Genomic DNA, 144,179 nt, shown 5'->3' on the forward strand with positions numbered 1-144,179 from the left:
GGACAGGACAAACCCACTGGGGATAAGGAAACCAAGCAAATGTCTAAAATCAGTTGTAATTCCAAATTCCTGGAAAGTGCATAAGATTTGTAAACAATTCCTAAATTCCTAAAGGCGAACAGTTAAAATGTTTCCATCTGAAGGAAAACAAAGGGAGGTATACTGTAATCACATACATCTGCTGCAGTCAATACCAAGATAAAACAAACTTATTTAATAAAGTATAACTAAATACACCCCCCCTCCAAAACAAAAATGCAGAGAAACAAACTGTACGGGTCACTACAAAGGACACTTGCGTGAATGGAGTAGTTGTCCCGCCTTAAACAATGACAGCACGCATGGAAAGCGAACGTCTGTGGAATGTTAGACGCGTTCCAGAGCCTGTGCGGTGGGAACATCAACTGGACGTTCCAGTGTCGGCGTGCGGGTTTGTTACTCTATTACAGCACGCTGGTAACACAGTGTGGAGGACTGTGTGGGACGTTTGCAGTTTTATGTGCACAGAACGCCCGCCCCCTCCCCTCCTCCTCCATGTAACCTGATCTACAGCAGCGGCGAGAATGTGGGAATTCCTCCGTGCTGCCCGACAAAGGGGACAATACGCATCACCGGGCGCGCTCTTCTGCGCAGAGCTGCGGATCCCAGCGATCCCATTGGCGGAGCCGCACAGAACTGCGGACATCTGTGCAAGGCGGACGCGACCACCATTTCTATCGGCGCTAGAGCTGCGCACGTCCCGCACGACGGTACACGTTCTAGTTCGCGTAGCCCCGGGGCAGGTATAACTGCGAAAATACAGTCACCCCCGGCACCACGTCGGGGTGGGGGGGCATGTGTAAAAGCAACATTTTAGTAAATGGTTCAACGACACGGAAACACGTACGATTTTAAAAACAACAAAGGAGCTGTAAACGTCCTACGAATAAATTACACTCCAGCTTGTTGGGGGGGGGGGGGGCTACACACATGCATTACTGTAGTTTTATTACACGCCACTACAAGATGCAAACCGTTTCTCTTTGTTAAAAAGTGAAGTGCAACTTCGCCATGCTCCGCTATGGACACTTGTTTGTGTGCACTAAATCAAGCAGAGCCGTTTCTGGCAAATGACCGAAGAACAGCGCTGTCTTTGTTACAAGTTAGAAAAGCGAACAAGGAAACTTGTGCGGTTTTCTGTAACCAGCTGTCAAAAAAAAAAAAAAAAGTGTGTTGGCCTGTAGCACTGATTCATAAACTCCCCGAACAACTTGACACTGCAACAATCACTATATATATAATACGGCATGATCCAGTTATACGCTGGTTTTATAGTGGTCTGTGTGTTCGGCGTAACTGTGTAAATTCGGGATTTGTAAAGTTTACATGCGTAATGCAACGCACGCACAAACGAAACATGCATTTTTTTATTTTATTTTTTACAAGTAGGAGTAAACTACGCTTTTATTCTGGGACCACAGCACGCAAAAGCACTGCGAAAAGTTTGCAAGACAATCCTGGAGCCATTTCCACTCCATCTTTTGTCGGGGGGTCGAGGGGGTGGAATTTTACGAGTTTCTTTTCTCCCCCGTCTCCACCGCGGGGTGTCCGGTTCAATGTTCTGGCGCTGAGGCGGTGCAGTCCGGTACACCGCCAACACGCACATGCAACCACAAATCAGTTCCCCGTCTTATTATATTTCTCCCCTCGACGCAGAAACACCGATTCCCAAAATGCGTTCAAAGTACAAAGAAGCCCCTGAAACACACGCCCTCCCGACACAGCCTGTTCTCCGACACTCCGCCAGATGGACACCATGCCTGCCTCCCGGGATAACTGTCCCTCCAAATTCAAACAAACACACGCCGCATCTACTCGCCACAAAACGCCGCATTCCTTGTACAAACAACACGCACATACGGGCTGTTGTTTTGGGGGAGGGGGGGGGGGTTTCCCACCGCCACGCTGAGCATGCACGCCAACAAATACATGTTCAAAAGCAGGCCTGTATTCCACCTACCTCTCTTGAAAGCTTTCATTCTTTGTGATGGTTGGGGGTTCGTTGGCGTGCAGGCAGCGCTCTTTGAAGTTCCGTGCAAAATGCGTGCCCCTCCGCAGCCCCACGCACGGGAGTTTCCAGCACCCGGAGCGCTGGCGTCGCACAGCCGCCGCAAATGCTCTCGCCGTCCCCGCAGCTCCGACCCTGCCGCCCGCTCCGTGTCGTTTTTACGGCGCACTCGGGGCTTTCTCGAGCATTTTCCGCCTGATCGCCTGTGTCAGTCGTCCTGTCGCTTTATCCCGTCTACCTGCGAGCCGCGGCGGCAAGTCCCTCCTCGCCTTGCCAATCTGACAGCCGAAACTGGGAAAGTCCCTCCCCCCGAGGCCGTCGCAGCCAATCGGCGCTCGCACACGCCGGAGCCCTTGCGAGGTGTCACGGAGTGAGTGACAGGCGCAGTAGCACCTCATTCCGAAGTAAAGAAGGCCTGAGTCGCCCATAGATGGGTTGCTGTCTCCTTTACCTGGAGATCAAGTCAGAGCAACAAGAGGTGCTTTAGCAAACTGCATTTGAAACATATATATCTCCCCAGTGTTGCCCTTCTGTTTCGGTTTCAGTAGCTCGTTGTTCTTGGGAAACACGTTGTAAGGACAGGCAGCCCGGGTTTCCCCTGCAGGGTATTCCTTCCACCCCCACCCCCGTCACATATAATCTTGTAACTTTGTTTCCGACATGTGCTGTCACCTACCTTGCTGGTTGCTGCGAAACACCGGAGCCAATACAGAATCGTAGAGGATTTTATATTAACTGTATATTCTGCCTATGCACTTCTGTACAGTTTGAACCTGTAATTGTATTATGTTTGATTTGTAATTTTGAACTGTATTGTTGCACTTTTGTATTGCTCTGGGATCCTGTAAGTCACCCTGGATAAGGACGTCTGTCAATACATAATAATTATAATGTGTGTGGCAAAACAAAATGTCAAGAACAGAGGCAGGAATATTTTAGTATGAGCTGGACTGAATGATACTGCAGACCTAATCTGATTACTACTGATGGGGATAAGATATAAAGAGATTTACACTGTTGCAGTGGTGTAAACCCATGGCATGCCGACATATTCACACCTAGAGACAGGCTTACCCTCCATTGCTTTCAAATGCAAAGTACTTCCCTTGCATGAATGAATACTCTTCACCACCCCCCCACCTCACAGTTCAAGCTGGGGAAGAGCGTTAGCCGACCATCAACACATTTCAATTTTTTTTTTTTTTTACTCCTGCCATTATCAAGCCACATTGTGTGGTTCATGCTTGAAAACAAACAAAAATGTTTTTAAAAACAGAAAACCATGAAGTCTCTATGCAAAAGCATTAATGGCTGAGTAACGTTCTGACATCAGTCTCTCTCAGTGTAGGAAATGTGGCACGAGAGTGAAGCTTTAGCAGACGGACTGCAGCGATTTATGTCAGTGCCAAAGATAGGCCTTCAGGTAACCAATCAAAGTTTAACCTTAAACATGACAGAGGGGGTTCTCATTAAAATACAGTACACATGTTTACCAAGACCACTTACCTTTCTTCAAATTTCTACCTGGGGGGAGGAACACCACCCTACTGACATAATTACAATCACATCAATAACTGCAATCCGCACTTACAGTTCTGTACCATTTAAATTCTGGTTAATCTCTTCAAATTAGCCTGCAGCCTCAATCATACCTCAGTGTGTGGTAAAATCATTCTGATAAGTAAGCCATTCAAACCGTGCAGTCATCTTCTGTCAGCTCTTTGGGGAACACGTGTTGGTGGGTCTGACATACTGTACACAAATAAAGACAGTGGAGTTATTTATTTCTCAAAGTTTATTTGATTGGACTTGTTTACATTTGTCATTGTTAAGAATTCGTCTCCATAGCTGTATAAATAACATCTGGACAGACACCTACACTTTTGAAGCTGTAAGTCAGGAAGCACAGGGATTCACAGACTGTGCTTCCAATACAAATACCTGAATTCCCCTCCCCCCTGCTCCCCCATCCCCCCATACACACACCAGCACTTCAATAAAACAAGTGTGAGCTTCACTCTTGGGCTGGAAATACTGCCCAACCAAGTACAATACAGACGGGCCTTTCCAAATACCAGTATCAACAGTCAAATCGTAGCATGTGTTGACCAAAAATACTTAATCTGCATTGTTTTGTAATGTCATATTTGATGCATGTGTTGCATGTTTTTTTCCATGTCTACTGATCTTATTTCATAGTGAAAAGGTGATAATTCTGTTTTCAAGGATCTGTTTAGTATGCACAGGTAGTCTGAAGTCTTGGGGCCTTTTTCAGAAATATGTAGCTCACTATGTGCACTTCAGAACGCTAGGTTGCAGGCCTTTCTTGTAAATGTAGTGTAATTCCTCTTATTTTCCACCCAAACTGAAACTAAAGGACTGGTGAACCTATGCTGTATTTGTAATGGATGCACAGAGAATATTCTGTGCATCCACAAACATATAGCATTCAAACATAGGAAAACCTTGGATGCAAAATCACACCAAACAGGGACTACGGGTTCATTACTTTTCTCTGGGTTGTTTACAAGACAGAAATGAAAACAGAATTTGAACAGCAATCAATCCCTCTCCAACAACCCTCAATGCTCTATAAGAAACAAATCCTCGTTTTTGTCCATGTGATCAAGGCTACACTAAATTCCTTCCTCCCTGGCTGCCCTCCAGAAAGAGGCTATAGGAGTCAGGCTCAAAGAGAGGCCTTCCCCAAAACTGCCATTCCTCTGGCTTCCTGAGGTTAAGACAGCTGTGTAGAAATAAAGGAAGTGATTATGCACACAGCACTGAAGAATCCAACATGGCGTTAGAGGGAAAAGGAGAAGTGGGCCCCTGTTTCATGAATAGGATGACAATGCAATAAGGTATAGGAACATGCAGAGTGCTGCCGAAAATATCTGTAGTGGCTGATTAATTCGTAAGGAATTTGCCACAAGGGAATAAATGCACAGCACTCAGAAATCATCCATAAACATGAGATAAGACACTGTCAGGACAAGTCCCACTTTCCAAATTCCTACCGTTACATGTAAGAGAGCATTGCAGATTTATTCACAGGACATATATAATACATTTGATTATTATATTTAAAAATGAACAAAAACAAACTTGAGTCCATTTTTATTTCGTGTTAATTGAATTGGTTTACTTAAATGCAAATATTCTGTAGTGGTTTTGCTTTAAAACTTCCTGGTTTTCCACTATCCAAACAAATGTTATTTTACATTATAATTCTATAAGTCATTACATTAAAATATATAGATATTTAACTTTCTTTTATTTTAATGATTAAAATTAATAAAAAAAAAAAAAAACACGATGACAGTGGATTGTCCAGTTTTTAAAGCAGTGCCCTGGTCAGAGTTGTAAAGCTAGCTGTCACTTTTCCTTTGCACTTAATAAACAGCTGATCCTTGAGGTTTCTCTGATTTACCGTCTTAACACTGGCAGCTCTGAGAGCATCTGGCAAATATACAGAGAGGCCTGCTTTGTCAATGTAGTCAACAGTGACGTCTGACACAAAAACCTCACCCTCTCCATGTGGCCTTTAATGAACCGCCGCCTACTAAATACATGGCTTGGTAGTCTAATTTAGGATTTTCAAAGTATGCATGTTGATTTCTTCAAATATGAGTGGATTCCTTTAACATTGCCTTTAAACACCCTGCTTTAAACGGTAAAAGCCTTTCATTTCTTAGAATTTGCTTAAAGCTGTGAAGTTCAGCGAAGGCACAGTATTCTCCTTTACCCCCATTATATGAATACCCCCTGTCCTGGGTGGAACGACTGCAGATACAGCAAAAGGGTGGTTTCACACTAGACCTAGGGGAGCTTTAAGCAACGGTGCTTGATTTGTGTGATCAAGCCTGTATTGTTATGTGAAACAGCACTCTGAGTGAGGTGGGTGGGGGTGCAACAAAAATCTAGCCAGGGATTGTCCTCTGAATGGTGTGGTTTTAGGATCGGCTGTAAAGACCCTCAGCGTTGTCTTCACAGAAGGAGAGTGATAGGTTGCCTAGTGCCTTTCACTTTCAAAGAATGGCATCGAATCCTACTTCACTATTGCAGTGGAAAACACTGACATTCTCAGAGTTTTATTTCCATAGATAACAGCAAAAATGAAATTGATAGAATTTTAACTTCAGAAAGGGATTATGATCTTTATATAGAGTAGCCTTCACACTTTCCAGATTTGCAGATTTATGATTATAATCATTGTTATTATAAACATATCTGGACCCTCATGCCAAACATCTATAACCCCCCAAAAAAACAAAGCCTCTTTCAATAGATTACCTGCAATGAGTACACAACACAGTCTGCTTTGAAACTACAGGAGCATTTCCAATGAGGATTACTGGCTAAAATACATGTCTAATCAAGTCATCCATGCCCAAAGCAAAGCTGGATTTGTTTAAAGCAGTGTTGACTGGGGGGCAATTTATCGTCTGCTGTCCTCAAACAACCCAGAGAGAAATGCAGCAAATTTGGACAGTGACGTCTCGGCAGAACAGCATGCTGCTTTGCAGAACGAGGGGACGATTTAGTGGCCGAGACGCGACAGCCTGAGGATACAGTGTAGGAAACACCATGCTTGAAATTAAAAGCCAAATGTGATGTTCTTCAGCATGCATTAAGGGTCCCTAGACAGTTTGCTTTATTTTCCAGACAATCAAGGAAATGCAGTGTAGAACAGGACGGTTTGGATAGCAGTGAGGGACACATGGACATACAATTAAACACCACTGTCCCTGCACAGCTTCCAGAAAACAAGCAGGGAGGAAGCAAGTGATCCTCTAGTTCAGTGGTTCTCAGTTCTTGTCCTGGTCCTACCCTGCTGGTTTGTGTTCCAACTGAGCTCTCAATAGAAGTAATGTGATTACATTTGAATATTTAAATTGTGCAACTGATAAAAAGGTGGTTCCTTAATAAGATGATAATCTCCTTATACAATTTTATACTTAACTTAAAAACCCCACTGTTAAAAATGATTAAAAGGCTCTGATTTAGGAAATGATTAGTTCAATTAAGGGTTCCTCAGGACCAGGACTGAGAACCACTGCTTTAGCTTAACCCTGATCCTCTTGCCCCATGCCTTTTAAAATGCACATAAGTATGTTTTCTTCATAAGTGGTGGATAGCTTATTTAGTGCCTCCTCTTTAACACCATATCATTATTGAAGTAGGATCTGTTCTCATCATAGAAAGTGAGAGAGAAGCTGGCTGACTGGTTAAAGAAAATGCCTGGCTGCCCAGAGGTTCCAGATGTTGCCACTGACTCTGAACAGATAGCTTAGCCTTCTTGGACTCTGTCCTCAGCCCTACTGATGCATCATTCAGTTCCTAGTCTCTTTGTTGCTTGTTGAAATATGTAATTATTATTATTATTATTATTATTATAAATGTTTTTGATTCACCTTCCTCCTGGTTGGGGGAGTTCGATAGCAGAAACATTTGGAACTGCCGTATTTCTGAGACCTTTAAGATTTAGACTGGTCTCAATTGTGACACTGATCAATCAGAGAAAATAAATCAGAGAAATACACAGGAGGTGTGTAGAGATCACATATAATAAAATACAAGTCAAGAGAGAGTGCTAGGGAAGTGCTTTATGTAAAACAGTATTTCCCAAACAGGGTACTGTGGGACATTGCTGTACCCACAGAATTTGTAAAAAGTCACAAATGAAAAAAAATAACTAAAATAAAATAAATAACTGATACCTAAGTTAAGTAAGCATTTCTTATTGTATTACATCAATAAGTTACCTACCTGCCTTAAACACTGAAATCTTCACTTTCTACAGGGATACAAAATAACTGACCTAATATTTTTCTTAAACATACAAATCTTCACTTCATACAGACATGACAATTAGCTTAATACCTCAATGACATTTAGAAACCTTATGCTGCACGGTGATACTGCACTGGTGCAGAAAGAGACACTTTTCACTATAGCTCATTGTTTTACATCAGTAATACAATAGGTTACAGTAATGCCCCATTAAAGGCCAAACAAAAGCATGAAACCTATCCACCCGATTCAATTAAGTCAGTAGAAAAGCAACCCTAAGTTTAAGAAAGCCCCAAGTTTACCGAGCACTCTAACCCTAATTTGATCACTTAATTACATTTTATGTGCAAAATGGTGCTACATTGTTAAAACTATTTGCTCCCTAAACAACCTGAAATGTACATTTGTTCTCTAAACAACCTTAAATGTAATCAGTAGACCATTTCTACTTTCCAGTTTAGCTTTGTAAAATGTTAAGATTTAGGATTTTCCATTAAACATCCAAATCTTCAGTTAATGCATATATGAAAGTTAAACAGACCTTATTTAAAACACCTAAATTATATTCAGAAACTTTGTGAACCGTCACTGTGTATTGCAGTGTTGAAAGTGTAGACCATTGTATTACATCAGCTGGTTATCTGCTCCTAATTTAAACATACCCTTGTCAAACAATCACATTTCGGATGTGCCACAAGAAAAATTGTATTACGTAAATCATTCCTACCAGAAATGCACAACTCTGTACACCAGTAGAAGCTGATTTTTCAAATAATGAGTGAGAACCACAAAATTAAATGTTTAGTTGATGTGATGTGAAAAGTTTGGAAAACACTGACATAGAGGCTGCATTTGCCACACCAAAAAACATATTACCATTATATATTTATTATTATTGATGAAATAATACAATGGTAAAATTGTACCTTACTGAAACCTCTGTGATATTAAAACAGAATATCAGATGGATTTTAATTATAGGCTGCAATGTTCAGCTACACAGAATGATAAACCACAAGGCAAGGAAGTGTCAGCATAGTAAGCAGGTCTAGTTGAGACAAGCCTGCCAGGGACACATCGTTTTAAAGTGTTTGTATATTAATACTCGGCAGGTAGGTAGATATTGTGAAGCCCAAATATGCACAAATAGATGCATCTGTATTTAAATACTGTCCAAAGTGCTGGGTGGTGTCATCCTCTACACAACCCCCCACCCACCCACCCCCTTAAAAACCATTCCTCAACCCTCAAGACAGACACAGTAAGAAAAAGAAAGAAGAAAAAGTCTTTAGAATCCACATGCTTCACTGGACTGGGCTACAACAGCCAAATGATGTCTATTTTTTGTTTAGCTACATCTGCATTAGCTACATTAGCACCCCACTAAGGAGGGCTAACGAGGCACCCACACCCCAAGGTCTGACGAGTCATCGCCACCCAACGGCTGTTGATGGTCCAACCCCCCACTCCTGAGGGCCGGCGAGAGGCCCCCACCAGAGGGAAGACCACAGCCAGCAGCAGCGACTAAGAACTATCTGATCTGCTTGCTGCTGTAACAACTATACTGCCTGGAGGGGAGGCAACCACTAGACCATTAGGACCCTCAGATTTATTTTCTCCTATATGCCATTCATAGGAGTTTTTTGTTTTTCTTTCCTCCGTGTCAAATGGTTTATTTATTTAAATTTTAATTTACATTAAAAGTTTAAGTGATCTAAAATAATGGTCTATATTTATTTTTCATTTATTCTATTATTTATGTATTTTATTTTGCTGTATGTTTGTTGTATGTTTACCAGTCTGTAAAGCGCTCTGTGGCTACCCTGCGAAGGGTGCTATACAAATAAAAATTGATTGATTGAGCTGAAAACATCTGCTCACCTATTTTTTTTATTTATTTTTTTGGAGATTTTTTTTTATACCAAAAGAAACTGACATACACAGTCTAACTAGGATAGCATTAGAGATATTGAATAAACCTTAAGTCAGTAAAATATGTGCTTGTCTTGTAAAATAATGATTAATAATAGCTTTTTTGTTTTGTTTTGTTTTTTGCCATTTATCTCTTTTGCATTAAGAGTGTCAGTTTACTCACTGCGCATCATTGGTCAAACCCCCCCCAAACAAACACAAAACATAAAACCCAGCAGAGAGAAGGAGAGTGGAGGAAAAGAGGGAGCGAGAGGGGAGAGGCAGGCAGGGGGCTGCCCCAGTGGTGAGCACAAGAAGAAATCCAGTAGTACATTGGGGGAACGATGAAGCAGGGCATTCTGAGAATCGTGGTCTAGCCAGTGCCTGGTGATCAAGCATTCGAGATTCCAGGAAACCTCCCCGATCGGTCTTCTCCCAGCTAGCCCCCCCGACACGTCTCTTGACTTTCTCTGGCTATCCAGGCTTGCCAAAGTCTTTCCCAGCAGTGGCAGCCCATTCCCAACTTCAAACTCTCCCGTCATAAATAAAAAAGAAAAGAAAATAAAGCTGTTGAAAACCAGAAAGGAAGCCGGTTCCTTATACGTTTCCACTGCTGTCTTCTTAGAGCCCAAGAAGAAGAAAAGCCATTGTATGCGCTTGTGTGTTACTCCTCGATCTTAAGATGTTAACATCAGCTATAGCCCTTGATTACTCATAAAGACCAACGTTTGCTGTAGGTCCCAGGAGTGGCGATAAGAGCGAGAGTCTAACCTTGTCGGGTAGAGTGTTGTTTTTAGTTTGTTTTTTTGCATCTGCAGTCTTGTGAAATAGGACAGCTAGGAATCTGCCACGTGTTGATTGAGAACCAGGGGCCAGCCTGGAAAAAGCGTGCAGGTGGAGTCCAAAGCCTGTGAAGGAGACTGAGTCAGTGGTGCTGAATGACGTTCCCCGTTCCCTTTGGGAAAACCCAAAGAAATATGATGCAAGAAAGCAGTCTCCTGGTTCAGGGCCCCAAGAGCCACAGTCTTGCACGGCGTATATGTAGATGTATACAATTGACAGGTAAAAACATGGAAAACATGTTAATGTGCTCCAATCAAGCAAATGATCGCCCTGTTGAGTCATTCAGACTTCTGCTAGTACACAAATTACAAGACACCATGGCTCTCTAGGACCAGGACTGCAGCCGCCTGCTCTGCTCTGCTCAGTTGGCAAAGTCTCCAGCAGTGATGGCCGGCCTGCTCCTGTAAAGCCACGGTCCTGGAAGCTTCGTATGTGCCTTTGTAACACCCTCCCTCTGAAGTAAATAATTGATACAATTAAGTAACTACAAGCTTAGGTAAATGACAAAGCAGAAGACCCTGCAGCTCCCAAGGCCCGGAGTTGGCAAATGTTTCTGCCGTAGAGATTTGGAATTAGGCAACTCGGGGTTCGATTTCTTTTCAACCCTGTTCTCGGTTCACCCTGCCTAGTCCACTGTGGTGTGCCCTTTGACTTTGGTGTGGTGTTCCTCAACTGACCACAAGACTTTGCCAACATCCTCTGATGCGTACCCTAGTGAAACGAAACAGGATACAGTAGAAAGCATAATAGGGGAGGGTTGAGCACAGGGGCCTTAATACTGAGCTGATTTACCCCACTGAATAAATACTGCTTTAATTATATTACAACAAAGTGCACTGAAGAGTAAATTTTCTTAAAGGATTTCCTACTTGTACTAATAAAAACATCATAAGATAAATCAAATCCTAAACCCCCGCCTCCCTCTCTCTTCAGTGTCGTATTTTACCCTTAAGTCCTGATAATGGAAGTCATTATAATGACATATTGCTTTATTCATGTTTAAGAAAGAAGCTTTCTTATAATGTGCAAGATCAGTTTTTCCCCCAAAAAAGAACCACTGCTATGCATGTATTCTCCCACATATAGAGAATAAATAAACATACAAAAAGTGTCATAAAAACAAACAAGGACAAACTTCTCTTTTGCAAAAATGGAATGCTTGGAATTCGTTAGCAGTGAACGCAATTGACGTACACTGGCAGCAAACACACAGCAATCTTAAAAATGGAGTGAAAATGTCTAATTCGATAAAACTGCTGAGCTAAGATCCTATTATCATGCCATTACTTGGATTTAAAATCACACTGGTCTAATTTAAGGAATACACTTTATGCTGTCACACTCTTCATTCTCAGAATATAATCAGCATTTTTTCTGTGTCACATTAACAGCCTTTGAATGACATCTACAACAAACGAGAAGATATACAGTATATAAAATTGGAGGATAAGAATGTATAATGACAGAAAGGGTATGCAAACTGAAACATTTCGCAAAAGGGGGAAATCAAGAAGCTTCAGGAGGGAACTGTTCCACTATGAATTTGGTCCTTCTATTTTTTCTGCAATCCGTCATTTTTAAATATATAGTCAATGTTATCCTGAGCACAGAGATGTCAGCTAATAAATTGGCCTAACAAAACTTATTAACCTCTATCATTTTTATTCCAGGGTTCAACTAATAAATGGCCTCCCAGCTGCCTATATTGTCCTGTATTTCACCGATTAGGTTATTATTATTATTATTATTATTTAATTAAATCATTAAACTTTTAATCTTAAACCTTAGAAGATCAGAAATGTTTGGATTCACAAACAGTATTTGAAAATATGACCATTGGCATTAACACTTCACTTTTCAAATGTACAGTGAGGTTATAAATGTGACCCACAAAACAAACAAAACAAGTATTTGAGAAAACAGTCTGACATGACTTCAAACAGGATATGAACAAATTATAAGAAAAGCAGCAGACGGGCCTGGTCAGTAACAGTGAGAAATAAGTGGAGAAACTTGTATACTGAAACTACTCAACACCGAAACAGCAACCTGCTCTCTCCTGAGTGGGCTGGGGGCAGAACAGGGCCAAGTTTAATTGTTAAAGGACTGTCAACTAAAAAAAAAAAAGTATTCTCTCATCTTGACAACTTTTCGATAAGATTGTGCCGCTTCATTACCAGCATGTTGTGTCCTATAGGACTGAGAGGAAAGGAAAACCATAATGGATGTGCAGATAAGCAAGTGGAAGTTAGGATTTATGGTACCTGCCAATTTGGAGCGAAGGCCAACTTGCCACTTGTTTTGGGCTACATTTGGTCTAGACCTCTGGTGGTTATGATAAATAGGAGAGAGCAGGCAGGAGCTGGTGTCAGTGTGTGACATTTACAGCCTTTGAACAGGAAAGAAAAGGCAAAGGGGCTGTGTTTTCAGACAGCAGGATGCAAACACTCTGAGAAGCACATTCAAGACTACAGGCTGAGGGCGGAAGAGGGGGAAGGGTGAAAGGCAGAGGTGGGTTTAATGGAACTATCCCTGGGTTTTAGACCTTGCAATTCAAGGCAATGCGAGTTTGGTCAGTCCAATGCTCTGGACCCAGGCTGATGAGTCCCGGGTGGCGATTGTGGTGCTGCTAAATAAGTCCTCCCAACTACCGTATAAGCAGGTCTCTATCAAACTTGTCCAGGGGACCTACAGGGCCTTCTGTTTTCATTCCAACCAACGCCTCTTTCATTGACACAATTATCGGCTGCATCGGCCACTGCTTAGAGATTCCAGCAAACCCCAAGGAATGGGCCACTTTAACACCAAACAAGAAACCAGGCTAAACTGAAGCCCTGTGGTTATACGGATACCTTCCTCATGTCAGTGTCCACCAGAGCAGAGGAAGCCGGGAAAGCCACAGCCCTGATTTTGCTGCTCCTTAAGCTTTCAGGCCAACACCAGGAGACCAGCTTGCAAAGTCCACCCTGCTCCTCCTCAGTGTCCAGGGGAAACGCCCCCACATCTCATTTGGTTTCACAGAACTTGGCAAGAGCCTGGCTTCAGCGACTCCTTTCCCCTTTTCATTCCCATTCGCAGGCAGGCCGGCCGGCCAAATGAAAAGCGATTGTTCCAATGCATCTTTTCTTAGCAGGAGCACAAAAATAAATAAATAAAACAGAAAAATGTATAATAAGTTTTGTCCTCAGAACAAACTGAGTGGGATCTTAAAGCTGTACATATCATTGTAAAGGCAGATTGTGCACCGCGATCTGGACTGAAAAAGCGGCAATAACAGACGTGCACCACCACTGGGCAGATGCACCATATGTAAGACTGAAATTGGTTTGCTTTAGAACTGCATTTCATGCAATTGTATAACATGTCCTGAGGTTTCATACCCGCTGCAATGTGTGGTTTCCTCTTGTGGGCAGCGTGTGAAAGACATCAAGTGGAGTTTAGACTGAGCCTTTGTACCAACCACATTAAAACCGGGACTTTTTATTCCCTCACAACCTCGTAATTACCACCCAGCAGAACCCCCACCTTTGTGGACCTACACATTACAGAAGGTCAAAATCAAGTGGCATTTATTGCACCTCCCACAAACTCAAGACAAATGTTTGCATAGCTTGTGTAGAACTGTGCACGTCTACAAATCTGGCTTTTTAAAACCGCATCTATGTTTTGTTTTAAGTGGGTTTTTTTTGTGGTATGTTTTTTATTTTTTTTAGCACCTTCATTGAGATTTCAAATGAACCCAAAATGGGTTTTGTAATTACGCACCTCTCTCGCTGTTCAGCCTTCCCTGGAAAACTTTTTGTCCAATATAAAAACAGCAGTAGTAGTTGGTCTGATAACAAAATCAGATTGGTGACTAGATACCATTATGTGTCCAATACAGTGTATATTATTTCACAGTATCTGGTTGGAACAAAGGCAGCACCATCTAATACAGATTATTGCGCCAGATTGATTTCTATATTCCAGCTGGGGATCAAAACTTGATGTATGTCACTTGGAGATGGCGCTGAGGAAACTGGCCCAGAGAACACAAAACCTTCAGGTGCAATGGTAGCTTGGCTGTAATTTAGATGGAGGCGAATGCATTTGCACCAAGACAGCTTCACTTTCAATGCAATGCGAGCCTTTAAGAGCATTAACAATTTCATAAACTGCATTCGATGTCCCGATGCAGCTGAGGTAGTAACATTCTGAGCCTGTAAACTAATAGGAAGCTTCCCCCCCATCCTCGTTCAGACTAATGTCACATAGATACCAGGAGGGTCAGGGATAATAAAAACAAGAAACTAGAGATGTGTCATTTGAAAGCTAAGTTGTAAATATATAAATCAATCAATGAGAAGGGTCTTTTTTTTTATTTCTCCCATTTTTTCTATAATTATTCTTCATTTTCAGGCGTAAATCACTCTTGGATTAGTTTTCTACTTCATAGCGATTGAGAATCAATATAAACCATGTCGAATGCTTCACTGAAACCATGCTCTTGAGATGCAGAACAGCCCAAAATAATTAAATTTCTAAAAATTATAATACCAGACAAAATGTTCTCACCAGACCATTCCCCCCCAAGCCTATAACTTGGTCCCCAGCTGGCTGCTTATAAACTACTTGCAAATTATTTCATTGTGCCAGTCAAGATAGCAGGTAACTGGATTAAGAGGAATTAGGCCGACTCCTCAGGATGCCACAACACTATTGTATTGCAACTCATTCATGTTTCCCCTTCAAAAGAAAGAGCAATTCCAGACGCAAGATAGCGAAGCACAATTGCCTTCTGCAGAATTTGTATTTTTTTCCGACAACTTTCTGTACTTCAGAAGCAGGGTTTGTCATGCAACACTTGAGACCATAAATGAAAAGCATCACAAAACAAAAACACATTCTTTTAAATATTCATTGTAGTTATAAAAAAAAAAAAAAAAAATGACAACGATGTGTAAAATAAGGGAATTTTAATGATTTTCTGACAATGAAAGGTAAATATGAAAGTTGTCTGGTTTCGTGTGCAACTGAAACTGCGTTTTTATTTTATTTTATTTATTTTTGATAGACTTCTCCTCCTAAGAGTGTGTGCAATTAAAAAATGCCCCCAGATGTCCAAACGGTCACCTTTCTGTTCTATAACTACCCTGTACAGCTTGCTGGCCACTCAACCCAGTGCAGTGAGAAACAAGTGCAGTGCTGACAACCAGCCAGCAGGGGGAGCCCTCCAGCCAGACTAGTGGTCAATTCCCATTCTCCAGCCCTACACTGCAGCAATGTGTGGATGTACACAGAAACACACAAACAAGCTTCAGACACACAAAAACCAAAATGGAGTGTTTTTGAGAAGGATTATCCTTAGCTGGAACCACAAAGCAGTACAAGGGCTTATATTCAGGCACAGCATAAGACAACATGCACTGACCTTGTAATTGTTCAGTTGCATGTTAAGGAAATAGCTGACTGTGGGGGAGCAGCTAAAGTTGAAGGAAAGATTTCTAGAATGTGCCAGAACATCACACAGTGGATTCCTATGACGGCCAACCGCCAACTTCATTTTTTGCAATTTCATTACAGGAAATGCCTTCATTGTCATTGAAGGGTGCTTAAGTCATGTGACAATATTAAAAAGTAATGATGGGGGGACAAAGACTGAAACAAACAAACAAAAAACGTTACACAACCAAGCACAGCCTGGCATCGAGAGGCGACGCGGCAGGGCTTACCACAGAAATCCAGCGACGGCACGGATCTGACCTCCCTGTTGTTTGAACAGATAACGGAGGCTCAGTGCACTTATGGGGCAGCCAGACATGGATAATCCTCAATGTGACTTCACAATCTACTGAACTAGAGTCCTGCCGGTGCACTGATTTGCCACAAAGACAGCGATGTTTAAAACCTACTTACAACAGCATGCTCCCAACCCCGACAGCCAAGTCTGCATGCATGGTGCGTGGTGGCTACATCACAATATGAACATCGATGATGTTCATCAAAGCAGCGACTGGGATTTGAAGTTGCTACGCAGTGATTGTTCCGTTTAACATCTGGTCACGGTTTTCTTCACCCAGCTTATTAAGACGTTATAGAGCCGTTACAGGTCTACAGTTGTGGGCCTCTGGTTCAGGAGCAGACGATCTGGGGCAGGGGGAAGGACTGCGAATTGGTAACACTTGTTGAGTGCGTGTTACCAGCTCACACTCAGGATTGCGGTCAAAGCTGCCGTTATGTTAAGACAATACTGACAATGACGAGCTATTCCAGATAACTTCCGTCTTAATGATCGGTTCTGAGAACTGAGCAGCAGACTCGGCGTTCAGGTGGCCCGTCTTTGCTTACGACCAACCCAACACACCAGCAGTGTCTCGATATATATGCATTTTATAACAAGAGATGGGTGGGCCCATCAGCTTTGCGATGAGACATTTTAATGAACTGGAGGGAAGAAAAAGGGGTACTACCTTCAACAAACAAGCAGAGACCGATGAACAGAAACCGTGGAAACCCTTACTGCAGAAACTGCCGGTACATTCGTGCACATTAAGAATAGGCCCACAGTGACCACGTGATTCAAGTGTGGTCGTCTTAGACACTGCCTGTAGAAATGTGCATCAGTGTGGTTCACAAAAAAAAAAAAAAAAAATTAAATACAGTATCGCACGCCCCTTTAAGACGTTCAAGGCCCTTCGGAAACCAGCCACACCCATGCTAGTGACCAATGAAAGGGGGTAAGAAGCAGTTTGCCCAGTGGGAATGAAAAGCGACAAAAACAAGCCGAACACAGGGAAGACACCAGGAGTGCCTGCCTGGAAACAGCACAGATAAGAGGTGTAGAGAAAAACTAAAATTGGGGTGACTGACTGAAACTGCGAAAGGGAGGAGACCGCCCATCATTCGCTGTGGTGCTTCTGCCACAACTGCTGGTCTTAATTTTGATTTCTTTATTTAAATATCGTTTGACAAGTACCAATGCCTTCCCTTGCCCCCCACTCCCTCTCCCGAAGTTGAACTAACTACCTGATCCTGATCTGAAGGCGGGCAAAGGGCACACACACAGCCTGGCGGCCAAAAAAGAACAAAAGTAACAGGAAGACAAAGATTGATGAAGAGTAATGAACTGTGTGTGTACGCGTGCGTGCGTGTGTGTGTGTGAAGGCTAAGGGTGAATGGAGTGGCGTGCAAAGAGACTGAGGAGGAGGAGGAGGGGGCTGGGAAGCACTGATGCTTCAGTCCAAGCGATAGATGATCTCTTATCCAAGATATTATAACATTAAGAGTTCGATATAGTTTAAGAGATAATAATAATAATAATAATAATAATAATAACAAAGTCAGTTGAGGTTTTTCATGGCAGCCGCGTCAACGGAGTGTTTCTTTTCTTGTTTTGTGCACCCCCCACCCATCCGCCCCATAGTCGATCGTTTTGATTTCATTGTCGTAGTTTCCTTTCCTCTCTGCTGCCACAAGGACCAGCCTACCCCTCTGTTCCTTAGGACGCCTGCTAAGCTCAGATCAGCGCGCCCCCTTCAGAGACGAGTCTGGGCTTCGGGCACGTAGATCTCGATGCTGTCGGCGCTCTCGGTGGCCGAGTTCTGTCTCACGGAAGCCGCCCGCTTGGCCGCCATCAGCCTCTTGCGGGCCTCCTGCCGCTGCTTGTCTGTGGAGGAGTCACCCTTCTCCCGGCCGGCGGCGGGCTTGGGCTTAGAGGGCTTCTTTGGCACTGGGGGGGGCTGCTTCTTCTCCTCCTGACCATGAGCAGCAGCAGACAGAGGGAGGGAGAAGGAGAGAAAGCAAGAGAGGAAGACAATATCAGAACCTGGTTTGGTCATACAGGTTTGCACTCTCTGGAGCAGTCTGTATGGATTATATATTTTTATAAAACTTATGGTTTGTAAGTGTGCAGTTTTTGTTCTGAGGACATGTTTGAATAACTGTCTCCAATGCCCTTGGCAGAGTTCCAAATGTGAGATCGATCATGTTGGTTTTGAAGCCAACTTATTCTGAAAGTGAAACTGGCGTGTAGTTTAAGAAAAATACTGGCAGGGGTCAGGCATGAGCACATAATATTCTTCTCTCCCTAACGTGCAATATAATACAAAGAGAGCCCTCTCTGAATGGTATAACGCCATTTCTAAGTCTTCTAATAAATCTTTATTGTGTTGGCAATTATAAACAATACAGTACTGCCAATGTCCAGACTGTTAAATGTCTCCCCAACCCCCCACAATACTGTTAGAAAAAAAACAGCATAGACAACGTGGTTGCTAGTGAGGAGAAAACAAAACTCTGGAGTGGTCTGTACTGGGTATATTGAAAAACAGAAGATGGAAATGGACAAATGCATGTCAAACTGTGTGTCACACAAACACAAATGGAGAAAGTGTTCCTGGGAAAAGGTTAACCACAAATGTGACTGTTAGAAATGCACATCATACAAAACATGAAATCTAAAGTAAAAATGGGAGGATGAAAGCTTTATAGTTTAAATGAGCCCATTCAAGCCAAAGAAGGTTGCCTGCCACAAGTGCCACTACCCTTCCTAATTTTTATTATGCAATTTGCTCCTTAAAAGGCAGGCTCTTAACTTCCCAGTCATTAGTTATTAATCATACTGATTGGCTCCAAGAGAGCTTTGAAGGAGCCACAGGCTACAAATTTAATTTTTAAATTTGCAGACAAAACCAGGATTCAGAAGGAATCAAGGAGTCTAGGGAGAGCATGCCACAAATGATTTTCTTTGCCTGTATACGTATACACACACATACACACACACTAGTGGTGGGCAGTAAATTTAAATTCGGGCTGACTGGAGGGTGGGTTGGTAAAATTATTTAGCATTCTCCTTTATTTAAATAAAAATAAGAACTAAAACATTAATTCGATAGATTGTATTGGGATAAATAATGCTACTAGTGAATTATTTTCTGTTATTTAGATTACATATTGTACTACTAGTGGCACATGGGAATAACAATTTCATGAGGCACACCACCATGTTGTATTGAAAGAACAGCAACAGCAGCGAAGACAAGTTGTACACATTACAACACTAACTACTAGTACAGTAGTTTCTGTAGTTCTGAGCTCTTTATTAATTGAGCTACTGTCCCTGCAGCACATCGCACAAGAACATGTCCTCAAATGCAGTATGGAGGATAATTTGAGCAAAAAATATATTGTTTTATTTTTTGTGATCAATTATTTTTCACAACAAAAACAAAACACAATACTGAGATAAACGATTTACAGCATTGCCAAAGCTTGTATCTGAAAAGAATATTAATAAAAGTAAAAACAAATAGAAATAAACATAACAATAGTAATGTCGAAGCATAAAGTTATATACTGCAATAAAATAAAAAGGATAAGAGTACAGATAATTTGAAAGAAGTCCCAGTTATTTTATCATGAATGTGGCCAGATCAGTAGCAGTCGTACTCCAAGCCTGTATAGTTGCTTTATTAATTCTGGCCGTGGAGTATTCCATCAGAATGGGGTTTAAGTCCAAAAGCCAAGTAGCAATTATAGAAGGGGAGGGGTCAATCCAAAGCCGTAAAATGGTTTTCTTGGCTGTGGTTAATCCTGCCAAAAGTCTCCTGCTCTGGTTTTATTTCCTTTTTTATGCATGTATTTATATATATTTATTTTATCCATTTATTTGGGGTTTTATTTATTTGTTTGTTAATTTTGGCAAATCATCCTCTATATTGCTGGACAGAAGTACTGCACAATTAGCATTTGGGTTGAGTGTACCTAAAAGTTAGGTAGTTGGAATGCAAAGGAAAGTTTTAAAATCCACCAAAACTAAAATAAACAAATTGTAGAAATGCCCCTATGAGTGTAATTGAATTAAGTTATGTTAACATGTTACCCAAAACACAATTTAGAATGCTTTCCAGCATCTCAGTCATTAAAGTATATGGCCATGTAAAACCAAAGAAACACAAATGCAGCGCTGCCTTCAAAAACTTCACTACAATTGTTTTGGAGTCCTATCAGGAACTCAATTTGTAGTAATTGGGTTGATAGTAATAAAAAGTATCTTTTCTGGTAGTATTGTGGCAGTATCTAGTATCGGGACACTAAAATTAGTGTTGGTATCACCCACCACTAACACACGCGCACAGATCAATGGAGAGATATACACCTCCATGCAGATGCAAACATATCCACACCCATCCACACAGAGGGTTAAAAGCACTTCACTCTCCATTCAACCATGGACACTTGTGGAGCAAAGGAGAATGACAAGGTGTTGCTCCCCAGCACGCATGCATAGCTTGTACACATGGTAGCAGCTTCAAAAAGGGACACGCACACTCAAGACGCTCTGCTGGGCGTCGACTGGGAGGGGAAGGGGAGGGAGACTCTTTGGCGGTGACGGGGACAGCCATGCATGAGGACAGGGAGTTGCTGCCCATCCCGGGGGGCCGGCAGAGACAGTACGGCGGGTTCCCTACCCCGGCCTGGGCACAGGGCCTCGGGGGGCGGCAGTACCTTCCTGTCCGTGGCGTCGGCCAGCTGCCAGTCGTTGGTCTTCAAGTGGTAGAGCTCGTCAAACTTCATGCTGATGTCTTCGATGGAGAGCTGCAGCAGGTCCCAGAAACCCGCCAGGTCCTGCGCGGTGGGCTGCGGGTTGGCATTGACATTCTGACGAGCGAAAGAGAGAGGGAGCGCGATTAGGCCAAGCAAAGCAGTCAGTCAGGTAATCAAACAACTAAGACCAATTATAATAATAATAAATACAAATATAAAGTGAAAGGAGAGAAAGCAAGGAAATGAAATGTGTGGAATGAGTGGAATGTTGAACAGATACCATAAGCTATATTTGTGCAGAGACAGGAAACTGAAAACTTCAGAGCTTTTTCCACTGATGATTTTGATTTTTTAAATTTCAAGAACTTTACACATTGGATTCATTAAAACCATACAAAGTACACAACCTTTCCCATTTCTTGCACTGGTGTGCATCTCGCAAGCTATGCCACTGTTTCTTTAACTTCTCCACTACAATGATGTGGAGAGAAATAAATTAAACAAAACGAAACAAAAAACACTATACCTCACCATAAAAGACACAAAAGCAGAATGCACAATTCAACATTAAACTGTTTATTTGAAAGTGCAAATCTTTGAAAACAAATGTAATTCACCTCCACGATAGTTTGCCATATAAGGTCTGTATTTTAATTTGGTCCGTTGCTTCGTGGTTAGACACGTCAATCCACATCTTGCCCTGTCCTTTTATTTTTATTTTTATTTTTAAATTGGTAAGTGTAATTTTTAACGCATGTACAAATCGGATCAAACTCGTTCCAAAGAAGAAATTTAATTCCATAACATGCATTCATTTCAGGACAGCTAGATATTGATAGACACAAAATGCTCCATCCAGTCTTGTATCCCTGCAATCACTAGAGGGCACTATGGTACAACCTCACTCAGCACAGGATAGCTCTAAACTGAACTCAGACGGGTAGGAAAAGCTCCTAATGGAAAATTAAAAGAGTATCACAAAGGAGGAATTAATGCAGACCACCAGTTCAGAACGACACTATTATCTCTGGGCTGCCGTGGAGATTAAAATGAGCACCTGGAGAGAGACAGATGCAGACACAAAATGGCTACGTTTAGACTTTGTACCCAAGATTTGAATGTACAACTTGCCAGGTCTACACAGAGGAAAGCATTAGAAAATAAAATACTGCTCCTTGGTCACGAATGACCTGCTGCCATTGTCTCACTCTTATTCGAGTGTAATTATTCTCCCTGACTCAGCCAGGCCCGATACTGCTGCACTGTAATCGTTTGCAAATCACCTGCTGCTTTGAAACGCATCCAAGGCGGCAGGATGCCGTTAATATGCTAATTCCATTGTTACAAACATCACGAGAGAGACTGCACTATTGTACTCCCATGGAAATGCCAGGAGTCGCCAGGATCTGTAGGAGTTACAGACGGGGGAATGGGGCTTCAAAGGTATGTGAAGAATGGCGGAGGCTACAGGAGTCCTTGTTCCTGCAGATGAGGATGGCGATATTCCTCACCCCGGCCGATGCGCTGCATCTCGTTTCTCCAGACAGGTTATCTTAAAGTTATCTGTGAATTCCCTACATTTACTGAGCACTGACATTAGTAGAACGGCTTGGTTACTTTGCTGCAGGATCTTGGGCATTTTACACACTGAAGCAATTTTGGAAAAAAAAAAAAAAAAAAAAAATGTTTCAACAACCCATTTATTGACGTTTAATGTGAGAAAGTCACTTCTTTCAGACACTGAAGTAAATGTGGGTCTGTGGACTTCTGGGTAAATTCTGAGATCTTTGGGAAAACATGCACGACTTGAGGTCATGGCTGAGATCAACACTCAAATGCATGCTGGAAAACAACTGACATTAAACAAGATTCGATTATTTTCAAGTTGTCTGTAACTTGTATTGAATAAATTGGACTAGCTCAGTGGGACTAGGAAATGAGGAGTCAATAGTAATTGAATTGCTATGAATTAATAGAAGAGACAGAGAAACAGGTAAAGAAAATGTGGTTGGGAGGCCCAGGCACTAAAATCCCAATAATCTCTCCCTCCTTATTTGCCCCCACTGTGAGGATTAGTCCACTGAGCCCCAAATGAGCTCCCAACTCATTGCAGACTCTTCTCAGAGAGCCATCTGCTGGGACGCTGTCTGTTAGAGGGGCGCAGTGCCAGGACAGCAGCTGAACACCTCCTTCTCCACTTGCCAGGTCAGGAGAAGTCCGCATGGCACTCCACCCCGCTTAAAAAACATCCCTGTTTGTTGAACAACAACAACGTCTCCGATGCTTATGACTGCAACACTGCCATCCAACCTCACGTTCCAGCTCTCCCCCAGCCCCCGCAACAGCTTAGCCAGTGTAACTGTTTCCCCAGCAGCAGGTCCCCTGAGCCCCCCAGTGTCCATCAACTGCAGGCCTTGGGTGGACCGAGGTGTGAACTTCAAGAATGGATCTGCACTACTGTGTCCAGTGGCACGTCCTTTTGGCAGGACGCCAACAATCCAAGTTCATGGAGGCCTGCAATGTCTACTGATGTATAATCTGATGTCTTTCCATTAATTTAACTAGTCATTTGATCAAGTAGATGCATATAACAATAACCTGCATCATAAATCCTAACCTATGGAGAAGGATTTCATTCATGTAGTTGATCTTGAACAGAAAAAAAGCCTGAAGACACAGTGGCCATGACTTGAGCCCCCTGCCCTAGAGGAGCCTAAATAGGAGTCAGTCAACAAGTAAAGAGGCTAGTTATATGTTGGGGTGAGGGTGGGGGGTAATCACTCACCAAGTTTTGTTCACAGAGCCCTCTGAACTGCTGGAATTTCTGCGACATGAGGAGCTGCGCACTGCCCACTGCGCTGCGGATCTTCCCCAGGACTGCAGAGAAAAGGAGAGCGCTGTGAGACAGGGCTGTGGCTGGATCGATCCATCAGGAACATCCCGCTCCCACACTGATCCCAGGTCACCTTGGGCATGATCGATTAACATCTCCCGCTCCCTCTCCTCTCCCTCTCCTTGCAATGGATTAAACAGTTTTATAGTCGGGGCATTCCTGGAAACACACATCCATACTCTCTGCCTCCAGCAGTGCGGGCCATACGGTCAGGCTGGAAATAGAAGCCGGTGAGCCTCCCTGCAGCCCTGCCCACCACCTCCTCATGTGAGTGCAGATCTCTATCCAAAGGGTGCGCACAGATTAAATAAAGGTCGACAGCGCAAATACAGCATCCACCGTTATTACATATAGGATTAAGAGATGAAACGGTCAGACACAATGGAGGAAATCCATTCTACAGGGTCTAATCCCTATTGTTTTGAATGAACACCACTAGGTTTATCATGTAATACCATACTCTGTACACAGTTCATCTGTTTTGTCATTTATACTGGCTTTTCTTTTTTGTCCTCCTTTTGAACAAATGGGTCTGAAGGGCCAAAGGGGGTCATTTGTCCAGCGTTTCTATTCCAATTTTGAAAAACTAATCTAAAGCCAATCCTAAATTGGGGGTCACCGCATTGTGTATTCAGGAACACTGTAAAATGCTAATTTCTAATTAATTATCGAGGCTGATTTGGATTTCTTTCGAGACAATGGTGCCATTGACAGGTTGGGCGGCTTGGTGGATTACCCACGATTATGTGAAATCCCCTGGGCTCAGGACCCACATGTGCTGTGTGTAGATTTGCTGTACAGCCTTGACACCCAGACTACACACATTACAGTTAATACTGACACCCTGTGTCACAGTAGTTCACAAATTCACAATGCCCCCTACAACTCCCAATGCCAAGAGCAGTGTTTTCTTTGTGTTAATTGGATAAAGACACCAAACGCAAATGAGAAAATCCACTTCGGGATTTGTCACCATCTTCATTTGCCTTCCCTAAGAATAATCAGGTATAACCTCGAGACCTGAGTGTAGCTAATCGAGCTCACAGTGTCTTCTTACATGGGGGATTTATTTTGGAAGTCCTCACAGTTTATGCTCTTAAGTAGTAAGGTTTTACCCACCTAATTCCCCACACTGGAAAAACCCTATTAATGAACTATGAGAAGTCGATTATAGCCAAACAATGACAACTTAGCCCTAAAGTAAAGCATCCTTTAGAAGATAAAATAGGTCAAATTTATAGATCAGCAACTTAGTCCATTTTGTAATCACTAAACAAGCAGACAGAGGTCTTATTGAAGAAAATACGTTTTGGTTCGTAACCGGGGAGCACATGAGAATGCCAATTTTAACGAGAGGCATTGAACACCCATGCCTGGATAAACACCTCTGCTGCAGCTCAGCACCTAAAAGTACTTATTTTAAATGTTCTGGTCTGGAACGGGAATCTCTTCCAACTTCTGACAAGATAAACTCCACTCATTTCTGAAAACTAGGGCAAATACTTAAATTCTGCCCATGAGGTAAAGTGCCCATAGAAACAAGAGATGAGCGGTTATGCGCACTATAAATGCAGTGTGGTGGACTCTAACCTACACTTAACTACTACCTTATTGGACTGGACAGGGGCTGGCTTTGGAACTGCAATACAGGGAGCCTGCCATGTTAGTCAGCCTCTCCTTTGGTCTGTCTTGAAGGGTTTCTTGTGACTGCCACAGTTTCTGGCTGATGCAGAGGCTCCAATCGGCACTTTAATTAGGCCGAGATTAGGGTAGTGTAATTCCGGGGGTAAATGCATCCGGATCTGGTGGACTCGTTCAGAAGTCTGAGGTACGGAAACTGTCATATATATCCAATTATCAAATACAATTATTACTTGCTATAGATCTGCCAAATTTGGAATCAAATCAATTCAGCTCACCACTACGACACTGGTGAGAGAGTGGCAGAGATGGAGACACCATTCCATGTCCCCTGAAATGGAAGGCCAACTGCAATGTTCTCTTGCCCCATTGAATTTGGCTATTATTTTAATATTGATAACCTTAGGATAATTTACACCATCTCTATACATACATTCAACTTACCACTGACATTTTCAGATTCTAAATTTTTTGGGGTGCTATTTTCCTACACTGTGCCATACCTTCCTCTGAGAGCTGGTTGTCTTTGGTCTCCTGCTCCATCTGCAGACACCAGCCCTCCATGCGTCCAGTCTCTGCCTGCAGCAGCTTCAGGAACCAATAGCCATCCCGACGGCAGGCGGGGGCTCCGGGCTGGGCCGGGCCGCTGGGGGCACTGTTGTTGACCGTCTCAAGCCAGGGATCAGGGGGAGGCAAGCAGGACGGGTCCAAGGCTGGGTCCAGGCTCTCTGAGAAGGAGGAGCTGCTGCTCCGCGTGGCTGTGCGATTAGACAACTGCCTCGTGGCCCCGCCCTCCCCGTTGCCTTGGGAATGCTGCGTAGAGCTGTCCACCGATTGGCTGGCGCTGCCAATGCCTGTTTTGTCCGAGGGCTTGGAGTTGGCGAGGTCCTGCATGTCCGAGTCGGTTTCCTGTTTGGACGCCATGCTGCTGGAGTGGCTGAGCCTACACACAGTCACACAAACACACAGAGGGGGAAGAGGGAGAGTGGGTTAACTGGGATAAATACATTTCACATCAGTTTCCAAGTAGGAGACTGCAACTATGGAGAAACCATTATAAATAAAATAGAGAGAAGAAAATTGAGAAGAAAAGTACATACGAGAATGTTACATTTCGAAATTGATTCTGCTGCTTGGTCCATTTGTAAATCGCAATCAAAAATTGTGTAACTTGAATTTGCATATCTTGAGGGATTACTATATTCAGAGATGCCCCCTCCCCCCTCCCCATCCTTCACTTTATCTTGTAAAACTAAGCACAGCCGAGAAGCACCATGTGAAAAAGAGGGTTTTTGCCACTTCATGAAGCCAATGAGGAGCCAGCTCTGTAGTTCACATTGTCAGTACAGTGGGCAGGAGGAGCCAGATCACTGCGTTGAGTCTAAAATGGGGACAGTAGACAAAATCAGCCCGCTTTGCTTACAACCCAGAACCAGAACAAACTGCAAACAGGAAAGTGACCCTTGAAGAATAAATGTAAATCTATGTAAATAATGCATTATAACAAATGTGATTCTCTGAAAGACTGTGAGTAACATTATCAAGGCCTCCATTTAGGTCTTAGCATAGATCAATATAGATAATACAATAAACAAAAACAAAAAAATCAATTGAGTACAGGACTAAAGTGCAGGGGCTGGCCAGTCCTATTGGACAGTGGAGAAGAGGAGACCCAAGAGCCAAAATGCTGGCTCATACTCCGACGGCTCACTTGACCTTGGCAGAGTCCTCGACTAGATACCACAGCAATGGCAAAAAAAAGATGGAAACAGAAGTACGATCAGAGGCAGAAACAGGATCCTGTGAGCTTGACAGAAATGGATGTCTCTCAGCAGTGAGAAACATGATAAGACATGGATTTACTTCGGGTAGAAGTAAGAGCCATTTTAAAATGATGCGGAATTTGCTTCAGGTGTTGTGAATTGAGGGGCAGGGAAAGTGCGTCAGGGTTATTTAAAAAATCCTCTTTTCTTACAAAGTCTTTTCTAATTGACCACAGAAACCGTGGCTTCAAATTCACAGTTCATCAGGAATAGCAATGTGCAAAGCAAAACTTCTCAGTCAAATGTATTCAAAACCCAAATATTAACCAACCTGCTGCTAGACATGAAAATGTAAATGTAAAAAAAGAAAAACCATTACATGTGGTGCATTTAAACAAGTTTCTATGATACGAAATATTTAAATAAACCTCATACCAAAAGCAGAATGGCGGCTTTCAAAATTCAGAAAGATATGTGGCAGGCAGGCTTATTCAATATCAAATCTCTGGTTTACACATTTAGATTAGGATAGAGATTTTAGATAGAAGTCCGATAAAACAATGTCAGTTTTGTTTACTTCATGTGCCTGTAATGAAGTTGGAACGATCCCTAAGATAAGGAATGTATACAGTTAAACAAAATATTTTCATTCAATTGTTCCAATCGTTCCAAGGACTCATGTGAGATTTGTACTCTCTGCTCCAATTGACAGGAAGAGGACTTAGAAAAAGGGGCGACACTCACTGCCAGCTGTCTTCCACCTGCACTCCGATTGACTGGAATCTGGTCAGGGGTGGGACTTCCTCCTTTTGGACTGGCTGAATGCAGTCCACCTGTTGTGCCAATCAAAACCAAAAAGAAGAGTTTGTTCTGCAGCAAAGACTGTGGTTCATACCTTTGCAAAGGTATTTCCCCCTCCAGAAACATTTAAAATCTTGAAAATATTTCACTCTACGACGTGTGGTGGCGTTGAGGACCTTCAGAATGTGCCCTATGACCACATCAGCCCCCTTAATAACAGATCACTGCACGTCAGTGTATCCATCATTTTGTGTGATCTAAACAAGGGCATAATTGCCAATTTTCCATGCCTTTTGAAGTCTGCTGGGTGGTGTCAGTAGTCATTATTCTAGGACATGTTCATGAGCAATGTGGGGGTGGATCACACAAGTAATCACATGACATGTCAAGAAAAACAAAAGGCATTCTGATATAGCGTGGCACTGGCTGGTGAAGTAAAGGAATGCCAAGCAGATTACCTGGATGCCAATGGACGAGAGCTTCCTCTTGGGCACGATGTCGGCTCTGGGCTCCTCTGCGGTTAGGGTGCCCTTGTCCCTCTTTAGGGTGTCATTTTGGGACCTGGTGGGAGGGCTGCTGAGGGAAGGGGGCTCGCGGGGGGCTGCGATGGGGGGCAGGCCAGTGCTCCCCTTGGCCAGGCTGTTGGCCCGCGTGCTGTCGAGACTGTCCGAGGAGTTGCTGAGCCCCGACTGGCTATTGGCCTCGCTCTTGCGATCCTGGCTGTCTAGATAGGTGTCCTGGGCCGACTCAGTGCTGCTCTGCACGGTCACGGAGATGAAGGGCTTGGAGGTGGTGCGGGGGGGCACTGGGGGAGGAGTCTTCTTACAGGTGGTTATACATGTGGAGGCTGGGGGAGAGGGGGTCAGTCAATAAGATTAAATCAGCACTGCTCCCTCATGTATTGCCAATGGGGAGTGCATTACCTTCAGTGACACTCCCACTGACCCCTAATGAAAGCCTTCAGCAGTTACTAACCCCCACCCTGCCGAAGGTTGGTAATTTTATGGGAAAACAATTACAAAAAAAAACAAGGCGAGAAAGTCTTTGGTAAAAGACTGAATACAAATAGCTGCTGTGAAAAAATAGCAATGAAGTGCATTAAATCACACATTAAATCCAATACACCCTTTGCCAAAAGGACCTTATAGTAAATCTCCGAATGTGCATGTGGGCATCTTTCACTTCACAGAAATTTGCACAATACATGACTAACCGTGCCGAAACACAGCAAGGACCCATGCCCCAGGACACGGAAACGCAGAGAATTAGCCACCGTCTTTAATTTCCTCCTGCACGCCTCATTAAGATATGCTGCGATCGCCGGCTGATTGAGTTCTTCTGACTGCCTGCTGCACAGGGGAACAGCACACAGGCCGACAGCTTTTTTTCTGTACAGCTGGAGAACAAGGGAGGATCGATGCCAGATATTCTGTTTAAAAATAGCAATTAAAACGGGAATGACGGTTAACACGCGAGTCCCGACAATGGCACAGTGATGCCCTGAATAAATATGCATGAAGACGGGAATACATCAGGTCTCTGCTGGGAGCATCCTTGGTACATCTGAAAGGAGAATAAACACTATGGCAGAGGACCACCTACAGATTCCTGCCCTGTTAGTTTATTTTAAGAAATTGAGTTTTTTTTTTTTTTTTTTTTCTGCTGTTGAGCCCAATTCAGAATCAGCAATTGTTATGCAACCACCTCCTGGGCATGCCACACACAGAGACCTTAGTCTTCAGTATTTCTTGCCTTTCTTTCTGACTCTAAAGCAGAAATCAGCTATCATTCAGCCATTGACTCCCCCCATCTGACACTGGAATAGTGAAACAGCCTTTGTGACATGGTTTTCACAAGACCTGTACTTCCAAAGAGCTTAACAGCTTGGCAATGCACAAAAATGAGTCAGTTTCCCTTATGTTAAACTGAAAAAAATATAAAAATTCACAAATCCTACATCCTGCAGCACTTGGAGGTGTTATTTGCAGAAATTTTGACAGCTAACCAGTTGGAAAGCAACACAGTTTATTAACACTGGGTAGTGAATGTTTCCAAGATAGCCCCCTAATAAATGACCTTTTCTTCATTGCTTTTTCTCCTCCAATAGAGAATGATTATAATGCACTGCAGAAACCCCAGAGGAAAAATGAATACAGAAACCTGCCTAGGTAGGCGAACTGTTGAACCCTCGAAGTCAGTGGTGGATATCACAACCTGCCCACAACCCTGGGACCAGGTCCAGGAGACTGAATTGGAAGATACAGCAATATCGAGTCGGCATGGCCATACTTCTACAATTCATGGACAACTCATTTCCCCAGATCTGCACTGCAATATAACCCAGCACATGGTATGTAAAGTTCATTCATTTACCTGCTTATCTGTCTCTCTCTCCCTGTGTTCTGCAAACAGGGCTTGAAACAATTTCCCTCCTGTTAGGAGAGCTTAGCTGATGCAGGGGGTACAAAACCAGACTTGTCAGTTTCCTACTCCAGCGATTTAAAGTCCACAGTTTATGTAAATAAAACAATTAAATTAATAAATGGATACATACATAGATGGATAAATAAATGATGCCACATTTAAAACCTTGAGGCTACTGCAGTGTACACAGCTCACAGATTAATTCACAAAGGCTGTAAAACGAGTCCTGACTGAATTCATTAAGAAAAAAATAATGTATATAAATTAATGCATTAACAAACTTGTGTTTATTTTATTCTGACATTTTACTTCTTGACGTCATGCCTCTCTCCCAAAGAGAATGGCTAGTGTGTGGGATTTGGCTCTTATAACTTAGCTGGAAAGGGGCAGAGGGTGCTGACACTACAGAAAATACATTAAAAAAATAAAATAATCTAATTTACTATTGTTTTGTCTACTTACTGGATTTCACTGATCTATGAAAATATGTCCAGTAGTGTTGATGGTTTAATCCCAAACAGCAGTAAAGAATGCTAATCTAAACAAGAGGAGCCGACCGAGGACTGACCTCCTCAAAGCAAACTGTTAGCAGAGCGTCCCTGTGCTGACTGATCAGCACAAACAAGACCGCCGAGCAATGAGCTTCACTCAGCCAGGGACTCGGCTTCCTACAAAAGAGAAAGCCCCCTATCTGGATACATGGAATCAATTATTAACCATTTGTTTAGATTAACTGCATAGTTACAGCCACACAAACAGTTTTATATTGCGATAACAAACCAGGCCAGGCCTTCAGTAAAGGTTATTTTCAATTATCCCATGAATGGAGTACATTTTGCAACTCAGCGTCTCTTTTCTTCCCTGTTCTCAAACTCCCTGTTCTCAACTTCCCATATGTTAACAAATTAAATAACTGATAAAATGCTATTTACCGATTGGTCAATCGTAGTCCGACATCAGAGCCCTACTTGCAAGCTTTGACAGCTGCTTCCCTATAGTGCTGGGGTTTACAAGAGGACACCCGAGTTCCCACCTGGGTTACATTCTTCATGGACTTCCTTTCATTCAACACAAGAATGGGGAAGGAGAAAAAAAAGTTGAATCTCAGCAGAGCCAACATATTTTTGGGGGCTGGGTAAACAGCTGTCTGGGTGGGGTAAGCAGATTTCCCAGTAGATGAAATGTTCAGATGCTGGCAGCATGTCTGGCCACTGGAATGTAGAAGTTTTTTCCCCCCCCTGAAGTCCACAAGTGGGTGTAAGGGAGTCAAGGCTTCTTATTGAATGCTGTGTAATACAGAGCCCTTGTGTCAAGAGTTTTTGAGTCGTGCACTGACAATATTCTATACAATTGACTGGTCATAAGAGCGGAGAAATCCAAGACCATGCAAAATATCCTGATTAAAGATGTCATTTGACTACTCTTGTGTTTCTATGAGCTAGACAGCAGGGAGACGTGTGCTCTCTGCTGGAGCTTGCCCTGAAAACAACTAACTGTCTCTCTCACACATACAACCGGAATGGAGATGCAGCCCAGCCACCACAAGAACGCTGCCTCACGCATTGCACACATAGCACGCAAACCCCCAATCCGGGAGTCCCGCCAGCCGAGGACAAAAGAGAACCTTATTCAGTCTGAAAGGACAGAATTCCTGAAATGCCTGGAATAAAGACAGAGGTTCGAGCACCTAATTAATATGGCGTGTTAAGCCCTTGGTATTGCAGGACCGACAGGGTTGACTCCTGGCTTCAGTCTGTGGCATCCTTATTCCTAATCCTTGACACTACAGCACAAGGGGGCCCTCAGTTTGACTACAAGGCATATTACAAAGTGTATTGGTGTGGGTGCTGCCACAAGGACACAGTTGGGGAAGTTTAACCATTTGTTAATAGCCTCTCAGCGTTCTCTTTTAGGCTTAAAGCTACATCTGCAGCAAAGAAAGCCTTACCAGCTAGGTAGCTCAAAAAACACCATATTCATATCTCTGAGACACTGAGCTCTCTAGCAGTATTGACCTTTTCAGATGTTGGCACATTCTTTTAATGTCTTTTTGCTGTTGTTGCGAACATCCAGATTTGCGAACATCCAGATTTGCAAACCCATGATTTTGGGATTCATCAACACCCCCATCTTGAGCTCTTTCACTTAATGATTTACAGATGACAGGTAGCGACTTCTAACAGAGCTGTTCCTGTCTGGAAGGTTTTTAACACCATGCCCGATGTAAAACGTGTTGGCTTCCGAGTCATGGTGCTGAAATGATTGGCTACATAACGGCACTCATGGAATCCCTGTGCTGCATTTAAAATTGGCAGCTTCCCCATCTCATCTTATTATACTTATTAGAACATCTTCATTCTGACCTTTGTGCACCTCAAACAGTTTGTGCATCATGGTTTATTTTGGCTTTGTTAGGCTATGAACTCCTTTGCTGCAAAGACGTTTTTTAAATTTATTTTTATAGGGGAAGAAGCAAAACTCACCTATTTACTACTACATTAAAAAGGCAATTCTAAAGTGCAGGGATAACTGAATCCACTTATGCAGTTCAATTGAGACTACCTGTCTTTATGAGCTAAACATATACGAACATAGGCCTCCAGAGAATCAAAGACTAAGAATTGAATGTGAAAGTAAAGTCTAACTGAACTATGGGATACTGGCTGCCTGCCTGTCTGTCTACAGGCCCACATAAGGAGACTGATAAAAATACAAAAGGTGGGAACCAGTGGGCCTCGAATCTACATCAGAGAGATCTGTAGGCATCACCACACTTCCTTGGCATGGTGGCAGAATTGAGCATGGGGGCTGGGAGAGTGGCAGGTCTGCCTGTCAATTTTTCACTACATTAAAGAGGAATGAGGGAAAAATTGACTCATTAATACAGCTACCCAGTCAGGGGGCAGAGAGCACTGTGCTGGTGCCCTGGGGTCTTTCATTCTTGACTTGGTAGCAGTGTCTGCCAAATAAATACAGCTATGCAAGTGAAATCTGGGCTTGTGTTAGGGGCTGGCATTAAAAGTATTTTGGCTGGTGGTCCATGCTATGTAGGCCTGTATCATATGCCTCGGTTCCACTGGCTTAAGCGTCCGTGCCGTGCCATGCCGTGCCGGACGCGTCCATCCTCTGATGCATCCCAGGACAAGCACGTCCCCATAAGAATACGTTTCCATGTGCAACAATAATACTAAATAGCAAATATGTATTGTTGTTATTATAGTCATCATTTGTGTATATGCATTTTAAATGGCACAGTGCAACTCCCTTAAATTTATTACTCTTACTACAGATTTGTAACTGATAACAATACTTTTTGCCAAATTATTTATTTATTTATAATTTACTTAACCAGGGCAAGTTACAGTTGAAACAAAATACACACGTTTCATGATTATTCATCCAGCTACAATATAGCAGGTTATAGTTTATCTAAAGTGTACACGTCTCAGTCATGGCGTTTATGGACGCATTTATTTAACCAGTCCTTAATGTTTTAGAGGGAAACCCAGATCTGCTGTATTTATTTATTCATTAATTTAAAAATTGTAAATGGACAGATGTTTCACTGGTCCTGTGAAATCCAAGTTTTTAATACACTCTGATATTAACTGTAAGCAGTCATTGTTTCTGTACATGGATTTCACTCCATGCTGCTAATAAAACTGCAATTTCTTCGTGATCACACACAGCACTTGAGATTATATCTTCCGATATAATGTATCTGATCTCTTCCCTGCGTCTGCAAGTCCAGTACACACCACCGTCTAGCACCAGATATTTAACCTCCACAAAAACGGGACGCGTCCGGACGCTTAGCCAGTGGAAACGGGGCAATAGATCCAACTGACACTTAAGAGGGCTGTGTAAAACACAAAAGATAAAAAATATGTAAATAATCCCAAAGACACGTGACTTTAAATTTCATTACACTAGTATAGGTTTAATACATTGACCTATATAGGGACTGAACCCATTTGAGGAATCTCACGCATAAAAGCAGAATGAGATGGGTTCAGAAGATGGAAACGAAAGGAGAATCGCTGTGGTTTGAAGTTCTCTTCAAAAGCTGTATTGGCTAGTATAGTTAATCTGTGTTGGAAATCCTGTAGAATAGGCCCACAACAAACAAATAACCGGGTCAAATAACGAAGTCTAGTTTTCAAATTTGGTCTATGAAAACTATTAAATGCATATTGCCCTCCAAAAGCATAGTATAGGATTTCACAACAAACATGCTTTAAAAAAAAAAAAAAAGTGTACGCAGTGGATGAGGCAGGTTAGAACCACTATAATCCAGGAACTTCCTCTCCCGCACCAGACTCAGAGTGTGCAGTGTCGACTGAATTAAAAAACATAAATCAGATTAGAACCAGCACAACGTGATTAGGTTGTTCCATTTACAAAACAATCTTAAAAAAACAGTGCTGATGAAGTTCTCACATTTTTCCTTGGAGCACACGGTAGGCTATTTACATATTAGAACAGATGGAGGTTAAAAACGGCTGTACATAATTTTCATATTTTGTTCTGTACAATCAATATGAAAGATTGCTTACTGCCACAGAGTTGACCTCATTTGAAAGTGTCAGCCATTCACTACAGGTTGCTAGCCTGCGGTGTTCAAAATAAAAACCTTCAGCAGCAAAAGAGAAAGTGGCCACCAAGCCCTCCTCTCTACATTTGATAATGCAGCTGATTGCTGTTAACCACCTGCACTGGAGGCATTAATCCCAGCACATCCACAGTTCAATGACAAACACCCAGTTTAACCCACCGCTATGCGTAAGAGGGTGTCAGCTGCCCAGTGTAAATCTGACAGCAACGAGTCATGTACTGTACGGTAGCGAAGCAAAGCACGTTCCATCTCTAATTACAGATCACAGCCAGCGCACAGCCAGCATGCTAAATCTGTGTCAGTAAACAAAAACCCATTACAACATTGCTGACAGACTAATGATTACTTCATGACAGAGCTACAAACTAAAAAGGTGTTAGAATGAGAACTTGTTTGCTCAGTAGTACAGCTGTTGTCTCCAGCCATTTCTAAACTAGGATATGACTCATGGGGCTCAGTTTACTGTAAGATACATATGCTTAGCAAGCCTGGGCCTACTCACTTGTTATGGAACAGCCAGGACCAATACATTTGCATCCAGTATAGTCGTTCCAAAAAATTGCAAATCAAGCAAAAGTGAGGAGGGACAATAGTTCAATTTTATTTTCCTTTGCAAATCCTCACTGAATTTAACAAAACGGTTTTAAAAGAAAAAAAAAAAACATACATAAAGCATGAAAATACCTTAAGACTGTTCCAAAATCCTGCCTGCCTTTTTTTGCAGCTTTGATGTCTGCATATAAATCTGGGGTTCATTTCTATTAATTACTACTCCACTTCTGAGGTTAGGTTAAATAGAAACAAAATCAAAAATGCACAAAAAACACAATATGTGCCCAGTCTGTACAATACAAGTAAAATAAACAATAACAGCGGGAGGGAGTGTTACCATATGATTTCCTCTCTCAGCTTAGTCTGCGTTTCATGCCCTATTACTGCCCTGTTGCCCTCTCTAACCCACACTTGCTGGATTACACAGACAGTACACAAGAGGCACTGATGATCAAAGCCATATTTACAATCCACGATGTCCCTGCTTAATTGTTGGTATGTTGTGCAACCTCTACAAATAAACAGACACACAGATGTTTAGGGAGCACTGCAAAACTGCAGCACCATCTTCTGTTGACAAACCCTGGTTCAGGAACACTTCCAGTTGGAGTTAAGTAGCTGCTAAATCAGGGCAGGACCATTCTAACATTTGTCATCGGGGGGGAAGAGGGAAAAAAATCAAAATCGCCTAACTTATCTTACACATTTGTAAAGCAGCTGATTAAGGGAGTGGTTCACAAACGGGTCAGTAAATCTGACAACATTGTCTCAAATGTGCTTTCGTCAGACCAGGATGGGAGTGCTGCCGTAGCACGGGAGGAGAGATGGGCTAATGCAGGAGTGCATTGGTTGCTGTTACGGGACCCAGCAACCTCTAAAGTCTTCCTCTCGACTTATTCTCTTCTTCAGCCCACACAGGAGGACACAACTGATCCACTTTCAGGGCCTGACAAGACCTCCTCTCTGCCCACACTGCCTGTTACCCACACACAGTAATGAGATGTTCGATGTAGGCCAAACCATTCATTAAAAAGTCATACAGAAAGCCTCACTGAAAGACCATGCCATGTAATTTTCACTGGGTTCAGCTCCAGGAATCTACTACTCAGCTGACACTTGGCTGAAAATAATTACACACACACTCTTTGGGTCCCTGCTGTACTCTACTGCTTTTGAAGATGACCCAAACACCCTGGGACTGGGTTCATGAAGGATAATGGAAATGTCACACAGCTGTGGCAGGACTATCTCTGCGGTTCTACCACTGAGCACATCGGCCAAAGGATTAACTTTGGAGCATAATGGCATCCAGCTTTCATTAACTCAAATGTTATAAAAGAGTTTAGATGGGTGCAGCATAATCCTGCCGATTTATGACTTAGCCTGGTTGGACATGTACAGTAACCATGGGTTTTATAATCGCTCTGGGCAGTGAGAGGTAGTTTTGGACATTTATGCAAGTACTCCAATAGGTTTCTGAAGAAACGGTTTAAGGAGCCTACCCGGGAGTGTGCAGGAGATTGACGACTGTCTCTGTGCTGGACTGCGAAAGCAGAGAGTCAGAAAGCGGTCACCCTTGGCAACACCCTAGTAATCGCAGCACAGAGAGATTGGGCAAAACAAGGGGAAAAATCATCTTCACGATGAACAGAGGGTTTTTTTAGATTGAGGAACAGCAGCTCCAAAACGTGGGCTTTACATAGTGAAGTCAAACACAGCAACCCAAAAACTTGGCAGAGCCTAAAACTACACCCACTCCTTTGAGGAATAAAATCTGTCTGAGGCATGTCCCATGTCAGAATTATACGCTACATATATTGGTAGGCTCAGTTCTAGGCTGTTTGATTATTGAGACTCCCAGCCTGTCAGCTCTGGTCTTTGGAGGTGGAATACACATCATAGGAAGTAAAACTCAGTCACGACATCAGCTGCTGTCGTGACATTCAGGAACCTAAGCCTTCACTTTATTTACAGGACGATGTACCGCAACTTGGAAAAGCCACAGCAATCCTTTGATCTCATTTAGGCACTTGTAATCTTTTCGGATGACATGCGGCATGCCTTGGTCCTACTTCTCGCCGTGGTCGATGCAAAATACAGGCCAATCTCCTGGAGATTAAAAAAACCTTCCTCTCTGCAACACATTGCTAACTGGACCCTCTCCCTGCCTTCAGACTAGTCCACACCGCTCACTCCTTGGCCTAAACCAACTGCTTCGAACCAAGATAAACCGATTTGTCAATGAAAACAAAAAAATTAACTTCTGACTAACAAGCTGCAGATTGGACTTGAACACGCTCTGCACACTTTTCTTGACAGCCTGTTTTGCGTCACACTTCAAGAAGTCAGGAGGTCAGCTTTAAGCCTGCGATAAAATTAAGAAATATAGAAAGAAATATACTGTGCAAGAGAACTTAATCAACATTAGGACTTAAGGCATGCAGTTACAGCTTCCACGATGTGAGGAGGCCATGTCAACAGGCTTTAAAATTACTCGGGACTTAATCTAATTTTAATTTAATCCACAAGCAAATACAAAACTTGAAAAGGCACCCTGTAATGATACAGTAAAAGTTAAACACAGATTCTAACACAGTGAATTTACTTGGTTGTTTGTTTAGCTCACTAACAAAAAGAAGAACCTGACCCTGTGTTAGGAGACAGAAGGCATTCCTCACTCATACAGGACCAGCGCTGCTCTCTTCCAACTGTCTGATGCATCAATTCCCCTCAACTGCGTCACCAACCACATCCTCAGAGGGCGGCTGCTGTCTGGGGCCTCCACCCTGAAGCTCAAGTCTCTGAGCTCACAGGAACCAGCCCTCAATGTACAATACAGACACGCGAGTCAGCACCGTTTCAGCTGTTGCGTCTCCTTTGCTCACCAGTGTGCAGTCTCAGGTATGCATTATCACAGGGCAGGCAGCTTCGCACACAGTGCTTCGTCAAGAGGTTGTTAGGTAAGACGAGCGAGGCGTTGTTTTTCGGTACCTAATGAAGGGTTTCTCACTTTTCGCCTTCATCTACCCACCTCCCCCCCGCAGAGAAGAATGAACTGAGCAACAGTCAAACCTGCTTCTCTGCTGGCGGCAACAACGTGACCAGGACGGGGAAGGATTCATTTCAAAGAGCTCTTCAGTCACCATTCTGCTGAGTGAAGGTAATGAAGTGAAGGAGAAACTAACCAAAAAAATATATACTGACTCGAAGTGGAGCTAAAACAGCATTGGCTGCCTTTTCATTTCCTGTGAGACGCAAGCACCTTTTGTCTGATACATCTACAAATATCCTGACCACAGATTATCAGCAAGGGGAAACACAATCCACACACTTTGTGATTGCAAACAGCACAGCTAATGCAGACAAAAATAAACTAGTTTGGCCCAGGTCTTTAATAATATTATTAGTATTTTCCTTTAACAATATTCTAATAAGCCTCTTACATGTGTACCATCCACAAATCTAAAGCTAGAGTGAAGTGTTTTTTTGACACAATTTAAAATGGTCATTGCAAGTCTTTTAATCTACACTAATGTGGAAAGATTTATAAACAGATCTTGCCATGGGAATAAATTGAATAAAAAGGTATTCAGTCTTTGATGACAGCTTGCACTGTAATGGGGTTCGGCTAAGAATAGGTAAAGAATAGGTTAAAAGTGCTTGGAAACGAGATGCAATTGCCAAGCTTTCATTTTCCGCTCACTGCACACTCCCTCCACAGAGAATCAATAATTCATCTGGATGTCCAACCCATAGAAAGCTATGGAGGGATGCATGACAAAATAAATAAACTATCAATAATTCAGTCTGTATGCGACTATATTTAGAGCACACTTCTCTCCGGTTTGGCTTTGCTTGTACCGATCACATGAAAGTGCATTTCAGTCCATTCCCAGAGTCTGAGTGGAATGGTTTATTGTAACTGAGAGACAACTTAGAGCAAAATCTTTTTAAAACGGGAAAGGGGGGGGGGGGGTAAAAGAGATCTCGGCAATAGAAACCTCATGAAAGCAAACCACTTTCCAATACTGTGCAGAACAGTGCCTTCTATATCTACTTGTTCTCCAGTGGCTGGCGGAAAAAAAAGAGGATGAGGTTCGGTTCCTTGTTTTTGAAACGTCGCGCCTGCCTGCCAAGAAACATCCTTTCAATGCAGGCCCACAGTCCTCAGCCTGGACGATTCGTCCGCGTTGCTTCCATAAACACAAGGCTGTTGTGTTGCCAAGCATTGCCTGGCTACACCCACACAGTATGAAAATCACTCCTCTACACTGCCATCATGGCCCGCCAACCAGCAGCCCAAGCTATTTGCATTCTTCAGGGACAAAGCAAAATGCTACAGGTGCCCTTTCGCATTCTGCAAACGTCCTGCTGCCATTAACCAACTCTGGACAGATGCCACTGAAGTTGAAGTGTCTGAACCTGACAGAAAACGGGAGGAGCTTCTTCATGCACACTCATTTTAAACCTCTTTAAACCATTTTAAATCATTTGAATAAAACCAATCCGAGGGGCAGTGGGGCTACACCTTTTACAGGGGAATTTAATGTGTGGCACGAGACCTGAGCTTTAGAGAGCATGTTTGGAGGCAGCGTGCTTTCATGATGAGAGGTAACATATAAGGTAAGGTATACTTAGAAACTGCATTTAAACCTTGTGTGAGGCCTGTGACAATGCTGGTCATGCAATAACTGAAGTATGACCGAATGACGGCAAGCAGTCTCGGTTACACTCCAATAGTAAATGAGTACAGCTCTGTTTCTCACTACCAGAAAGGCATGATGCAGTGGGTGTGAAAGTCTGGTTCTTATGAATAATGCATTACAGATGCAGCGCTTAAAAAGGCCAATATTTCATTCAGCTTGAACTTTTTCCCTGATAAAACCAACACACGTCGGTAGAGTGTTTTTCCACCCCCTCGCAACAGCCAGGCCTCCCATATTGTTTATGACTACCACACAGTGCGAATAAGGGGGGAATTCGTTTTTTTAACTCATTCATTACTTTTGAAACGGCAAAACCGAAAGCAGAAAACTGAAACTCAATCTGCAAAAATCGGGTGGATACACTTTGGTGTAAATCAGCAGAGGCCTGGAGCACTGAACCCTCCCAGTTCAAAGGTGGGGAGGTCTTGTTTTCGGCTGGTCTAATCTGCAGTCACATGAACTCTGGAAAACATGCTTATGCTGGATATCAACAGGATCTTTGTCGAGCTGTGAAAAACCTCACTCTCCTTCACAGACTGTCAGCACTCTCTCCCCAGCAGGATCCTGATTTAAGAGCCAAGGGTAGGACGAGACACTCAAAAATTCCCCAGAGATCAATGATCCAACCCAAGCCGAGGGATGTACTATGTCACAATACTCCACATTAACAGAGACCCTTAAGTGTAGCTGGATGCAGTAATTGAATCAAGCAATCTCTCTGTGTAGGTCACTAAATAGTTCCCAAATGATAAATACTGAACACATGACTTAGGCTTTTGCCAGATGACATTCTCTTCCTGAAGAAGTGATTTGTCTCCTCCCTAATCCGAGACACAGAAAATAGTTACTCTGGGCAAAGCCTGGAGTGAATCACTTGTATCTGAATGTCTCATCTGGACATACGTCATTCTCAAACCAGCCTGAGCTTCAAATCAGATAAAATGTGAAGTATATATATATATATATATATATATATATATACATACAAAAAAAAAAAGACTATTTACTTTTTTTTTGGGTGAAATACAGACAAAGTCACGTGATTAACACTATCACAAATTGACTCATTGCTTGTGTACAGTAAAGAGAAAGCTACTTCTGACAAGATGCAAACTGACCTACAGTACACACAGCACAGTGAAGCTCAGCCTGACTTGAATCCAGATGAGTTTGCCCAAGAGAGGGTTCAAAGAGGAGGCCCTGGTAGGCTACTGAACATAGCACTTAAGCAGGTGAAAAAAAACGTGGCCAAGGCAGGAAGCTCCTCCATTATTGAGCAGGGCTTCGGTGCATTAAAATAAGCTGCCATTTAAGGAGATCCATCACAGTTGAAAATGATCCCAGGACAATGATCAGACTCCCCAAGACCAAGAAGAGGAACTGCATGTCTCTGTAGCATAACAATTGACAATAGGCACGACAGGTTAAATAACTCCCTCTTATCTCAGAGTCAGACACCTCTGTAATTCAATTTTCCATTTTGAATTTCCATAATTACTGTAAGGGGATATTTATTCACCCTGCCTAACTCAAAAGCATGTGGAAACACACCTATCCCACAGAGGACATTATCTACATTTCAGATCTTACCCAGATTTTTCTGGAGAGAGACTGCGGAAGAAGAAAAGGGGAAGACGCAATGCCAGATCTGCCTAGCCCTACACAGGAAAAACCTGAATCCCTTATCTATACTTTCTGGACTGAGAAACACCTTCACAATTCACCATCCTGATTCCTCACTTACTAATCTGCAAAGTTCATCAGCCCCTTGCTGGTGTCCCAAACCTGCCATGATTGATCACTGAGCAATATGAATTTTGGGACCAAAATAAAATATATCAATATGGAAGACTACATCTGGATGAAACAGCACACTGCTGAAAGGAAATCTACAATTTTGCATGAAGAGAAAAATATTTAAATCAATGCATACTACCGGTGCTCTCTTACAGATGTGAAACCTGGTCACTTAATGTAAAAATGTTACAGAAACTACGGACGACACCAAGAAGCATGAATAGATGCAGGTCTGTAATAAGAGAGAAAAATAAATGAATGAATCAAAGAACAAACCAAACAAATTGACATTGAAAGAGTGAGGATGTTAAAATGGCAATGGGTCGGACACATTGCAAGAAGAACAGATCAAATATGGCCAAAGGAAGCTATTGAATGCATCCCAAGAGTTGGAAAAAGACCTAGAAGACGAGGATTAAATAGGCTAAAACATCACATGCCTGACATGGAAAAGGGAAGCTATAGATCGAAGCAAGTGGAAACAATTTGGGGAGCTCTTTATCCAGCAGTGGATTGATATAGGCTGATAATGATGATGATATACACATACAAGCACCAACAATCATTAATATATATGCAAAAAATTAAGTTAAGCATACAAGACTTAAAAAGGAAGATGAGTGCAGGAACCTGAGCTTTAATCCTCTCTACATTCTGCACATGTACCACAAGGAAAGTGCTAAAGGGCTATGTTTTCCCTGCACTCCCTCTGAGGGAAGTTATCTGAGCTGTTTATTACCATAATTTATGTCAGACAGCTTGTTAATGGACCAACAATGTTGCCCAAGTTTCAGTTTCCAGTGTAGCTGTCCGTTCCAAAGGTAAACGAACAGCAATGAGGTGCAGTTAAAAAGCAATTTAAAACAATAGGCCTACACTGAGGTTTGCTCCAAATTAAATCATAGATGAATTCACAATAAGAGTTATTTAATAACATACTTCCATTTCCTTTATCTAAAGATGGAGTTCTCACTTTAATTCCACCATTTTCCCCTCCCACATCTTTGTTTGTTTTCCACCATTTTAATGTGACCTTTAATGAGGCATCATGGAGAACATTTTAACTGCATATTATTTGATCATTACAAACTTTCTGATTGACAGAAAGAAAAAAAAAAACCTCTCTGATTAGACCAGATAGGCCTATATGCTACAAAGTGTCAATTTATTAAAATCATCCATCATTCTACAAAGCAATCCTTCACATTTAGAATTGGTGGTAGGTTAACTGACTGGCTGTCAATGGTTAGTGGCAAAGTTATTTGTTACAGGCCTTAGAAATTAACAGGGGTCTCCTAAAATTACTGGGAAGTAATGGAGCCTGACTGCAGGGTGGTGATAAACTGAGATTGAGTGAATGCAAGAGATATCGCTCACAGATCTGCTCACTAAACCTTAAAATGCCCAAGGTTACTGTCATTAAACTCTTGCGGTTAATATTAATTTGCCACACCACAATGCATCACAAACTTTGTACAAAAGAACAATGTATCAGAATACAGATGAACAGATTGCCTTTAATCCAATACACCCCAGCATTTTTAAACAATAGCATTTAAAATCATATATTCTGACAGTTTGTTTGTCGTTTTCTCTCTACTACAGCTGTAGCGTTTCTGGCGCCTTGCTGCAACATGCCACCAGCACAGTACAAATTCCTGCAGTAACTCCCAGAGGAACACACTTCAGAATGCACTGTTTCACCTGCAGCTAATATGCACCATTAAAAAACTGGCTACAACCACCTGGGATGGCTTCCTTCCCAAGGCCAAATAGCTCTCAACTCGAATCTCTGAAGAGGTATGGTCTTGAGGAATCTGCAACAGCTTTGTTACAATGGACTCTTGATAGTGTCTTCAGGGGACAGACACAAACTCATCACTCCTTAAAATATATCCATTTAAAAAATAAAAATAAAAGATTTAAGTACTGAACAGGTAATTCTACCTACACTCAACGGCATTTGCAGTAGTCCCATGTACAGGGGGATTCACCAGACAAGTGCATCTATTGTTCACACTACTGCAGACAGAGAATAAAATTCCCCTCACTTTTCGAAAAGGCTACATGTGTGTGTAAACCTGGTTCCAGACACAGAAAAATGCCAATAGCATGATAGTCACAACCAATAAGTGAGTACATTATTTTTTTTTTTTAAATGCATCACTTCACAAAAGAAGCAATGTATTAATTCACAATAACGAAATAAACCAAAAATGTCAGAATTGACTGGTGTGAGAAGATATCAGTGTCATTATTGACAGGAACATAGGTTGCGGTGATGTGTTTACCCTGGGGGATAATTAATACCAACACAAACAGCTGGTGTTCATTGTCGAAGAACTAAATCCACACAGGAAGCATTAGCCCTAACCCTCCCACAGAAATAAATCTAAAAACCAAATAATCAGTTTATCCATGGCCAATGAGTTTAGCACCATAGACCACATACCAATACAGATATATAACTATTTTGCACAGATGTAATTAGAATAAACAAGTTAGGATCCAGAGCCAGAGTTTCAGATGCACGTAACGTATTAGTCAACCTGGGTTTCAACTACAGTAGGACCATTTGATCCAAGGTCATTTTAAATGGGGCAATTCTTGTATCAGACCCTCTCAACACATTCAGTACCAGAACAGCTGGTGTGGGGAAAAACAATCATGGCCAGAAAACCTGATAAGAAAGGGTTAAGAGGGTTGAAAATGACTCAAGATTGAGGGATTAGCAAGGGGAATTTCCAGTGACTCTTCTGCTCTTTCCCAAACTCCATGTGGAATATTTTTCTCCTATACTATATCAGGCTAGTGCATAGTAATCATTATTTATATTAAAGAAAACAGAAAGGACTGGCTTTAGAATGGCATATTACATCATTAAGGTATGTGAAGAATCATATGTTTTAAAGAAAACACCAAACAACTGTCCAAATCAAATCAAGGCTTTTATATTCAAAATACCTACAGAGAGATACAGCAGGTAGACATGATAAGGTTTCACATTTGCAATGAAAAAGACAACCTTGTGTTCATTATCAGCCCTACCACGCAGTTGTGAGATTAATTCACATGCCAAAAAGCTAAGACTAGAGTGTTGTAATGTGAAGACTATGTTGTTGTTGATTTTAGATTAATTTGGCAAGAAACACACATTCCAGCATCGTATTAACAGGACTACAGTATACCACAACCAATCACCCCTGAAATGAGGTGGACTACAGACTGAAGCATCTGGTGAGCTTGATAAACCCGTCACAGAAAGCCTTGCCAATTCAGCACTTAAATGGGGGGGAAATCATTTTATTAAAGGATGACATTTGACACGTACAAAAAAAAAAAGAAGAAAAGCAGCTATGGAAAAATGTTGGACAATTTCAATGAGATCAAAAAGGATGATGCACTGAGACACCCAACATGGAAATCTATTCAGCAATAGTCTCTGTAAGACACACTGCCCCCACATACAGTTCCATCAACCCAACCCAGTGAGATTAAAAGAAAACACTTACTAGGCTTTGAAATGGGACAAAAGGTACAACCATGTCATTTTGTGTGACAGTACAGAGGCGTGCTCATGTGGCCAAATAAGACCGAGATCCCCCTGCCCATTCCATAAGGAGACTTACATCCATACATAAAAATGCATGAATAATCAAGAAACCACAGTAAATGATCAACGAAAGATCAATCACATATTTGGCCATCTTCTGTGGTGGGCTCTGTGGTGACTCCACTATCAATGAGAGCTTCTCCTTTCTTGTCGAACTCAGCAAGGCTAGTTATTGAAAAATCAGTACCGTTCCTTTTCTGGGATAGACTAAGGGAGGACAGGAAAGAGATTTGCTTCAGATATTTGTATGGATTCCACTCTTAGGAGCATGCCTATCTAGAAACCTTAGCTTCCAATGAATTGTATGTGAAAATATATTCTAAATTAGGAAAGCAACAGTTTTGGAGGTTTACACTATGCAAAACATGCACATCTTAAATGCTTCAGACATATTCCAGGTGGAATTGTGCACAAATTAAAGCTGACAGGATGTGCATGCAAGCACACACCAATACTTATATGCATACACACCATTGACATATTATATATAATGATGCTTATGACCATCTAGTCATATGATTCGTGTCCTTAAGGCTCGGGGTCGCTACGTTACCAGCAGTATCGGATGACTAAACCCTCAAAACAAATCGACAGCAAACGTCAATTGTGCTCTGACTGAGGCATGTGCATAAGCGTCTGACTATTCCAGTGAACAATAGACCCAAATTAGAGAATTTGCAACCAACGGGTTAATGCAATACAACCCCAATGCATCTCACTCGAACTACAATACAACTTCGTTATAATGTGAATAGACCGTCACAAATCAAGTTTCTGTTCTCCAAACTTGGTTACAATGTAGTCTAAACACTGGCAACATCCTGCTTCATAGCTCCCCCTGAAAACGAGAGCGTTTTTAATACAAATACACCTCCCAGAGAGAGAGATCTGTGACGGTTCGTAGGCTATTTACTTAACACTACGAGATGCTTTTATGGAATCAACTCACAAACACAGCTGAAAATGACCGTAACTGTAGTCACTGCTAGGTCAAGGTCACAAATCCATCAATAAAGCCGACAACACAAAAAAACTTTTCTGCGGTCCAGGCTGCTCACCTCCGCCGCGGGCTGGACGGGCTGCTTCGCCTGCTCTCTGCGGCGTCCGGAGCGCAATCCTGCTCCACTCGGCGCCACTGCCCGCAACAAAGGCCGGGCTGGGCTGGGCTGGACTGGACTTTGAACCCTCCGGACAATGCCAAAGCGAAACAAAGAGGCAGCTCCGAGACTAGTATGAGACGGGCTCACTCTCACTGTCTGTAACCAGGAAACAGTCCCTTTAAACCGGCCCTGAGAGCAGGGGGAGGCGTGGCGCGCATGGGCACAGCGCCGCTCTGTGGCGGCCGAGCAGCGCGCAGTTAAAGGGCAGGGCGCCCGGTCCACACGTGTGCACTTGTAGCGCCGAGGGATCAGTCCTCCGCATCCTTGCTAAAACCCCTGTATACTTGTACGTATTCAACTAAAAATATCACTGGGCACATTGCAATGGTTCCTAAGTGGACATTGCCACCGGGAGCTGATCGATCACCCACAGTACAATGTGTTCATATTTATTGGGGACATAAAAAGACAAGAACACTTTTTCAGTTGGATCTTGCAAACTGGAAAGTTACAAAGGAGACTAAACCTATGCTTATTTTGTGTTATTCCCGTGCTAAAACAGCTAAGACACTCGGACTCAACGCGGGTTGCATGTGCTGTGTGCAATGCATTGCGATGGGCCATGAGCTGTGCGCAGAATACCTGCACAGAAATTGCAGAAGAAGTTATTTCAGTTTCGTGAAACACTCTGTAAGAATGGACACTTCTGGTCCAAAATCGGATACACGTAGTCGCTTTTATTAAGCAAAAGGAGCTGCATACATCGGCATCAGTAAAATGACCCATTCCCCACGTGTGAAACATAAGTCTCTAACATCCAGACGTGAATTCGCCATCTGCTGTGATTTTTTTTGGAAAGAAAGTTTGACCTTGCATTTCATTCATAAGAAAAAAAGTGTCTGGTTGCCTAAACTCTTGACACTTGAGACTGAGATACACTGTAACCCAGAGCTGTGGTGCACCGCGGCAGGCAGAACTTGCAACTGTATCCAATGCAGAAAGTACACAACATCAAGGACATGTCCAGCATCGTGCAAATACACAACATCAATGTGTAGCATGAGCTAAAACACACATACAAACCGCTGCACCGTGCCCGCTCCATTACTGCGCCCATACAGCCTGCTAATGTGTGTTACTAATATCTCCACATCTACACACCCCAGCAAGAGTTGTAGGTCTCAGTAATAATAATAATAATAATAATAATAACAACAATAACAACAACCACAGCTGGGTTTTATCATTTAATCCGACCGGTTTCCATGCGATACGAAATGTCATGTTTAGTATTAATCTAATGCAACTGGCATGTAGTAACATAATACACATAGTGCTTAATCGCGATCAGATAGTTGCCCCAATTAATCGTCCCATTTGTCTCCGAGCCCGACGGTGTCCTTGCAGCAGCATGCCTCAACACTACAGCACCTCAACACAACCACAGGCTGAACACCCCCGGAGCAACAGACTGGTGTTGAACGCACGTTTTGTAACGTTATTGTCACTCCAGCCTCGACGCCCCCTCGCTGGACGCTTTCTGCTCAGTGTGAAAGCGAGCCTCCTTGAACAGTAACCATCTTAGCCCGAGAGGCACCGCTCACTGCCACACAATATGGAATCTATACAAAAATATAATAAATAATGAGCCAGCTCGCCAGCTTTCCAAGATGTATGAATTACCCGATCTTGTCCTAGTTATCTTCTCGCTGCTGGGTCACCGATGGCCGATTCTTCAACTTGAACATCCTGAATCGCCAGGCTGGGGGATTCCCGTTCACACCGGATCCTTTAGACAGTCAATAATCCGCGTTTACCGTTGATTTCTTTGTAATTGTCACAAGTCTGTTTCATCTTCAACTCTCGGCTCCACGTCGCGGAAAGAAAGGGGCCATTAGGAAACACCTTCCCCGCACACGATTGGAGGAGACCTTTTGTAAGACCGCCTGCTTGGCATCGCGATTGGTCGTCGGTTCCCTTCAATCCCGCCTATTTACTCAATCGATTGGTCACTTTTTCAAAAATACGCCCTCAACTTGTACATCTCAATGATAGCAACAATATCCCGCCCTCTCTTTTACACCATTGGCTGCGTTCAGTCTTTCCGCATGCTGATTGGATGCTCTGCAGCTTTGTCTCCCCCGCCCCGCTCACGCTATCGTGGACGCTGTGCTTCTTTAATCATCTCCGCCCAAACTCTCGCCCTTGATTGGCCGGACACGGTCCTCAGCCCGCCTCTTTCTATTCTCCATTGGTTGACATCTCTCTAATCCCGCCTTTGTTGTTTTCCTATAAGGGTAGACAGAAACGTCAAACGGGCAAAGGACGAAAACGATTTGTTCGCCGTGCTGTCAATCAGACTGTGCAGCTGTGGCACAAGAAGAGGGCGCTGCCTGAGAGGGTGTGTTGAAGATGGGGCTTGTGGGGGAGAATAACGGGAAGGTGCTACAGTATGTATAGCATTCATAAATATATATAATACCATTACACATGATAAAATCATGTTAGGGACGCTGAGTGTGTATAAAATGATGTTGAATGAAAGGTGTTGGATAAAAATGGCCACTAATATCAATAACAATGTTGACTTTTTTGGATTAATTCAACTCTGATTTCAAATGACTTTTCCTTTGCAAGAAATCGTAATTTTAACGCCCTGTTTTATTTCTTGTACCTCTAATCCCTGCTCTACACTTACCCGCGAATGTAAGAACATTTATACGAAATATAGCGTTTACTAACTTTAATTTAATTTTAATTTTAGAGTATGCTACAGAAAATATGTGTATATGTCAAGATGAATAAGAAAACATTCGCATTAACCAGATAATACAGAAGAAAAACTAATCAAACCTCTCGTTTACTTACTGGCATAATCATAATCTATAAAGCTTGCATGCAATATACAGCTTGGATAAGACACCATGATGCTGTTGATCAGACGAAGCATAATTCACAGCCATCTGTCAGCTACAGTACTACGTTTCTTAATCTGTTTTGGATTTTCTTTATTATGCACGGAATTATTTCTGCTTCATTTAGTTTCTCCTTTTACGACCGGATCGTCTCTTAATACCAGCACAAGCTGTCACAATATTCATGCTCAATTGAAGCTGAAATGGAACTGAGTAACTGCATAGTGACTATCACTGCCTGCCATTACACCCCAATGCCTGTTTATTTCCACTAGCTGGTTTAATTGCTAATGTATTTACCTTTTAGGATGTATTTGTCTGTAATGTTGATGCGTTTACTCCAAAGTTGTGCCTCTTGTAAAAATGATAAACAGCGGTAAATAATTCAAGGTTTATGCAAACAACACATTAATTCATACTGAGGGATAAAAAAAAAATGCATTGCTATATTTATTTCAAATAAATAACTTCACAAAAACGAGATTATAGCATTCATAATTTGGTAATTAATACAGTACCTGATAAAAGGTACCCCCTCAAAACATCTCTGTAATTTATATTTTGATTTTTAAAAATAAACTGGAAGTACAGCCAGTAGTGTATTTCATGGTATTTTATGTTGAAGGTCCATATATCTATCATCACATAAACACACCATTTCACAAAGCTGGGCTCTAGTGTATTGTAGCAGTTAAAGACGATTACGAATTGAAAACATAGAATGGCCTGCCCAGCACTGACCTTAATCCAATATAGGCTACATCTTTAGGGTGAACTTCAAATGTGCATTGGACAGAGATCGCTAAGCTGCACTAAAAATTAGCTGATGGATTGGTACAATTGGTACAAAAGCATATATTACACTATATTTTACCAATATAGTGAAATATATAGACTATACATATATATGTATTCTCCCCCAAAATTGTTTGCACCATTGATAAAGATTAAAAAAAAAACTTAGACAACACAGGTAATGAGCTATATTGTAATTTTACAACATGTGGAATATATTGTACTTAATTTGTGATTCAACGCAATCCACCAAACTTACACAATTCTCAAATGATGCAATTATTTCCTGAACAAATAAGTGTCACAATTAGTGGCACCCTTGTTGTCAGTACTTTGTGCACTGAATCTTTTTCTATAATTTATTGTAAGATTGGAGAACACATTGGAAGTGACCTTAGACCCTTCCTTCATATAGAATCTTTGATCCTTGATATCCTTCGGTTTGTGCTTATTGACTGCCTTCTTCAAATCAGATCACAGGTTTTCAGTGGGATTCCAGTCTGGAGACTGAGATGGCCTTTGCAAAATGTTGATTTTGTGGTCATTTAACCATTTCATTGGGGTCATGTGCTTGGGGTCATTGTCTTGCTGGAAAATCCACTTTCATTCATGATGCTGTTGACCGTAACAAGCGTCCCATGACCAGTGAAAGCAAAACAGCCCCATAACTTCAAAGACCCACCACCATATTGTACAGTAGGTATCAGGTTATTTTCTACATATGCATCCTTCTTTGGATGACAAATCCACTGCTGGTGTGTGCGGCCAAAGAGATCTATTTGTGTCTTATCTGAACATAGCACCTGGTACCAATCCAAGTTCCAATGCCGTTTAGCAAATTCTAGGTGCTTACATTTATTGGTTGCTCTCAATAAAGGCTTTTCTGGCAAACCTTTACAATAGGCTTGGCATGGAGGTAGCGTCAAATTGTAGATTTGGTGACTTGGTAACCCCAAGATGCAGCCAAGTTCTGTAATTCTCCAACAGTGACCCTTGAATTCTTCTTGGCCTCCTGTAACATCTTCCTCACTGCGCATCAGTTTTCAAAGTGTGGTAAGCGTCAGGACCCCCCCCCCCCCGCTCTCACAGTATTTCACCATCAGCAGTATATGTATAGTCTATACTTTTATTTTTAAATTATGTTTAATGTACATCTATAATAAGATTCCAAACAAGTATAGGTTTATGATAATTATTGGCTTCATCAAAGCTTTTCTAAAAACAGGAGTAATGACTGTCTCATATAAAACATCCACAGCCCTGAAGAAAGATAAAACACAACTGGAACATGTTTGGTTCCTTTAGAAAGAGGTACGTTCTTTCAGTAAACAAATTAAGACATAATTTATCAGAGTTTTCCAGTAAGTCATAAAGGCAGCTCTGGAAATCCCCCAACTTGCATCTGGTGGGGGAAAAAAATCACAAATACAGAACCACAAAAAAAAAAAAAACATGGTAACCTGCTAAGAATAAAATATAGGTTGTAAAGACTGCATCACCCAGTGTGATCATAAAGCCACTGAACAAAGGTTACATGGCAGCCCCTCTCCCTTTACTACCAGAAGAGTCAGCTGACAGGAGAGACCAACCCTTGTCCATTCACTAACACTCAATCCATTTAGAAGACAACAAAAAGGCAGACAGTGCTCAGCCCCTGGTAAACTACTGCTGTTTCTGTGTTGCAAGGAATCACTGAAAGCTCTGCCTCATCTCGGACTCTGTCCCTGGCAGCCTCCCTTTCTTAAAGTCATCAGTGAGTCGTGCTGCTGTGAAAAGGGGCGGAGACTGCTCCACTTGCACTCTTATGATTGCTATAGAGAAACAGGGGCGGGAAATGCATCCTGCCGTGAAGAATGTTAAAGGGGCAACCCAGCTTTTTAGCGCAGAGATGGTCACATGTGGAAGTAACTGCTGGCTGAGTCTGTATGATCTGTCTAGATATTGATTAGGAATCTTCATACATAGCACGAAGAGTTTCAGAGCGTGCAACAATCTTATAGTTGTTTCCGGAATTTCTTTAGTCAATACATTAGCCCATAAGTCTTCTGGATGAAAAGACTCCCAAACTTTCTTACCCATGTTGCTTACTGTGATTAGGTATTCATCAAAAGCTTTTTCTGTGTGTAGGATGGAAAGCATTTACTGCAAATAATGCACATTTCAAAGGGTCCATTCACTCCAGTGTGCAGACAGAGAAGAAAACCTTTTTCTGTTGTGCAATACAAAAATACTGAGCAGAATGAATACTCCTAGATACTCTCAAACAAAATCATGATTTATTAATGCATCAGCGTTTGTGAGGCACAGATTCATCTCAAAGGTTTTCTTAAAACAACTGAAGTAGCCATGTTGCAGTGACATAGTCTATTCAGCTAGAGGTCCTTGGCAGATCAAAGCACGCACCATTACCACCACTCTCTCAGCCATTCCTCTCAGAATAAGCAAGCCCCAGGCAGTTTAAAGCTAGCCGATGACCACTTTTGTCATATAAAGAGTATATTCATAACGGACGATTAAGCCTGGCTTTCAAAAGATCTGCCCTTATGATCCCCTCACCTTCATAAAAGCAAGTCGAGGAGCCCTTTTGATTGGTGATGACATGCTAACTCACAATGAGGCAGACAGTCACAGTGGCCTGTGCTGATTCAGTGATGTTAAAAGTACCTTAGAGCCCTGCAGATGCAAAGGGAGTGTTTCATGTAAAGCAACATAGTTCGCTTTTATGGAGTCATAAAAGAAGAAATATGGAAATATTGCTTTGTTTCTTGAAATTATGAAAAACTGATATCAACTTTACTATAATGAATAGCTCCAATGTGATCAAATGAAAGGGGGTTATAGGAAATCTCTGTCAAATAACTGCTTAATAGAACCTGCACTCAACTGCTCAACTGCTTAATCGCTCAACTGAGGCTGTTAGGGAACGGTGGAAGCATACTGTGCCTGCCATTGCACATCAGCATCCAACTTCTTCAGCACGCTTGATTAATTTTCTTTGCAGGATCCCAGTACTGATTTGATGTAAGACTTCTCAGAAAAAAACGAGTCAATATTTACAATACTTTCTGAGGAAATGAAAATATAAACAAATCCTCAGCCCAGGTTGTTGTTTGACAATTTCTAATGGGAGAACATGTGACTAGTCCATCAGCAGTAAATTGTGTAGGGGTTGAACTTTGCCAGGTAGTTCGCTGATGGCTGTGGTTCCTGCACCTGAGATGCAAATTAGCCCTGTCAGAAAATGTGTATATCTGATCCATAGCTATTTTAGCACTGTTGGTTCTTATTTAATCATTCCCTTACTGCACAGCTAAAGCAGATCAGATGTATCATATTCATTTGCCAAAAGGTGTCTGATGCATACAATGCTCTGGCCTGTTTTGGGACTTTTCTTTCCAACTGACAAACTGGAGCTGTTTGTGTGTGTTTATGTATTTGTGTCCTCCAGCCAACCCCCCCCCCGCCCCCCGCCAGAGTGCAGTTGTCTCTGTGTCTCGAATATAGGTCAGTCTATGGTGTGTGTGGGTGTCTCTGTGTTTGTGTGTGTATGCCAGTGTGTGTGTGTGAGTATGTGACAGGGGAACAAAACTGTCTGTGTCAGTGGGAACCTGTCAAAACACATTAGACAGAGCTGAAGTACTTTCCCTGGCAATGTAAAAATAAAAAAATGGCCTAGCTCAGCTCCATCGCTACCTCCCTCAGAAAAACACAGGTGTGTGACCCCCAAGAGGACCTGCATTCTCTCACATTGCACACGGCCACTTCACATCGTACCTTGACACTTTCCTCACTGGGCTCTGAACACTAACAGACATTATGCTTCAGATTTTGTTACAGTCGGGCTGTTCGCACAGAAATGCTCCAGCTAAAACCACTGTTATTGTTCTTTATGCAAGTGCAACTCTGTTGCATTTTTACATTTCTTGTGATTTTAGAATGACACCCTTCAGAGGCCGTTCCCACATATTTGGGTTACAGTTCTGTGATTCATCCAAAAAAGCACTGAATGTCATGTACCGCCTTGATACATGATACAGAACTAATAAAGCCCCAAAGCAATGACGGTATGAAGTATGTTACTACATTTTCTCTTGCATACAGCTTTTGATGGCTATGTCTTCATCAAACATTTACAGTTAGGTCCATAAATATTTGGACAGTGACACAATTGTCATCATTTGAAAGGAAACAATCTTTAATTTGAGGCTAGTTACATCCAAATTGGGTAAACAGTGTTGGAATTATACCAATTTTGAAATATGGTCCCCCCAATTTTAGGGGCTCAAAAGTAATTGGACAAACTAACATAATCATGAATTAAATTGTGAGTTTCAATACTTGGTTGCAAATCCTTTGCAGTCAATGACTGCCTGGTCTGGAACCCATAGACATCACCAGATGCTGGGTTTCTTTCCTGGTGATGCTCTGCCAGGCCTGTACTGCAGCTGTCATTAGTTCCTGATTATTCTTGGGGTGTTTGTAAATCTGAATTTCTTGTAAAAAATAAAATGTTGAAGGGTTTTGAACTAGTCTGATGATAAAAAAAATAGACAACAGAGATCTAAACCCTGCCCACAAACAGAAACAAGCTGAAACACCATCACAACATCAGAAGTTTCCAAACCACAGCAAGTCCATACGTACTTCATTGACTTAGTCATACTAAACATTTCCCTAAGTTCCCAATTAAAAGATACCTATAAAACATGCAGAACTGAATTCATCCCCTCTGTCATTCATGGGCAACCAGTTATGGACACTGCCAACATTTTGCAGGGTCAGCTTTTATAAAGAGTTGCTGTGGACCTGTGCATTGTTTTGTGCAGGATCTCCCCCTCCCCTCCCCTCAGTGGAGACGGGACACTCACTGGTGCTGATGCTGTAGGTGCGGACGGTGGTGGTGGAGGGAGGCGGTGACTCTGAGCCAACGGAGGCAGTGTCGTCATCCTGGGAACAGCCAGCCTGGATGGCGCGCAGGTAACTGTGGCTGCGTGAGCGGAAGCAAGTGGGCAGGGGCAGGTCGAGAGCCTCCACGGCCTGGGACTCCACCTCACTGAACACAGACTCACACGCCTCCTCGTACTGGCGACTCACCTCCAGCTCCCGGACCTGTAGCAAGAGTACGGAGAGCGCCTTTTCACACAGGGTAACACGGCTGTACACACAGGCAAGATGCTTTAATCCACCACTGTACCCACACACAACATGTCCACACAGGGCAACTCACTTCTCTACACAGACCAATGTGCCCTGGAACACCTTCATTGGTGGAAACACAGGTCAAAAGTCACAGAATTTGACTGGGTTTATTCAAACTACAGACAGGAATGTACAATGTTAATGATGGATTAGATGATCTGAATATTGTTGATGAAACTGGACGCCTTTCAATATACATAGTAACTGTGGCTTTGTGATTCCCCTGCTCTGTAGTTGTATAGCATCATAAATTCTACTTTAAACCACGAGTTTCCTAAGCAACTAGCTGTGTCCAATAAATGTAGTATTGAGTACAGGTATATAGTCCACTATTCTAGATACCGACAAATAAAACAACACCACTCTCAACAAAAGGGCATTCATCTTTCCTCTCGAGAAAGACTAGCTTACTATCCAGCAATGCACTCAGGATGAGATTTACTAGATTAGCTTATTGGCTTTGCGCCTTTTCAGCCTTCAGTGCTGTCAACGCGACACCTTTCAGCCCCGCCAACTCAATCTGAGCAAACAAATCAAAATGTAAAGGACAGCTGGGAGTGAGTGATGTGTCACCACCCAGCTGAGTAAACAGCCCCTTCCCCTCTTCTCCCAGATAATGAATGAGACGTGATGTCAGCATGCAGAAGCAGTTCGGATGGCAAGAGCAGAAGACAATAAAGCATCGACAGGGTTGCTATTTATAGCCAAAGCACCGGCATCTTTACTGCGAGTGTCTTGAGATTTACGGCTACAGTTTTCAAGGCCAAGGGATTGAAAATCTGTGCAGAACAGTTGGAGAGAGGAGCTCATTAAATATATCGTAGGCTTGAAACAGCACCTACCCTTGCTGAAAGTGTGCAGAGGTTGCACAAATATGTTCGGAGTTGTATCTTAGGTGGGCCCTGCTTCACAGTGGCCTGACACATCTGGGAGAGTAGAGGACTTGGGAACCTGGCTGCGGAGAGTTACAATGTCTCTGATCCTTTTTAGAGTCAAGGTCCTTTCTTGTTTCTTTATCAGCACTGGTTTTTTTTTAATATCCCACCGAAAAGAGACTAATTTACACATCAGCCTTCAAAGGGTTGTAATCGGGTAAATATTTGGAGAGCCTGAGAGCTCTGCTGTTCTGATCTCTCTTCCACGTATCAGGACAGCGTGAAGCCCACAGGCTGTCTGACAGGCAAGTGGAGAGAGATAAAACACACACAAGGCTCCTCTACTCCTTTTGCTTCTACAGACAGGAAGGGCTTGTCAGTGAACATAACTCAAGACAAGAAACAAGCAAAGATATCTATATCTAGAAGAAAACCATTTAGGATCTGGTGTCCTTGGCTGTAAGGACTGTCTTAATTGAAAATGTGCCCTGCGGAGAACTGAAAGAGGATGTTTTATTGTCTTGCAAACGTTTTCCAAGACAGGCTTGTCCGTAACCGAGTAACATCTTCCTGGCAGCACTGAAACGATGTCACAAGGCCTGTTTCCAGACTTAGAGTTTTAGTGAAGATGTTATAGCCCTTAGCGCCTTCTCTGTCACTGTCCGTCAGTAGTTCTCTCATCACCCTGAGGATTCCTTTAAGCAGAGAGAGTTTGTTCCCACTGGCTGCTACCCCCAGGCCCAAGAGGAGATGCTGGTTGTGTTTAAAGTGACATCTCATCCCAGCTTTGAATGTCTTAGGTCACTAGTCTACTTTGCAGTGAACTCACTGACGGCAATAAATTCTCATTGTTAGAGTTCTTTACATTTTTTAACTGTGGTCTTAGAGGATAATGGCCATTTCAGTTTTTTCATTCATGATTGGAATGGTTAAGCCTGTTGAAACTGCCATTTCCTTTATTAGATCTTATTGGAACTGTTTTTCACACTCAGGATTTTGGTTTCTGTAATATTCTGCTTTTGGGTTATTGTTGCCAAGGAAGGCAGAAAATAGAATTCATATAACTGTATTAAGGGGCCAAAAAAATTAAAATTAAATAATCCTAACTTACTAATAGCTCAGATGGTACAAAACAGAGTAGACACAAGAATACAAAACATCTAACGTAACAATTCACAAGTTGCCCAGCCCCAGTTTGCAAGGGTCACAGTGTCTTCTGGCCTTTATTCCAGTTCAGATCCAAACTACAAAATTGGACTGATTACTTGCTTAATTTTTAACATTTTCCCCAAGATTAAAAAAAAATATAGGCCTATATAAAAAAGGTGAATTGTTGTCCTCCAGGACCTAATCTGTGCTCCACTATTCTAGATTACTTTACTTAATTTTTTGATGAACTCCTATTTAATTAATCTATTTTACTCCTCCTTGTGTGAGCTGACATTCAAGTGTGAGGAAGGAAATCAGAATTCTTACACCACTGGACAGAGCATTGTGTGTGGCTCCCCCACATACGTTTCTGTCTATTTCGTCTCTATTTTTGTTTACTGGAATAGTTCTGCAAATAATATCAGCCCTAATACATGAACAGAACACATTAGCGAAGGTTCAAGAATGAACCGGATTGAGACGATGTAAAAATCCTTCTGCGAGGCTGATTAGAAACGAGCTTGACAGGTTTGTCAAAGGGAAACGGCACAGTTGAGATTATAAATGCTAGATGCCCCAGTTTTCATTCAGTTGGGTGGAATTCTTGCGAACACTTCCTGGCGCTCACCTCTCTCTAGGCTGAGCTGATTAGCCAGGCTACATTGCTGTGCTCATAATCCAGAGCTCATTCTTAGCAGCCACGCGGGATTGCTGAGCCGGCTCCCTGCAATGGGAACGATGAGACGATAGCTCGCTCTGGACTTGCTAACTATGAATTAGAAGTGACTCAGAGCCTTATTCATATTCTACAGAAATCTACTTACACTCATGAAAATGTATCAAAATTGACAGGAATGTGATTAATTTGAATCAGTGGAGCGAAAAAGGATATCTTCTGCATAGATCTTTTCCGCTACAGTATTGAAAACATGGCTGATATATGAAAGGGGCAGAGAATCTCTCCCCTCCCCCTCTCTTTGAATTTTGTTGTCCTTTTCAGTAACCAGTCCATCCAGAGGAATCATGGGAGGTGAGCAGTGAGCTTATGGTCATTACTATTCCAGGAATGGGGCTCTTGCTTGTGGTGATAATGAAAGTGACAGTGCAGGAGAGCAGAGCATGAAGACATTATTAGGAGGCCATCAGTGTTCAATATCTGAGAGACAATGCCTTGGAGGTGAGAACCAGGATCCTCCAGTGCTTAATATAACGAGAACAAGTAGTACAATTCATTACCGCAGTGTGAGCTCTATAAAACAGGTGCGGGGAGGTCTAGCACTCATTAGTAAAGGTCTTACTGGTAACCTAGGGGAACATGACAACAATGATAACTTATGTGTGAGTCCCTACACACAGCGTCCATGCTGTGGACTCTGACCTGGCTACTGCAGCTGTTTTTTCCCAGAGTGTTGCTGCCCTGACTGAAGTCCTCGTCATCCCAGTGTTGGAAGGGGGAGCTGGGGGGACCCGCGATGCAGTCCAGGTTGTCTAGACTTCGATTGGTGGAGAGCTCCCGCAGAGAGGGGAGACAGCTGGGAGAGGGTGAGAGACAGAGACCGAGAGAGAGAGAGAGAGAGAGAGAGAGTCAAATCCAGATTTTCAGTTGGGTGCCAATTTCTTAAACTTCTCACTGTTCAGTTTGGCCCCTGTGAACACAAGAAAAAAGGTACCACCTACAGGAATACATTATGTAACACTTCAACGCTGGTCATAGAGACATGAATTGTTACATCCCTTTGTGATAGAAAGACAGACTGTAATAGCAGGCTGGTAATTCTGGGGATGCAATTAGAACTCTGGGCTCTACTGATAATAATAATTGACCAAAAGTACAATAGTCATTTTTTTACAGTTTCAGTATTTGTTCCATTGGACGTGAGCTCAGCACAGTAGGTCAAAATTGTTTCTGCTGCAGAAGAAAAACAGCTTTTAATTGTCTATTAGTAGGCCAAACTCTCACCTTACTGTTAACCCAACTTGGTTTTATAGTAATGATCAACCAGGCCAAGCAAGGGTGATACAATTACCGCATAATGAGGCCCACATTTGACTTTAAAAGGCGTAGTGTTTGTCCCCACGTACTGGGAATTTCTAAGGCAACGTTAACAGGGTAGTTTTCAAAGCTTTTTTTTTTCTTCAAAAGGGAACAGCAAAATCTTTGAAACTACACATCTAGCAAAAGACTATAGCCACAGAGATAGCAAAGAACATAGTTTTGTTAGCACTTTCTCAAAGAACTGAAGCTTGGCTTTATTTGGAGGCTGGGCAACTGGAGAACTGCCTGGTGCTGGAGCAAAAACTTTGAAAATCGCCCCCTTACATTTTGTGAAACTATTCATTACTATAAAAGTGTTGTATATTGCGTGGTTCACCCATGCAGAAGCAAATGACTACACAGAAAGCAGGGCATTATGGAGTCTGGAGTGAAAACCATGAGCGTCACAAGTAAACAGATAAGTGTGTTTCTACAGCTGCACCGCCCAGTTCTGTAGAAAAAAAGAAAATAAATATAAGCAAAAACAAGTCTCTGTCAGCCTGTCAGAAGTGACCAACACCTGCTGCCTTACTCTGAACATCTGCCTTCGAAACTCTGGACTCATGACAGCACACTCCAAGCGACAGACCTCAGAGCGACGCGGTGGATGTGTGTTAGCTTGGGAAGGGGCAAGAGGGGGGTGGTGATGTGGGCTGGCGACAGACACTGGGAAGTGAAAGCCCCCCGCCGTTGTCCTATTGCAACACGCTATCACACACTGACCTGCTGAGCTGGTGGAGGGAGCCGGCGCTGAGCTGTGAAGACCACAGCCCCTCAAAGTCCCCTTGCAAGACCGAGCAAGCCATGGATCTGCAGGGACATTCAGGAGGAGGAGGAGGAGGAGGAAGGGGATTTGTGTGTAGGAAGGGGTAGGTGGAGTGTTAAAGAGGCTCCCCAACTTCTTTTTCCTTTACATCTAAAGGACAGATGACTGCAGCATAGTTCATTTATATATGCCAGTGCTGATTTCTGAATCTTTCAAAACACGTCCCTGTATTTACACATGGTCTCTGCCTGAGAGGATTTGCGTGCCATCCGGTAGAAGTGTGACTTTTATACCAGCCTTTCATGACTGGTAATTAATCCGCGGCTTAACAATCTGCACTATCTGCAGATCAGGGTGGAATGAATAGAATGCAATTGTGTTTGGAAACTGATCATGACCTTTCAATTGTAGAGGTTCAATGAAAAAAAAAACTTTTGGAACTCTTTCCTGTTCTTTGCCGAGTATGTGACCCCTGAATGATCCTGACAGGCTTGCATTCAATAATCACTTTGGATGTCAGATTTCAAATAAGGCTTTCGACACTGGTAAAATGAAAGAAAAGGAGCCAGCACTCCCTCGACAGCACTTGAGAAGACACTGCCATCTAGTGTTCACAGGATTGCACTTCTTAGTCAATCAAGAGAGCTTGATGGTGTAAATGAATTAATAAGATCTGAATTATCTGAATAAATACAAATATAGGGAGTTTGATTTAAAGTTGAAACACTACTGCAGAGTAAGAGTTGAAATGTAACAAAATCTTATACATTTTGCTTTCCGTTTGTCACAAAACTACAATGGTTTATATTTGAAGATAGAGAACAAGCAGTGTTTTTCTTTTTTACTTTGTTTTTTCTCCCCCCTGTATAAGATTATTGAAATACAGGATGTCTTACATATAACTGTTATACATATTATATAAAGGAAATGTTTAATTTAGAATGAATCAATTTAGAATTATTTTCAATTTGTCTTTCAAATTGAGAGGTAAAGTATATGAGGACACAAAAACATATGACATCATTAGAAGACAACCCTGAGGTTCAGCTGGTCCAGAAAGTTACATTTCAAATTCTGGTCTTAATGCTCTGCAGAATATATACTTTACTTTCTTTTTAATGCTCTGAGAAATCGTATCTGTAGAGGAATTTGCATTATTTCCAGCAGGTGGCATGCTCTCTCTATGCTGCCATCAACAGATCCCATGGAGTACGAACCGCAGAAAGCTTCAGAGATGTTTATTCAATTTAAGAACTTCAAAGAAAAAAATATTGTGTTTGACTCGGGTTTCAACACCAGGTAGAGGAGTGTGTGGCACCAAGGACGTTAAAATCTGTCACTGGATCCTTGAATTAATTTCACAAGCGAGAGAAGGAATTCCAACAGGTTGTGTGTCTGATGATAATGTGTGTGTGTGTCTGTGCACATTAAGTCAGTGGCTCTGATTGTGCATTGCCTTCACGAAGACAAGATTGTTGTGGTGAAATATCTAATGACAAGATTGTATTTTCTGCCTCATGCCTGCGTCAGAGTCTGTGTCCGCGTGACTCTGAGACGCTGCCACCACGCCGGTGTGAGTCTTGCTGGGGAGACGTTGGGAGAGGTTGAAAACAGTGTGGCTCTCCGTTTGTCTGCATTGCAGCGTCTGTTTATGCGCCGGCGTGTCTGCACGCCTCTCAGCGTGTGCCTGAGTGGGAGTAAGACTGCTGAGCTCTGGCAAAGTGTGTTTGTGTGTCTCTGTGCCCACCAGCCAGCCAATTAAAAGTAACACACTCCTGAGTGTCTTGTGCACGTAGTCATGATGGTTTGGAAGGTGTGTTCATTGCTGTGTGTTTGTGTGCTTTTCAGTGTTTTGTGCAGCTCTTCTGCTATGATGCTGAGCTGGTTTGTCAGTGTGCATGTTCATGCTTGTTAGCGGAGAGCTCTTACTTGCGTGGGGGAAGCTGCTCGCTCAGAGACTGCTGCGTGGCCTTCAGGTAGCTCTGTCTCCGGGCGGCCGTCTTGGGTGAGGGTTTGGGGCTCCCCTCCGAGTCCTCGCTTTCCTCGTCCCCCATGGCCTTGATATAGCTGCCACTGCGCATCCGCCGGCAGGGGATCTCACTGGAGCCCAGTCCCCTGTCCCGGGTCAGTGTGCTGTTCCAATCCCCCAGAGGTACCTGTGTGTGGGGAGAAAACATCCAATCAAGGCACCATCCAGAGACCTCTTTACCTCCTCTCCTCTCCCAGACCCCACACCCCTCAAGTCACATAAAGAATGAGCGGAGCTAAATATTCTTTGTCATGTAAATGTTAAAGGACAACCTCCACTGACTCTGCACAATATAAAATAGTGCTACAATGATATTTCAGCATGCCAACTTAGATTTCTTATAGAATCAATTGTATTTGTTTTGGTGGCAGTTTGACTGATCAGCATTTTAGCAGACAGAAATAGACTAGGTAGATTATATGACACATACATATACATATACATAGATACAGTGCCTTGCAAAATGATTCAGATGGTGTCCCATTTTGTGAAGTTAAACAATGATGCACACACATTTGAACTTAATCATTTATTCAAAACTTGCAAGACTTTTAAGGGTAAGATAAGTTACAGTAAATATCAGTGAAAACTAGGCAGAAAAAAATGAAATATGTTGATTGCATAAGTATTCAGTCTCAATATTTGGTGGAAGCACCAAATTACAGCTGCAAGTCATTTTGGGCAATTCTCTACCAGCTTTGCACCAGCTTTGTGTAATTTTTGCAGATTTTTCTTAGCAGATTTGCTCAAACGCTTTCAAGTTTCGGGATCACTTATGGACAACAGTTTTCAAGTCTTTCCACAGATTCTAAATGGAAAAGTCAGGACTTTGTCTTGGCCATTCAAGGACTTTCATGATTTTTACTGATATGATTGATCAGACATTTGCATCTATGCCTTTAATTTGTCTCACTGGACCTAACCTGGTCCAGAAGGTAATGATTAGGCTAGCTAGGTGAATTTTGTTATCAGAGAACTGTGTGAGCTGAAGAAATGTGCAAATGTCTTGTCAGAATACTTACTCGGCCTCGTACCTGCAGGAACTGGCATGACAGATCTTGGTGGCAGGACTTGGATTTGAGCAGCGCCTTGTCAATGGTGGCCGAGCCCTTTTGACACACTTGTCTGGCCTGGCTAAGAGTCAGGGTTGACCAGGAGCCCCGTTTGACAAACTTGTCTCCCCCAGAACCTCCCCCTCCTCCTCCTCCACTCCCACCTCCCCCACCTCCTCCTCCCCCTCCCCCAGGGCCTGGCAGAGAGGGACAGGCCTGGAACTTGAGGTCATTGTTGCTCTTGGAGGCCTTGAGCGTGTGCTCACTGATGGTGTTGTAAGCATGCATGAAGTACTTAGAAGGGCCTTGGCTGTCGGGCACTTGGCGACCCAGTGTCATGAGAGCCATGGGGTTGCGGTAGTTGCTGGCATCCCCGTCCAGGTTGTCGTCAGAGCTCCAGAAGCCCGACATGTTGGACCGTGGTCTGCGCTTGCTGCCCTCGGTCTTGGCCCGGTCTTTGCTCTTGCTGCGCCGGTTCTGTTTGGTATCCTCAGTGGGGGTGCCAGTGGTGCTAGTACTGTTGGCAAAGCGCCCGTTCATGCTGCCCTTCACCGAGCTCTCAAGGGACTGCGACTTGGCGAAGAGCTTCTGGACGGAGTGCACCAGGTAGCGGATGCGTCCCGGGCTCTCGCTGCGCTGCTTGGCCGCCCCACTCCGGTGGAACTGCAGCGTGCTGAAGCCGTCGCGGTGGATGGGCAGCTGCTTCTCGAACTGGTCCAGCAGGTTGGGGGGCAACCGGTTCATCTTGCTGCCCCCCGAGATGGTGGCCGAGCCACTGGTGATCATGGGGGCACCGCTCATGCCCATCCCCATGCCCATTCCCATGCCCATTCCCATCCCCATGGACATGGAGGTGCCCATGGTGGTGCCCGTGCTGATGCCACCGATGCTGCCTCTGCCGGGTGCGGAGCTGGGGGAGAAGTCCGCCTGGTCGAAGTGGGAGTTGTAGTGGATGCGGGGGAAGGTGCTGCTGTTGGAGAGCTGGTTGTTGAGGGGTAGCATGCAGTCGGAGGGCAGGGAGCTGGGGGTGGGAGGGGTGAAGTGGTGGGGGTCCATGGTTCCGTAAGGGTCGATGCCAGGGCTCAGCAGGTAAGGGCTGCGGGGGTCCGTGCCTGGGGGGTACAGGGGCTCCGGGGGGCCTGCCGACGGGTCGCAGGAGTCAGACAGGTGGCGACTGCGGTTGGCTCCTAACCCTTTCATGGTGGCCAGGGAGTTCCCCTTTTTAGAACATGGTCCCAGCCAGGGAGAGACTATAGCCGGGGAGGGCTAATCCTGAAAGACAAGCAGACAGGAGGGTGAGATTTCCACAGACCCCAATATAGCCACACACTTGTATAGACTCACACCCACAAACACATGAGCACACAATCATTCCCATCCACATGCATGAACTAAATTTACATATCGAAATCCCCTATATATATTTAAAATAAATATGCATATAATTCCTTCAGATTTTCACGCTGGCATTTTTAGCAGCAAAAGAGCAACAATCCTTCATTACACAAGTTCTTCTGACTGGCACATAGGAGCCTTTTCCCTGCACTCACATTAAATTACTGTGTGCCACTCTTCCTTTTGGATTAGCGTTTTTATTGTTGGCTAAACTGCACTTCCCTGGCAATCAAAGAGCTTTCAATGGGGTGTTAACAGCGCATAGACCGCCGTTTACTCCGAGCGAACCACAGGTTTAGCGGGATAAGCTGGAATGAGGTGATGGCACCTCCTCTGCCAAGGACTGTGCGGCTCAATTACAGAGCTGCTTGACTCCTGCATACGAGCACCATCAAAGAGTGGAGCTCAGACTGACGAGAAAGAAAATCACAATGCACTTCAAAGTAAAAACGGTGTTATGAAGACCTCAATCTTTGCCACATTTCTGCTTTGATGGGGAGCACGGGTGGACAGGGACCGAGAAAATGGACCTGGAGTTTTACCCAGGGGGGCAATGGCTGGTGAAGTCTTGGTCCCAATAAAGTGCGGTCCCTGGGGGGAGGGGATTGGGTGTTGGTGATGTGTGGTCAGGGTGTCTATACGGGGCGACCAGCCCACATGGGAATCGACCAACCCACTGAACTAAAAAATTGACCAGCCCGGCCCGATGGCCTATGATGGGGAGGATATGCTTTGTTTTCTCTCTACCTGAGCAGAGCAGAGTCTTTTGCACTGAACAACTTCAGAATCTCTAGATGATATTAATGGTCAGGAGAAAAGTTTATTCCCAGTGTTCAGGGCTTTGGCCACAAATACACAAACACATTGGGACACATGCCAGGTGTCTTTCACAGCTATTTATACATTGCGCCCAGAAGTTGTAACAATTGTGGGAAAATTCCAGTGTTTAACTCCTTTTAAACTTGCAAGACACTGCAAGTGCCCCCTCTCTGTTAATACTGAAGCTTTAACCTTTTATAGACCCCTATAATTTCCCTCACAGATTAGACATACCTATGATTAAGCAGCTTTTAAATAAATCTGTCTCAACAAACTGCGCTCTCCACTTTATCTCATGTCTTTCGGAAACAGATTTTCTGCCAGCCTAAATATGTACTGCCTGCAACTTCATTTTTTTTCTTTAAAGACCGTGCGTCAAACCAGCCATCTTTAGCAACCAAAAAAGCTCCAGGCAGATGTACGTGAAACGTTGTAGCCAACAAATTGTCACTCAGACAGATCCATTCTCCCAGAAATTGCAGACATCAAAAATAAATACACCTGGCAGGCAATGCATCGATCTTGTTTCCCCCAGCCAACTATTGCAATGAAATCAGGAAATCAAAGGAACACACTGAGAATATGAGACTACAATCTCTCCCTGTCAGTGCAGGGGACTTTAGAGCTTTAGGGCTTTTGTTTACAAGTGACAGCAATATTTAAATACAAAAACACTGTAATAATAATAATAATAATAATAATAATAATAATAATAATAATAATAATAATAATAATCATAAATACTGTACAAGTGCAAATAATTATCAGTAGCCTATCAAGCCTGGCCAGGATGACAGTTTATGTACAGCCTTTATATTTCACATTGACAAGATGGAAGAAACATGAAGAGAAGGTGAATCTGCATATTAAAATGCCTGCCACCATGGTGGCCACACTCATGAACCAATCAGTCTGTTTTTAACAAGGCCGAACGCTGGACACCAGACACAGATGTAGAGCACGCTCCACTGCTCTCGGTCTGGCTTCACTCACGTGTGCTGACTCCATTCCATAGGCCTTAGTGAGCACAGCGAAGTTTCAAGAGTTTCCATACAACACGGCTGGAAAAATGGCTACATAACCATGTGACTAACTGACATCATTGCATTGTGGACAGCAGTTCTCAACCTCAGTGTTGAAGGGACAATGTTACACTGTGAGAAGGAATCTGTGTTTTGAACTTAGAGACCGTTGCAGTTGCAGAGACTGGGCCTCTAGTGGACAGGGAGAATGGGCAGCTGTTTATAAAAGCAGTTGTAAGGAAGGTGGGGTGCGGCTGCCTGGGTAAGAGAGACAGTAGCTGTGCCCGAAAGCCTGCAGTGAGCCCTGCCACTCTCCTGCACCTCTCCCAACATCCGCGCAACCTGCTTCTCGTTAACTCCGATACCCAGTCGCCCGTGGTGGCACACGGAGACAGATAATTACTTTTACTTCCAGCTCAGCAACTGGCCTTGGAGGGACACCTTTTGCATGGCAAGCCTCCTTGCAGGCTCCCATCTGCTTCGGCAGACTCGATTCAAAGCCTCAGCAGCCCTGGCACTGATGGACAGTGCCGTGTGGCGACAGGGCGGCGCGAGCTGCCTGGTGGAGTGCCTGCGTGAAAAGTAAGAGGATTGGCGGGACAGGGGTCCGGGTCCCCTTCTGGCTATCAGGCTGTCTGCTCACAAGCAGGTATGAGTGAGGAGGGGGATCAGTTGTGCAGGGAAAACAGGAGCCCGCCATGCCAGTGCCGGTGAAAGGGCATGATAGCAAGGCTTTTGGAGAGCTGCACCATTCCTGCACAGCTTTAACTGATTGACAGACTGTTAAATAAAAAAATACAGGTCTGTGTGTGTGTGAAAGAGAGAGAGAGAGAATGAGCGAGCGCTTCACCTTCCCTTAATCTATAAAGTATTCTGTCTCTACCTGGGGAATTGCATAACTCAGCCGCTGCTCGCTAAGGTAAGGCTGACACTGCTTGAAATCTACATCTGAAGATAGACTTAATATTCCAGATCCACCAGTCAAAATCTCTCTCTCTTTTTTTTTCTTTTTCTGTTGCCAGTCGCCCAGAGCCAGACAGCTTTTGTGAATTGGAAACGCAATCTCTGAAGAGATTACAGGGCTCCGTTGCTTGGAAAGCCCAGTGACTGCTCTATTTAGCGTGTCTGTCAAACAGAGTTAGAATCGGCGCTGGCACCATTCAGGTTTCTGAGCCTCTTTACATCAGCATTTACCGCAGCGCTGGTGCCCAGATCCCTACCGAACTACTTCCACTGAACAGCTGTGATAGGTGCAAGCGTGAGAAACTAGTTCCTTGACTCCTCAGTGCCTGACAGATGATTTTGAAAAAAGTGATTATATAAAGTAATTATATAAAGTATTTTAGTGCAAGGATAAAACGAGGTGTACCCAGAGTCTGCCGCCCCATTTCAGAGGAAAGGTATTTAGAGGAAAGTTATTTTTGAAGAATGAATAATAACAAACTGTTTGCTAAATGGTCTCTACATTGATTTTTTCTGGTGATTTGTGACCAACTTTCATATTCATAAGTGGTCATGAATTACAGTACAGAATCAGTGCTGCGTGTGCTGTGTTTCTGAGCTTTTTTCGTGAACCAGTCTGATAAAACTCCTGGATCGATAGGCAATGTGCAAGTGTGTCAAACATGGGGACTACACAGAATAAAACCAAACAAACAGTAAAATGCCATTTCGAATTGTTTTCATCTTGTGTTCACCGCTTGAAACAGTACCCACCATCTTTAGGATGTTGCTGTGGGAAAATAGACAAGACTGAAATGTGTATTGCATGTATTTTTCTTTGCAAGATTGGGCGAGTTGGTTGAATATAGTTGCGGTCCCACAATCACATAGAAAACTGAGGCCAATCAATACTGAAACCTGGAGTTTTAGGTCCTGATCATACGTAAATAACTTCCAAATTATGCTTTGCTCTTGTTTTTAATTTCAATTTTTGCTTTGCTTTTGACATCAGTTAGTTCAGCCTAAATATAAATTAATGATTTTGATTGTACCAACTGCTTAAAGTCTATAATTTAATTTTGACTGGACTGTCCGCCCTTCTGCAATATCTTGCCAACAGCAAGTGGAGGAGAAAGTCGAGGGCAGGGGGGTGGTTTGGAGGTTGATCGATTTACCTCTGGCTGCTGAAGACTTCACGCCTGACGTCTTTAATCAGCAGGAAAGCTTTTTTTATGATCCCATTAAATGAACGCCACCGCTTTGCAGTAAACCTCATGCTTAATTGAAAAACAAAACCTTGATGTGTCTTAGCTAAGGCAGCCCAGTCTAGATAAAGGGTCCAGGGCTGCTCTCTGGTGTGAGTAGCAGGAAGAGATTGCCTGGTTTTATTTGGCAATTTGTTAAAAACAGTGCTGTAAAAAAATCCCTTCCACCAGCTATTCAAGAAATATAGACATTTGAGGCAAGATGGTGGCGTACTTTAATCAGAACAAAACTGGACATCGTTCCCAATGCAGTCTCTTTATCTGTTACAACACACTTTGAGATATCGGCCTTGGGTCAATGTGTATCAAAGCAGCCTTCAGACCAGATCAGATAGTGAACACCAGCGATTCCTGCTGGGGCTCCGGATCTTCCAGGTGATTCACTTTCATCTCAGCGGCTGCGGTGCAGCTGTTAGAATGACCCATCACCGATCAACAACACTTTCCCGAAGAATCACTGGGCCAATAATTCAGTCCTTGCTTATTAAAAGGCAAGTGGTTGTCACTTTTTCATTAATATTATTCTGCTGGCACATGCGCATTTAATATCTTTGCTCGCTTAACGATGGCCCTTTCAAACGCACTCATAATTATTAGCTGATGGTCAATCTCTTTCAGTCACAGTTTTTTCAATTTTTTAATGACCCCATATTAAATTCCTTCGTGAAGCACAGTCTTGGTTTTATACATATTAAAGAGATCCATCAGGCAGCTCTGAGGATTATTATCTAATTGGTTGACAGTAATTGTGTTCAGCTTGTCTAAGGCACTGCTGGTGTGCCCCCCCCCCACCTGAGGAAATTGCTTTAATGTTTTACATACTTTATAAGGAATCATGAAAAATATCATATCCTTAATGGGCAAGGCTTATTTTCAGTTTAAGTACCAGCACTGTTTTAAAATCCAATTACGGTACAGCTTTATTTGGCAGTACATAGAGTTTAGACAGAAGTGGTGTTGGCTGAGGGGATTCTAGTGTTATATGGCACAGATGTGTGGATGTCAAAACAAAACTGAAACTTTATGTGACTAAGGCCTGGATTAAATCTAAATGTCAACCCAGCAAACCAATCGCAAATTATAAACCAAACATTTAGTGTCAGGCTTCCACTGGGTTGCAGCTAGAAGTCTCCAGCACAAAACAAGACAAAAGACAAATGTCTAATCTGTGATGAGTAAACTGGGTCTATATTTCTTTATTGATTCAAAAGGATATCCCTTCATATAATCCGTATTCTGAAGAGTTTCACTGTCAAATGAGTACCGCTGTGGAAATGGCACACAGACTACATTGAAATGTATTGACGCTAGACTTCCAAAGCCAAGGGGTTGCAGCCATGAAATCTCTTTCCCTCCCCCGCTACATAATTTAAAGGCAGGTTCGGCACACATATCCTTGGCTTGATTTCTGATGCCTTTTCTCAGCCACGGTGCCTGGTCGCCCCATAGCAATATCCAGCCTCGCTGAGGTGAAAGGCAGGCGGGAAGTGACGGGAGACCTGAGGGGGAGAGATGGGCAGCGAAGCGAACCCCTTAACATGAAGTGCTTTAAAATTGATAACACACAACCCAGCCCAGGCTCTCACTTCAACCCTGCAGCTGATTTGACAGGAAAGCTCTCTGATGCAGAGATTTCGCCGGCAGCACCAACTTTGTGAAAACAAATAGACATAAAAAAAATATCACAATTGTGACAGGACTGGTCAGGCACCAGACCTGTGAAACCCATTCCAGTTTGTGCACCTCCGGCTTCCCAACTCTTGGATTAATGTATAATTACTTTTATAGTTAACTGATTATACTGATTATTCTGTGCTACACTGGCAGGAATGGGAAGGTCTGATATTTGACTAACCTCGCACTAGAGTAAGTCTCCAGCAGTCAGATAAAATAAGAGTACAAGAGTATCACTCTACAGTCCTTAAAGTCCACAATATATGAGCTCATATCCAGTTCAACAAATAAGTAGGTCAGTTAAACAAATGAGAGGCAATGGCCAGGCAGTGGATGTGAGTATGGAGGGTGTGAGAAACACAGATCATTGTTCAACCTCTAGTTTTCAATCATTTTTGACACAAAGACCTGCAATCCAATGCCAAACTTATATTATATCACACTGAGGGACGGTTTCCCTGCAACAGGAGTGCGTTAACACATTGCAGTGTGGGTGGAGAGCAGCAAGCAATTCAGTGTTTGCAGGCACCTAAACTGCAGCACATTTTTGATTAATCCTGTTCGTCTTGCTGGTGTTATTCTATATATTCAGACAGGTACTGATGTCAGAAAGTGAGCACAAGACCTAGAACATAAGAAAAAACATAAGAAAGTTTACAAATGAGAGGAGGCCATTTGACCCATCGTGCTCGTTTGGTGTCCAAGGATCCAAGGATCCTATCCAGTCTGTTTTTAAAAATTCCCAAATTTTCAGCTTCAACCACATCACTGGGGAGTTTGTTCCAGATTGTGGTGCCTGTTTTCCATTTTGAATGCCTTGAAGCCCAATTTCCATTTGTGTCCCCGGGTGCGTGTGTCCCTGCTGATCTGGAAAAGCTCCTCTGGTTTGATGTGGTCGATGTCCTTCATGATTTTGAAGACTTGAATCAAGTCCCCACGTAGTCTCCTCTGTTCCAGGGTGAAAAGGTTCAGTTCCCTCAGTCTCTCAGTAGGACATTCCCTTCAGACCTGGAATAAGTCTGGTTGCTCTCCTCTGAACTGCCTCTAGAGCAGCGATATCTTTCTTGAAGTATGGAGCCCAGAACTGTCCACGGTATCCAGATGAGCTCTAACTAGTGCATTGTACAGTCTGAACATTACTGCCCTTGTTCTTAATTCTACACTTTTGACAATATACCCTAGCATTCTGTTTGCCTTTTTTATTGCTTCCCCACATTGTTTGGATGGAGAAAGTGAGGAGTCCACGTAGACACCTAGGTCTTTCTCATGCGTTACTTCATCTAGTTCTATTCCTCCAATAGTGTTATTATAGTGGACATTTTTTGTTACCTGCATATATTACCTTGCACTTGTCCACATTGAATTTCATCTGCCAGGTGTCAGCCCACAACTGAATGTTATCTAAGTCCCTTTGAATAATCTGTGCTGCTGAGATTGTATCTGCTGAGCAACCTATTTTAGTATCATCTGCAAATTTGACAAGTTTGCTAATTATCCCACAGTCCAGATCATTAATATAGATTAGAAAAAGCAAAGGCCCTAATACTGATCCTTGTGGAACTCCACTAACAACCTCACTCCAGTAAGAAGCAACTCCTCTAATCGACGCCCTCTGTTTCCTATACATCACACAGTTCATAATCCATCTACTTACATTACTCTGAATGCCTACAGCTTCCAATTTGAAGATCAGTCTTTGGTGTGGAACCTTATCAAAAGCTTTCTGAAAATCTAAGTATATCATATCATATGCTTTCACGTGATCTACAGCTGCAGTTGCATGTTCAAAGAACACTAATAGATTAGTAAGACATGATCTGCTTCGTCTAAACACATTTTCATATGTTTCATATGTTTTCATAAAACATATGGTTTTCATTAAGATGCTCTTATATTTTCTGTCTAATCATTTTTTCCAACATTTTACAAGTACTGCAGTCTCAATTGGTCTGTAATTTCCTGGCTCTGTTTTGTCCCCTTTCTTGTGGATTGGTATGACAGTCTTCCAGATCCAGTCTTCCAGCACATCCCTTATTCTCCTCTGGTGAAGATGATGAAGTCTTAAAAACAGCCCTCGTTTTAAACCATCCCACTATCTTTTATCTTATTTTTTTTATGCACATATGTTGTCCAATCTTGCGGAATGAAATTAGGTACACTGAATATACAATACAGAGGGATTCGTGCACTATGATTTATGTGAGCTCTGACAAAAGGCTTTGTGTTTGCCTGCCTCTGCGATGGGTTTGTGCGGCAGGTTTTTCTGCCCTGTGGAAGGGGGAGCGGCCATCTGTCGGTGCAGTGAAGGGAGTCCTTGGCTGACCCTGCAGTCACTGACCTTACATGGTGCCGAACACGCAGAGGCAAAGCAGCAGGGAAGGTGCAGATCTCCCAGTATCCACCCGGTGGCAGTATGAGACACTTTAAACACACAGGCCCAATTATCAATGATGCACACAAAGATCAGCAATTAACAGACCCCATAAATATGCTGTAATAATAAATAGTAAGAATAAATAATAATAATAATAATAATAATAATAATAATAATAATAATAATAATAATAATAATAATAATAATTATACATATTGTATCCATTACCAAAATTTACATTATCTTTCCAAACTAAAACACAATTCTCATAAAATGTAAATCAGCAAATGCTAGCTAAAAAGGCCTGTGTAATTTTCTTAGACACAAGAAACACACAACACATAAATTCAGTTATCTTAGAAGAGTGTATGGTGATATCATTTTTTTTATCAAACATTTCACAGTAAGATCTGTGAACAGCTGAGGATAATATACATGCTGTTATATTATAAATAAAACCCAGTGGGGTACCAATATTTTTGTTGAAACCAAATAGACAAACAATGAGATTGACAGGTACTAATTCATGACTTGCACATCGGATATAGAAACAAGTATTAAAGCTGCCGTAGATAAATCTACATCTTAATGTCAAGTGTCCATCTGTTCATGGAGTCTTAATAATATTTGGAGTTTCATGGTTTACTAATACTTAAGGTAGAGCCACTGTTTGAAACAAATTTCAAATTTAATAGCCTGTTTGACATAATTTTCAAAAAATCTGAACAGAAAAGTCTGAGAACTACAGTTAGGTCCATAAATATTTGGACAGTGACACAATTGTCATCATTTTGGCTCTGTATGCCACCACAATGGATGTGAAAGGAAACAATTAAGATGTGCTTTAAGTGTAGATTTTCATATTTAATTTGAGGGTAGTTACATAAAAATTGGGTGAACGGTGTAGGAATTGGACAAACTAACATAATCAGTAATTAAATAGTGAGTTTCAATACTTGGTTGCAAATCCTTTGCAGTCAATGACTGCCTGAAGTCTGGAACCCATAGACATCACCAGATGCTGGGTTTGTTCCCTGGTGATGCTCTGCCAGGCCTGTACTGCAGCTGTCTTTAGTTCCTGCTTGTTCTTGGGGTGTTATGCCTTAGTTTTGCCTTCAGCAAGTGAAATGCTGCTCAATTGGATTCAGGTCAGGTGATTGACTTGGCCATTGCAGAACATTCCACTTTTAGCCTTAAAAATGTCTTGGGTTGCTTTCGCAGTATGCTTCGGGTCATTGTCCATCTGCACTGTGAAGCGCGGTCCGATGAGTTTCGTAGCATTTGGCTGAATATGAGCAGATAATATAGCCCTAAACACTTCAGAATTCATCCTGCTGCTTTTGTCAGCAGTCACATCATCAATAAGTACAAGGGACCAGTTCCCTTGGCAGCCATACATGCCCATGCCATAACATGCTTCACAGATGAGGTGCTATGCTTCGGATCATGAGCAGTGCCTTCTCCATAGTTCTCCATACTCTTCTCTTCCCATCATTCTGGTACAAGTTGATCTTTGTCTCAGCTAACCATAGGATGTTGTTCCAGAACCGTAGAGGGCTCTTTAGATGTAATCTGGTCTTACGGTTTACATCTTGTGGTAAACCCTCTGTATTTACTCTGGTGAAGTCTTCTCTTGATTGTTGACTTTGACACAAATACGCCTTCCTCCTGGAGGGTGTTCTTGATCTGGCCAACTGAGAAATAATTCTTCTGTCATCCACCACAGTTGTTTTCCGTGGTCTTCCAGGCCTTTTGGTGTTCCTGAGCTCACCAGTGCGTTCTTTCTTTTTAAGAATGTACCAAATAGTTGATTTGGCCACACCTAATGTTCTTGCTTTCTCTCTGAATGGTTTGTTTTGAGGCAAAACTGAAGGCAAAACGCCCCAACAACAAGCAGGAACAAAAGACAGCTGCAGTACAGGCCTGGCAGAACATCACCAGGGAAGAAACCCAGCATCTGATGATGTCTATGGGTTCCAGACTTCAGGCAGTCATTGACTGCAAAGGATTTGCAACCAAGTATTGAAACTCACAATTTAATTCATGATTATGTTAGTTTGTCCAATTACTTTTGAGCCCCTAAAATTGGGGGGACCACCTATAAAAATGGGTGTAATTCCTACACTGTTCACCCAATTTGGATGTAACTACCCTCAAATTAAAGATGAAAGTCTACATTTGAAGCACATCTGGATTGTTGATTGGTTGGTGGCATACAGTTCCAAAATGATGACAATTGTGTCACTGTCCAAATATTTATGGACCTAATTGTATATTCCAAATAGTGTGCATGTGATCTAACAGAGGAAAGGGTTTGGTTTCACACTGGGTCAGAGCCTTTGACCACTTGCTCTCTGCTCAGAAACATCTGGAGAAGAACTGATATTTATTTGCTCACATGTTGTTTGCACAGTAATTGTTATTGGAAGGTGATACTGCTGTATAACCAAGCACTGCAGCAGAAATCCCCACTGAAGTTTCAGACAATAGAAGGTAGTAAAGCAGGAATCAGAAGCAGGCTTCGTTCCTATTCCATGAGAGGCATATTGTGAGTGTCCCACTTTTTGGTGAAAGGGGAAGGGTTAGTCTTCTGCGGCATATGGCATAACGGCAGATTCGTTTTTTTAAAAGAACCATTTCCCCTCCAGATCATTCAATTCCCAGTTACAGAGCAGGGACTGAATGGGTTTTTCCAGGTTTACAGGATTTTCCTGGAGCCGCCGTGCTGGTCAGGATGCACTGGGGGAGTCTCCTGGCCGGCCATTAAAATGGTGAACGGATGTAATTGTTTCTTCAGGAAGAGGCAGAATGGGAAGCTGCAGGTGGCTGCGTGGCAGGAAGACCGGTATTCAGGAGCTCCTGTCATGACAGCCCAACCACAGAGAACAGCACAGGGTAGCTGGACATGAACATTGAGGGGAGCAGCGAATGGACTCAACAGCTTTAAACCTGTCAGGCCACAAGCCCTGGTGCTGTGACTCTTACAGGGATTGTGCCCTCCTCGCCCCGCTCCTGATCAGCACAACTTGAATGAGAATCCCCTCAGAGCTGGGGGTAAAGAAAAACAAAAAATACAGTGACCTGTTGATCTGGTACAGGATGACGATTTTGAATGTATTGCTGATTGTGTCCTTCAACATGGACTGATTTTTTTTCTCATATATAAAACTGTTTGGTTGCGACTGATTTCACAAACAAGTATTTAAAACTGCGGATGTGGTATTATTGATTCACAAGAAATAACTGATGCGAATAAAAATAACGCTTGATGTACGCCTCATGGGGTCAGAGAGAAGCTTTGAGATACAAAGTGAAGCAAAACGAGCCGTCACATCTTTGAAAAGTACATAATGATTAAACCCTTTCTGAGAGACTAAATACAGCTTGATGCTTTAGGGGGACCAGACAGAAACATAAAGCAGTAGCCTGCTTTTTGGTAAGATAGACTCTTCACACTACACCTTACACTCCCTGTACTTCAAGCGAATATCCGTTTTTTAATACCGTACATTATTCATACACTTTTCCTGGAACGTTGCTCAGTCCACTACTGCCAAGAATGCACTCAAGTAGACCCGGTACCTGCAAACGAGGCCACAAAATCCAAGCAGGAAATTGCATCTTATAAAATAAACCCAAGAAGGCGACCAAAACACACAGTGGGGCAATAATCTTGGTGCTTCAACGGCAGTTCACAAATCATTCGGGCGCCAGGTCGAATGCTTTATTAGTTTATCATGGCAACCCTTCATTAGATTTTGTGTTTTCAGAGAGCAGGGAAGAATGAGGCATCTGGCACTGTAGTTTGAATGGCAGTACATCACTGGCAGTGCACTGGGGATCTGCAACGTTTATCACCACAGACATGCATGGGTAGTTGCATTGACAGTGCAGACTACAAAGCGGTCAGCTGGCTTATATTTTAATGAAGTTCCTAGGTAAATGAACTCTACTGGGCCAGTGATGGTTAACCAATCAGCTAAAAGGCTACAAACTTATTCCAGCTTTATATCACTCTCCAAGGATTATGTTGGCAACTAACCCAGAATAATATTTGAGGCTGGTCCAACAAGTGTCTAACATTGGCAGATTAAGATAGATAATGCTCCAACTTTTATAAACACAGACAGGAGGGCTGATTTGTAACCCTTTACCAGCATTAGCTCCTGTTGTATACAATACATGACTAAAGTGACTCATCTCCAACTCCAAATCTGAAAATATATATTTTCAGCAGGGACCCTTGGTTTAAACAGACATGAAAGCAAACACACATGACAATAATTATAGAGCCAATATTAATTCTACAATATTGAAATCAACACTGCAGGGTAACAGCTCAACTCATCCCAGTATTTCCACAGAGGACAGAACAAAATGCATATTGAGTGGGGGTGTTGGTTTCTCATGCTAGGTGAAAAACAGGCATCTCTCAGGATGCCCTGGGCTGTCTCTGAGGATCCCCCAGGGTTCCCTTCCAAGGGCCACTGAATTGCAGTACTGGACAAGAAGCATATGAATTAAATAAAAAGCTAGTTCGGATTTGTGGTACATCTTTTCTAGGAATCCACAAGGATGTGATATCGCTTCACAAAAGATACTGGATTATATGGCACAGTCTTTTACAGGTAACAAACTCTCGTTTCCCATTGCACAAATTCAGACAGTAAATGTGAGCTGTATAGTGTTCAACCAAGCCTATGTCTCACACTAACCTTGTCCTAATTATTCTCAGCAGTGCCTGTGATTTCTCGGCTCTGGCCTATATTCCGTGCTATAAATTTACAGCTTTTTATTTTTTTTCTGTTGTGATGGATGGCTCCTAGTTTTAGCCAATCTCCAAAGATTTAAAAGAAGAAGAAAAAAAACACTCAAACACACACACACACATTCGAAGATAGAGGGAACTTGATGCTGGGTACAGAGGGACAGAGGAAAACTTGATCTGCCCTCATTTTAAGCTCAGAGTTGAGTTTGCCTTTTCTTTTTGTTTATGTTAGTTTATTAATTTGTGCTCCCTGTACTCAATCAGGTCAGCATACACTTTGTGTATAACAGCAGGTTTTATTGTAGCAGCAGCTAGCAGGGTTCGTTTGCCAACTGTGCACCGTTTAATAGAGAAACCACCAGAAACAAACAATCAGTACCATAGGTTTTAAAGTCTGTGCTGTTGATTTATAATATTTCTTATCATACTGTAGCTATATTAAAAGAGACTCTAAAGATTGAACTATCAGGTTAAGTCAGTCAGAAATTGCATCTAGGAGCATTTGGAATCATTTTATCCTTCTGGAAAGTGTGGACTTACTTCCTTTCTGTATTTCAACCGACATATATGTCCTCTTTCAAAGCACTCAAGTTAAGAAGATTATATCAATAGTCCCACGACACGATTTATATTCTTAGTATATTCTCTGAGAGAGATTTAACCAGCGTAAGTCAGCAAGTTTCCAACTCGGCATTCAATATCCAGTTTTCTTTTATAGAACCGAAAACATTTCAAACTCCTGTTTAGGGGGGAGTGCAGTGAAAAACACCTCTTGTCTATCGAACCAGTAAATCTCTGACTTGCACCAAGGGAAGGTCAGGACTGAGATTATCAGGGTTAATTATCATGACAGACAAGAAATGGAAAGACCTGTAGGAGGCTTACACTTCATTCCCAGAACTCTACTCTGTACAGTAAAATTAGCACTTAAATGGAAACCAGGTTTCAAGCTGAGCTCCTTATATGAGCTGATTTTTCTCCTGCCTGCCAGTGAATTTCACTCATCTTCTTCTGTATCACTGCAATCTACTAAAGGCGTTTGTTTTAACCTTGACCTACATAAGGACAACCTCTACTCCTTCGTTCTCTCTCCGTTTGTCCTGTCAGTTACCTTGCTCTCTGTCACCCCCCCACCCCCCACAGTCCTTCTCTCTCTTCCCTCTCTTCCCCTCACTATATACAGAGCCCCTGCCTAGGAAACAGAAGATAGTTTTTGTATAAGTAATATATAACAAGGAATAAGTCTTTGCCCCCCATTACTATAAAATGCTATAACACACAGCACTTAATTTATGTGCTGTTGCAATTCATGTCAAGGTGCAATTCACCTGATTCAGCTGCAACTGAGAAGGAATAATTGCAAGCACAATCATTGCACAATTAAGAACAGAAGAATACAAGAAAAGTTAGATTAGTTCAGCCCACGCTGCTCATCTGGTTATTAGAAGCTTAATGATCCAAAAAGCCCACTGAAAAGTTGTGTTGAATACTCCTTGTGACTCAGCATCCACAGCGTATTCTGGCTCTTTGTTTTCTGCACCGGGTTTAGTATTACATTACATCGATGCTGTGTGTGCAGTATTTGTTTTTCCAGTGATAGACGCATCCCTTTTGGAGAATCATTTATTCTTTTCGGGGGTGAGTAGTTCCAGTGAATGGAATAAATCGGCATATTGTCAGTCTATCTGGGCAATGTGTTTTTATGTTCGTTTTTTTGGACAAGAATCAGAAAGGCATCAGGGACTAGGATACAGCTCCTCGCCCAATGTAGATAAAGGAATTCGCAAAGCTCTTGCTGTGGAGCTGGTGCGTCACAGACTTCAATAGTCCTCCTAGAAGTCAAATTTGATCCACGCCAAAGGAAAAAACTGTCGATCTCTCAGTGGGAGTACAGTGCAATGTGAAGAAGTCCAGAGCTTTTCTTTATTCTCTGTGGACAGGAACACGGCTGTGTTATTGAGCTCTTGAGTGGCATTCTGCAATAGGCTACTTGTATAGCGTAGATGGGGAGCTTTTGATTGGATGCACCAGTTTTCTTTTGTTAATTTGTTGTCTAGTTGTATACCTCAGTCGGTCCTGTGCCACTCCCCAGGTCGCCCCCCCGCCCCCCGGCAGTGTGATCACCTCAGCTGGAGCGCAGAGGGGCTATTTTTAGAATGAAGAGACCTGGGCACCTATCCCAGAATGCCGAGTGGACTGAGTGTACATCAGCAGCATTCTCTGGCAATGCTTCTCCCTCTCTCTATCCAGGGCAGAAGAGACACACGGCTCTGGGTGTGACCCACTTTAGAGTACTAAACTTCACTTTTAATTGCTCAGCAGCTTCTTCTAGACTCATAGTCCCCACAGAAGGGCCGCCAAAACCAATCCCAACAACATAGCTGTAAAATTGATTCAGTCCTAGCAAAAGCCGGCACTAAAAATACTTTTTTTTTAACAGAAGCATATTAAAGAAGAAGGTAGCTGCTGTTGTGCTAGAAATGATGATTTCACCTACACATTTTGGTTACTAAATTCACTATACTGCAATCTCTGTTTGCTTTAGATTGTACTATACATGCATACAAGGTCAAAGGGCATAGATGAAGTACTGCCAAGTGTATAACTTTAAGGATTGCAGCTTCGTAGCTTCAGACCTCATAATTAGGATCACACACATCTTCGCAAAATCCTCCCAAATTGACATATTTTTTTGCCCATTTAGTGACAATTTAGAATGTCAGTTTTTACAAGGTCACTCCTCCAATGTTCTATTTTTTCTTTTGTGGCTAATAGCCCTCCTTGAGATGAGTGTGGATAACATGTCAAGATGACATTTTAAATTTGCCTAAAATTCATTAGAGATCGACACTGTAATGCCTCTCTTGGCTTTAAGGGAGGACCTGATTCATGGCGAATCTGTCATTTGCTACTCAGGGACTGACTCTGACTTCGGTTTGAGGATGAGATGAGGGACAAAGCCAAAGGGAATACAACCATCCCGTGGTTAATGAAGGTCTGAAAGTGTTATGGTCACTCCATCAATGCCACAGCCTCTCATGTGCATAGACAGCAAAGGCATCCTCTACCAGGACACATGTCTCTTCTCCAGTGAAGGAGACAGGTTTTTAAACCAGGTGACAGTATCTCAGTACAATGTTCCCGGGGATGTCTGTATCTTGTCCAGATTGAGCTATTGTTGGAAGCAGGTGTGTTCTCAATCGCAGTGGATGCATCGAGGACTCTGACAGACTGCTGACGCTACTTCTTCTGCCAGATCAGAATACAACGTCCAACAACAGCTTTCACCAAAACCCTAATACACGATAAGGAACTATGTAGCATGAGAAAGTATGATAAGAGAATCATTTCCTACCACAACACTGGTTCAGAGTACTATTGGTCAGTCAGCAAATCGGGGGAATCAGAAGCATATTAGGAAGAGAGAAAACTCAAACCACAATATAGTAGTTATTCAAGACAAGTATAAATCTAGTGGATGTTCTTGGAAAGGTGCAAATGAAGGGTGGCAACGCTTGCCTGCCCCCACCTTTAACCCACCATTCACACTGTGCCTCAGTCATCAATCTGCACCTGCCAACTCTTAACTGCTATTGACCAACAGTAGAGTCTCCAGTATTTTTATTTGAGGGAAACCTGAGTTTTTCAGGACATCTCTGCAGACATTATCATATCAATAAGATGCCTACCTACCTATTCTTAGCTCTAATACCCAGTGACATCATTAGGGGTGGGCTTCTGAGGCTTCAGCCCCGAATCTTTTTGATCCAGACCAGAACCTTTTTATGGTCCAATTATTATTTAAAATTTCATACAATAATTATTTATTTTTTTACAAGAATGAGTTTGATGGCCCTTTTCTGTATTGCGCGGATCACATGCACTGTGCACTGCAAGAAGTCCCGTCTGTGATTTGTCGATCATGTCCATAGATACATTATATATATGATCTACGCAGATTATAGAGTAACGCAAACCAAGCAGTAATAGTGGGTTACTGTTTACTAGAAATAAAGTTAATCTGTGCAGCCAATCAGTATTATTAGACAAGGTTCACAGATTGGTGGCTATAGTTAGCAGATATAGAAATTATTTAAGGAGGTTTGATGATTTGAAATAATTAATAGATTATAAATTATAATTAAAAGTATGATCCTCCTTGCAAATGCAGAACAGAGTTAACTAGCTAGTTATATGTAGGGCCATATAAAATTGTGGCAATGTTGTGTCTTAGCTGGGAAATCCCAGATACATAAGTATGAGTCATTTTTCCCCGTCTTGCCGGTTTAAGTGGAGCAGTATGTATACAGTTGGAAAACAATAAAAGACAGGGGGGTTACAATGAAGCAATAAAATAACATGATTGTTTAGTACAAGCCTCAAATAGCGTACACATTTACCCCCCAAAGGCTCTAACCTTGATTAAAATGGTTAAAGTCTGAAATCAAACATTTCGGTATATTGTGTTCTTTGTTCTATTCTAGGAAATTCATTCGACACTGTTTTTTTTTCTTACGGGGGAGGATGCCCCCAGACCCCCCTACTAAGCCCCCAATATTATCAATTCCTACCAATGCCTCTGGTCTGACCCCAACCTTAATCAGCTCTACAACAGTGTCACTTCTCAAGTTAACACCAATCGAATTTCTGATCTCATCTTCCCATATTTTTTATTGCCTTGCTCATTTTATAATATTCATACTTTCTTTTTCAGCTCCTATAGTTTCAGTTTTAAGGACATCAATTTTGAGTTTGTAATGGGATCTATAAACTCTGCTGCTGTTCTCTGCCCATAATTATGAAATCTTTCTGCCGCCCACCTGAAGGGAGCTCACAGTCAGAGCCCCTCTGCTTGGAGACATTAAATAAAAGCTTTTAGACCTGGTGTTTGGATCAGCTGTCTAGGTATGCTGCCCATGTTTTAATCATGGATCGCCTGAATCTTGGGGGAAATTGCTGCCAACTACATCATAAACAGTATAATTTATAATGCAGTATAATACGGACCATCTGAAGGTGGGTCACAGACTACCCATGGATAGCAGACTACAGTGTTTGGCCTCTGATCAACAGTGTAAAGTCATTCTCCCATTAAACGATCGCCCATTCTTCAGAACTGGCCTTTCTGCATATCCGCTGCAAGTCCAGAAGCTTTACAAAGACATCCAGCATCCCGGGAGAATATCCATGGTATCTATATCATAATATGCCTTTTCATCAACTCTAGTCCAGCAGAGTATTCTTCAGGGAGAATGCAGTTTGCTGTAGTCTAATTGTCAGTGCTGCTGATGGAAACGTATATGTTCTGTTCACATCTTCAAAAGAAGTCTGAATTTTTCTGCACAACCTTTCTTTGTCCCACTGTCTCCTTTTCCCCTTGGACCCCCTTCTCTGAAGTCACCTCAGTGCAAGTCCACAACACAGACCTTTTCAAAGATACAAGTCCATACGCACTGACTGGGCTGCAGACACTGCTATTGGTTCAGGACTTTAGTTAGCCTTAACAGTCACTTGAGTGAGATGTCTGCTGTATCTTTCATTGCTGTTGTGCTCTCATTTCATCAGCTGCAACATTACCATTTTTATCAGCTGGCCGCTAGGACCATGATATTATTTTAAATTTGAATTAATGCCATACACCAGTTACTTGCCTCTGTAAAGTGCTGAAGTAACAAAAAATAGGAACCTAAAATGCTAGCAGGGGGTATAAATACAATACAGTATTTGCAGAGATTCTAAGACATTAGAAGAAAGCAGTTCTCAATAAGCTGCAATGAAACTGTAAAGAATTACAGTGTGATCAATGATCGAGAAAACAAGCATTTATACCCTGTCAATTCGACCTCTGCTTCTCTGTTACAGCAGTAGAATTCATTAATACAGTGGGGGAAAAAAGTATTTGATCCCCTGTTGATTTTGTACGTTTGCCCACTGACAAATAAATGATCAGTCTATAATTTTAATGGTAGGTGTATTTTAACAGTGAGAGACAGAATAACAACAAAAAATCCAGAAAAATGCATTTAAAAAAAGTTATACATTGATTTGCATGTTAATGAGGGAAATAAGTATTTGACCCCTTCGACTTAGTACTTGGTGGCAAAACCCTTGTTGGCAATCACAGAGGTCAGACGTTTCTTGTAGTTGGCCACCAGGTTTGCACACATCTCAGGAGGGATTTTGTCCCACTCCTCTTTGCAGATCCTCTCCAAGTCATTAAGGTTTCGAGGCTGACGTTTGGCAACTCCAACCTTCAGCTTCCTCCACAGATTTTCTATGGGATTAAGGTCTGGAGACTGGCTAGGCCACTCCAGGACCTTAATGTGCTTCTTCTTGAGCCACTCCTTTGTTGCCTTGGCTGTGTGTTTTGGGTCATTGTCATGCTGGAATACCCATCCACGACCCATTTTCAATGCCCTGGCTAAAAGAAGGAGGTTCTCACTCAAGATTTGACGGTACACGGCCCCGTCCATCGTCCCTTTGATGCGGTGCAGTTGTCCTGTCCCCTTAGCAGAAAAACACCCCCAAAGCATAATGTTTCCACCTCCATGTTCGACGGTGGGGATGGTGTTCTTGTCGTCATTCCTCCTCCTCCAAACACGGCGAGTTGAGTTGATGCCAAAGAGCTCTATTTTGGTCTCATCTGACCACAACACTTTCACCCAGTTCTCCTCTGAATCATTCAGATGTTCATTGGCAAACTTCAGACGGGCCTGTACATGTGCTTTCTTGAGCGGGGGGACCTTGCGGGTGCTGCAGGATTTCAGTCCTTCACGGCGTAGTGTGTTACCAATTGTTTTCTTGGTGACTATGGTCCCAGCTGCCTTGAGATCATTAACAAGATCCTCCCGTGTAGTTCTGGGCTGATTCCTCACCGTTCTCATGATCATTGAAACTCCACGGGGTGAGATCTTGCATGGAGCCCCAGACCGAGGGAGACTGACAGTTATTTTGTGTTTCTTCCATTTGCCAATAATCGCACCAACTGTTGTCACCTTCTCACCAAGCTGCTTGGCGATGGTCTTGTAGCCCATTCCAGCCTTGTGTAGGTCTACAATCTTGTTCCTGACATCCTTGGACAGCTCTTTGGTCTTGGCCATGGTAGAGAGTTTGGAATCTGATTGATTGATTGCTTCTGTGGACAGATTTCTTTTATACAGGTAACGAGCTGAGATTAGGAGCACTCCCTTTAAGAGAGTGCTCCTAATCTCAGCTTGTTACCTGCATAAAAGACACCTGGGAGCCAGAAATCTTGCTGATTGATAGGGGATCAAATACTTATTTCTCTCATTAACATGCAAATCAATTTATAACTTTTTTGAAATGCGTTTTTCTGGATTTTTTTGCTGTTATTCTGTCTCTCACTGTTGAAATACACCTACCATTAAAATTATAGACTGATCATTTCTTTGTCAGTGGGCAAACATACAAAATCAGCAGGGGATCAAATACTTTTTTCCCTCACTGTAAGTGCATTTTGTTTTTAAACAGAAGTGCGTGAAAGTATAAAAGCATAATCTATGCCTGTAGTCACGCTCACCCACGGCAATTTTCTCCTTGGGCATAGTAGCCATGCTTCAGCACATTTGGTTTTGATCAAAGTTGTTGCCCCTTACACAGACTCCAAAGCTGACAGCAAATGAATTTTAATGCTCTAGAAGAATGGAAAACATTTTGTTGGTGAAAGGAAATTATGGAGCTACAGAAACCTAGTTGGAGCATTAGTTCATAGTCTTCATTTGCTCCTTAGTCAGTGCCATATTGCCTGTGGCAGGTAACATTACAGGCCTTGCAATGTAATGCCAAGAATGAGGGACCACGTACTAATGGCAAAGCTACATCAGCAGGAAGTGAAGTGACTCCTTGCTGTTCAGAAGTGCAGTGGAATACATATAGTGTGACATCTTCAATGGTGTTTGATCAGGCTCCCCTTGGAGGCTCTTGCTGTTTTGCTTCGCACATAGAGTCAGTTCTAAGAGTTGGGTCGTTATCTACCCTACACAGAGAATACACTTTGGGTGCATCTCTCTTTAAACACTAGATACTAACCCTTTGGTGCATTCTTCACTTCACTGGCGAACGTCATCTCACAGAGAGGCATGCTTTGAGCACCAGTCCTAATCCTGAAAAGAAGAAGGCTTTATCTACCCACAACAGGACCGCAAGAGTTGCCCTGGATCCTACAGGAATAGTGATCATTGCATATTCCTTGGTGAGTTGTTAGCTTGGTTGTTGTATGACAGTTCAGTGGCAAAGCAGAACTGCTTCTGTGTGAATGGGGGGGACCAGGTCTGTGACTCTGATTCACAAATGCATCATACCTGCTTCATGACAGATCAGGAACAGCTAGATTTTGAAGTTGAATTGAATCTCTTCAGCATAGAGACAAGACTGATTGAGGTCTACAGCACTCCTAACATGGTAAGCATTTAACAATCTCTACAATGAAACAGTTTTAAAATGACATAATACACAACAGAGGGCTTAAAACATCAGGCTGACCTCTGCATCAGGCTGTGGACAGGGCCAAACAGCACACCCAGAAATATGAAATATGAATATTCCTCCATAATATGGGATTACATCTAAGGAAGTGACTCAGTTAAACTTTTGGGTCAATCACTGCGCTCAGGCCTACAGCAGGAAAAGGAGTGCAAGGACCAAATTCTAGGACTGAGCAAAAGGTGAAATGCTTCTATTCTCTAAGACAAAAAACAGCTCCCCATTTCACAAACAGGCAAAGACATGAATGCAAAAAGAGACACTTTCACCTTTTATTAAAAAAACACTGTGAAATGAATATTCATTTAAATGCATGTTTTGGAAAATGAATTGACACATATTAAGAGATAAACAAAGTGAAGTGAAGGTTGCACTGCAGCACAAGGGTTTGAACATCACCCATCCTACTGTTACATCTATGTATGTGGCTGCTTATTTTGGAATTGATTGCTTTGCTCCTTTGAATTGCGAAATCCTGCTGGGCATGTGTGGATTTGCTTATTGATGAGGGTACAAAGTGTAGCTTGTCCCCCAAATAATAAACGTAATAAATAAATAAATCAAAGAAAAACACTAAAAAACATTGTTATGCACTTACTATGTTTCAGCACCAAAACCTTCCTTATTGCACCGGTAAGACAAACAAATGAAGTGAATCAAGAGATTAACTAAGCAATTGCTTTCTTCTGACCTTGCTTAATATGTACATATTCAAATTAGAACCTCTTGATCATTGTTTTATGTGTAGGGCAGCAGCTGGGTTTATCCCAATGGAAACAATAGGAGACAAAACAGACTTACAATCATGCACAAATATTTGCATACCATTCTATTGTCTCAATGCCAAATGCTGTCATATAAATAACAACATTAATCTTAGCACCTTTTCATTTAGTATGAAATATGTTTTTAAATAGTACCATTTGAATATCTACATTTTTAGTTGTAAAGAAAGAATATGAAACAAGTTTATAAGTGATTTAGCAGGTTTTATTAATAGCATGGAAAGCATTTGTAAACAGTGTATTTGGAAACACTTGAAATTGTGATATATTTGTGGAAGTTCATATTTTGGTGGAATAAATATTGATTAAATATCAGCCTTTGAGAAGAATTTCCTAAGTGGAAACACTGTATGTAGAATGTAGAGCATTTTGCATGGGAAGGTGTAAAAACTAATCAAGTTCACGAACTGACACAGATGAAACAAAACCCAGAATGGATTTTTTTTTCTATTGTTGCATATGAAATCATTATTGCCGAGGTTTCTTTTAACATGTCTTTTCTATTTTTTATTGCGCCTTTCAATGGGCCGTTTGAAGTTAGGAGTTAGCGCGAATCTCTGCCACATTTAATTAGAATATTAGAACCCGCAAATGGAATTTTAATCAGAGCAGAACCTTTGATGCTCTGCCCACCTGTAGTTCTGATAGAGCTCTTCTCATAGGGAAAGAGGCTCTGCACAACCTGCTCTCTCAAAAGCAGGTTCAGTCTCTACCTCCATCTCTCTCACTCTCTCTCTCTCTCCCAGAGTCTTAGCCTTGGGGCCTGTCACAATATTAATAGGGCATTATTGCATTTATTATATCACAGGGATGATTAAATATTTCCCAGCAAATCAGTTTTATTCTCTGCAGACATCGGAAATGTTACATACATTTTCCAAGGTGCAGCTGCTTCACGCCGAATTAATTTAATTGTGACACTGACCAACTGTTCAGAAACAAGATGCACAGCAAGAATGTCTCGACAGTTGCAGGTAAAGTTGTTGCCGTCCAAGACTGGCATAAGACATGAAGCACGTACATAAGCAGAAGGGTTACACCATGTGTGTTTGTGGTCTTGGATAAAAAGAATGAAGGAGGCCAAAAAGTCTTCTTCCACTAAAAGTATAGTATGAAAATACTTGAAACATTTAAGACAGATCATCCTTCAATGTACAGAAGTGGATGCCCATGGAAGCCTACGACTCAAACAATAACGCAGAACATCATCACTTATTTAACTGTAACAGCCTAAATGATCTCCTATTACGGCCAAAACAAGCAAGCTACCGTTTTGCTGTTGTCATGGAGAGATAAATTCCTTTCTTTTTTTCGAAGCAAAGTGCTTTCAGATTTGACTTGCTCCCTCTGATCTCATCTTAAGCTCCTGGAATTAAAGTAAACTGTGCATTAGAAGTTTCCAAATGACAAAATGTCAAGTTAAAAGGGTGTCTGTTCGGAGAAATCACTTAACCCATACTTGTCCATGAGGATTGCATCAGTGAGGCAGTGAGAAGTCTGACAGGGAGACAAGACTGGGATCCCCAGCCTGTCACACAACTGATTATGTGAAACTAATTATGTGGTTATGCAAACTCATATTATAAGACGCCTAAACTCTTCAAAATTCCCTTTCCTTCAAGTCTTTGATTTCAATTCCCACAATATACCCCCTTCTTCATCTGCATATCTCAACTGAGGGCACATGGCTTCAGTGAGACAGCTCTCTTTTCTAATGACTTCTTAATCCATTTTTAATGTTGTTTTCTCAACCTTTCTTGTGAGGACAGAAGAGGAATTAAATACCGCAGCAGAAACGAAAAAAGCACAAAAACAGAAAACCGAATTAATGAGGCAGAGCAGAACACAAAGATCTCTCCTCCCGTCTCTGTGTTGGTTTGCAGGACCACAAGAAAAATAAACTGCCACTGTAAAGCACAGCTGTCAGTCTTTGAGAAAATAAGCACTAAAAGTCTCCATCCAGAGCTCTCCAGCCCTGTCCCCCAGCGCATTAACATTGACACTAAAACTCTCCAGTCTCTGATTCCCAGCAATGTCACCTTTAGGACTCAGGGGGGAAAAAAAACGAGAGAGAGAGAAAAACACACTTCATTCTCGGATATGTGGCCAGCGGCCGGCACTTTGGTAATGAGTTTTGAGGAGTCCTGATTCTCAGATCTGCTGAAGTCTAATGAGCACTAAATCCCCACATTATCTCTGCTGCCCACAAGGTCAGGTATAGTTGTCCCTTTCATTTCCTCAGATCCTTTCCCAAAGCATGAAGCCCTTTTAAATACAGTCAGGCATGGATGTTGGGTAACAGAATCAAGGACTCACATTGGCAGCACATTCTCCCAAGGTTGAGTTGAGGAAGAGCCGTCTGATTTTCTTTTTCCTGTCAAAAACAAAAGGAAGGAAAAAGTGTTAGAACCACAGTGGGGGGGATACCCTTTTCTGAATGGTTTTATTTTTAGTCCCTTTTCAACATCACACTGCAAGTTATATATTACACTCTTGTCCTATTGGACAGATCTCAAGTTCGGCGTTCAAGACAACAAAATGTTAAAAGAAAAACGTTTCCTCAGTTCAAGGGAAAACGTGTTCTCGAGGTAATAATATTTAGCAATGGGAAATGTCATGAGCAACCATCTGCGAAATTCTATAGCCTCGCTCTTATTAAGCCTGTTGCATATTGTAGATTTGTATTGTACACTCAGTACTGACAATTACCTTGAATCGGCCTATAATAATGTAATGTTGTTTCACTGCTTTGCCTTCCCCCTTACAAACTAGCTGAGGATTAAATAAAATTATCCCAAATCAAGGCCCAGATACATAAAAGGTGATTTAGCACATTTCCATCAGTATACATTCAATTTAATTGCAAAATTAATTAATTTGGAAATTGAAGTTTGAGCCCAAAGCATGTGAATTAATTAAAAAAACACTGAAGGAAATATTTTTTTCTCTTTGCATAGTAACGCATTGGCAGGGTTTAAAAAGAAAATACTTTGTGAGCGTTTGTCCTCAAACAAGAAACAACATATTGTGGTGGATGGAACATCCTGCTATGGGGTAAGTTAGGGATAGAGTAGTGAAGTTGTGTTCCATTTTTAAAGTATTTCACTCATTTATTCGTGTAACACTTTAAAATATGGTGGCATAATTCCTCATTGATTAATATATGAATACCACAGGATTAACACATTAATGTGCCATGCACTTCGTGTATACCAGGGTTAGGGATAGGTTTTAATCCTGTGGTATTCACATCTCAATCCATGAGGAATCTCACCATCTTATTTTAAAGGGTTACCAGTTATTTTTCAGGTTCATGTACATGTTTAATTGAAACATTGAAATGACCCCGTGGACAAGCACAGATTCGACTGGCTTTTTTACAGTCCATCAGCCAGCTGGACTTCTGTGGGACACAGTAACACCTATGTACGGAGGTTTCGTCTCATAAATAATGCACAGTCCCAACGCAGACGCCGGGAATGATCTTGTCAGTGTTATTTAACTGAGTGGAGATAAAACACTACAGCTTGGAAAATATTCTCTGACCCATGGATGCTAAATGACCCGTAGCTGTCAAGGTTGTGTTAACCTCAAGTACATTAGCTGACATTTTTATTTTCCCCTAACAAAACAACTGCGCACAATACAAATAAATAAATAAAATTAAAAGCTTGGGATAATCTCCATCTGTGAATTAAAGAATTGCTTTTAAATAACAATGTTTCAATATGTATTGGGAAAGCAGGAAAGCACAGTGGACAACTGCTCACAACCCATGTGACAGAGTGTAATCACTGGGATAATTTGAGAGAGGAAAACTGTCATATCTTCATCAGTGTCAACTGCACTGCACTTCTCTGCAGTCTCCTAGCAAGGTATTGTTACACAGTCCAGACCATATACAGTATATATTTGTATGATTCTATATAGATTCTAGAGAGACAGATAGATAGATAGATAGATTCATAGCAAAGACAGATTTTTATTAGACATGGTAATAAACTTGTAATGGCAATATTACATTGATTTGACAGGAATATTGTGGACAAGCACAGAGCAATTCCAGGAAATGAAATGAATTAGGGGAAATGGCGGAGATCCACACACCAGCGATGAGGCAGTCTTGGTAGCCGTGATTCAGGGATGCTTCGCAGGGCTGGCAATGTGCATCAGAAAGATGCTTGTTTACCCTCTCTGCCTCCAGCGGCATTTCACTTAGAGCGTTCAAATATGCAAACTAAATGCAAAGTAATGAGAGGCGCGCACGCTAAACGGGGGAGTGAACTGTTCAAGGTTGGCAGCGTTCTAATTAGAGCATTTTCTTTGTTACACTGAGTAAACTGGACTCTCCCCAGAGTCCTAATAATATAAAACAGTAAAATAAGCACATTTCCTGCCTGTGTCTAAGATGCTAGTAGTGCATTTAAGGTCATAAAAAAAAGAAAAGTAACAGTATCTGAATTTATGATATATAATGAAACCAACATGCAGAGGTTGGCTTCTAAATCCCTGACATGAATTATGTCTCATTTTCAGTTTGAACATCTTCGTTCCGCTGCAGAAACACATTGGGGCATACTACAGGAAGTAAAGTGGTCCTGAATTCTGCTTGGGGACCACATCATTTTCAAAGGGTGTTGGCATTACCTCAAGGTGCACAAAAGTCATGTTGGGCGGCCGTTGTAGGGGAAGGCCTGCATGTATGGATTTTCAGAAGCTCTCTGAAGGGAAGACAAACCATTCTTTCTTCTGGACATTAGTGCTGGTATTTTATTAGAGTCCCCACTGTGGTACCCTCCTCCGAAAGCTTCAGACCCAGAAGACCTCAGTCCAGCACACAGAAATCCCATTATATTCCTTAACTGGCTCTTAATTAATGTCATTTGCGGCCATTCACATTCCTTCCGGCTGGCAGTGAAGGGCAACGGAGACAGTATTGATTTTAAAATCTATCCTAATTTAGGAGTGGATACATTGCCATGGGGTATTGTTGGAAAGCTATCCTCATTAATCGCCAGCACACACCACCTCAGAGTCTCCGGACTTCATAAAGTGGCAGCGTTGATCTCCCTTATTGACCAATGACAGTGCATGCCACAGCTTTTTTATTTATTATTTTTGAAATATAAAATGCTTTACTCAGGTGAATTTCCCAGTTGTACCATACATGCACTGGGGTTACCTATTGTTTTACACTGTGCCATGAATAAACCATGGTCTACCACAGTAAACATGCCTTGGGAATATTGATCATGGTATCCCTTGGTAATTCCATGGCCCAGTGTAGTAGTGAAAACAGGTTAGACTCATAGGAAACCACTATTTACACAGTAAAACCATGTTAAAAGTGCATACATTCAGGGTGAACTTGCATAAGGATAGGGGCTGGGAGAATTACTTCAGACGTTTGATATATGTTTTGCAGCAGAAGATGTTTTGAGGTCCAAACACATATCTTCTCTTTTCAAATGCACTCGATCAGTTCCAGGATCTAGAAGAAATAGAATGCCTGAATGCGAGGAAGTACAGATGTTGGGTTAGTTTTTGTTTGATTGCACACATACACACACAATGTATAGTCACACAACTAAAGAGGACCTCATCACTGGGAGAGAACAAACCATTCCAAATGTTACAAAACTGTATCCAATTCCAATCCTGAAAGACAAGAAAGGAAAGGTAGCTAACTGAAGAGAGCTAATATCCTAAGAAAACTCTATTTAAGCTTATGAGATTCAGGAGACCAAACCATGGTGTGAGGTAACAAAGAGAGAGTTTGATTAGGAAACGCAAATTAATGTTCTGAAACAATGGGAGAGGGAACTCAAATCAATGAGAGATGATGCAGCTGAGTTTGTTCAAGGGCCCAGGCTGGCTGTCTGAGTGGAGTGAGGGTCAGGAACGGAATTAGCTCACTGAACACTAAACAATATGCTGCCTCTGGACTGCTTATAAAATATGTGAATTGGGCTCCATTCAAAAAAATAATTGTGGCTAATTGATCATTTGACACGCGGGTGTTAAATTAAACATTGGAGTTACAAAAGGGAGCTGCTAATCTATACATAATTGACAAGAAAAGTGCAGAATAATTCTGATCATATTAGGCAAGGGGTTGCAAAGTAGATTGCAAAAGCTTGTCTGATCCACTTGCTCCTGCTAATAGAAAACTAAAAACCTGTACACAGTGGCAGATTAAATATAAACTGCTATCAAGTGCATGTTTTTAGTTTGTTATGAGCGGGTGGGTCAACGTTTTGATTGCATGTGGCCCATAGTCAGAGGAAGTATTTTCTCAAAACATGACACATCACTTTGCTAATGTATGACCAGATGTGTGTTAAGAAGAAGCTAGGCTTATGATGTGGACTGTATCTGCTGATAAGAGCGTAGCAAAACACCCCTGGCTCTGAGAATTGAATGTGTGTATTAAGTGGCCTAACCTATGCAAGTGTGCATATTCCTTTCTTTCTCTGACAAGAAATCATCCCTTCACAGAAACATTTTCGTTGTGCTTGTGGACCAGGGAGTATCTGTGCTCTCTTTTTCCCAGTTACGAAAGCAACATCTGATATTATGCAGCACCATTGTGTCTCGAGAAGCAAAGTAGGAAAACCAGAGGCGGTCAAACATTTCACTCCGAAAGCTGTTTGCCGTTCTTCTCATTGGTTGATATTTCCTCTAAAGACCCAAGCGGTTCACCAGTTAAAACAAACCTACAGGGCTGTCAGTAATTACTTGTTTCATTATTAAACTCCTGCCACTTTCCATCCAACTGTATCTGAAATCCACACGTGTGATCTGTCACTGTCTATGACAGGGGAAGGCATGAATCAATAGGACTTGCATCTTGTGTCTTTGGTTACCAAGTGCTTCAGAACAATCCCTGTTGCTCAATGTAAAAGATTGATACTCATCCTAGGACTCACCATTAACTTTAGCAAAGTAACAATTTTCTGCCAAGCAGCAGAATTTATTTTCCCTTCACATTTTCTTTCTTTTAAAATACAGTAATACATTGGTTCACAAAGTATATTCATTCCAGGATGTCACTTTGTTACCAGAGGTAAAAAAAATATAAAGAATATGGATTTTTTTTTTTCCTTCCACTTCGTCACTGAATTCTGGCAATTGTTGCTGATTTTTGCCTATGTTTTAATTAACCGAAGCAGTGAATTTGGTTGCAGAATTGGTACATAACAAGTTTGGCCAGAAAAAGCAACAAATACTAAGCAGCAACAGATTCCGGCTAAAGCCTGCAGAATTCACTGGATTAAACCATATCAGTGGACATCATAAAATAAAAATATACAAAATGTGTCTAGCACTGACAGACCTGCTTCTAGAGAGCCATTTTATTCTGGCTTTGATGGGTATAACTAGACGGCTTGTTTACGAACTGTAGGCATTTGTTAAGCATTTTAAATAGTAGGTGGAACAAAAATGCTGAACTGGACCCTTTTCACATCAACTGTAGCCCTGCCGTGTTAATACAGATTAAGCTATTGTTAACACTGTGACCGAGATTGTCTGCCCAACGGCATTAAAACAGAGCAAGATATTTCTGCACAAGCACTGTCCTTTGAAAACAACACCTCAAGAGCGCTACCAGTGAGAAAATAAACACATCTATGGATTTGCTGCTGCTTACCCTCACTGTGAACACAACCGCCATTTCTAAATAACAGATTACCCACAGCGTTTACAGAGTGATTTGTAGTAAAGCTTGTCAATTATCCACACATTGATTTGCAGTACAACCTATTACTGCATTTACTGATTTACCGCATTTTGACTTGACTAACAGAAGGCCCTGCTGGGATGAAACAGTCGGCAGGCAGCACAGTCTGGTTTTAGCCGCGATTGGATTTTGTGTAATCTAAATAGCGCCAATGTGAAAATTACAAGCATATAGAGGCAAAATAGGTTTGATATAGAGGATGGGGAATATCTATTTTCCATGTTAAAAACACACAGGGGACTCTGTGAACTTTTGTTTCTGCTCATCCATATTTACCAGCCCTCATAAATGGTCTTGTCTGTTAAAAAATAAAGTGCTGTAGTCGTCAGCCTATATCTGAACAATCAGACAGTTGTTCAAAGTGTACAGGTTACACATCACAGTTAGTCTAATGTGAAGCTTTGTGCATTACTACAACATCGGCCTGTCACACACATATCCCAAGGGAAATTTAAAAATATTTTGATATATTACTGGGACATTTCTGAAATGATTGTATGTCTCTCAACATAACAACATACGTTTCAGACCTAAACAAGGTGCCCCAAAACCAATGCTTATAAAGGAGCATTTTTATTCAATATGGCACCCATCGCAAAGCGTTGCCACAGAGTGCTTCATGCATATAAATGCCTGTTCAATATATATACAGCATGCACAGGGATATCTTCCTTGCTTTTCTGATTTTCCATGTGAAACAAATTAATTTGCCTGTGTTTTGTTAGATCTTTAGGCTACAGGGTATTAATGGTCTATCAATAATGTGGTAGCAGCTGGCCTCTACTAATGATTAATTGACTATGATATAATAAAGGCTAATGCATTTAATATACACTCACCTAAAGGATTATTAGGAACACCTGTTCAATTTCTCATTAATGCAATTATCTAACCTACCAATCACATGGCAGTTGCTTCAATGCATTTAGGGGTGTGGTCCTGGTCAAGACAATCTCCTGAACTCCAAACTGAATGTCTGAATGGGAAAGAAAGGTGATTTAAGCAATTTTGTGTGTGGCATGGTTGTTGGTGCCAGACGGGCCGGTCTGAGTATTTCACAATCTGCTCAGTTACTGGGATTTTCACGCACAACCATTTCTAGGGTTTACAAAGAATGGTGTGAAAAGGGAAAAACATCCAGTATGCGGCAGTCCTGTGGGCGAAAATGCCTTGTTGATGCTAGAGGTCAGAGGAGAATGGGCCGACTGATTCAAGCTGATAGAAGAGCAACTTTGACTGAAATAACCACTCGTTACAACCGAGGTATGCAGCAAAGCATTTGTGAAGCCACAACACGTACAACCTTGAGGCGGATGGGCTACAACAGCAGAAGACCCCACCGGGTACCACTCATCTCCACTACAAATAGGAAAAAGAGGATACAATATGCACAAGCTCAGCAAAATTGGAAAGTTGAAGACTTGAAAAATGTTGCCTGGTCTGATGTGTCTCGATTTCTGTTGAGTCAGAATTTGGCGTAAACAGAATGAGAACATGGATCCATCATGCCTTGTTACCACTGTGCAGGCTGGTGGTGGTGGTGTAATGGTGTGGGGGATGTTTTCTTGGCACACTTTAGGCCCCTTAGTGCCAATTGGGCATCGTTTAAATGCCACGGCCTACCTGAGCATTGTTTCTGACCATGTCAATCCCTTTATGACCACCATGTACCCATCCTCTGATGGCTACTTCCAGCAGGATAATGCACCATGTCACAAAGGTCGAATCATTTCAAATTGGTTTCTTGAACATGACAATGAGTTCACTGTACTAAACTGGCCCCCACAGTCACCAGATCTCAACCCAATAGAGCATCTTTGGGATGTGGTGGAACGGGAGCTTCGTGCCCTGGATGTGCATCCCACAAATCTCCATCAACTGCAAGATGCTATCCTATCAATATGGGCCAACATTTCTAAAGAATGCTTTCAGCACCTTGTTGAATCAATGCCACGTAGAATTAAGGCAGTTCTGAAGGCGAAAGGGGGTCAAACACAGTATTAGTATGGTGTTCCTAATAATCCTTTAGGTGAGTGTATAAAGCCTTTGTAACTGGATTATTCTTAATTGCTTCCCTATAATACATGTATAAATGGTTGTTTCTAAAACTAAAGTGTTACTGATATGATGGGGGAAACATGTTGTAATATACACATTGCAGTAAGACACAGGTCAACAAAGATCATATCAATATGATCTGTAGTTTATACAGTGATGTATTAAACCTGGAATTAAACCTACCCGATGCAAACCATTTCACAGCTTTAGTCACACTTCCTACTGATGAAGCATGAAGCAAATTGAAGTGAAATACTAGGTAACACATCACACTGAACTGCAGGTCAACAGATGTTCACAAATGTAAGTCACATCAGTTGATTTCTTGGTTAGTCTTTGAAGTCTCCCAAGGATCCCTGGAACTCAGTTTGGAGAACCAAAGTTTAAAGTGAAGGAGGGTGTTTTGTTGTATGAAAAAAGCAAGTTTTTGTTCTTCACTATTCAAACACATCCGTATTTTTCACTTGGGATTCTTTTTTTTTCTGTTGTATTTGATTCAATCACGTAGGTTCCTCAAAATGAGCTTCCTATTGAAGAGGCTCCTATGATGAAGAAAAATTTTGCTCTTCATGCTGCTTCCTGTTCGGTAGAAAGTGGGGCAGCTGGGGGGCTGTCCTCGCAGTCTGCTCCACTTCACAATCATGTCTTCTCCAAGCTCTCAGCACTTTATCAGTGCTGATTGCTTGCATGGCAGGGCCAGACACCTCTTTGTCACACTATAACACAACAGAAGTGACTTTGAATGGCGTGCCTGTGATGACCCTCACACTCACTCAGATAGAAGCAAAAATTCCCACTCCACGTGGGAAAAATAGACTTGAAAGCAATGTTGAGTGCTTGACTCTAATATCTGGAGCAATCCAATTAATTATTCTTCCATCGTGAGTTAAATCTGTGTGCGTGTCTGTATGTGAGTGTGTGTGAGAGAGATTGAGTGCGTGTGCACTTAAAAATTCATATAGAGAGCTTTAAAAACCATCTCTGAAAGGTCAGGAGTTATTTTAACACTTCAGATTAGGGTGCATAAATTACATTAATTAAATCCTTAGATTATAATAAAAGTGTATTAATAGACTGTCGATAACCTGGTAACGGCTGGACGCTGACGATTTGTAGCCCTGCTAATGATTATTTGACTGATGTGTATAAAAGGTCAATTGTTTTATATACAATGTTATATAGACCATTTATAAATGAGTTATTCATTATTAATAGTATGTCTATAATATGTGTATAAATAGTTGTTTCCTAAAATAAAGTTGTAATGCTCACAATGTTACACAAGTGGGTGGTTAAACACCCACCTGTTCCTTTATCTATAGACAGTAGCCTGGCCAGGTAAAAACTTCACTTCCCACAGTCCTCTGGTTCTGTCTCTCCCCCCATTGGCTCATTCAAATCAAATCACAGCCTAGGCAGCATCTGTTAGTATATACAGAGCAGCTATAGCTGGGGCGACTCCATGTTTTTACAATCCTTTCTCAATCTATCCTATCTGTATTGTGTTCACTTTGGGCAATCCTACTAACAGTGCGTTCAGATAGCTATATACTTCTTTGTTTTTTGGTTCTATTAGCACTGTTGTCACTGTAGGAGTTTACTGTTTTGTCCAGTGTGTTGGCCCATTTTGGACTTTCCTCACAACTGCTGCATTTCATCTCCACTCATCGTTCCTGGATTATTCACCAAGACAATTGCATTTCTCAATCAACCTCCTCAACAGTCATTGCTAGTTTCACTGGACTTCTGCTGGGTGAGCTCACTCCATTCTGTTGACATTGGTATGTTTTTCCATCATCACTTTCATCAACACTTGGACATTGTTCATTTATTTTGTTACTTTGCAGGACAGTCCATTTTGCCTGACTTTGTCCACTTCTTCTGCCTGTTTCCAATTGTATTCTATGGACTGCATCCGTTTCAATCTCATTTATCTCCATTCCAATTATTCTAATTGTTTTCTGCAGGGTGCTTGTTGGGTTGTTTGTCTGTGGAGGGTCTGAATGTTAGTGAGTGTTTTGGACTCCTGCTTTATTTTTCTCTTTCTTTTTCTCCTGTTATATTCCCAGTACTTATTTCTACCTATACCATGTAATTTTCCATATATCAATTCATATACTTATATACTATAGTTGTACTCTGCAGTCATTCTTTTGTCCTATATTCTACACTTCACTTATTCCATGGCTTCTTTCCTGTCTATCCTGTTTCTGTTTCTGTTTCTGTCATACTAAATTCCCACAATAAACAGTATTGGTTAAGAATTGACACATCTGGCGTCCTTGCCTTTGCTGTTTGTCACCCTTGCTGATGTACTTAGCTGTATATAAAGTGGGCCACTAATAGCTCCATTTGGAGGACAGTGCGGCTGCTTAACAGTCATGCAGGGTGATCGTTACAAAGTGTTACTGATATGTTTGCAAAATACAGTATTGCAGAATTCACACTATAGCAGGATTTACAGCAAGATCATATCAACATGATTTAAGTCTGTAGTTTATATCGAGGCGGATTAAACCTGGGACTGGACCCAACCCATCTGGGCCACTTCCCAGTGTCTCTGCGGCTTCATGAAAAATACAGAAATAGTTCTCAAAAGATAAAACCAGGTTACGGCATTCTTTATCACAGTTTATATATATCTGAACTTTTCATCTATCTATTTTATAATCAGGCTGCTCCAGTTTCAACGATAAGAAGACAAAAAAGGATTGAAAAACAGAAAGTAAACATCTTTCTGCTGCAGTTTATTCACAAGCCTGACATTTTTAGGCCATGACAATCTGTACCTCCCAAAATAGGTTAATTTCAAGAATCAAGCACCTTCACACTTTATATTAAACTATACTGCTAGCCTAAATATAAAGCCCAAGAAGGTTTAGAGAACAAGTTCAGTACTAGACCATTTACATGTATTGAGTTTAACATGTATCCAGCTATTACATTTCTCCTCCAGTGGATTATGACATGGTGCCATGGGGTCAAGTTCAGATATCACTGGATTACCAACAGAATTTCTAATGCACTTTCTCCGCTTCCCTCTGGTGAAGATATTTACATTTAACTTGTGCTGTTCATCTGGGTGTAACTAATCAAGATTAAGTTGAAACATAATGCCGAATTGAAGACATGTATTATGCAGTTCTGATAGAGGGGCGGGAATCATTATCTCTGAAATGCATTTTGTCTTTTGTCCCTTAAACTCAGTGGTGATACTGTATATGACAGTTAGAGGAATATATTCTTTAATGGTGTGATTTAAAACATTTTCTGCGGTTTGGAACGCAGCCTCCCCGAATTAAAAAGGTCCGCGAGGGACTTGCAGTAGGTCTTGTGTCACACGTGGATGCTTGCTGAGATAATGCAGAGGGAGGCGATTTAGCACTGCTCTGAAATGAAGGCGGACTCTTGGTAATGAAATAAACACAAATAAGTAGGATATCCGCCTGCAGACAACAAAGACTGTAAACCCTAACACACGTTTTGGCAAGGTGCCGTGAATTGCAGAATTTAACGAGATGCTCTGTGCCTAACCTACATTTCTCACAGTCTGGGCAAGATGAGTTGTTTTGACTTAGCTTTTGATAATTTATTCACACTCAGGGTTCTTGTTTTTCTTCCCCCGACTTGGAACGTCCAACTCTTTTTTCACCTCGAGCACCAAACCGTGAGAGAGAAAATAGAGAGAATGGAGAGACAAAGAAGGCGGTTGAGTGTATTTGATGCTCATCTAAGACAGTCATCATATGAGAGAAAGATGCAGGGCCATTCGGTGCTGCAAAGGATGTTGCTGGCCACTTATCATGCAGGAACAGGAAAACTATTCAGTGGGGAAATAATCGCAAAATCTAGGCCAGTTACAGGCTCATCACCTGACTCAATCTGACATAACATCCACCTACTTTCGGAAGAATCCCTGTGGACTGGACTCAAATGAAAAAAACAAATGTGTTGTGTAAAACAATGTTTCCTTATGGAGTGTATTCCCCTGATGCATGTATTCTTTGACTAAAGTGAAGTTATTACCCGTGCCGTGCTTTAACTACACATGATTAGCTTTAAATAACGAAGGCAGGCATCAACACAATCTGCATGCTCCTGCTAATAATAAATAACAACAACTAATCGAGCAATAGTGTGAGCCTAGCAATATTCTGTAAAACACCTGGTTGCAAAATGCAAAGTGAAGCAATAAAATCAGGTGTTCCATGAGGGCCTCTGTGAGCGGTCTCTACGAGCAGGTGTGATTTGACTGTATTTCACAACAGTGATGCAATTAAATCCCAGGAAAGCACGAGAGGCACAGGTCAGAGATGTCTGCCCAATGCAATGCTGTTAGTCCCGACCGAACAAACAAGATGAAATTAATAACGACTTTCTTTATTTTTTTTAAATCAAAATCAAAACATCTTCTGTGCAAAGAGGGGGGATCTCAACAGATTTTTCAACAGCTGGCACAGGCAGAAGCCATGCCAGCTGGGGCATCCTGCCAACAGGGCCCAGCTCCAGTCAGAGTGCGGACACTGCAACTGCCAGGGTGGGGAGGGAGACGGGTGCACACACTCCTGTATGTGGGGTAAAATAACATGATGTGGTCTGTGATCTCTGCACCTGGATTGGTCTATTGGATTCCATGTTGACAAATGGTGGGGCAGATGTATAACTTGTTTACCACTATGAGGAAACATAAGTGATATGTATTTGCCACATTCCTATTAGTAGTTTAATACGGTCTTCTTTAAGGTTTTGTAATGTTAAGAATCAAGGCTTTCTTTTCTTGCTACAAGAAAGTATGGAAAACTGAGCATTATGTTAACCAGGTAAGTGCGTCATTAATATGACTATGTGTCTATGATTTTGATACTTAACATTTAAAATAAATTAAAACACAAAACAATAGCAAACAAGACCAAAACAACAAAAAACACAGAATATACGACACACTTTATGTAAAGATGCTGTGTGAGTATGTTTATAAAATGAAAGATCTTAAAAAACATTTCAAAAACAGAACTGTTGCTTTGTGTGCCAATTCGCCAGCATGTTTGCTTTACAGGGTTAAGTACACTCTTAATGACTTCTAACTCATGATGGATTATGACCATCTGTTAAAGGCTAGATTTTGTTCTAAAAACCAAAGAGATTCTGCATTAATTTCATAACTTCACGATGATTACCCTAGAAGGATTTATTTAAAGACAAATGTCACGTTCAAATCTAAAGCTGTGCATCTTGTGTTTATTATATAATTAGATGCACATGGACTAATTCACTGTAATATTTGACTGTTCCTTCATATTACAGCATTCACCTGGATGACACTGGTATAGCTGAATGAAAACCTTTTAATCTTCATACAAATATTTACATAATGTTTAAATCTGATGAACGCTTGCCCGTCAGATTCCCATCTTTGCAATTAATATACATTTATTTTTTGTCCTGCACTTGATTTACTGTGCTTTTTGCCCCAAAAAGCATGCTGTCTCTTGCTTGTTATTTTTTGCATCGCAGCAAACTCTCATTAGGGAATAATCTGGGAGACAAGCTGAGGTGGGAGAACATAAAATTTAATTACTGCCTTGATATCGGTTGCAAAGCCTGGTGATCTCTCCTATGATCTGAGATCTCTGTTTATCTTCATCAACCCTTGAGAAAATATGAATGCAGCAAGAATCTTGTTGTGCATAAAAATACTTTTTAGACAGAAGCTGCAGTGCCTACAAGGCTGTAATAATGTTTGGGGATCTGGTTTAAGCAGCCGAGCCAAGTGCAGCCCATTACACTTGAAAGTCTCCTGGTGATTGCTCTTACACATTCTCCTCTAACATACCTCAAGACTCCTGTTCCGGCCAGCCAGCTCACCGCACCGATGTCCCTGTGACCCTCAAAGCGACATCGCACTGGGCAAGCCACAGAATGTGCTGGGCTCCACTCTCAACTGACCTACTTATGTACTGCTTCCCAGAGCTGCCTGTATCCCTATCTAGGAAATCGATACAGCTCTGCAGGGGCCTGTTGTAGATTTGTGATCCACGCTCACTCTCCTCTATCTCAGTGGGGCTCTGCAAACAGGAATGGAGTCATGAAACTAGAGCACGCAGTGTTGAAAAGCCAGTGATTGGATTGGATGTGTTGTTGGGCCCCTTTTTAAAACTTCTGGGTCCAGTGTAGGACTTTAAACAAGTCACCTTGGATTCAGTGATGTTGTGTCTGCTGTATTGAAGCCTTTGTTCCAAATCACCTCTAAATGATCTAACTACAGTATTCACCTCTTGACTGGGGACACACACCTACTGCACAAATGCAAACCTCTTCATAAGGAGAGATGGTGAAGTGTGCTGTATAACTTCAGCAAATATCAAGATGGGAATAATGAAAACAAATGAAAGCTGCCTTATCAATTACAGCAACACGCAGTGATATATAAACCTACATTTGTTGCAAACAGCACACTATATGTAATAATACACCCAAAACTTATAAGTCCAAAATGAACTTCAGAGAGTCGTGTTCAACAGCTTTGTAAATACTAAGGTTGAATCAGAGCAAAGGGAACTTGAAGAAGCAATTCCTTACAATGCCTAAAGAGACGCTCCTCTTTATCTATTTTCATTTTAATTGTATTATGTAGTATTTTATTTGTCAGTCTTTGAACCAAAGGACTGCTCAGCCTTTTGTAGGGTAGGCTGTAGGAAACAGTGTGACAGTCAAAGCGCTGGTGTCAGTCACCCCAGGAAATGTGTGAAAGCCTCAGCACTGAGGGAACAGATATTGCTTCCCAAACCTACAGGCCAAAGGCAACACTCTTAATGTAAGTGGTGTAATGGTGGACTCAACTGTCCTTCACAACCACCATGCCATCCAGGCAATCAAACAGTGAAACAGCTCTGTACAGCACACCAAATAATCAGAGCTTCTCTTTTCTCTACTTTCACTGGGAAACGGGTTGATCACACAATCAGGAGGACTGGGTGAAGGTCGAGTCTCATTACACAAATGCAGCTGCATGGTGCTCTCTCATTTAAGGCCCTTTAATTAAGGCCTCAGATCAGGCTCCTCTTTGCAGGCACACTGAGCCAGTGGCAATCTCAAACCAGCATCGTGACGGCAGGCCGGCAAGCACCATTACAGAGGTGAACTGTGACCAAAACAAGGCCGTAGCTGCCATGTTTGTCTATCAGCCTCACACTCTAAAGCTTTGGTCTCAGGGTTGGGAGTAGGAAATATAACAAAAGAGAAGGCCTGGGGAGCAACCCCTTACTTAATTGTGCAGCCATCTGCTTTCACACCATTAACCTAGAGAGCTGCTGCTGCCAAGCCATTCAGCACAGGAGTAATCAGTTTTTATCCTCAACCAGATCCACCAGGTGAGTTTTCATACATTGGGGTTCCCAACAAGGGCCCAATCAGAGAAATTCCCAAATTAATAGTAAGTTTTTGTCTAATCTCTGAAGATCCTGTGGCTTTTTTCATTCGTAATTTTGGGATCTTTTCACATCCTGTATTTAATGACACAGAAATAATACTATTTGCCTGCCACACACAATGCTTTGTCCAAGCTGGCCCTAAGTGATCAACTCTCTCTCTCTCTCAAAACAACTATTTAAAATGTCTAAGGAAACTGACACCTTAATTAAGATCTTTGAATAATACTGAATTAAACGATGAACAATTAATATCACAAAGGCTTGTTTTTCATGGGAATCAATGAAGGCTGTCTTCATTGAGTCTTGACCACATCTGTTGAAGAATACAAAATTAATTTCAGTCTCCATTGGCATATAATGCCACCTGGCTTGAGTCAACAGCAAACTGCATTAGATGAGAAAATCTTTGTAACACCCAAGATGCAACATCCACTATCGCACAACCTCTGGGATTTAAATTACATTCAGTCACAGCAATTTGCAAAGACAGCACCATAAGACATCCTAAGCTACGATCAGGACTGCGAAAGGAACACAAATATAAAAAAATAAACAGTAAAAGAAATAAAACCATGGCTAACTAGTGTGAAAAATACTTCCCACGTAACTGCAAGTGAGAATTTGCAGCCAGTTGAAACATGCAAACGAGAGAACAGAAGGCTGGGCTGTCAGGGGCTTATAAGAATCATTGGCTAGCTGCTACACCTCCAGTGAAGTGTCCAGTGAGGTTTCCTTGCAAGTCAGAAAGCTTCTTCCCACGGGGCACCCTGAACTGACAGAGACTGCCATCCCTGAAACCATAAAATGATGAGACCTGGTCATTGAGTACCTGCTTGTGTGTGATCGCAGAGCTGTAGAAGCCTCACGGTCCGATCCTTGAGGTATTTATACCGCTGTAAGCCTCAGATCCCCTGACACTCTGCTCAGTGCAGTTACATGATGTCCAATTTCTGTTCTGAATCCAGCAAGAGACATCTTTCCTCCCTCACAAATCCCACTGAAATCAAGCATGATAGATGAGCGTGAATTCAGCAGTGAAATATGAAACTGCCACCACAGCCCAGCGCAGTCGGAGTCAAGTACAATACTCTCTGTGGCACTTAAGAACATTATTAGATTTGCTTTTCAAAGCCCCAATGATAATTACTGTTATAAATAAAAATACATGAAATCAATCTGTTTTCCTCTAGTCTTGATTTCTCCATTGGCATTGTTATGTTATTATTTGTATTTAACTCAACTATTATTTATTTATTGCTAATTTATTATTTATTATTTATTGCATTGAAACATGGCAACATGAAGGTGCAGGTGTTCCGAATGAAAAAGGAATAACTTAATTATTTTCAATATTTATACACAATCAAGGTTGCATTCTTGACCAAGACAATGTGTATATATATAACACAAAGTGTTGTAAAGTGTCTCAGTAAGGTGTTGGGCACCACAAGCCGCCAGAAAAGCTCCAATGCTCTTGGCACAGATTCTATGAGTCTCTGAACTCTACTGGAGGGATGAACACCATTCTTCCAGAAGATATTCCCTCATTTGAGGTTTTGATGATGGTGGTGGAGAGCGCTGTCTAACACGTCGGTCCAGAATCTCCCATAGGTGTTCAACTGGGTTGAGATCTGGTGACTGGGAAGGCCATAGCATATGATTCACATCATTGTCATACTCATCACACCATTCAGTGACCCTCGTGCCCTGTGGATGGGGCATTGTCATCCTGGAAGGGTCCACTCCCATAAGGATAGAAATGTGTCACCATAGGATAAAGGTGATCACACAGAATAACTCTGTAATGACTTGCAGTGACACTTCCCTCTAAGGGGACAAGTGGACCCAAACCATGCCAGGAAAATGCCCCCCACAGCATAACAGAGCCTCCGGACCCCCTCACTGTAGGGGTCAAGCAGTCAGGCCTGTACCGTTCTCTTGGTGTCGCCACACGCCCACTTGTCGAGAACACTAGCCAGTTGAGTGTCTGTGTGACTGAAGCTCCTGCCATTCGTGCCCCAATAATGACCCCTCTTTCAAAGTCACTTAGATCCTTTCCTCTCGCCATCTTGATCCAAAATCGAGGTCAACTGGGCCTGCTCAGCATTTTTATACATGCCACAGAGCATGACAGGATGTTAATTGCTTAATTATATAATGCAGTACACCTGTTTGGAGGCATCTGCATTCGTTATGTTCCTCCACTCATTTATTCAGGTTTTTCCTTTGATTTGTCTAACATCTGTATATATATAGTGGCTCTCAAAAGTATTCATCCCCAATAGACTTTTCCACATTTCAATGAGTTACAACATGAAATCAGACTGTCAGGAGTCAAAGTTAAAAATACAATCTGCAAATTGCTCAACATTGATCAGAAAACAGAAAATAATTGAATGCCTGGACACCTCCCCATAGACAGCTGTTTACAATGTGTGTTACAGTGAGGGAAAAAAGTATTTGATCCCCTGCTGATTTTGTACGTTTGCCCACTGACAAAGAAATGATCAGTCTATAATTTTAATGGTAGGTGTATTTTAACAGTGAGAGACAGAATAACAACAAAAAAATCCAGAAAAATGCATTTAAAAAAAAGTTATACATTGATTTGCATGTTAATGAGGGAAATAAGTATTTGACCCCTTCGACTTAGTACTTGGTGGCAAAACCCTTGTTGGCAATCACAGAGGTCAGACGTTTCTTGTAGTTGGCCACCAGGTTTGCACACATCTCAGGAGGGATTTTGTCCCACTCCTCTTTGCAGATCCTCTCCAAGTCATTAAGGTTTCGAGGCTGACGTTTGGCAACTCCAACCTTCAGCTTCCTCCACAGATTTTCTATGGGATTAAGGTCTGGAGACTGGCTAGGCCACTCCAGGACCTTAATGTGCTTCTTTTTGAGCCACTCCTTTGTTGCCTTGGCTGTGTGTTTTGGGTCATTGTCATGCTGGAATACCCATCCACGACCCATTTTCAATGCCCTGGCTGAAGGAAGGAGGTTCTCACTCAAGATTTGACAGTACATGGCCCCGTCCATCGTCCCTTTGATGCGGTGCAGTTGTCCTGTCCCCTTAGCAGAAAAACACCCCCAAAGCATAATGTTTCCACCTCCATGTTTGATGGTGGGGATGGTGTTCTTGGGGTCATTCCTCCTCCTCCAAACACGGCGAGTTGAGTTGATGCCAAAGAGCTCGATTTTGGTCTCATCTGACCACAACACTTTCACCCAGTTCTCCTCTGAATCATTCAGATGTTCATTGGCAAACTTCAGATGGGCCTGTACATGTGCTTTCTTGAGCAGGGGGACCTTGCGGGCGCTGCAGGATTTCAATCCTTCACGGCGTAGTGTGTTACCAATTGTTTTCTTGGTGACTATGGTCCCAGCTGCCTTGAGATCATTAACAAGATCCTCCCATGTAGTTCTGGGCTGATTCCTCACCGTTCCCACGATCATTGAAACTCCAATAGGTGAGATCTTGCATGGAGCCCCAGACCGAGGGAGACTGACAGTTATTTTGTGTTTCTTCCATTTGCGAATAATCGCACCAACTGTTGTCACCTTCTCACCAAGCTGCTTGGCGATGGTCTTGTAGCCCATTCCAGCCTTGTGTAGCGCTACAATCTTGTCCCTGACATCCTTGGACAGCTCTTCGGTCTTGGCCATGGTGGAGAGTTTGGAATCTGATTGATTGATTGCTTCTGTGGACAGGTGTCTTTTATACAGGTAACGAGCTGAGATTAGGAGCAGTCCCTTTAAGAGAGTGCTCCTAATCTCAGCTCGTTACCTGTATAAAAGACACCTGGGAGCCAGAAATCTTGCTGATTGATATGGGATCAAATACTTATTTCCCTCATTAACATGCAAATCAATTTATAACTTTTTTGAAATGCATTTTTCTGGATTCTCACTGTTAAAATACACCTACCATTAAAATTATAGACTGATCATTTCTTTGTCAGTGGGCAAACGTACAAAATCAGCAGGGGATCAAATACTTTTTTCCCTCACTGTACATGAGGTTGGCCCACTTCTGGCCTTAAACACTTCTGCAACCTTTTTGACTGATGGCTGGAGTAGTGCTGGACCATTCCTCCTGCAGCACAATTTCTACTTTGTTGGGAAATCCTAGTTCTACTTTGTTGCTGTTCCAGGTCACTGGCAAGGAATTCTATGGGATTCAAGTCCAGGACACTCAAGAGGAAATGAAATGTTTTCTACTCTCATTCTTGGTTAACAGCAGATCTCCCAGTCCTGTGCCACTATGCATTCAAGTTTCATTAGATGTATAAGTCTCTAAATTCCCACAGTGGACTATTCTCCTACAAAAGGGAAAAAAGTGATCAAACAAAAGCAACAAAACAAACACAAAACTACATACTGTGACACATGACCTCTGGCCCAGTCCATTGCCTGTATTACTTAATATGTTTGTTAAAAATAATAGTGCATATAAATCCACTAATGTGTATGAGTACATTAACATATTGTTGCTTTAAAGTGAACACTACCAGCAATGAAAAAAATATAAAACATAACTCAAAGATTAGAAAATGAACAAACCCATTAAAAGTCCTGTGTCCTTTTTGGACCCTGCTGAGTGACACACACTGCCCATTCACTGTGCCAGTTTATTACTTTTATGACAGCAACGAAAACATAAGCTGCACAGGATTATTCCAATAACAGCCCTTCCACTGGCATACAGTAATTTTTCTATAAATCCTTTCCAGCATGTTTTTTCCCCCTGGCCTATATTCCTCAAGTGAAACAGAATAAGTGAAATGCAACTATTTTAATAATTAATTCTGTATGTAAAAGATGAATAAATGTATGAAGGAAAAAAAAGACCCTTATGATTAATGACTTTTTGTCTAATGACCTTCCTAAATTCCTGGGATGTTCTAAGTATCCAAAATCTTAAAGAGGCACAAACAGGAATGGCTCCACATTGCTCCAGTTCTCTAACTCTTCTTGTCAACATGTAAGTACTAATAAATCAATGGAAGATCCACTTAACTTCAAGATTTTCCAAAATGCTACTGAATCATTATGAAAACGAAACCTTATTGAATCACTGTGGGAATGAACACATCACTTTGCACATTCGACATTGGGTCTTCCTTCAACTGATGACCCATAGTGTCAGATCTTCAGTAGCCAGTCACTGGAGAGCGTTCAAATGCTGTCAATTCTCCAGTAACTTATTCTCATGCTACTTGAGATGCCAAGAGTAAAGGACAAAAGAGCCACTTCTTCACCACTAGCAATATTGAATTACATTTACAATATTTAAAAAAATAAAATAAAGAAGAAATAAATGGTTACTGGACAGCAGACCACAGTAATGCCTTCTTTATTGTTTTCCACTTTTCTGAAGAGGTTTTGTAGGAAGTTGTCAATGGAGAACATGCCTCAGTCAGAGGAATTATGTAAAGCCCCTCTGGAGAATATGAAAGCAATCCAAAGCTGAACTGGTGTGTGCAGAGCTGAAAGGGGACACTGCCTGGGCTGCCCCCGAAGGACATCATCCACCAGGGAGATCGAGCAGCTCTCCAACTCTTCCCTCTTCCATCCCCTCAGCAGAGTAATCGCCATTCTTCCTCATTTAAACAGCTTATCAAGAGTCCTAATCACTATCGTTTCAGCCCCCGACTCCTCTGGCATCTTATCCCCTGATCTGAGACAGAGATCTACACTTGTCCTCCGGAGTCTGCGATTTGCAGGGAAACACAGTGGGAATTTACGGACAAGGATCCTGAGCCAAGGGGAGAAATAGGCATCTAAAACTTTAGGGCTCTCTTGTACTCTGAGCCTCTTGAAGGTTTGGAGTTTTTGCCCTGGGGTGAATACCAGTTTATCTTTGCATGTGAGTTGACTTCAGCAGGACCAGGACTGTCTGTCTGTCACCGCCCTTCAGAGTCACATGACAGAAGCACATCAGCTTTCTTCTCACTTCCTGTATTAATCTCCGGCTCACAAAGACCAGAATGTCCAGGTCCAACGCCCACAGAGTCACTTTCCTATCTACGGCACTCTTACTGACTTAAGCCCCAAATTGGAAGTGTTTAAAGTGAATCAGCAGTAAAATGTATTTCAATGTATATGTATATCTGGTCATTTGGAAAGGGTTAGTGCTAATGGCTCCTGTAATGGGTATTGATAGTTCTGAAGATCCCTCTTCATAACACTTTGTATTACGGTGTCATTAATAAATGATTAGTAAATATTTTATAAAACAGTTAGGAACCATTCATAATTTCATTCATACATGATCAATAAATTATTTGATATCATAAATTATAAACACCGATCAGCCATAACATTATGACCACTGAGAGTTGAAGTGAATAACATTGATAATCTCGTTATCATGGCACCTGTCAGTGGGTGGGATATATTAGGCAGCAAGTGAACATTTTGTCCTCAAAGTTGATGTGGTAGAAGCAGGAAAAATGGGCAAGCGCAAGGATCTGAGCAATTTTGACAAGGGCCAAATTGTGATGGCTAGACAACTGGGTCAGAGCATCTCCAAAACTGCAGCTCTTGTGGGGTGTTCCTGGTCTGCAGTGGTCAGTACCTCTCAAAAGTGGTCCAAGGACAACAGGGGCAAGGGCATGGGCGGCCAAGGCTCATTGATGCACGTGGGGAGCGAAGGCTGGCCCGTGTGGTCCAATCCAACAGACGAGCTACTGTAGCTCAAATTGATGAAACTGAATTATTAATGTTTTTCTTTAACTATTTACCAATAATTTATTAATGACACTGTAATATAAGTGTTACCCTTTTTCAAATAAAGTGAATCCTCAGCTGCTTTCCACAAAGTTCTCCCAAGACACAATGTCCACATTAGCTCAGTGTTTTGTAAAGATTAACAGTCATATCCACTTCTTCTCACGAGTCTAAACTTGCTGTTTTTTGCAAGTTTTGGATTTCATGTTATAACCCATTCGATTGTCTTTGCTGTCTCAATGTGATACTGTTAGGATACATAGTTAGGAAATCAATTAATCTGCCACTAAGTAGATTATTCATATTAATCAAAAAAGAAAGATGAAGTAATCCTGCCATGGCACTGCAGAATAATGCAATGTTATGGACCCTGTCAATTTTGACTGCAGTTCATTTTCATTGCATTATCATACAATACAGTTGAATTCAATTATATTCAGATCATTTTAAATCTCTCTATAGTGCAGGATAACTGCTAGTCTCTGAACTCTCTCCAAAGTGAGCTTGCCAAAAACATTATGGAGGGGTAGTGACAAAGAATAGACTGTCTGCCTCCTGATGCTGCAAATGTATGAAGTGTCCTCTGTTGACTTTGCCTCTGTTTCCCTCTCCCTCTGTACCTGCCTCTCTGTGGGTTTCAGAGAGTAACCACTAATTACTACCAACAGTTAATCACAAGAGAGATTCGGCCATCTGACTGTCAGCACGGGAGAAGATAAAATTGCACTTTGCAAGGCACACTCCAGTGACTTAAATCAGCATACCAAATGCAGAGTTAGAAAAAAAACACCAATCTACAAAAGCTCTCCATAGTCAACAAGCCTGCTTTGAAGACCTGGCTCACTGGCAGAAAGGCACCACGTCTCGAGGGCGTGTGACAGACAGAGGTAGCTGGGAATATTAATCTCAATAACGGCGGCTAATTGTGCCACAGTAGGGTGTACTTTCCATTTTGACAAGCAGAGCAAATGGAACTGGCAGAGGAGGAATAAGTGGAGTTTATCTGAACCTGAAACTGAAGGTGTAAAAAAGCCTAGATTATGTGGCATAGCCTGATGGCGTGACGTGATTTCCAGACTTGTTCAGTCAGTGTCCATTCCTGACTTGGAAAAGTGCCCTGTTTAAAATGCCACTTAGGTTGCAATGTCTTTGCCTGCGGAAGAAAACTGCAGTAAAATAAGTTATGCTGCAAACTGGGCATATCAGATTCTTTACAAGGGAAGGAGCAGGGAATAAGGTTTGCAAAGATTAATGCAGCTCATTTGCATAGCAAGTCTACTAGTCCAGTATAGTGGATGCATGGTCAAATAATCTGTCATTAGGTACCTAGCTGTATGTAGTTTGGTCATCCAGTGTTTACAGATAGATTATTAATGATATCTGGGATTCAAAGATGTCAAAACACACAGACACATCTTTCCTAATGAGGAGAACAGACATTTTCACTCACAAGAGCCACCATCCACTAACACCTCCAACACATTTTAAATAATTATTTTATGATTATATTCTATTTCAGTAGTAAGCTATTTGTGCGTCAGCATCCACACAGTGTTTAACACTAATTGTTGGATAAATATTGATACAGGGTGTCTGACACACTTTAGGTCCTTCCCTTGCAAAGGAGAAACTAAAGCATGAGAGAAGAGCAACCATTATTCACTCCAACTCCTTCAAATGTGCTCAATCCATCGAGCACGCTCACTCAGATGCGGCCTCAACAAGTTTAACTTGTGATGCTGCATGCCGTCGAGGCTGAGGTGGAGAAGGAAACTCCAGAATAGCCTTTAAAATCTTGTTTAAATCTTTCTGCAGTGTGGCTCCGTATCGGTGTGCCTGGTCAGAGAAACTAGCATGATTCAGTTTCCTGTTTGGTTTCATTGTGCCTGATTCCTTTGAATTTGCCAGAGAAGCCCCTTGTTTACTTTGTAAAACCTTATTAAAAGTGCCAAAATGCAATGGTAAATATACCAGGTTAAACTTGCATTAGGGAGGCCAGAGCAACAGTGACTTCACATATTACCTCCCAGCTAGTGCTCTACCAAGAATCCCTGATGAACCCACTCCAGGGTCATTTGAAGCACTGCCATCCCCTGGTGTTGATGCAAAGGGGCAATTTGATCTAAGTTTCAGATGTGGATCTGTTCCATTAGGTACTTCTTCATTTCTCTGTTCTACTGAAACAGATCCATCCCGTTTTGATTTCAAGGTCAAATGCGGTCAGGTCCGCTCGACTACAAGCCTTGTGCTGCCTTATGCCCTCAAAAAAGTAGCATAAAATGGCAAATAACCCATTCAATTCACTGATTCCTCAGAAGAATGATTCTCATTTGGATGTTCAACACAAGATGCTAGAAGTTGACGCAAAGGATCTTTCTGTAATTGAGCAGCGTTTCTAAGTTAACTACCCAACTGTTCCTCAAATAATTGGTAATTATCATCATTGAGGCCTGCTGGACCTCTACATGTGTTTCTGTTTAATATTTACAAGGGAAAGTACAGCTGCAGGAATCACAGATGCTGTTCTCACAACATTGCATGTGTAGATAGATCAATCAGGAAGTATCACAGAATTCTTTCTGACCCACTTTGCCTGTTGTTAAATAGATGACCAGATGTCCCCCTATTAGACTGTACCAAAAATGGGGGATGCCCACTCTGCTCTCCCCTCACTTGCTTCCTGCCACACCACCTCTCTCTGAGTGGCACAGAGTCTGCCTTCTGATGGAAGCTCGTTAACCACCCTTAGGAGCCAAAATCAGTCCGTGGAGGAGAAGCAAAGTAATTTAGTCCGAAAGGGAGGGAAGAGGCTGGGGGGAAACTGTGGGCAAATTGGACTAGAACTGATGAACATGAAGGGGACAATCAAAAGCCCGGGCTGCTTCCATAGGGAGCAACCGATACTAATGCTCAATCCAGTGTAGCGGAACAAAAACAACAGAGGCACTAAAACACGAAAACTGATTGTTGCGCGTGTCGCTCCCAATTGTATTTTGAAAGCCTGATTGAAATGCATTATTCAGGAAATGGCGTGGACTTCAGTTTGAAGGATATTTCTTCACAGAGCCCAGGTACACATACAACAAAAAAAAACAACATTGGAAGCTATTAACATCCAACAAACTGACTGTGAATCTGCACCGTGATCACAAACAGGGCGTTGTTCTTGATTCACAGCTGGGTGCCCTCTTAGCTTTTCATTATAAACCAGGCTTTTTTCTGGGGATGACAGACCAAAAGACCAGTCATTCTCAGCTGTTGGACTAGCAAAATACAAGACTATTACGGTTACCAATTATACGGACTGAAAATTAAGGAACCAAAATAAAAAAGCCTCTTTCCTAGCATGGAGTGACTGTTTTATCAGCAATTAGTGTCTTTCTGGTCTTGAGTGGGACAAAAAAAGAAACCATAACGTGTCTCAATAGTACATTCGGCCTCCAAGGGTGTCTGTCTTCCCAGGGAAAGAAATCTTCCTTGAGTTTGAAGCAGATGTCTTAATGACAGGAATGGCAAAGCAATAAAATAACATCTGAGAGGAAGGGGAGGCAGCTGTGATAAACACCATGCCCATCCTCTAACTCCAATAGGCGTTCTCATTGCTGTGGACTGATCTAGGCTGGTTGTGTGTCTGGATGCCATGCACTGAAAAAGTAGACAAATAATAACACTTTGGAAGTCCTCTTTATACATGCCCCTCTTAAGCAGCCTCAGAACTCTTCCAGCATCTTCACTGTCTCCCACTGAAGAGATAAGGCCTTGAGAAACACCTCAGCCTCAGGGCGTCTTCCACAGACTGGTACAATGGGGGCTCAGGAGCTAGATGCCTTTCTTCCATTTCTGACGCCCTCAGCCCCTGAAGCTGCAGGGGTTGTGTGTGCATATGTGAGTGAAAGCATATAAAAATAACTTACAATGGATCCATGGCGTTTCATTGATCTTTCATGGAAAAATAAAAAAGGTACTGGCGGTTTCAAAATTCTATATTTCCTGGTGCCATTGGAATTAGACATCAAAACACAAAGCTTGGCAGTGAAATTAAAAACTATGGTTCCATTCTGCATGCATGCACAACCTAACCTCTTTGATGAACCCCCTGAACATAACTAATGTTGATTCACTGCAAATTACACCCACTGTGTTCCTTTTGCTTCCGAGTTAGTCTATGCATTTATAGATCATAGTCCATGCAACGTAAAGCAGTAAATCCCATTGCAAAAGACCAGTGCTGTGACTTACAATTCATACAATAAGATATGTTATTAAATATGATTATACTTGGGAGCTTGTCTCATTTACAATTTCATTTCTGTGGGCAGACAGCCCACATTAACGTGACAAAGTGCTATAAAACATGTCACATCAAGAAGCGTTTCAGGCGACACAAGGAAAATCTAAAATGAGTGTTTTTGTCGCTCAGTTTATCGCACCACAAGAATGCCTGTTTGAAACAACTGAAAAAGGAACTTTCTTTCCTCCGGAGCATGGGGACTTCAAACATAATTGACAGAGCCAACACTTTACATACTTAATCAATACTATTAATCAACAAGTGCCTCCTCAGGCCCAAGGATTATTCCAACTCACGAAGCCGATGTGTTGCAGCAACACCTTACTGAATTAATGGAGGAGGCAAACAAACATATCAGGAGAGAAATTTATACACTGTGGGAATGATCAAATAGGACTGAATTTGGATATTGTCATCATACTGGACTAGGGCTGCCAAAACAAACTCCTTTATAAACCTTTACATTTCTGTAGATCTCCATTAATTAGTGAGTTACAACAGGGTGTAAACTGCCACTCCACAGAAATGTAATTACAAACCGTGGGCCAAATTAAACTAAAAAATGTTAATATATTATTTATTTTTTTAATTAAAATGTATGAAGATGGTGCCCTTTGTCTTACTACAGTCAACTGGAAACTAGTTTCCCCTCTGGGCTGAATCAGTGTCCAGCCAACACAGAATATATATAATTGATGAATAAGAAGGGCTTAATACACAGTATTTATGGGGAGAAGGTACAGGGGGTCCATTCTAAAACTCAGGTGCTGCATCTGTAATTAACTTTAGGAACATCAGTCCTGCAACTGTTTTATTTGATTTGCATTACCATTGCACCTACAACAGGACTGATAACTCATTGTATTGCTTCTTGCTATCTCCAATGCTCAGACAGCCATGTCCTGATTAATATATTGTCAGCATGGGAGTTCTGTCCCACTTGTTCTCACAGCAAGGCTCCCTGTGTCAGCGAGTGTCTTCAGCAGAGGTGCCGAGAATGAGCTGATGGAGGCTTACAGAATCTGGTGCCATGGTGAAAGGGTCACTGAGCAGAGCAGAAAGCCTGGCAGGCATTGGGGCAGGAACACAGTGGAAGGAGCTGCTGTGAATCTGGGGCTCTTGAAAAAGAACCAAGCAGCATGGTCCACATATGGGCATGTCAAGACCATCAGGGTCAGCAATGGCCTCTGGTTTCCTTCCATAACAATGAACTAATTGACCAAATGATCTAGACTGTGAGTCAAATTACCTTTGACTTTCAAGGTTTAAGTATGTATTTAATTGAAAGGTAGGGCTATGACTAAAATCTGCAAGAATAGATGGCAAGATGAAGTATCTGCAAAAGAACAGCAACATGGGGTAGAGAAGGGGTTACTAACCCTGGGCCTGGGGACCAAATGTCCCGATAGTAGTTTGTTCCAATGAAGATCTCCCTTCCTTAACTGATCTAATAATTTAATAATCAGAGCTTATTCATAATTTAAACTGCTGGAGACATCAAGATAAATATACAAGTATATCAGCCACCCCGAATTCTTCAACCTCTTGTATGCTTAACCATTGTAAAAGTAATTTGAAGCAAATAGTTAGTTAAAGGAAGGTTTCAGTTGGATTAAAAAAACAGCAGGACAGTGGGCCCCCAAAACCAAGACTGAGAACCGCTGGTGTACAGCTTAGATCTGAGACACAGAAGATATTTAATTATAAACGGCAAATCCAATATTTAATTCAACTCACCATACAGTGTGATGGGGGATACTGGTTACACAATCATAATGGTTTTGCATGCTTTTGTGCAGGGGCAGTGTGAACAGACATATAACTGACGCAGTTTGGGATCACATCATTTGCTTATACACCGGAATAGACAGAATGGATCTGATGGAGCGCTGCCATGCTCTACATGAGTGAAGCCCACCGCATGTGCATGGTTTGTCTTTGCATATCTGAGCAATGCACATCGACCAACTCATGTATGTGTGCAACATTGTTTATTTATAATGTCTGATTTGCAAGATCCCTTCAGCTGAAACCTTGCCCTTTTTAATGCCCATCTTCCCTGAAGTGACGTGCAACCTGTGCCACACTGCGAGCTCACTGACCTTTTTCAGAATGGGGTGGCGATTGGAGCCTCTCTAGGGCCTTGTCCCAGAGCTGACAAGAAAGGGACTTGTTTTGCTTGAAGGGGCAATGTCTTTTACACACATTGTGGCCTTTTGTAAATACCATCCTGTCACTATGAAACAAAAGCAAGAGACACCCAGCAGCGGAGGAGAGATCGTGTTGCGTGCTAATGAGGGACAGGAAGGAGACGCATGGCTGCAGTCAGCTGTCTTGCACATAGCTGCCCAGGAATCGGAGTAACCGTAGTGGCAGGACAGAGAGAATAATACAGAGAGTGCTGAGTACCATACCACTAACCTCAGCTCTTGACAGACACATCTTTGCTGCCCATCAGTCTTTGTATTTTCCATAATTTTATGCTCATGTGTTACAATGTCCTAAGAAAACCAGATCTGGACCAGAGGCCAGATCTTTTCTTTTTTTTGTGTAACAGAATTGACAATACCCACAACGATGCATACTGGGAAATGTTAGTGCCAGGATTAAAGCTTTTACTATTAGCACTATCATCAGTAATTTTACCATGGTTATTATCATTTATCTGGTTTTAAACACTAGTGAGGCTTAATGTGGCATCACAAATGACTGAATGATTAATACAAAGACTGCTGGCAGCCACCTTAGAAACCTCAGTTAAACTGACTCTGCAGTATTGCTTTTCTCCCAGATAATACACACTCTTATTAAGATATTGTCATTGCAGCTCAGATTGAAGATGGTATATTATGTTGCCTGAATGCTACATTGCCTGATCTTGTGTCTCGATCAAAGCATCCCTTTTATTTTGTGGGTTCAATGGCAGTTTCTAGACAAACACCTGGGGATCTGAGCTCTTCCTCCTTTCTTACAGGAACCTTTGACTTGTCAAGCTTTTCCAATATGACAATTACACTAACAATCTGGCTCAAACTGAAAAAGTGCCAATGATGCATAGAAAATGAATGCCTAATCCTGCTCCTATTGTCTGCATGCATCCTACAGAAATACACTGGAATGAATGTGGTGTTGTACTCCGTGTTTGCTTTTTGCGGTGCTTTTTATAGCCTGGAATCAATGTGAAGAATAGAAAATCTTCTGAGAAAACAGAATGTTGCTGGTGGAAGTCAAAGGGCAAGACCTGCCACATTTTTCAAACCTTTTCCAGAGGGACCTTGGATGGTCAGATAAATATGTGTGCTGTTATGGTATTTTTTATCTCCATATTATGCTTCAAGGCAGCACTTTTCCTCCAAGAAACAAACAAACAAGGAAAACAAAACAAAAAATATGACCAAATATGAAAAACAAAACATTAAAAGCAACTCTTAAATGACGACAGCCACTTCTGCCAATACTTCCAGTTCGTATTAAGGTGGTGGGGGAGTCAATCCTTAGACGTACAGCTTAGTCACTTTAGAACAAACACTGCATTCGTTTTGCCCTGTGGGCCTGTCTTTCTTGCATTTCAAAGGGTTCTAAAGCTACCCTACAGCTTAACCACTTTGAATTTATTAGATGGTGCTTTTTATATATATATATTTGTCCTTAAGCCACTGAGCAGCTTATGTCTTTGTTGGAAAGGCTGTTAAACCACAAGATCGATCTCTGGAGAGCAGCCTCCTGACTAAATTGTAAGCTTGATGCTCTCCAATGGGCAGGATAAAGCTGTCGTTTTTCCTGGGACAAGAACAGGCTGAGTGATGGGCTTGAACTCTTCCCCTTTTGCAGAAACCTAGTGCTGATCATCATCGGCACCACCTTGCTTCAAATTCAAAGTCTGGTGCCATTCAGACCTTTTATCTGCCTGGGCATTTGGGTATCCTCAGTTCTGACCCCATCTCACTGCTACTCCCTTTACATGGAAGGGAAAAATAAAGACTTCCAACCTCACTGCCCAGCCAGGTCCTCTTTAAAGCCTCTGTTTCAGCCCTGGAGGTCTGAATGTAAGCCTGGTGATAGGACCCTGGCCATGCTGGATGTCTGATCACTGGGGCACAATGAGGCAAATCTGCTTTATGGGATAATGGGTGACAGGTCTACTCTGCATGGGCTACAGCTCCTAAGGCAAAACCATCAAGCCAGTTCAGATGCCACTCAGATGTTCCTGGCCATATGCAATGCAACCTATTTAAAAAAGGGAAAGATTTTGTATTATGATAAGAATCGTCTTCTCTGGATGGGGACTACATCCTTCTCTAGGAACAAAATATAATAACATGGTTATGACAAAGCACTGTCACTCTAGTATAATTTCTATAATGCTATAACTCCCTTGGAAATCACCAGGATTATTCATAATGTGTCCAGCTTATTCTCTGTATTTTCATTGACAGTGATTCTTTTTACAGTTAACCTGGTCTGCAGCTTCAGTGAGTGATAAAAGTGGGAGTGTCCAACTTCCCCCTTTCCTGGGGCTCATGTTGTTGTGTTCATTACTGCAGGGCATCACCAGCTGAATATTCCAGGTTTCTTTGGTATTAACAGCCTCGATGCGGCCCACTGAAATATTAATAACCTGGCTGGACAGCTAAACACAACTCTACATGCCAGTCAGCGACAGAATCCCTATCGCTAACAGTCAATCGCAGATATTGCAGCCAGAGAAGCATTGCAGAAACACTGACTAAGCCTATTGCGTTGATATGTTTGTCCAAGCTTAATATTACAGCTGTGCTTGTGAAACATATTCCCCAAACACACAGCTTACACCACTGCAACATTAAACATAGCCTTCAGTTTTCATTGATAGGGAACGGAAGGGTTCAAGCCTTAAGTGAAACCATTATTTCAATCAGTTTCTCCCACCCTATAAAAAGACTTGGAGGCCGTTTGCCGTTTGTGTATTAAGTTATTTAGAGAAAATTAGATTAATCTGTCAGACGAGTATACAGCAGCGCTGTAATGTATAAATGATAATATCTGGTATCGGAATAAATAATGCCACACAAATAGCATTGAGAGGGGAACAACATTCATTGATGGCAGGTAGGTTCAAGCTTTTTAGGAAAATAAAAGACCAGAAATCTATTGGATTTATTGTACCCAGGAGTAAAATATGTTCCCGCTATACAGTAAATTTGATGAGGGCGATAACAGTGTCACTAGACAGCCGAGACCACAATGCACAGGAAAGGATAAAGTGAGACTGGGGGAATGCAAGTGATTTCGGTGTAGTCGGAGCAGAACTAGTGTATTAAGGACAACATTGCCATTTAATAAAAGGCAAGAAACACAAAAACACAGATGTATATATGTAGCTTGAAATGCTCTCTCATTCTGCCCATTGAAAAAGAGACACTGAATGAGTTCCCAAACAGAAGCAGAATCTTCCTCACATCTAACAATGTGCCTCAGCAAGTGGCATTGAGAAAATGGGTACAGACAAGTGTCTTGTTTAGCTGCCTCTTAGCCACAGCTAGCCACAGTCCCTGCACATGGCCGTATGCAGGGTTTAAAAAATACCGAGGTCCAAAAACTAAGTTTGCTAGCGGGGTTGGGAGGCAAAGAATATTGATTTCCCCGATTGACATATGTGCATTTTAATACGTTGGATAATAATAGCTTTAAGCCTGTCCCTTTCTTTGTGACTCCTCACTTGTGTCTCCTGCCAAAGTGTAGTAAAAATAATTTACCCAATAATTTGAACCTATAGGCTTCACAGTAATTACCAAAGAACACATTTCTCTGTGGTAATTAGGTTACATTGTTTGAATGAGATTAGGTCAGTTTTTGTTTGTGTTAAACAGCACAGTAACATAATGCTAATCATATTTTGGGCAAAGTGGGTAGTACCTGCTCTTCCTCCCTCATCTCCATAATCTTCTCTTTTTCTTTTTCTCATTGTTCCCTGTTGCTTTCCTTCCCAAAGCTGAGCTTTAATTGATAGTCTTTTCATTTTCGTCTGTGTCAGTAAAGAAAGTAAACACAGGGTAAATTGATATTTATTTGCAAATGTTACCGGCCTCTGCTAGGATAATCTTGCAATGAAAATAAAAATATATAGTAGTACCTCAACATTTTAACATGCATTTTAACCCTACACAAACTGATATCAAAGAAACGCATATCATAATATCAGTCCATCATTGGATGGATGGAATTAATGTTAAAGCTAGTTTACTCATGATGGACGGCCACTGTTTAACGAAGCGCGACCGCGCACTGGAGCTATTTGTCAGATGATGTCTGACTGGGTGGGGATGAATCATGGCAATGAACTACAAGCAGATGACTAGTAAACTTCTCTAGTTATCTCATAACGCTTCGGTTTGTTGACATAGTTGATAGTCATATAGAGAAACCTCTATCCCTACGTGCACACTGCCCGCTCGCTCAACTCGCAAGTCGCTCAAGGTGCGTTCACACTGCCCGCTTGCTCTGAGTCCAGCACAGTGCAGCGCAAAGCCCACACCCCAGCCGATTTGATTGGTCAACTCAAGCAAGCAGTCACTTGAGAAGGTTGGTTATCTTTGCGTTGTACGATCTTTGTGGCACAAAAGAGTTATTATTAGGCAATTATTTTATGACTTTTAATATACACTTCGAAAAAAAATACCGAGGTCTGGACCTCGGTGTCCTCAATGGTGGATACGGCCATGTCCCTGCATTCTCCTTCCAACGGCTGCAACGTGATAATCCAGTCCCCAGGCCTCTCTGATGTTAAAAACAAAGAAAACCAAAAACCATGTCACTTGACTGCTTCACTGGCATTGTGAGGAATAAAGAAGAACAGATACCTGGAACAACAGAGCCATCACTAATGCTGAACAGACTTGCAAGGCTCAATTCATTTGAAAAATCCGAACCAAACTGAGCCAGTTTACAATCTCAATACTCAGACCTCCCTGCCGCTCCAGGTACGGAGACTGTGGGACTGCGGCAATGAGCTTCTCCTCTGTGAGACCCTGATTGCCAGCGGCAGCTTCTGAATTCAATATTCAGGCTCGAGCTATTTAACAACAGAATAACCGACTTCCATTTCGAAGACATCATCAGGTTCATGCAGAGAGAGGAAACAGAGGCCGGTCCAATTTGACTGCAGCTCTCAGGCTCAATCACATGATAAGTTAGTGAGAGAAGATCAAGGCAAGCAGCTGCGTTACAGGCAGCTGTAATACATTCGTTTCTGGGTCCATTACATTCTGTTTTATATTATGTAATTAGTAGTGAGGAATATTATTATTATTTATTTATTTTGGTGAATGCCAGATCCAAGTACCAATTGACGAACTTGTAAGCACTGTGCTGTATTTTGAGATTCACCATCTGATCCCCCCTCTTTAATTTCCATCGGGTTTAGCACATTAACTCTGTGTTTTGCCTGTTCACAAACACAGTGAATCTCATGAATGGAGCCAATGAATCAGGCCTATTGTGTGCTGCAGCACAGAACGATCAGTAAGGTCACTTTTATAATGAGCAGGGCTGACCCTTCTCCTTCTGAAGCGGCCCGTTTCCAATTTCCAACATCAGCGCTCATCTGTTTCCGATAATGTGCTCAATTCCCAGGATAACCCAGGACCAAGGCCCCCTGCCAGTTATCAGCAGATAAGGTGGTCTGATAGACTAGGTGGGAGGGGTTCCAGATATATTATGGCTGAAAGGTTTTAAACCTGCTATAGGGTTAATCAATGGAGAGATTTTAACTTTTAAGTGCATTTCCCAGTGTTTTCATTAAAAATACAACTTGACCAAAGACAGAAACATCTTGATAAGGTCCCCAGATTGATCTGTTTCAACTACAGCATCTAATTAGGATGGAGTCTCTGTTTTAAGGGTGATGTATTTTACAGATGGGATGGAAACTAAGTAAAAATTATTCTAATGCAGTCAATTCACAATGCCAGGGGCTGTCATTTTTCTTTCTTGCTTCCATTCTTTAACTTATGTCCGTCTTCTGATGCAAAAGTGCATTAAAATCATGTATTCATGCAGAACATATAGGGTTACTCATTTAGAAATAAGAGCTCTAGTAAACTTAAGGAATTATTTGTGGCAGAGGGAGAGATAGAACGATAGAATTATGAAGACGGGGAAAGAGATGGGTAACAGAAAGCAGTCGGGATTTGGGTCAGTCCCAGATGAAATGAGATATAGCTTGCCATGTGAAGGATCATCTTTAATGAGCTCTTGCCATAATACACCCACAAAGATCTAAATCTTCCATTAATACGAGTCCATTATGGCCCGTGCTCTCTCTCAGTGCTATCTTCTCCATGTGATTAGATTATTACTTATTTTGTTTATAAAACAAAAGGAACACGCTTCAGAAACAGTCAATTTGAGTCTGGAAGGTTTCCTTTCACATTGCTCTTTATTAGCAGAAGGCCTTCCACCTTCACAATGTGAGCAGTGCTTTAAAAGAAAGAGCTGGCACCTAAACTGGACATTTCCCACAAAACATAATCCAGGACAGATCAATTATATATAAAAAAAAGCACTGAGGATACACAGACTGCACGATTAAACAATGTATTATTGAAACCTAATTTAATATCAGGTGACTCTTCCACGTAAACACAAGAACATCATGGGGACATGAATGTGTCTTTATATTACAGCGTAAGGACTTTATATATATATATAAAGAAAAAACTTAAACCAAAAGTAAAACTATATTTTATTCAGATCTTATTCATTCCAGTGAAAAGTCTATTTGGCGTGCATCAGCCCAGTGTAAGTCTTTTCCTTCAAAGCTTCCAGATTAAAAGTCCAGCTCTAAGTTGACTGCTGAAGTCCCAATGAGCTCCTTCTTATTGCTAAGTTGTGTCTAATGGAGATTCAAAAAGAGACCTATACGTTGCAGGTGTTTTCTGTCAGGCTGAAATAAAACACAATCCCTTACGCATCCAAGAAACATCTCCCTTCAATTGAAGCCTTTGTTGCATAGTAGCTTTCTTATCCCTTATTTATGGATTTAAATATATTCACATTCTGCTGTACAAAAGCCAGCACTGACCTGTCAGGTATATTGTCTCCCTTACAAGATGATAAGATTAATTTCTGCCGCCTTCTTCCAGCTGTTTCATAAGCCAATTTAAGAGCCACGTGAGAGAAAGAGAAAAACAACTCGTTATGAGAAGAGGAGGAGAAGGGAGGAAAGAAGGATGCTGAGGGCAAAAGGAGAAGAGACAGAGAGCGAGATTCTAATTATTATGATTCCAAGAAAATAAAAAAATGTGAACAGTAAAACAGTATGACCTTGAGCAGCTGAACAGGGTGTTTCGCGCAGAGAGCCATTTAACACCCAGACAAACATCACAAAGGTGTAACTCTGACCATCTGACCATCTAATTTTTTGGACAACCTTATACGAACACCATTTTACAGGCTGAACCAGTAGAAGCACCGTCACAAGATAACAAGGAGGCCACTGTATTGTAGGCGCTGTAAATAGAAACAGAAGCTTTTTTCGCAGATTGATGTTTTTTGAAAGTATAGGCAACATGTACCTCTCCCAGTAGTTTGCTTTGTCTTCCCATTTAATTTTCAGTTTGATCCCTCCACCCCAGACACACGTTATGAAATGTTAGATCGTACTTTCCTTTCTTCACCAAAAGTAAGTAATTCCACACCGGACAGGCCAGCTGCAAAAAATAATACATTAGTTCTACTTTCAATATCTGGAAATACTGACTATATGAATTACAAGGACGCCTGTTTAGCTCAATTGAAGAACAGCTTTTAAATACACATGAAATGCTTTTATAACTACCTGTAATTAAAATTCCACTTCATCGCAGATTAAGCAACAATATGAGCGACCCAGTGGCATGAAAGCCCCTCTCCCGAGATAGAAAGCCACTTAACGCTGCTAATTCAGAATACGAGGCATCCCTTCTCTGAAAATGAGGAGCAAATGTGTTTGACATATAAAAGTGCACCAAGATGCGGTTCAAAAATGCCATGGCACATTTCTCTCCAGCTTGCTCTGGGGAGGCAGGGAGAGCAAGACTACGAAAGCGAGGGAAGCAGGTTGCCCTCTGACCTCCCCTCTGATGCACTTATGCAACTGTGTGCTTCAGGGCGCCCGTCAAAGCGTGCGACTCATTACAGACCATGGAAACAGGAATATTTTAGGAAGCCGCTGGAAGAGGCTCGGCTGCATGCGTTGTTTGATCAAAGCCATTCAGCTCATTTATGTGTCCTGACATAATATAATTACCCTGTGATGAGTCAGTGAGAGGATTTTCAGGTAGGGGATGGAGACTTCAGAAGTAGGTCAGGGATGGAAGAAATGAACAGCCCAAGTTCTGCCTCAATGAACTTCCTTTCAGAGTTTTTTCCTTGACAGTCTGCTTGCCCCCGGCTTCAAAGACTGCCACTGGTCCTCTGGTTTAAGCATTATTTTCTTCATTATTATTTTAAGTGTATTTTTCACTACAACACCCTGAGATTCCCATCTTATTGTATTTCGGAAAGTCATAACCCAGTCAAGTGCTGCTGCTCAACCAGCAGATAGAACATTTGTTTCTGGGTCCAAAGATAAACACTGTATTAACTAAGGAAGGCATTCATTGGACAATCAAAAATAAGTTTAACATCAGCTATGCTACAAACAATAAACTATACATATTTTTAAATAAATATAACATATGATTAATCAAACAAAAAGCTCACTAGATTCTTCATTTACAAGATATTTCACGAACAGCAGTATAATTTATTCACAATAATGGTGTCAATATTGCCGTTCACAAAGTGTTGCAATATTCTAGGCTACAATATTGTTTATATAAAATACTTAAACAAAAAATATATTGTTGTTTGTTTTAAATGCTCAGAGTATTGTGATCGAATATACTGGACTGTGCATAGTAAAATCAAGGTTGTTAATGAAAATGATAAAACTGCAAGAGTGGAATTAAACAAAGAAAGTTTGTACTGTTTTTCCACAGAAAGATACATTTTAATTTGAATTATTTTAGATGGTTATATCTTTCTACATGAATGGCAAAGGGGCACTAAGTGTTCTTATTTGTTTACCAGCAAATGGGACACAGAGAGATGGGTTGGCTATTGGAATATTTAGTCTCTGTGTTTATCTCTGGATTTTCCTTGAGTGTATGAATTGGGTGACTAGGAGACTTGCGTGGTACTAATTTGTTAAATGAAGTGCAGGCAGAGAGGGGGGGTTGTGGGAGGGTGTTGTGGGAGCTCAGAGGCAGACTGCAGGCCTGTGACGTGCCCCCAGAACTGATGCAAAATCAGTCGTCCTTTACGAGTGAGTGGAGGGTGCTCCATCATTGCCCTCAGCCACACTTTCCAGGAAGAAAATCACTGCTAAGCGACTCCATATGCTCTTACACAACCAGATCCAGTTCATTTTCCGATGTGAACTCACAGCCCCATCTTGCAGGAGGAAGGACAGCAAAAGAGGTAGGTGTTCTGGAGCCTAAATCCCTCTCTGAACACCCCTAACTCCCCACTCACTGCCCCACCAAGCAAAACATCTCCAGCCATTCGTTTCTTGTGTGCCAGCATACCAGCCTCTGTAAACAGTGAAAGGTTTACACTAGCATTCTTTCGCATACACAGCAAAGAAAGCAAACTAAAAACAGAAGCCTTGCAAAAAAGTCCTAACGGAAGGCCTGAAGTCCACACTAATTAGTGGGTGAAACTGCCATTTTGTAATTCTGTAACGAATGCGATCTAATTAGTAAGCAAAATGAGGACAACTATTTCTGCTGCAAAGTCACAAGAAACCAAAATACTGGATTAAGAGCACTGCTTATCTAGAAGTATCTCTCACACTAAGCAGAAGCAAGGTTAGACAAGCACTTCGAAGCAATATCCGTCCAATACAGTAAATAGACAATTAACTGAATTACCCTGCTTTCTTCCTCCCCCACGTCAATTGGTCATTGGGCACTAGTAATGCTCTAGCAATGTCACAGCTTCTTAGATCATGTTGGCAATTTAGACTCTACATATTGCAATTCTATATGTTTCTCTCCCTAATGATGGGCTCAAATCCCCTGTGAAGCATTTGCAGCCAAAGTCTGGATCTCCTGGGCTTGATGCTATGTTCCAGTTCACAGTCTTGTGATGCTGTATATGCTGTATGCTGAATATTCACAATGCACTGCATGAAAAGAAGCCACAATGACAGTGTAACACCATACAGCTAATTTGAACCCAATGAATTCATAATCAATTAATTTAAATGGGGCACATATTTATGACAAACTCATATTAGACCCCAAGCAACAATGGATACTGTGCAACATCATTTGCAAATTCTATAAAAGCATATCACCTCTGGGCAAAAATTCTGCCCAGTTTTTAATGGTAATTATGGAGGATTATCTCTCAAAAGCTGTTTGACCGTATGTCCCTTATAATTAATATATATATATATATATATATATATATATATCCTCACATGCAGTTTAAGTTGTCTTCGGCAATGATCATTTTATTACCATAAATCCTGTTTACAAAGATGGCCTCAGGGCTCCTGCAGTATTATATTTGTCACATATAAAATCTAATCTCACTCCCAGATTAATTTTCTTTTGCGCCATTGGTAATAGTCCACTGGTGTATAAGAAAATAATAAAGCTTAATGAAGTAAAAAAACATACATTATATATGTTTATATTAAAAAAACACTATGTGAATGTCAGTAAAGGTTGTATTTAAATTTAAACACTTGTTTATTTTTTCTCAGTAAAAATATTCTGAATGCTATTTACGGATTAAAAACTCTTTACAAACAAGTGCATCCTGTGTTGGTATTAAATATATGACGGTGATAAACTTCTTTATGGATTTGTGGAGGGAGCTGTTGTAAAAAGGAAGCTACACACAATTTAATCTGCTTCTGACAGTCTTCAAGGGAACTGGATATCAGAAATGTGGGGAAAAGATGCTTGATTTATGAAGGCCTGCCCAATTCACGTTGATATTCTAGAAATGCAGATTTTCATTCTCATTCTCTTGTGTTCACCCTAATCAAAGGGTGAAAATGCATAACACAGAGGCATAACACATAACACCTCATAACACAACGAAATGGACAGTGATAGTGAATCTACACAAGACTCAGGCCCATGCCTGATTACAAAGTCACCAAGAGAGACGGGGAATATTGACAATATATAATGGCACAGACTTATATAATACATGTCATACTGATTAGCTGTTCACTTGGTTTGAATACAAAACAAATCTTAACAGCTGATGCAAACAATAAGGTATTATAATAGTCAGGTCAGCTTTAGAAAGGAACAGATTTGATAATACTGATCCTTTTCTTTTGCAAAAGGGACAAATAATCCTTCTTTGTGAGGAGATTTTCAGCACTTATTCAGTTACTCCATATCATCAACTTTTTCAAATGAAGAAAGCACAAATCACCAACAGTCTAATGGCACCTAATAGCTCCCAGACATTGCCTGATTGGCCTAGTGATACAAGAAGCCATCCTTTCCATCTTCTAATCAGATTTATTTGCCTCACTGTCACACATTAACCTTTGCTGATTGCTTCCCAATCTTAATGAGCTTCCATGAAGGACACAGGTTGCCTCTAGGAAATGAGACAGCTCCTGAAGTCAACATATTCATTTAAAACCTAATTTTGATGTTGTTGTTGTTGTTGTTGTTGTTTTATCCAACTCCTCAAATGAGCAGACTCCACACTGTGCCTGCTAATGACCGTGCCGTAACCGCAAGGGCCCTCTCTTGAAATAGCAAAGACACACCATTCCCTTCTTCCCTATCAGTCAGGAAGAGCGAGTGAATGAGACGCTGTATGTATAATTGATTTTAAACCGTCTCTGATTTTAATGTTATTTTCGAGCAGAAATATATTGGTATTGATCTTATAAACTGCTGACTGTCTAATCAGAGCAGCAATAAATGTTCGCTTGGATTCCCTGGTTAACACACTTGTACATATTTATAGCAGTGCATATTTTGGAATTGATTCAGTGTGTGTTTAGATTTTATCAGTTCTGTCATCCGTAAAACACTTACGACCTCACAAAAGATAATTGCCATCATAACAAGGCTGGAGAAAATGGAAACCTAAAATATGTATTACAAAACCAAAAAAAAATCCAGTAATAGTTTGGTATTGTAGGAACGTGTTTGAACAACAGAAGAGCTGACTTGATCACAGTGTTGACAGCAAGTGAGAGCAGAGTGCAGAATGATGCTTACAGAGCCTATTAAATTCCAGGGCTCAAATATGCTCTTAAAAGACAAGGTGCTAAATTGTACCAAGGTTGCCTTTGAAGAAAAGGTGGGTGGTGTTACAGTAAAAATGACATCTAAATTCCATACTTACTTTTATCCAAACCCACGGGAGGATGTCTTAAAATCATTATTTGACACATCCGAATGGCTACACACATCTTGGTGTGAACCAGGACAGTACACCTGATGCCGTGGGTGAGATGATCCTCTTTCTGTTTAATGCCACTAGCTCGGCCTGTATGTAAACAATGCCGAAAGCTCGTTCAGCTCATTCCTTCTGAGGTTTGCCGTGATTAGAAGCCTTTTTCCTTCTGCTCCAAACGCTCAGTATATCCTCACTCAGCAAATGCTAGCTCATGCCACACTGCCCCGGCTCGGTGAACAGGCAGGGTTACTGTTACCCCCTCCCTGCCGCGGCTGTAAACACTGGCAGAGCTGTTGATGTTGCGTGGCAAGTCTGGGTAATTAAGCAATACTGTGCATGGCTGAGTGCATTACAGTGTATCAGGAGAGACAGCTTCGAAAGGTTTCACTATTCCCCGGCCCGCCTCGGGGCTGAATCTGACTTTGGTTGCAGTGCCGGCTAATCCACTCACCCAGCGAGGGAGGGAAAATGCCACAGCAGGTGCTCCATTAAGGGTGACTGTAGGGTCAGAGCAGAACAGGCACCCTCCTTCCAGTAGCCCAGTTAGAGCCTGTAAACAATATTGGTGCCACCCCCCACCCCCCACCCCAGTGTCTTTCAGTCCGCTTTGTATCTGCCAACACTTGTGTATCTAAACCTAAACATGCATTGTTCCCAGAGTGGTACATCGGTCCCTCTGTCTCACTCGTGTCTCTACCTACAGGTCCAATGCAATACATATGTGCTTTTCGTGAGCTGGCCTCACAGGGTACTGATTTGCACCTCTGAAAGCTCTCTAGCCTTCACCACGATACTTTGCCTCCTGTCAACTTGGTTACACACCACTGGATGAGCCGAGCAAAGGGTTCAGCACCTGTCACAGTCCATTGCCTGTTATTTAACCTACTGCTAAAGAAAAGTGGTGGCAGGACGGGCACACACTGCACATACCATCCTGTGCCATTCAAAAAACAATTCAAGTCTCTCTTTTTAAACTTCATATCGGCAGAACAGGGACGACACAAAATCATAAGGTGTGAACTGAGGTTCTAGAACAATCTAGAAAATGAAAGGAAGAGAGTGGCGAGAGAGAGACAGAGAGAGAGAGAGAGAGAGAGAGAGAGAGAGAGAGAGAGAGAGAGAGAGCAAGAGAGAGGTTCGCAGATGTCGGGAGGAATTTGCATCCACACTGTGACCCTGACACGATGCAGGTCCGCGCATATCAAGTTGGCAGGGGAATTGCACAGATCTAGTGGGCTTGTGTTAATAAGGCTTTGCACAGGGAGAGCTGATGGGCAGACATCCTGTTGTGACATGTGAAGGACCAACTCAGGGCAGCCACACTGATGTTGCCAGGCAGCCAGGCTTAATCTCACACACATAGTGGGAACGCAGCCCAGTCCAGTCCAATCTTTCTTGTCTTTTTGGAAGGGGATAAAGAAAACCCTCTGCAGATGTCCAAAGCACAGAAAATCATCCTCTCATTACACACAATGGGCCATCAAACTGAACTGTAGCAATTACTAATTTGACAAAATGTACAGATGCATGCATTCAAATGTATTATTATTGCCCAACTGTAATGTAGCCTAGGCTTTTGTTGCTTTTTTAACAGGTTAGAACAAAGTTAAAGGGCTACGGTGTAAAATCTGATACTTGAGCACAATTCATTTGGTCTTTAGCTTGACTGGTTCTTATTGCAGTAAAACTAGGACAATTTTGACATTTAAGTTATGAGGATGCATGGAAACTAGAACAGAAATGCATGCAACATTTTTTTAACGTAAGATGAAGTAAATATTTTACAAAATCTAAATAAATTATAACAAAAAAATACATATATAGGAAAATTAAACATTCCAGCAGGACATCAGTTTGCAGCTGTTATTCCAACATCTGGACCAGACAGGCCCAAGAGCTGCACTAACACGTTCAGGTTGAGAGAAGAAAACAAGCAGCAAGGGAGCTGTGAGCAGATAACAGCACTGGCCTTTAATAAGCATCTCTGTTTGAAAGCTGTTTTGGGGCTATAAAGGAGATTGTCCTGCAACAAACAGTACAACTGATTTCTGTTCAGCGTAACAACGAAAAAAAAAACACACAAAAAGTGTTACACTGTTTGAAATGCCCTAAAATGACTAGTTAACATTTTGTTCAGTTGGCACGACAAAAGCATTGTTGCCATCTGATTTCAAGGAGTCTTTACCCTTCTTTGAGTAAAATCCTGTTAAGATTTTTATGCTCCTTGTTCTGAACACCGATTTCAGCAATACAGTTGATGATTGAACACAATTAAAGTATATATATATATATATACATATACACTCACCTAAAGGATTATTAGGAACACCTGTTCAATTTCTCATTAATGCAATTATCTAACCAACCAATCACATGGCAGTTGCTTCAATGCATTTAGGGGTGTGGTCCTGGTCAAGACAATCTCCTGAACTCCAAACTGAATGTCTGAATGGGAAAGAAAGGTGATTTAAGCAATTTTGAGCGTGGCATGGTTGTTGGTGCCAGACGGGCCGGTCTGAGTATTTCACAATCTGCTCAGTTACTGGGATTTTCACGCACAACCATTTCTAGGGTTTACAAAGAATGGTGTGAAAAGGGAAAAACATCCAGTATGCAGCAGTCCTGTGGGAGAAAATGCCTTGTTGATGCTAGAGATCAGAGGAGAATGGGCCGACTGATTCAAGCTGATAGAAGAGCAACTTTGACTGAAATAACCACTCGTTACAACCAAGGTATGCAGCAAAGCATTTCTGAAGCCACAACACGTACAACCTTGAGGCGGATGGGCTACATCAGCAGAAGACCCCACCGGGTAACCACTCATCTCCACTACAAATAGAAAAAAGAGGCTACAATTTACACAAGCTCACCAAAATTGGACAGTTGAAGACTGGAAAAATGTTGCCTGGTCTGATGAGTCTTGATTTCTGTTGAGACATTCAGATGGTAGAGTCAGAATTTGGCGTAAACAGAATGAGAACATGGATCCATCATGCCTTGTTACCACTGTGCAGGCTGGTGGTGGTGGTGTAATGGTGTGGGGGATGTTTTCTTGGCACACTTTAGGCCCCTTAGTGCCAATTGGGCATCGTTTAAATGCCACGGCCTACCTGAGCATTGTTTCTGACCATGTCCATCCCTTTATGACCACTATGTACCCATCCTCTGATGGCTACTTCCAGCAGGATAATGCACCATGTCACAAAGGTCGAATCATTTCAAATTGGTTTCTTGAACATGACAATGAGTTCACTGTACTAAACTGGCCCCCACAGTCACCAGATCTCAACCCAATAGAGCATCTTTGGGATGTGGTGGAACGGGAGCTTCGTGCCCTGGATGTGCATCCCACAAATCTCCATCAACTGCAAGATGCTATCCTATCAATATGGGCCAACATTTCTAAAGAATGCTTTCAGCACCTTGTTGAATCAATGCCACGTAGAATTAAGGCAGTTCTGAAGGCGAAAGGGGGTCAAACACAGTATTAGTGTGGTGTTCCTAATAATCCTTTAGGTGAGTGTATATCATTGTGGAAAAGAATATGCCGAGACTGCCTTCACAGACTGTCTGAAATAATTCAGTGGAATTAAATATCTTCATGGCCAGTGGTGAAGCATTCATATGAGAAATTTAAATAATGAAGCAGCCTTATATAATTGGACTGTGAAGCTCAACCCATATTGCTAGCAGATTCTTGTAGGCCGAGTATTATTTTCTGCATTTCCCCTCTCACTTCAATGTCTGTTCTGCCTCTCTGCTGTCTCCTGGATGTGTTCAAATAGATTATGATTATTATTACTATTTATTTATTGGCAGACGCCCTTATCCAGGACCAGTAAGATTTTGGTTGGATGCTAATATACTATTTGAGGAAGAACAAACTCTGGAAAAACTTATATCAGCTCTCTCGTTTGTAAACTTTCTTATGTTCTAAGCCAAGGATATGAACCAGGGGTAAACTCGCTGGGTAATACAGTATGTGGCATTCCACAATTTATTATTATTATTATTATTATTATTTGTATTTATTTATTTATTTATTTATTAGCAGACGCCCTTGTCCAGGGACAGATAGAGCAACTAGAAAACATCAAAAAGGACAAACAGAAAAGATGGATTGGAAAAAATACTTATATATATGCATCTGAAAATGTAAACTTCTCTATTAAACTATTATAACATCAATGTATTTTCTAAGAATGGCGCTCAATTTTATTTTTCATTTATTCCCCATTTTTAGTTTTACCGAAGACTCCATAACTTCTGTATTCTGCTTTGGTTATTACCACTTAGTCCAAATTTTATTAGGAAAAACCATGTCAATAAAACAATGTATAATTTAAATGCACAGATAAGTCACACTGATAATAAGTATACCCCACAAATCACAGGCACTGCTATTGCCATGCTTTCAGCTTTAAAATGTGGGTGTGCTTTCAAAACTTGCTTGTCAGCTGAAATAACATTGTTGCATGATTTAATATGTACAGTTCAGTTGTCCACTGTATTTGATAGCTAATTAAGGAGGCCCCAGTGATTCAGAAGCCAGTTTTCCTCCTGACGAGAACTGGTTGGTGTAATTATTGTTCTAATTGAGGCCAACCTTATTAATTAGCCTGTAAATTGAATCAGCTGCTGAAATGTGAAGGTACATCTCCAATGTGAAAGGTCAGGAGGCAGTGAAACTAAATGAGAACTCTGCTAAATAATACATTTTAAATGGAGATAAGAATACAATTGGACAGCTAGTACTGCTGCTGCATGCATAAAGTTTGTCATTTGTTGCGATGCGGTTACGTGTAATGAAAGGTATCAAAGTGCTGAACAATGTTTGGGCAGGTGAACCAGGCAAAGTGCTGTGTTTATGTTATTAGGTAAACAGATTAGGGCCAAAACCCACAACATGTTGCTTACCAGTGCGTTACAGATTTATTTTTCATAATTATAAGACTATCGACTTGATTTGTATATTGTTTTATGGATGAAAATGCTAGCTGGTTTATACAGACAGGTTCTGTTTGTCACGAGTTAATATTGCATTATTGCATTACTAGTGAAATAGTTAATCTGTTATTTTGAGAATACCACTAAATGCTCTCAAAGACAAACAGAGAAAGAAAAAGAAAATGTCTGCAAGCACTGTAGACTCAATGCACAAATAAAACTCTCCTAAAATGAAAAGGAAAGTAATTCACTTGAGTCTACAAACCCAGGCTAGAATCTGTGTCACACAATGAAGGGAGAAGTACTTATTATGAATTTAAAAATTGTAATGCTTGTTCCATTGTAAATAGTTTCTGAAAAAGTATGTGCCTTAAGTCTCTTTTCTGGATGTCATGTCTGCCAATATACTGTTAACACTCTGAAAATGATCAACAAGGGTCTGCTGGTTACTGTTTTATGGAAACCATCTTGGTGAGGGAAGGAAGGCAACACATTCAGCATGTGTCACATGATCTGAATCAGTCTGACTGGCAAAGCATGTATGATCACGTTCATTGAATACATTAGGGACAAGATTAATGTACAAATTAGGGAACTTTTTCTTGTCAGTCACCTCAAGTGACATTTGCTTCATGGTATCATCAGATTTTTAGTCAATCCATAATTGAGACAACTAGTTATATTTCTGAATAAACATGAGGATCTGACATCTGGTCAATGACATGTGGGTAATTCCATGATAAAGAGACCCTGGCCATGAAAAATAAAAATGCCTATATCAAAAATATATACTTCTCAGCTTTTACTAAAAGGTGTATATCTGTGCATGCTGTATTATTTTGATTCACTATATGCTACTTTACAGCCATTTAAAGTAACATTTACAGAAGTATAATATTTATAAATTTGTAGGTTTCAATTGTAAGATCAATGTTTTATTTATACAAATATGAACTCAATGGGTTTGGAATACAAAGTTAATAATACTACATTTTACTTGAAAAGTAAACTGTCTTACAGTTCCAAATAATGGTGTTCATAAATACAACACATCACATCCATAACATTTTCTTGATTAATATTTTATGAAAGTTGTATTCTTATAAATTATATTTTTTGGCAAACTTTCTATTCAAAACTGTTTTATACTTATGTGAAAGAAAACTTTTACCTTTAAATAAAAATGTCCAAAATTATAGCACTATGGAGGTTACCGTTATGGGGGTGAAAATCTCCTACAGTAATCCTAAACTTGGTGATATGTGATTGCAAATAATGCCTTACGACCTAAAAGCTAAATATATATTCAAATCATTAATAGTAGAACATTGTCATGTAATATTTATATTATTGCACCAGAAAATCCTGCATTCACATTCACATTCACCGTGACCATAACTTCTTTTATAAAAGGATGTCACTATTGAACTTTGCATCCTAGCAAACATATTTTTCAAATACATATGCTACACTTTACAGGTTTCTTTGCAATCGTTTTTTTTTTTTTTAACCTAGTACTGTACTTGTACAGCATGTTGACTTTGTTGTGATGCACAACTTGCTTCCTCACTGTGGAAGAAAGGAGGCGGGTCTTTAATCTGATTGGTTGCCGCTTTACAATGTGAACTGTCGCGGTGGTTTTCCTGTGTGACGCTGACCGCGTCGAGAGGCTCTGAGGTGCTCAATGAGCTGAGAGAGGTGTATGAACACGGCATTCTTTCACTACATTCAATATTGATCAGAAACTCGTTATAGCTGTGTTTTAATTATATTCTTTATTATTATTGATACACAACTCTACCCTGATATAACGAGGTCCTATGGAGTAAAAAAAAAAAAACGTACCGTGTTACATGAAACCACATTATATTGATCTTGCTTTATTTTTTTGGAATTAACATGGTGTATACAGTAAATGAATTGGCTTGAGTGAATATTTGAGTTATTATGCATCTGTTTTTATCATTGAACAGTGTGTCCACGGGCGTGACTGCTGGGAAGTGACGGAGTTGCGTGAAGGGGTGAGAGCTTCGTATGGAATGAGGCGAGTTTAGCTTAAAAACATACATTTCCTGATGGGTCCATTTTATTTTGTGTCACGGGGATCACAGAAAAAGAAACTGGGGCCTGGGGCTGGACCGAGCCCACTGAGTGACGCGCCAGTTGGGACCGACAGAGCGGAGAAAGGACGGGGCATAAAGTAAAAGGATGTATGGAGGAAGAAGCTGGGCCCAGGGGGGGGATTGGAGTGAGTGGTGCAGAGGTCAACTAGAAGCCAGGTTGCCTCGAACAAGGAAAGGACAGAAGCTGCGGCCACGGCTGGTGGTGGTGGCATTGGCAGAAACAATGATGAGTGAGAGGAGGGGAAGCAAGTGACGCAGGGGGCGGGCCGCAGGAGGATGGACAGGGACAGCAGGGTGTCCAGGGCTGCATCCAAAACCACATACTAGTGCACTAAATAGTATGTCAAAACAGTACACTACCATTAGTAGTACGTCCAAATACACAGTATGAATATACTAGTACTGTATGTGAATAGTACCCGGATGACATACTGATTCCGTTTAGAAAACGAAGTGTGGGAAGTTAGCGTTGGACACTTCTCAATCCCATAAGGCTAGACGAAAAAAGGGGGCGTGCCTGATGTGGTCGTGTCATATCTTGTGGGTCAATGGAGCGAACAAGTGACATCACGAATACCTGTTGCCGCCAAGTTGGAGGACAAGCGAAGCAACTCACAGGTTAATGATTCCGTTGTGCCTTTCAACTAACTCAACAATGTCATCAGTGCATGTCCTAAACATGTCTATGTGTAAATATGGAAGTAGAAATTGAGACTTGTTATCTGAAAAAGGAAGCACTGCCCAAGGGGGAGGGGTTTCTGCGCACTGCCTTAGGAACCTGCTCGAAACGTCACTCTATCAAAGCTACCATTGGCCCCTGCGCTCGTCACTCAGAACAGGTCCCTTCCCACATCCTGTTCCATAAAACGTAACATCCTCTTTTGCTGGGAGCTAGGACTCCCGCGTGACCTTGCAACCCTTGGGCAGTGCTTCCTTTTTCAGATAACTGGGGTTGCATTCGCAACCTATCGTTATCTTTCAAGTTGGAAGCACTGCCCAAGTGGAAGGGGTTACTGTATAACAAAACCAACACAAGGGAGGAGGCAGCGAGCTGATAAGGGAGCCTGCCCCGAGGTGTACTGCTAGGGGCCTCAGCAACACAACTCCAGACAGTAACCTCAGGGGCCCTGTAGGGCCGCACCTGAGCCGCCCAGGAACAAGGACCATAGTCACGCCGGGAAGTGTCTAGAATCAGCATATACAAGGTGGGGCTACAGAGGTCAACTCTTACACCCTCCGCTCACAATAGCAAGGCTGGCTGCTCTACTAGTGCAGCTAGGAGCGAGGCCGGATCTACTTGCACAATATCTGGTGCTGGCAATCAAGCAACTTGTGCGGCCACTGCGCATTATCATGGCAGTGGACCCCTGATCCATAGGAGCGGGGCCACAGACCCAATGAAAAAACAGAATACATAGCCCGCTAGTCAACAGAGTAGCCGAGCTGAACAACAACATACAATATGTACATACCGAGTGACAGCAAGACCTTCATGCAGCACAGGAGCATCCAACTCAACTGAATAGTACAGAGTGGAGTAGATCTATAGTACTAAAATTAGATTTCGTACAAATGAACTATATACACCACAGGGCGCAGGAGCCTGCTCATGCGCCACACGTGGGACATCAGAGCGGTGGCCGCTTGCACCACTAGTACAGCTAGAAGCAAGGCCACACAAGCATGACCATGTCGTGACAACGAACTATATACATCACGGGGTGCAGGAGCCAGCTCATGCGCCACACGTGGAACACAGGAGCAGTTGACACCTGCCGAATAGCGCAGCTAACGCAGGGCAACTACAGCTCTTACCATGTGAATAAATTAACTATGTACACAGCAGGGCACTGGAGAAACTCAAGCGCCCTTTGCTGGAGGACAACAGCAGCGGTCCCCTTTCTGCATGGCGTACATAGCCAGAGCGGGCCACATACCTGCTGACCAAGGAAGTATACACACAGCGAAGCAGCGAAACTCGAGCGCCATCAGCTGGGAACAGTGAGCTCCATGCTGCACAGGTCAGATGGAGCCACCGTCCTGCTGTTTAACACATATTATATATATATACAGAGCGGGGTACAGGCCAGACACATGCACCACCGCAACACAATGCATAATGAACGAACTATATATAGGGCGGCCTCGTAAGGCAACATGGCTGTAGGCTGCATGACAGACCCTGGGAACACATTGACAGGGTTGTCAGTAAATCCAGGAGCAGCTTGCGTGGATGCTCGACTGTAAGGCATAGTCCGGTGGAAGGGAAGACATGGTTCACTAGCTCCCTCAGGATGCACTTAACAGGGGAAGACTGGGAGAGGAAAGGCAGGAGCCAGAGCCCGTAGGCAACTAGGGCTCAACTGCAGCCAACACCGGGTTCCCAATGGAAGGGACCAGTCCCGTCACGTCCAACCTGTAGAACCGGGCAAATGTAAGCGGCGAGGCCCAAGCTGCAGCCGCACAAATGTCTGCCAAGGGGGTGCCTTGAAAAAGGGCCCAAGATGTGGCACCGCCTCGAGTCGAGTGGGCCACCAGGTGTTCAGGCATCGGAGTCCTGGTGGACTCGTAGGCCATGGTAATGATGTCCACAATCCAATGCGAGATGCGCTGCTTTGAATGTGCCTGGCCCTGTGTCCGCACTCCATAAGACACAAACAGTTCATCTGAGCGCCGCCCACCTGAGGGCCCGCACAGGGCAAAGCAGGTGAAGCCAACCCTCTCTTCTGAAGCGAAGGGAGGAGGATGAAAATCCATCAACTCAATAGGCCTGTTGACATGGAATGGAGACAGCACTTTTGGGAGGAACACAGGGTTAGGCCGTAGCGTGACCCTGGAGCCATCTCCCACAAAACAGACACACGACAGTGTTTAAAAACTGCACAGCCAGGAAATGAGACCCAGGGGGCTCGCCATCAATCTGGACATGCGGAGATGGCTGCCAGATACACTTTGAGCATGGACGGGGACTTGCCCTGATCCAACAGCCCCTGTAGAAATTGCAATATGACCCTGATGGGGCAATGAATTGGGTCTTGACCGCCGTCTTGGCACCATGTGCTAAACGTCCGCCAGCGGTAGGAATACTGCGATCTTGTAGAAGGAGCTCTCGCCGACTGAATAGTGGCTACTACCGCGTCTAACAGACCCCAGGCATTCAATCACTCCTGCTCAGCGGCCAGGCCCAGAGTGTGCCAAAGCGTGCCCTGCACCTGGGACAACAAGTCTGCTTTCACTGGGAGCTGCCAAGGCTCTCCATGGAGGAGGGCGATCAGGTCTGTGAACCAGAATCTGTGAGGCCTCCAAGGGACTATCAGCAGAACTGTCGCTTGTTCTCTCCTGACCTTCTCCAGGACCACTGGGAGAAGGGGGAATGGTGGGAACACTTAAAGGAGACAGCGCGACCATGTGTGGGCTAGCGCATCGATCCCTAGGGTTCCTGAGCGGTCTTGGACGGAGAGAGGAGGTCCGCTGCCATGTTGGACAGGCCTGGGAGGTGAACTACTCTGATGGAACGGAACTATGGCTGCACCCACAGAAGCAGACGGCATGCTAGACAGTACAGTCTGCGCGACCGTTGACCTCTGAACCACCACTGCAGCGACCTCAATTGGAGGAGGCCGAGGGGGAGGGTCTGTGATGCAGCCGCTAGGAGGCCCAGCAGCCTCTGGCAAGGGGACACCCTGACACGAGTTCTCAGTCAGAAGAGGGAGAGACAGGTGCGTATGGAGACAACTCTCTCTGGCGCCAGCGTGGTGAGCATAGCAACAGAATGGAGGCGCATTCCGAGGAACTGTGCCTGCTGAGTTGGCGTCAGGCGGCTCTTCTCTTGATTGACCCGAAGGCCCAATTCGGAGAGGTGGCCTAAAATCAGGTTTGTGTGTTTCTGAACCTGCTCCCTCGAGTGAGAACAAACCAGACAGACAGATAATTGAGGACGCGGTCCCCCTGGCAACGCAAGGGGGCTAACACAACGTCCATGCACTTGGAAAAAGTGCGTGGGGCTAGCAACAGGCCGAAGGGGAGAACAGCAAACTCGAACACTCGGCCCTCGAAGGCAAAGCGGAGAAACTTCCTGTGTGCCTGCGCAATAGGCATGTGAAAGTACGCATCTTTCAGATCCACTGTGGTGAACCAGTCGCCGGGCTTGTTGGCCTGGGACATGGTGCGCAGGCTGAGCATCTTGAAGCACTACACCTTGAGGTGGCGAGCCTGGGGGGGTGGCTGCCTGCCAGTGAGATGCTGGCGGAGATTGGCAGGTGGGCGGGGCTGTGACCTGGGCTGTGGTCTGGCCTGCGGCCTGGGCTGTGGCCTGGGAGCCGTGGTCAGGGGGCCTCCCCACCGGCAAGCTGCCGCAGACTGCCTGCGCTGCTGGGCCTGAGCCGCTTGGGCTCTTGCCTCATAAGCCCTGTAGCAGCGTCTCCGTGACGCGACACTGCCTGTAAGGTTAGGCCAAGTCGCGTGGCTCCGCAGACAGCGGAGGCAGGGAGACAAGCGCGGCTATGGTGGAATTCACCCGGGTCCTGGCATAAGCCTCCCCACTCCTGGCTAGGGCGGGAGCTGTTGCTGGATGGTCCCAGGTGGCTCTCAGTTCCTCAAAGAGGTCAGGCAGCAGTGGGACGGCCCGTGTGGGCCACTGTGAGCGCTGACTCCTCTCGAATCTGGAGCGCAGCGGGGCAGGATCAGAGGGCCAAGGGAGCTGGAGAGATTCCACAGCCCTCTGGATGACTGCCAAGAACTCCCTGTCCTGTCCTGTGGGAGGGGCGTCCATGCTCAACGGAAGGGGGAGAGGTGGGTGCAACCAGCACCTCCTCCATGAGCTCCGCCTCAAGCTCTGAGTCCTTGTGCGGACCCAGAGACAGGCGGTTCTCCTCCCAGGTGGCCCGTCCACTGCCCTCATCCTGAGATGGGGCAGACAGACTCCCCTCAGTCTCCACTGGCGCGGTGTGAGCCGGGAATGGAGTATCATGGTATGGGGGGGTGGCACCTGTTGCACTGCCTGCGCTGCCTGTGCTGCCTGCGCAGCCAGGAGAGCACAGATTTGGTCCATCCTGCTGTTTAAGGCAAGGATGGCCTCATCGCGCTCCCTGTCCACGGAGCAGGAGGAGACGCAAGCGCGTGAGGCACGGTTGTCTCCGTCATTGCAACCCTGGAGTAGGAGATCGCCCCTGAGGCCCCCCCGACACTTGCCGGAGTGGGAGATCTTTGGGCGCGGCGTCGAGTGTGGTGGTGCCCAGTGGAACGGCGGACCTCTGTAACGGCCAAATTGCAGACGCTGTCGGTGCCCAGACAAATGGGGCATAAGACCTCCCCACTCCAGGCGGGCAAGGTGCCTTGGCACAGTGGCGGGGGCGAGAGGAGCTCATTGCCGAGCACCGAGCACACACGCGCGTGCACAGGGAAACGTTTGCACCGGGGCACACAACAACTGAAAGGCCTCTGCAACAAGTGGAGCACCTAGCGGGCCCGCCGCTGTAAGTGCATCTCCACCCGGCAATGTTTATGTACACGGGGGCTCTGCGACACCAACCACACCCAACCTTGCTGTTGCTGGACAACGCTATGTATGCAAGCACCAGGTGCTGGATGAAAGCGCCGCGTAGGTCCGTAGGCTTAACCACACCGTGTGTGCCAGGGTTTCCGGGGACACCGGGTGACGTGGAGTCTGGGGGCAGAGGGGGCTGAGGGTAGTAGACGATCTAAAATCGAGGCCTACACACACGGATCGGGAGGGCTAGCAGTGCGAACTGAGAGAGCGAGATCTCCTACAGCCACGGCCGTGGGCTGTAGTGCGGGCGCAAGCCGGCGGAGGAGCACCTCACGCGGGCGAGATCTCTTACGACACACCGAGGCTCAGGCCGGGCAGCCGGGCCTCGGATTTACTGCCACTGCTAGCGCTCCTGTCCCTGTGGACAACACAGCAAGCAGTCGGAATATATAAGGCACTATATAAACACGACTATTATTTTTAAAGTGTACTATTTGTAGCTGAAACTGAAACCAAAAGCGCACCGGAGCTCCGGAGCACGGATGGAACAGAGTCGGATTAGCTATCAATAATAACTAAATAATACAAATACACACATTAATAAATGGTAGTGAACAGCACAGCCGTGAAGCCAATCAACCGAATAATAATAATTGTTAAATAACAATAAGGGTCTAATGCACAGACAAGATACAGAGAGCTCACGTTCTCGGGTCCAGGCGAAGTGGCAAAAGAGGACGAACCTGCGCTGACGTCACATTTTTATGGAACAGGAAGTAGGAAGGGACCTGTTCTGAATGACGAGCGCAGGGGCCAATGGCAGGTTTGATAGAGTGACGTTTCGATCAGGTTCCTGGGGCAGTGCACAGAATCTACTCCCCCTTGGGCAGTGCTTCCAACTTGAAGGATAACTCCTATTTATTTATGAAAAAGCACGTGGCAATTTACCATGTCAAATATTGCAATCAACTGCTCCTATACAGAACTTAAAGTTTCTTCGATTAATATATATATGTATGTATTTCATCACGATTTATTATGCATTCCATCACTAAGTTTAAACTATTATGTTTTTCTGTCAGCTGGTTCCAATCGCGATTCGATAAAAACATAATTATTAAACTAATTTGTAAGTCGCCCTGCATAAGTGCGTCTGCAAAGATATACAATAATAATAATAATAATAATAATAATAATAATAATAATAATAATAATAATAATAATTGTAATGATTATTATCAGTATTGCATTTTGTGAAGCATTCAGTATAAATTCTAAATCAGCCCGCACATGTATGCATTCTGATCAGGATCAGCACTGCTCTCTAACCATCGATAAATGCATCAGTAACGCCATGATCCTGATCAGGTTGCCAAATACCCCTAGAAATGATGGTTAACACATCATATTGAACATGACTCTAATCATATTGATATGTAGATCCAAACTATCCTGCAAAACTTTGCTACAAGTTATAATCATCCAAATTCAAGGCAAGTTGCAGCAAGCTAAAATAAAAACAAAATGAGTCAACACT

The 144,179-nt window shown here is 42.3% G+C and overlaps 2 protein-coding genes and 1 long non-coding RNA gene across 3 annotated transcripts in view; 1 reads left to right on the forward strand and 2 right to left on the reverse strand.

Annotated features, from left to right (window-relative positions):
* The window catches only part of tgif2 (TGFB-induced factor homeobox 2), a 5,253-nt gene extending 2,905 nt beyond the window's left edge, over positions 1-2,348 (reverse strand). The window contains exon 1 of the mRNA XM_066702605.1: positions 2,000-2,348. Coding sequence (XP_066558702.1) covers positions 2,000-2,018 — 19 coding nt within the window. The 5' untranslated portion in view covers positions 2,019-2,348. The remainder of the gene's footprint in view (positions 1-1,999) is intronic.
* Positions 2,349-15,532: 13,184 nt separating this feature from the next.
* On the reverse strand, positions 15,533-65,038 carry dlgap4b (discs, large (Drosophila) homolog-associated protein 4b). The gene is made up of 11 exons (XM_066702606.1): positions 63,809-65,038; positions 62,687-62,913; positions 60,715-60,801; positions 59,335-59,488; positions 55,602-55,842; positions 28,675-29,063; positions 28,160-28,248; positions 26,156-26,595; positions 23,904-23,995; positions 21,080-21,232; positions 15,533-18,327 (listed from the first exon to the last, which is right to left on the reverse strand). Exons 1-11 carry the CDS (start codon positions 65,036-65,038, stop codon positions 18,109-18,111), a joined length of 3,321 nt encoding a protein of 1,106 aa, XP_066558703.1. The 3' UTR covers positions 15,533-18,108.
* LOC136748663 (uncharacterized) lies at positions 38,659-44,539 on the forward strand. Its single transcript, XR_010816604.1, has 2 exons — positions 38,659-38,967; positions 43,916-44,539. It is a non-coding gene; the product is annotated as an uncharacterized LOC136748663 (long non-coding RNA).
* Positions 65,039-144,179: the final 79,141 nt, after the last annotated feature.

This window comes from Amia ocellicauda, chromosome 4, assembly GCF_036373705.1.
Source record: "Amia ocellicauda isolate fAmiCal2 chromosome 4, fAmiCal2.hap1, whole genome shotgun sequence".
Lineage (NCBI taxonomy): Eukaryota > Metazoa > Chordata > Actinopteri > Amiiformes > Amiidae > Amia > Amia ocellicauda.

Bases quoted from the DNA above. Each gene is read 5' to 3' on its own strand.
- dlgap4b (XM_066702606.1), bottom strand. From the start codon at position 65,038: ATGAAAGGGTTAGGAGCCAACCGCAGTCGCCACCTGTCTGACTCCTGC. The intron at 23,996-26,155 runs GTATGGCACAGT...TTTTCTCTGCAG, and splicing joins CAACCAGCTCTCAGAGGAAG to TCCTGGGGAAGATCCGCAGC. The intron at 21,233-23,903 runs GTGAGTGATTAC...TTCGCTCGTCAG, and splicing joins GGCTCTGTGAACAAAACTTG to AATGTCAATGCCAACCCGCA.